Source organism: Glandiceps talaboti, chromosome 16, assembly GCF_964340395.1.
Source record: "Glandiceps talaboti chromosome 16, keGlaTala1.1, whole genome shotgun sequence".
Lineage (NCBI taxonomy): Eukaryota > Metazoa > Hemichordata > Enteropneusta > Spengelidae > Glandiceps > Glandiceps talaboti.
In genome coordinates, this window is record NC_135564.1 from 6,530,230 (window position 1) to 6,669,515 (window position 139,286).

The 139,286-nt window shown below is 35.2% G+C and overlaps 7 protein-coding genes across 8 annotated transcripts in view; 3 read left to right on the forward strand and 4 right to left on the reverse strand.

The window, feature by feature from the left end:
- LOC144447306 (UBX domain-containing protein 4-like) overlaps positions 1-9,285 on the forward strand; it is a 10,220-nt gene extending 935 nt beyond the window's left edge. Inside the window, exons 3-11 of one of the 2 annotated variants that reach the window (XM_078137234.1) lie at positions 459-487; positions 1,223-1,341; positions 1,792-1,983; positions 2,357-2,649; positions 3,081-3,245; positions 4,700-4,802; positions 5,324-5,455; positions 5,971-6,236; positions 7,314-9,285. In XM_078137234.1, the coding sequence (XP_077993360.1) occupies positions 459-487; positions 1,223-1,341; positions 1,792-1,983; positions 2,357-2,649; positions 3,081-3,245; positions 4,700-4,802; positions 5,324-5,455; positions 5,971-6,236; positions 7,314-7,455 (1,441 nt within the window). In that variant the 3' untranslated portion in view covers positions 7,456-9,285. The remainder of the gene's footprint in view (positions 1-458; positions 488-1,222; positions 1,342-1,791; positions 1,984-2,356; positions 2,650-3,080; positions 3,246-4,699; positions 4,803-5,323; positions 5,456-5,970; positions 6,237-7,313) is intronic. The other variant, XM_078137235.1, reaches the window with a different exon arrangement.
- Positions 9,286-18,073: 8,788 nt separating this feature from the next.
- On the reverse strand, positions 18,074-36,918 carry LOC144447561 (uncharacterized). Its single transcript, XM_078137622.1, has 9 exons — positions 36,828-36,918; positions 31,347-31,490; positions 27,239-27,594; positions 25,894-26,132; positions 24,561-25,267; positions 23,886-24,515; positions 20,806-20,940; positions 20,281-20,461; positions 18,074-19,806 (listed from the first exon to the last, which is right to left on the reverse strand). Exons 1-9 carry the CDS (start codon positions 36,915-36,917, stop codon positions 19,613-19,615), a joined length of 2,676 nt encoding a protein of 891 aa, XP_077993748.1. The 5' UTR covers position 36,918; the 3' UTR covers positions 18,074-19,612.
- Positions 36,919-39,599: 2,681 nt separating this feature from the next.
- LOC144447598 (dnaJ homolog subfamily C member 9-like) lies at positions 39,600-49,070 on the reverse strand. Its single transcript, XM_078137674.1, has 5 exons — positions 48,844-49,070; positions 46,849-47,001; positions 45,470-45,586; positions 42,840-43,051; positions 39,600-40,563 (listed from the first exon to the last, which is right to left on the reverse strand). The coding sequence occupies exons 1-5, from the start codon at positions 48,935-48,937 to the stop codon at positions 40,321-40,323; spliced, it is 819 nt and encodes a 272-aa protein (XP_077993800.1). The 5' UTR covers positions 48,938-49,070; the 3' UTR covers positions 39,600-40,320.
- Positions 49,071-57,810: 8,740 nt separating this feature from the next.
- On the forward strand, positions 57,811-72,513 carry LOC144447359 (protein lifeguard 1-like). Its single transcript, XM_078137342.1, has 10 exons — positions 57,811-57,968; positions 59,372-59,510; positions 61,892-61,970; positions 62,557-62,610; positions 62,828-62,918; positions 64,136-64,219; positions 65,651-65,692; positions 66,209-66,298; positions 66,845-66,892; positions 69,309-72,513. The coding sequence occupies exons 2-10, from the start codon at positions 59,423-59,425 to the stop codon at positions 69,456-69,458; spliced, it is 726 nt and encodes a 241-aa protein (XP_077993468.1). The 5' UTR covers positions 57,811-57,968; positions 59,372-59,422; the 3' UTR covers positions 69,459-72,513.
- Positions 72,030-77,243, reverse strand: LOC144447728 (FAST kinase domain-containing protein 3, mitochondrial-like). The gene is made up of 5 exons (XM_078137807.1): positions 75,773-77,243; positions 74,761-75,024; positions 74,389-74,458; positions 73,918-74,032; positions 72,030-73,132 (listed from the first exon to the last, which is right to left on the reverse strand). Exons 1-5 carry the CDS (start codon positions 77,241-77,243, stop codon positions 73,034-73,036), a joined length of 2,019 nt encoding a protein of 672 aa, XP_077993933.1. The 3' UTR covers positions 72,030-73,033.
- Positions 77,244-77,680: 437 nt separating this feature from the next.
- LOC144447571 (protein canopy homolog 1-like) lies at positions 77,681-85,157 on the forward strand. The gene is made up of 6 exons (XM_078137641.1): positions 77,681-77,848; positions 78,100-78,196; positions 79,939-80,054; positions 80,901-81,104; positions 82,067-82,163; positions 83,917-85,157. The coding sequence occupies exons 2-6, from the start codon at positions 78,103-78,105 to the stop codon at positions 83,961-83,963; spliced, it is 558 nt and encodes a 185-aa protein (XP_077993767.1). The 5' UTR covers positions 77,681-77,848; positions 78,100-78,102; the 3' UTR covers positions 83,964-85,157.
- A 5,380-nt stretch (positions 85,158-90,537) lies between these two features.
- On the reverse strand, positions 90,538-98,409 carry LOC144447874 (membrane-associated transporter protein-like). Its single transcript, XM_078137997.1, has 3 exons — positions 96,747-98,409; positions 91,574-91,785; positions 90,538-90,765 (listed from the first exon to the last, which is right to left on the reverse strand). The coding sequence occupies exons 1-3, from the start codon at positions 98,407-98,409 to the stop codon at positions 90,538-90,540; spliced, it is 2,103 nt and encodes a 700-aa protein (XP_077994123.1).
- Between the last annotated feature and the right edge of the window lie 40,877 nt (positions 98,410-139,286).

Below are 139,286 nucleotides of genomic sequence, written 5' to 3' on the forward strand. Positions count from 1 at the left end.
ACATGCCGTTATTGTATGCTGATATGTTAAAGGGGCACAGGCTGAGTTTAGACAGTTTTTACTTTAGTTAGTAATACAAAATACTTTACATAAAACTATGGCTAAACTAATCAAGTATAGCGTTTACAACGATTCATGTAGCCATGACGTGTCACTTTTTACCAACCATCCAACTCGTGTGTTGTTCATGTAATGACAAGAATTTCCTCAGATTTGGTGATAGGTACCAACAATTATGTCATCAAATCTTTCATGTATTATATCTAAATACCAGGATTGAGTTATACCAGTATCAAGTAACGAATGAGTGTGCTTCAGTAAGTAGAATACAATATGTAACACTTCGTAGGCAACAAAAATTGCATCCAAAAACCGTCTAAACTGAGCCTGTGCTCCTTTAATTGTGTATGTTTATTTTTAAATAAATGTGAATTTTTTAATTTTTTGTCTCTTTGCAGTGAATCCTGTAAACAGTTCTCCCAAATTTGTATCCTTTTCACTTCTCTTAGGACTGTGTTTCCATGACGATGTTGGTTGTCTGGATTTATCATCTATCTAATTATTACTACTTTTTTATATCTTAATGTATTATCTATCATCTTTTCTCTACAACTTACTGACTCATACACATGATTCACATACACTTTTTGTCTGTAACACCAACATTATCAACCATTATCATAAACAGTGTCTATCTCAGATTTTGTCACTTGAAGGTAGTACTTCAACATCAGAGTGTTGGAGGAGGATAATTCTCTTCCTTCTGAGTGAATTTTTGATACTTTATAATAGAAGGCTGCTAACCTGAAAAAGATCTTTGTCTGCTGCTGACAAAAATCTTACCAACATTGTTATATTTCATCAATTTTTCATTCACTTTGATACTCCTTAACTCAGTCACTTTGTACATGAATGGTTCACTTTGATACTCCTTAACTCAGTCACTTTGTTCATGACTGGTTTACTTTGATACTCCTTAACTCAGTCACTTTGTTCATGACTGGTTTACTTTGATACTCCTTAACTTGCTCACTTTGTGTATGACTGATTTTTTCCATGATATTCCTTAACTCAGTCACTTTGTACATGACTGGTTTACTTTGATACTCCTTAACTCAGTCACTTTGTTCATGACTGGTTTACTTTAATACTCCTTAACTTGCTCACTTTGTGTATGACTGATTTTTTCCATGATATTCCTTAACTCAGTCACTTTGTTCAGACCCCGTTGTTTGTATGCCTGTGTCATTTTTCATTGGTAACAATGGTGTTCCTCTGGAAGTTGTTGGGGGACATTTATCAGTAGAAGAATTTATTCCAAAAATTGAAAAAGTCATTGAAGTAAGTCTTAATTTATTCCTTTTTGATAATTTTGTTTGAACCATGTGCCTATGATAGTTGGTTTTGTCTCATGTGATTACCCAGTAAATGTCTCAACCATTTTGAGTCTAAGTTCAGTATTCTGCTGATATGCATTTCTGACTTTTCTATGTTTGTTGACAAACCCGATGTGTGGCGTGGCTCTCACTGTAACACTTACCCATTCCAAGTTCTGACTACCATGTGGAATTTGCATACGTGACACTGGAGTTTATTTGGGGGGAAAAAGTATTTCGGAAGTACTAGTAATTTAAATATTGGGTCTGAAATAGCATTGTTTGCACGTCCTTGGTTACAAGTTTTCAAGGTATAATGTGTTTGTGAATAATACAAGTACTGAAATGTAAACAAAATATGTCACTGATCTAATGATTGAAAGTGACAAAATAAATGACAACTTTTTTTTTAAAGATGCACAAAAAATCCTTGGAGACTTCCAGTGCTGCACCACCACCACCACAACAACCTGCTGCAGCGGCAGCAGCAGCAACCACTTCTACTAGTCAAGAAACAACTTCAGCAGAGCCGCTGGAAGACAGGGTTGCCAAAGCTAAAGTTAAGATTGATGAAAAAAAACAGATGAAAGAAGAACAAGCCAAGCAGGTGAACATACACATATATAATTCTAAATTCTGTCTTGAAGAGACTGTTGACATACCTTTCTGAGATATAATTATATATTATTCCACAATATTTTTCTTCATTCAGCTGAGAAAAATACCGGTGACCTATTCTTTGAAAAAGTCATTGAAAATCTTGGAAATTCAGACAATGAACAAACCTTGACTGTAACAATACACCACCAGGGGTGACCTTATTATCCCCTTCCCCTTACGGTGGAAATGGATGAGAAGAGCGCCCTCAATGGCTGATATTTCAGTCTACAACAACACCAGTACATGAAATCAATATTGTTGCCATAGGATAAATACACATCTTTCTCTGTTGTTTTATATCATTTTATTCACGCATCCAGGAATCAATTAGGAAAGAAATGGAAAGAAGAAAAATTGGTCAGCAAGTCCAGGTGGCGGAACAAAAACGGAAAGAAACCGAAGCTAAACAGGTAGCAGATGAACTGAAAAAACAACGGGCAGAAGACAGGGCTGCCAAGGAAAGAATACGACAACAGATTGCTCAGGACAGAGCAGAGAGAGCTGCAAGGATACAACAGGAAAAGGAAGAAAGAGAACTAATGAAAGCAGCAAAGATGGAAGCAAAGAAAGCTGAACAAGAAGTTGTGAAGCAACAACAAGAACAAGCTAAAATGTAAGTTGTAAACTCTCCCCTCTTCTTGGGTCATCTTCTCTCATCGGTATTTGATGTTCACTCCTACTTCTTCATGGTCTACATGTATTTATTCCCGTCCTCTGTTATCAGTCATACAGTCAGTGTTGGTTACCCAGCCTCTTGCTGTTGAGGGCTACACCCCTCCAGCAGAGTCGGGGAAAATACAGTGTCGCCGATTGTGATAAGATGGCTGCACGGAGAGCTGACCCATAACATGACCTCTGTACATGTAGTAAAATCATATGGTGGCAACTCTACCAGACTCTGCTGGGGGGGGGGGGTGGTGTAGCCCTCAACGACAAGTCCATCACACAGTTTGCCTTCTTTGATATTTGGTTAGGTTTTCAAGCAGTGATCATTCCTTCGTGTAAAGTGTATATTTTCTACATTTGCCTACGTCAACTTTGTAGTCATGCCATCAGAAACACAGCTGATCAGTTGAACAGTGACAGAAATCTCAAAGCTTCCAAATATCAGAAATTACAAGAAGAGAAAGAAACAGCCAAGAGAACTGCTTTGGAAACAAAACAAGCTGCTCTGACATTGGCTGAACAAGAAGCAGCAAAGACCAGGATGTAAGTACACTGCCCTCTATAGTTCAAAGTTGCCTACAAACTAGATCATCCATTTAAAGGGTCACAGTCCAAAATTTTTTTTTTGATAAATATAATTTGTAGAAAAAATCTTTCTGTATTGATCAGATTATGAAAGCATGTCTAGTTTAAAAATATTCGATGACTTGGTTGAAACAACTAATGCAATTCCAGTTTGAAGCTGTTGTGTAGATGGAGATTATCTCTCTGAATTATGTTATGACGACATCAAACTATTGGACATTACAATAATTTACATGATGTAGCGATAATTCAAAAATGTTCCATTGATAGCATTAAATAATAGAACAACTTTTCTTATGTGTTACTTGGTTTTGGACTGTTTCCCTCTAAATACCATCAATGAAATGAGAAATTTGAATGATTTGTTTTTATTGCCACATTTAAACATTCTGAGCTTTCACACATTCAGTAATTCTAAAAGTCAATGTTTTGATTACAATCAAATATGACAAGAAATTTATATTCAAATAATGTAAAAACTGTCCTGTTAAAATACATCTGCTAGAAATTCAACGTGTATGATGGCAATAAAAGTTTGTCAAATTTCTCAAAAGAGGTATCACTTGGAGGGTAGTGTACTTTTCATCTTTCATGTGTGTGTGTGTGTGTGTGTGTGTGTGTGTCTGTCTGTCTGTCTCTGTGTCTGTGTATGTGATGTATATGTGCATGCATGCATGCATGTGTGCATGCATGCATGTGTGTATGATGTGTGTATGTATGTATGTATGTATGTATGTATGTATGTGTGTGTGTGTATGTATGTATGTATGTATGTATGTATGTATGTATGTATGTATGTATGTATGTATGTGTGTATGTATGTATGTATGTATGTGTGTGTGTATGTATGTATGTATGTATGTATATATTGTATACTGTGTGTGTGTGTGTGTGTGTGTGTGTGTGTGTGTGTGTGTGTGTGTGTGTGTGTATGTGTATGGCTGAATAGATGGATGGACAGACAGATGGATGTATGTAAATGTGTGTATGTGTCTCTGTCATGATGCCTATAATATATTGATATTGTTAAGTTACCCTTGTGTCCTAGTTGGTGACATATGGACACAGGTGATATACTGATTGTATGCTGATTGGCCTCCACAGTCACAGATTATGAAGCATGGCCAAAAATGCAAAATTTGAACCACTGAGTTCACCGATTATGTGGAGAATGCCTGCCAGGCTATCCTTCAAAGGCTAATGAAATACCTATCTTGGGATGCACAACTAGTCAGACAATAGTTATTGTACCTGTATAGTTTGAGGTCCAGTCTCATATTTCTTGCAAAAAATTCTATTGGTCATGTTGAATGATTTCATTGTCACTAAAAAAAAACACCCTCGAAATTGAGCAGGTATGTAGAACTATGTGGTCGTGTTATCATGACAAGGCTTTGTTTTCACTCTTACAGGGAGTCTACTCGCATTCAATTCCGGTTACCTGATGGCTCTTCCATCATGCACACATTCCCCTCTGAAAGCCCGCTTGCCACTGCCAGAAAATTCCTTTATGATGTGAGTATATGAAGATCTTGAATTCATGTGTTTGAAAGTTGTTTCTAAATCACGCAAGGGTAGCAGTTTTGATTTGTTTGCAGAGATATCTGTTTATATTGTTGCATGTGTATCTTTCTGAGAATTAATTTCTAAAGAAAATTTAATTACTTAGACCTACTGTATACTCTTCTTTACAGAAGTGATATTAAGCAACTTAGCTGGCCAAGTAAACCTGATCTATTGAAAACAAAGTAAATTGTTGTTGATATTGACAGAGGGCGCTATTAATCTGAACTGGCAGCATCAGTATTTCAAACATGAAAAGTAATGAATTATAGTGGGAAAGTAATGAATTATAGTTGGAAAGTAATACATTGAAAGTGGACTGTATGTTAACCAACAGTGTTTTGTATTCCTGGATGACATTATGAGATAGTAACCTCCCACTCGTACCATGTTTTAATTAAAAATGCATTCGGCGCATACATTCCATTGTTGTAATTTTAAAAATCTAACATTTATTATTCTGTTAATTTCAGCACATTGGTAATACCTTTGGTCAGTTTACTTTGTCAGCCGCGTATCCAAGGAGACGGTTCTCAGAGACAGATATGCAGATTAGTCTGTTAGACCTTGAACTTGTGCCATCAGCATCACTTATTGTATTACCAGTAAGTTAGTAATTATTACATCATGGTGTTGGTATATTCAAATCAAAATAATGCAATAAACCTATCTGCTCAATCAGAATGGAAAGTTAAGTGGTTATCTGATATGCATGTTTGGGTGAAGTAACTGATAAATGGATACAACTATTTCAGGTGAAATATTCTTGACCTATGTGTACTGAAAAATTGCCCTGGACAACCTATGTTTGACCCTGGCCTTTTTGTAGATCTGTGAGAGTAGAATTCATACATAGCTTTTTCACCTATGTTTGACCCTGGCCTTTTTGTAGATCTGTGAGAGTAGAATTCATACATAGCTTTTTCCACATGCACCATGTCTTAGTTATGTGCATCAGCGAGTTTAAAGGTCATTTATCCCGGTTGTATTGGGAAACAAAAAATTTATACCGGACTGGATACTCCAGAGACCCTACAGTTGGAGGATTTATGGCTAAAGCTTGTACTGTCGTTGTAATCTCAAAAAGACATCAAATGTTTTACTCTGTTTTGATCACCAGGGATCAAAATCCTTACCCAGACCTAATTCTGGTGGTGGTGGCGGTATCTTCTCCCTCATCTTTGCTCCATTCATGTGGATTTGGAGCTTTGTGGTCAGTATCTTCTCATCTCCACCACCGATTGAAGACACATCTGCAGAGAGACAAAGAGAAGAGGAAACACAGAGACAACAACAACCACAGTCAACTTCACAAGCATCGTCGTCATCATCATCATCACCCAGACCACAAGAAGAAAACACGAGCAGACCAGCCAGACCAAAAAGGTAATAATTTAGTTGTTGGTTCTCAATGTGTCATGGTTCAGATAATGGCTTTAGTCACTAGAGAAGGGCTGCACAGAATACCCTACATAAGGAAAAATGAAGTCTAAAGTATTGTGTACTGATTGATAACAATTATGGCTGTACTTGAAGTGTGCAAGCCGGGAACAAAGTACACCCAGAATAATTCAAGTTCCTAGAAATTACATTCTTTTGAAAATGAAATGAACTGAAATATGTGGAGTGATTGAGAATGCTGTCAACTTTAGCCATTGAATACTGTAAAATTAAATGTTTTAAAGGAGCCAACAACCCTTTCTAGACAGTTGCCCCAAGTCCACTTCAAAATCTTTTTCACAATATCACTCCTAGTGGCCAAACTATACAAATCTTTTGTCTTTTTCATAACCTGAATGTCATGAAGTTATCTTTAGGTTTGATTCATTTCAAGATTAGGAGTAAAGTGGAAATATTTTGCATATCGTAAAATAACATAAATTTGTACTTCATATTACGTAATTGCAAATATATTCTTTTGACTATCAGCTAGCCACCTCACTTTCTCCAGTCTTCATTTCATTCTTGATTAATAGCTCAATCAGAAAAAAAACTAAATTAAAAATGAACAGTGATTCATGAAAATTGTGGTTCTTTTTGTAATAAACCTGTCATTTCATGGCACTGTGATGTTAGTATAAAATCAAACATTACAATATATTTATGATATTTAATAAACGACATTTCCTTTACACCATGCATGAGCCAGAACACAAAATGTGAAATATATACTCTGGTCGTTCTACGTCACAACAACGCATGTCTATGTCACTGGTTTTGCTGTGTTCAAAATAATAGTCAAAACATTCAAAATTACCATTACTTTCCCCGATTTTTCTTTGACATTACTGGCACTGGTATAATTATGTTATTCTTCAATATTTTTCTTCATTCAGCCAGAAAATACTTGTGACTTAAGGTTTGTCACTATGATTTGCTATGAAGGCCTCTTAGGTCACTCATATTTTTCTTGGCTGAATGAAGAAAAATATGGTGGAATAACATCTAGTTATTTTGTTGTAGTTCTTACATGAGAAGAAGAACGGCACCAAACCAAGGAAACGTATCAAGACAAGAAGGTAACATACATAGGTTTTCCACACACAATGAAGACAGTGATGATGAGAACGCTACATGGAACGGCAATTCAACTCAGCAAATGTGAGTTGTGTGTGTATCAAGACAGCCTACAATGAAGGGGAGGAAGTTGAATCCACCACCTACAAGCATGCAATATGCTTCTACTTCAACTTCAAGACAAAACTGGGAACTTTTTTGAACATACCTAGGTGGTCCATAACTAGGATGTCTGCACTTCAATGATAAGATAGGGATGCTAATTAATACCCACGATTTGTTATTGATTTACATTAACATTTGCATAATTTACATACAAGTTTACTAGACTCAAAGCTGGAACCGTGTTTGGTTTATTCTCCTCTGGGATCTTTCCAGCACATTTTTTAACTAGTTGTACTGTATGTATTCAATATGTACAAATCACTTGATCACTAGTCCCAATATACTGGTCATGTCTGCATTCCGACCATTCAGTGTAGCCACTGTTGTTTGAAAGCTTATTGAAAGTTTATGATTTTACTGCAGCTAAATCCTGGACTAATACATTTAATTGTCAATAAAACATACTCACAGCCATGCACTGATAGTCAGAAAATATTTTCTGCATTCTCTCTTTTTTTTTGTGGTTGAAAATATCAATTTTGATGGCCAACATAAAATAGTTATCAGTTCGAAAAGATTGGTTATTTGATGTTCTTATTACTACAACAGACACAGACTAGTCCTAGAAGTCATTTGTGTTCTTGTATTTAAGGTTCTGTGATAAGGAACTTTTGTAATAGTTAAGTCTGTCTGTCTGTCTGTCTGTCTGTCTGTCTGTCTGTCTGTCTGTCTGTCTGTCTGTCTGTCTGTACCACATCATTAGTATCTCAATGACTGCTTGATGAATACTCAAATTTTGTACACAAACTGTATTATATCTGAAATGCAGAGATCTGACAAGCTATTTGTGTAAATATATGCATATTAATTAGCTTAATTTGCATATAATTATTGTGGATACTTTGAATAATTATGATGTCTGATGTCGCTTCCTGTCATGTTTTACAGTTTCTCTGCTTTTACAGCCATGGTATTTTACTTGGTAAAAGCAATCAAACCTACATATAAGCACCATACTGAGCTGAGTCAGTACCCTGGGCACTTTCACCATAATGTTTTTTCAAAGTGGGGGTAGGACCCTCGCAGAGACACCCCTCCCCTGCAATGGGTGAAACTTACAAATATAGCTACAAAAGTACTGTGCCCTTGCGTGAGTGAGGGCGCTAATGCACTCACATGTACTGTTGATCGTGACTCTAAAAATAGTAAAGTTACCAGTGCTAGCATTTTGAATTTGTGCTGTTATTTTCTTTTCCGTGTAGATATTACATTTATGATCGATAGATTAACAGAAAATATTCAACAATTCCTCATCTGTAATATATATATATGATCAAACACATCTAATCAAGTGATTTGTGTAATGCCCTCCTTCATTACACTTTAGTTATTGATCATTAAGAGATAGCAAACTTATTGAAATTCTTTTGGTATTCAAATGTTATGCTGTCACCTTTGCAATGGAGAACAACACCCAACTGTACGTGAAGTCTGATACCCCATATGTTATATAGCGCCCTCTATTGGCTGCTTTGGCCGTCACTGATCAAATCCGAAATGGAGGGGAGCTTTGTTTTCTGTATGCTGTATGTATTGAAGTCAGAAGGCTTATTATGTATGACAACAGAAAACAGTATTGAGAATGTTTAACAAAAGGTCATAGTATTGTACTTGCACAGTTTCTCTCGATTGAATTTGTAATAACACAAAACTTGCCCCATGTATTGCTGGATGTCATGAATTGATTTTCTGATACATGTGAACACTAATTTCATGTGTTTTTCTCTGTACAGAAGTATTCTGCAATAAACATACATGCTCTTCAAGTTTGACATGACATCTGGTGTTTCTTGTGTGTATGTGTGTGTGTGTGTGTGTGTGTGTGTGTTGGGAAAGTTGGGAAAATCTATTTTCTTTCAAAGTAACTTTACCTATAGTTGACTTGATAATCTGCAATGATACCATATTTTATTTGATGTCATCAGTGTTATCATTTATGACCATGTCTCCAAATTGGCTGTCATTGAGGTTGGACTGACTACAGTTTTCACACCTAAGTGAGTCCAGGAAGTTGTTGGCTTTGTACATAGCAACCAACAGTAGTAGTAGTAGCCTGTCTGGTGGTATGGCTTGATGAGTGGCTCCATAACATACCGCCAGGGTTGAGAACGTTACAGAGTTGCTCATCACCTCAGTGGAAAGGCTAACAAATACATGTGTGGTGAATCTCATGAAGAGTGTGAAGTCCATAGGAATAACATTAACCAGATGTGTGGTATTTTTAATCCCCAGACTAACATTATTTCTATGGGCTTCATGTGTGTATTGGGAGCTTTGCAAAAGATACATACAACAGTGAACTCATGTCTATTGGAGAAAAGAAACAACACACAAAGTTAGCTTGTAATCTGCCACATGACCCAACGTGTCATGTATTTTATTAATTCCAAAAAAGTGATAAATTACACCAGCAAATACTGCAAGTGCTTTATTATAAAGTTCCAACAATGTGGAAGTAGACTTGTATAAGTTAAGAACATGACTTAGAAAGTCAAATAACATCTTGATAAATTTTAAATTTTTTCAGCCAAGACCCACAACAAATTCATTTGAAAAATACAAACACATTCAACTTCTAATGATAATAAATACTTGGATCTGGCAAAACTGTTGCACAGAATTTTAATAAAGTTTCTTTTTCCGTAACATAAGAGCAAACAACCTCATTGGCAAACTTGCCACACACAAGTAAAATGTGAATTAAAAATGTCAAGTTTTGACCTGTGATGATGTAACGGTCTATAAGCTTGTCAGACCAATTTGAAAAGATACCGTTTAAGTTCAAGTTTAACACGACACAGAAAACTGCGACCATGTAATATCTGAACATGTCTTACTTATCTGTAAAAGACTAGAATATCACAAATAGATATGAGATACTGTTGATTTGTTTGTAAATTTAAGTTATCATATTTTTCATGTCTATACAATTTGGCATAGTGTAGTTTTCTATTTTTTAACTTAAATTACTTGATACTTTATATCGTTATCAAGTATGGATGGATGGAAGAAGTTCATTGAAAGTCGTCAATTATTTTGTAATTATGGTGTTGACTCTAGTGTGAAGCACCAAGTTGCATCTGATTTTATTCTCATTGTACATTGTATATGTCATGCTTGTGTTTGTCATAAAGACTTCACGCCTGTATTTCAGTGTCATTTATTATAACAGGTTATCACCTCCATATGGCTAGTTGTGAGGTTATCACCTTCATATCATCAGCTGGTGTGAGGTTATCACCTTCATATCATCAGCTGGTGTGAGGTTATCACCTCCATACGATCAGCTGGCTTGAGGCTATCACCGCCATATCATTAGCTGGTATGAGGTTATCACCTCCATATCATCAGCTGGTGTGAGGTTATCACCTCCATATGACCAGGTTATCACTGCCATGAGATCAGTTGAGATTATCACCTCCATGTGATAAGCTGGTGTGAGGTTATCACCTCCATATGATCAGCTGGTATGAGGTTATCACCGCCATATGATCAGTTGACATGAGGTTATCACCTCGATATGACCAGGTTATCAGTGCCATATGATCAGCTATCACCTCAATATGACCACTGCCATTTGATCAGCTGGTTATCACTGCAATATGATCAGCTGGCATGAGGTTCTCATGTTCACATAATTAGTTGTCATGACTGTTATCACATATGATGCAAGGCATACAAGTTATATCAAACGTGATGAAGTTTACTTCATCTTACTGATACAAACTAACCATTGAGGTATGAGGTGATACCTGTTTTAAGATATCATATGACTATGCCCATCTAGATGTTTGATTGTGTTGTGTGGATTATTTGTAAAAATTACACAAATGTTGAAATTAGTTTTCATAAAATCCTGAAGTAAATCTTAAACCACAACATTTTGGAATTGAGGTGACAGATACTTAGATTTTGCCATGCTGACTGACAGTGAATTTCAATGGCACTTGATCCTTATTGTTTCACTTGGGCATTTGAAACTACAGACCACACACATATGGGCACAGGCATATGATAGCATCAAATAAATAATGTCTTTTCTCTTCTCTTTACAATTTATTGTGTTTTGTATACAACACATTCAACGCTGCAAACTTTGCCAGAAAAAGGCTCGCACCAGTAGAAAGTGAGATATTCTGATTGAGTGATCAGTGAGTGATACAAGTTTGTCATCATCATCATCATCATAGTCATCATTGTTATTATCATCATTGCTGTGAACAAGACCCGCTTGGAGAAATTTGTCATGATTTGTCTGCTCTTTTGCCTACTACCACTACTGCTACTAAACTACTATGATTTCCACTAGAGACTTATTGAATCCTCTAATACACATACAGTACTTCAGTTGTTTTGTAAGGCCCACCAGTTCAAATCTTGCTAGTCAGTTAGGCTTTGCATAGTGCTAAAATCAATTGTAAATTAAGAAATCATATATATTTAAGTGACTGTTTAAGTATACTGAAAGACTGATGAACCCGGAAAAAAATATGGATTGTGTTGTGCGATTTTGACAAAATGGTCCCTTTCTGAGCATTTTCAGTATCCAATTTGAAATAATACTAAGAATATTTCATCAGGCTAAAGACAGTATAGATGAAAATCCACTGTCAAATATCTATGTAATGTAATTCAAGGTACTTTGAATCTAAACACTATGCATAGCACTGCAGCGTCAACACTACCCATCAGATTTGTACCATACCTGTATCTACCGAAATCCTGCACTTTGCAAGTTACATAACTTTCTATGCTCTCTCTCAATTGTCAATAGATGTACACAAAGTATGCAGCATGTGATAATGCTTAGTCAAAGCCCGGTTATTGTTCTGTAGTAAAAGTGTGCACATCATTGACAATGTAAACAGTGTAGTAAACAAACTGGTATCTGAATAACATGCGTTTCAAATATGATTTTGAATTCAAGATCATAGATATCTTTGACAAAGTATTCCATTGAGTCTATTTTTTGCTAAATACTAACTCAATCTCATTATCAGGTTTAGAACTCCATTGTAATATTTGAAGTAAATCAGAAATTTACTATGTAAATCAAACTGATCACGATTGTTACTGACCATTCTACACAGTCATGGAAGGTTATCAAAACTGTTCATTTCGTGTCATCTCTCACCATTACTGTGTTTTGTGTTTTCAATGGCACTATGATCATTTTGAGTTATCATGGATAACAATGGGTACATTAATATTCAGATACCAAAGTTGTATACCACTGGAGTAATAACATTTGTTCAGATACTGTAAAGTGAATACAAGGTATTTTAACGTTTTAAAGTAATATTTCATAAAGTGATTTCACATCTGAGTTGTGGTAGTGTAAACTCAAATTTCAAAGTCCTGTATTCACTTCACAGTATTTCAACATGTAGTCAGTCAATTACAAGCTCTAATCACATTTGGTCAATTTAACAGAAAAGGACATTGATATATCCCTCTCTCACTACTAAATTGAAATAAGTTTCACCTATATCACTGAATTTGTTGATCAATAAGTTTTAGTTTGTTACTCTGCCTGATTGCTTGAATTGCCTATATATTGGACTTTCTCTTAATTGACTGTTGTGTGCACATCAAATTCCAGGTGGTCCTCAGCATGGATGTATTAGTGAGATCTCACTAATACATCCATGTCCTCATCAACACCTCTATGCAAGCAGGATTTTCTTTTTCTCTGGAATGATGTCTACCTCCGATATTGTGTTTCAATTCTATACAACTAATTTGATTGAGTATTATGATATCTGTATACTATTCAAGGTGTACAAGATTAGAAAATTGACAATGTCTGGTTTTCTTTTTCAGAGGTATTCATGTTTACTTAATAGACATATCATCATCATCATCACTGTATGGGTAATGACAGGCTGTCATATTGTTGAGCCCTATGAGGCTTCTAAACCAGTGAATATTGAGTGATAGCTGATAGGATGACATGAATGTCATACCTTACAGACAAGGTTAATGTATAAGCTTGTAATTGACTGGTGTAACAACAACATAAATTCCTAACTCATTATATATTGTAAACTGGTATATATAATAACATGCAGTCTTATTTTCATACACCACAAGATCTGAATCACTACGGTCCAAACGTTTTTTTTGCAGTGTTTGTCATAAATTATAATAATTTTTTAAAATTGCTATACAATGTCTAGTATAATTATTCAAAAGTGAGACTTGGTAGTTCTTATTTTGAGGATTTAGTCTCCAGTTTGGTTTTTGGGGAAAATCAGATTTGTCATACTTTTTATAAGTCGCATTTGTTCTAGTATTCATAGAGGACTGGTAAATTTAGTGAAGTTTGAAAATGATGCAAATGATGGGTTACTTCTTTCAGTATAATATGCGACTGTAGAATAAATGTGATATGGTACGTATCTCAGCCAAAATACACTTACAAAAGTGATAGCATAAGGGTTCTTGTTTCTGCAAAATTACAACTGTATATTGACATTATGTAATAGGTACTTATTTCAGTGAAAACACAACTGCATGTTAAATTTCCAGTTTACAATACATTAACATAAACCCCTCAAGGATGCTTTCTTTCACTGGTGGGCCATTACCTATATTATTATAAAGTCTGCTATTGCAACTGTTCAACCCTGAATTATATAATATTGACACATCTACTCAATTCATCTAACATAAAAACATCAAAAAATCTTGGAATAAAATATTCAGAATAAGTACAAGACAAAATCTGATTGCAAAAAACCTTATATCTTAAATAGTTCAATTCAACCTCATCCATATAAATGGTGATAATTTTAAAATTATTTAACACTAGAATTCCATTCTTAATTAACATAAATACTTCAAAGTAAGCACAAAGCTAGAAGACCAATGAATTGAATGAAATGCAAAAAACAACACAAAAAAGTTTTAACCTGTTTGATAAAGAACCACTCCTTAATAACTGATTTATAGAACTTTGTTTTCAAAACTAGAATAAAGTTTGGCAGATGAATAAATCTATCTACATACTGTTATGTAACAATTGAATATCATATCAATGATATATCTTATTACTATCCTACACTACTCCAACATAAACAGAATACTTTTAACCTCTCTGGAAGTATTCACTGCTTTAATTGAATAAATGATTTTAGGAATTCTTCAAAAATGGCATGCACATAAAAAGTAACACTGTAAGTTAGATCATTGCATTTCTTATGTTCAAGTTTTGATTGCAGAATTAAAATGGTTTTGCACCGACTACATTGTCTAGAACTGACCCGAACATTGCTTGTATTTTGTTTTTGTGCATGTGTCAGGCAGAGTTGTGAAAGAGTGAGTGTTTGTACTATTGTGTGTCTTATATGTTTGATATGATGTTGCTTTACGTTTAGCACCTGTGAAGTGTGGCTGATACAAAAACTGTCCTGCTGTGACCAAAGTGTGTGATGTTGTTTGACACTACCCATGACTTATTTGAATGTATATATAAAGATATTTTATGAAGGTCAACACACTTAGATTGCTCATTTACTTTTATTACAATTTTTTTTCTTATGATTTTTCATTGATTTTCTATCAACTGTTTTTCTAATCATGTCACATTATCAGATGATTTGAAAACATTTCTGGATTTGGGGAGATTGTCGTAGGTGATAATCGCATATTACTTGTAGTAATGACAATTTAGAAACAAGCCATGCAAAGAGGTCACATTATTTGGTAAAAATTCATCAACTTCATCTCTTTACTGAATTTTTTATTTCTTTTTTTTTATCGGCTGTAAATGGCAGTTTACTAGAACTTACTTACGCTTCGATTTTCGCAAACATTCAAAACATAGTGAATACATGCGATTCAAAGCTTTATAATGCTTTCGTTTTTCAAAATTTTTGCAAATGTTCAGAACACTAAATAAATATTATTCAATATTTTTTCGCTCAAATAACAGAAATTTGAAAAACAATTATAGGTAGCTGAGTATGTTTGCCTGAGTGTGTGTGTGTGTGTGTTTGTTACTCATAATGATGATAGAACTTTGAAAAGACATTTATGGGTAGCTGTAGTGTGTTTGCCTGAGTGTGCGTATGTGTGAAGCGTATGTGTACTGCAATACAAGATAGTATGAAACCACTGAATGTATGCAGATGCCTGCATATAAAACCACACCATACCTGTATACCTGTATGGTATAATACTCAGTTCTAACAAAGCATACTGTGTAAATTTCAAGTACAATTCAAAATGTTTGCACTTTCAAGGTTTATCTGTACTAGGTATGTAATTGATTGTATAAATTGAGAATAACAGAGTGCTCAACACCCTAATATTTGATTCTGTTTTCCTAACAGTGCAAAAATGTTAACCAGAAAAAAAAATGTTTTGTATTCTGTACTGTATATATAAAGAAAACTTGTTCTGTGAACACAACAGAAATTATATGCTTGTTGTAGCATTTCATGCAATATACTACAAACTATTGTGTGTTTTGTAGTCGGTGCTTTGGTCATAAGAATCAGATTAATACTTGACTTTGACCAAGATCATTAGACTTGATTGATATTCAGAGTCACTATCAACTATTTTTAGACAAACCTGGAACTTTTAAAACATCAATGCTAAAATTGAATGATTTCAACATCCAAGATAAAAATCTTCTTTGCATCTGATTTTCTTAATAATGTATACAACTATTGCTTTGACTCAACTTACTACTGACACTGCTGTCACTCTCTCTCCTTTAATAAGAAATATTCTAGATTCACAGTCAAAGTCTGTGAACTAAATGCCAAACAAGGAAACTACTGGCACTGAGTAAAAACAGTCAGTAATGTCATATTCCGATTACCTATTTTGCTGCCATTTTCCAAAGAACAACTAAAAGTAGGGAAAATGAGGGCTAATTTTTCGTTGGATGTCAATCAAATGGTTGTACGTACACAAAGCATTTAACAAGTTGAAGGTAAAACGAAGACTGTAGGTTCATTACAGGAAAACAGAAATATCTGAACTGCTCTCATACAACTGGAAATGTTTTGCAGGTTGAAATAATGCTGTATGTCACCATGTTTATGCAACAGTTATTAACTCTTCTAGCCCATATTTGCGGTCCAAATTTTCATTTGCTTGTGAACAGTATCCCTGATTGGACAAACTATACAATATTTATAGTTTTTTTAGCTAAACGGAATATGACATTTTTCTGATTTCTGTATCAATATTTTGTGTCCATACCCTAAATTTGCTATCATGGCAGAAAATTCAAGAAATACAAGAGAAAAAAAACACACACACAAATATTCCCTTACTGGGATAAGGTGCAGTACAATCCATTACAAAAAAATATGTGAAAGACACAATAAGGTTGACTAAATTAAGCCAAAGAGGAAAACTACTAGAACTGTTCTTGTGGCATAAAGGTACAAAGCTGTTTAGATTTCTTCAGTACTGAATAAAGTTACGTAGCATAGGGTATTTGGACGACAATGACTGCATGAGCAACCTTTGCTCATCATTATAGAGGTCTACATCACCTCAGAATAACACTTCAAAGTGTGCCAATTTAACTCTACAACATCCATTTTTGTTTACCGATGAAAGACTCAGTTGAAATATCTATATCTACCGTACATCATATTTGTGTACTTCTACTGTGCAGACTCTTAGAACCAAGTTCCTACTAACTAATATTTATACCTCTACAATATTACTTTTAAAGTCATATCTCTTTCATAGATAGACAAGTAACTCTACCTTTAAACACACATTAAAATCAATTTTGGAAAATTGAAACACTAAAAAGTTCGGTCAGAAAACATCGTTTTCAAGCAAACTGTACCAATGAAACATGATTTTGTGTGTGTTTTGTGTAAACCTTTGCTCCCAGCTGCCAAGTGTATATAGAAATATAAAAGACTGCATATAGTTTTATTATTGTATAATGTGCTGCTCTCCGTTACACGGTTTGGCTAAAGGCAAGCTTAAAGCACCTAAAACTGTAGAAAGACCTGAAAACTGCATATTAGTAAGAAAGTTACAAATTGCTAGTATAATAAGGAATGGAAAATATATCCCTGTGTCAATCCAAGATGCTTGAATATCATACTTTTCATCTATCAAAGTTTACACTAAAAAAGACAAAATAGTGATTTTCTTATAACTATTTAAAAACTAAGAAACCAGACCAATTTGTACAAATATGAAGCCTTAAATGTGTGAATCCCCTCTTCAAAAAATATTAGTAAAAATGTTCAAAATAACGCAATGCATATTTTATGTTAGTTAAACATAAGCACTAAAATTTATCATAATTTACGAACAATCTCTGAGTCAATATGGCACATAAGTGCATTTTCATTATTAAAGTGTCAGCACTCTTTTTTTAAAAGACAAACACAGAACTTAGAGTTAGAAAAATAATTAATTAGCTGCTTAGCTGATAAATAGAACTAGAGATAAAGTACCCTAAATAGGGGAAAATAAACAAACAAGGTGTCATACTCTACAGTGTTTTACTTAAAATTGAAAATAATTTATAATAATTTAGGTAACGCTTGCAAAGTTATTGCTCACTAACTAACACACTACTACTGGCTGTTTGACATTTAACTAAAAATACTTAGGGAAGTTAGGTAAAGTCTAAAGGTATGGACTGAAGTATAAGCTTGCTACTTATGTACTCATTTATTCCCTGATATGCAGTTAATATGACAGACACTGGGAAGATTGCCTCAACTTTTTTTAACTTCAGAAAACGAGTGGTATTTCATGATCAAGGTGATAGTTATTCCTGTTTCTAATCCATGTATGAGTTTGACGAGAGATTTTAACTTTCTCTGAGCCATTTCTCGATTAAGTATAATGAGAGATTTAAACACTTTCTCTGAACCATTGCAAGATTAAGTATCACAAGAGATTTACTTTCTCTGTGCAAATCCTATATTAAGTATAATGAGAGACTTAAACTTTCTCGGAGCCATTTCTTTACTGGCATATCTGTAAATCGCCTTTTGTCTATTGCCTGTTTTAAATCTGACTGGCTCAACAGTTATTCTGTATATCAAAGGGCATGATCACTGAATTATATCCAAATGAGAAATTTGAAAAACATTAATCCAATATTTGAATTAATTACTCACACTCTCCTCAGCCCTAATTATACATTCTCTTTTAAATCTTGAAACTGAACACACTTCTTAGTAACTGATTTTTTGAAATATTTAACATCAAACATGAAGATTATGATTGAAAAGTTGAACTCTAACAGTTGCATTGCTGTGCATTTCATTTCACGTCCGTGAATAGCCTTTACGCGTCTTATCTTTAAAATGTCACTTTTGTCTACGCCACAATTTATTTTGAACTGGCAATGATTTGAGTGCCATTAAGGAAATTCAAGAATCAGTGATCATGCCCTTTCTGTGCAGATATTATTGTTATTGTGTTTACTATATGTAGAGTCAGCCTATGCATGAGGTAAATTTATTGGCAACCACTCACAAGTGGCAAAAATTATTATATGTCCTAATCTATCAAAACACTATGGTAAGTATCATAAACTTACTACAATTACAGCTCTACTAACTATCTCTCCATTTTATTCCTGCAGCAAATATAGACATCTTGGAATGCTTTTACCACATAAAACTGGTAGACTATCTTTTTAAGTACTCTATTTATCTTTACATAAAACATTTTGCATTCTCAATAATTTTTTTAAATTTCAACTTTCTATAAATTCCACCATTTTTCCTTTTGTCTTCCTAAGTGAAATACTGGAAGTACACAAATATTGAGTATTAAAATACCCTGTACATAATTAACCCTAAATAGACTACGTAGCTAGAAAAATTTTGAAACTGCTACTGTCCATGTAAGTAAAGTAGCCAACACATGGTTGAAAAACAAATATTTTAGCCATCACAATTCATTGAAAAAATGCCACAATTGAATAGACGAACTTTATAGTGGAATGCTAATGATATCTGATAAAACTGGATTGAAATATATAGTAACTTTAATTTTAAAACTATTCTTTTCTTTGTTAACGTTGTGACCATATATGGGACAACAACAACAGCAGCCATAATCACCGATTAATTCTCAACTTCTGGTTTCGTCTCTTCAACCTGAGTTTTTGGAGCTTCTTCAACTTTACTCTCTTCTGTTTGGTCCTCTAATACTTTGAAGTGAGGTGTCTTGGACATCTGGAGACTACACCATAAAGCAGTGCGAGCTTTACGAGTGTGGCCAGTTAATTCTTGAATGCTTGCAGCTAAAGCCAGTACATCTGTTAACGAATATTTGAATAACTATTAAACACTGCAGTGATGTTTAATGAACCAGATCGAGTCTCACATTTCTGAAATTGATGTTCTGTTTTACCTTTATGAAATTCTAAGTTTCACTAGAATGATCCGAAACAAAGTAGTTTATAACTTCATCTGGGAGGGATTTCAATCATAACGACTATTTCAAGACTCAATCATTCGAAAAACTGATAAATAGTACTAACCAATTACTAAGCTTACGTAAGCCATAAGGTCAAACAAACATAACCACTGTAAGATATTTTTCACACATAGCATAACAACTCTAATCTTACTATTCATCTTCAAGGTGAAATTCAATCAATCAAACAAAGGAAACAAAAGATACTTGTTTATGAGGAATACGAGGCACCTGGAGAGTAAACTCATTGGTGAAAAGAAAACAATTTCTACGCCCTAATTGGAGAAACTTAACTAGAACTGAATGTACATACCTCTGTCTTCCTGATATTTGGCACCACCATGTCGGTGTCTGTTGGTAGCGTTGACAATCTCTTCTTTACGTCTAGCTTGTACTTTACGTATACCTTCTAGCCATTTGTCCATTGATACACCAATGTTTGCATGCAAATTATCTTTGATAAGCCAACTGATTTTGTTAGTCAGAGTAATGACCTGCAAAAAAGAAAAAAAAATTAATAAAGTTACTGAGGGTCATGATAATTATTACATTCAGAAATATAGTTCATATCAAATATGATAATCATTTAGAGGATCTGGGATGAAATATAACACATTTTTATACAATTTAATACATATCGACAGAAAAAGATGTTGTACCATGAGAATGTTGAACATGTCATCAATGGGCACTTTGAAATGACAAGCGATCAGTGTTTAGATTATCAATATTCCACTGTACCAGTTTGCTATAATTAAAACTTTCACATGATAGATAAAGATACTCTCTTGATAAGTCTTGAATCTAGAATAAAAAAAGGAGGTGTCAATTAACTTACCCTACTATGCTCACGCAGCATATCCACAATCAGTCTATCAACTCTAGATGGATTGGATGGCAAGCGTGGTATTGGTGTATTATTGGAACTAGTTAGCCGCTTCCCAGGGTTCATTCTAGCTAGGTCTGCTTCCGTCTGAATAGCCAGAAAATACAAATAAAATCAATTATATTGTTTTCATAAATTCAGCATATGTGACAGGCAGCACCATTAATCCTCTTTTTCCAAACTAGTATTTACTTGTGTACAAATAAATACCCCTTGGGAGAAAGAGGATTAATTAAAACAAACCTGGCAACAGATTCAAAAATATTATGGCAATACTGGTAATACTTCATACTCCATATCTCTATAGTGTGCTCGCTACTACAACACACATTCTTTGTTGTAGGTACAAGCGACCTATCGGTCAGAATAGCTCCGCTGTTTGTTTTTTTAATTTAATTTTTTATTTTGGTGACATGTAGAAGTGGTTCAGGTCTTCACTATGCAGTTTTGTTTTAGCGATGCAATAAAGTGGTTAGTGGTTTCATATGATGTCTCACTATAAAACACATTTTACACAGAAGTTGGTAATGTATTGTACTTTTATACCATAGTCACCATTTTATAACAAAAATCTACTGTTATGAAAAATTGCACAAAATCTCAGAAAAAAATGACTGGGAAATGCACACAAGAAAAAGAAAAAAAGAGGATTTTGAGGTTGGCTATAAATAATTCCAGTGTCTTACAGCTGTAACCCTGGAAAATTTTAATGATGAATGAAATAAACTAGGGATCTAAAATAATTTTGAGGCAATTTGAATTTCAATTTTCTAACAAATTTACAAAGTCAACAACATTCAACTTGTACTAGTTGTGGTAGATATATATAGGGAAGAAATGTATTAATCGCCATCTTAGTTTCCGTACGGCGACAATCTCAAGTACCCGGAAGAGAGTCATTCTCAGCCATACGTTACAGTGGTAACACTCGTTCATGTTCGGTTACCTTTCACAAAGAAAACACAACGAAATGGTTGAAATGATCTTTTTTTTATTTCTTTTCATCACAACAACAAAATCTGCGTGATTGATCAAAAGTGTTGTAAACTAAACCAGAAAGAATTATCGGACTGGCTAAACTTCCCGATGAACTGGAGTAAGGTCCTACTACTTCCAAGTAAGCCTCGATAGTACTATAGTACGTGAGAAAATCGTCTCAAACTAGCGATACAACTTTCAAAATATAACTTGACATGTCTTCATTTGTTAGAGTTATACAATTCAAGACGGGTTTTCACTCGAAAACAACAATTCTGTGAATAATGACACTCTGAACGCAGCGATTTCTCGGACGATGTTACCACTGTAACGTATGGCTGACAACGACTTGCTTCCGGGTTAGTCCCTCGTGCATACGGGTGGATTGTCGGCGATTAATACATACATCGTCTGATATTTTAATTCACAGTGTTTCTTGTGACCGGCGCCTGTCAGCAGACTCTGCCATTTTTTTCATCATTCCATTGTATTTAAACCGTGTACTTGACATTTCGCAATATTTATAATTCTCAACAAAATACCTCAACATGCCTCACTTCGCTCGTACTCAAAGCAGCCCCGCGCGGTATGATCACTGACACTGATGACATGATGAGAGAGAACCTTTTCGGATTTACATGTAAAACGGGGAAAGATACGCAAAACATAATGCAAAGTCTGAAGCCAAATTAAAGTTGTAATTATTTTAATTATTTTTACTTGCCAAATATTTGCATTTTGGAAAGGCAAGACACGTTCATGTCGTTTAACTTTACATGTGAACTGTCGGCCATAACTTCAACCGCATGTCTGGCATGCCCTTCCTTACGCAAGTTGTCTGAATTCTGGTTCACTGTCATTCCAAATTGCACGACAATATAGAATTAACCACAAGTTACATGTTATCTGAAAACATCACACTTTTATAGTGGGTCTGAAGTGTGATTTTAGTGAGTACCAAGAACGTCCTGTGTTGATACTCAAGATACTTGCTGTGGAAAATCGCTCGGTCAAATGAGGTCACCTTCAGCTTCTGGTCGAATCAGGATAGAGTATGCAAATGAGGATGTTGCGGACTGATTTGAAGTTTACAACCCTGTTTCGAACAAACGCTTGTCATTTGGGCGCCCAATGCGTAGAATTATGACTATAGCACATATTACATTGCTTGTTTGACGTCAATAGTGTCTTTTGAAAAGTGGCAGTTTACTTAAAGTCTCGTCGACTGATTTCCAATATGGCGTCGGTCATTATGCTCATTAACATATTCATTTTTTTTTCAAATTACAAAAAAAAAATCATAAAAAATAAAAATGAGGATGTGCTGACTTGAAATTAACAAATCTGAGTAAGCTACCCCCTGCGCATCAACACGCCAGATATCAAAGCAATCTAATAAGAGGTTTTCAAGGAGTTGATGAAAATGACATTTTATGAAAAAAAATCATAAAAAATTGAAAATGGCACAGATCAACTTGGCATGAACAAATCTGAATAGCCTCCCCCCAGGGAACATGCACACCAAATATCGAAGAATTCCGACTGTCACTTCCGGAGTAGATAGTAAAAATATAAAAGTTTGACGGACACCTATGATTCACTCTACTCTCTATACCTCAATACCCACCTATACCTAAAGCTACGCTTTCAGCTTTCGCTGACAGCGGAGCTAAAAAATAATATACACAGTGGGTTTTCTTGAAAATCTTCACATCGGAGTATAAGGGAACACCACATTTTGGAGTGTCACAAGGAAGTGTGTAGGTGGTATGTCAAATTGAATACTAATCTCTACAGTACTTTCATGATAACTATGCATACATAAACATTTGTTTCCACTATTGTAATGAATCCACTGTAACTGAGTTACTACTTACACAACATTTATCTATCAATAACTAATCATTGATTGTAAATATTGAATTTACAGTTTGAAACAAGGTCCTGACTCCTGGATCTAAAAATTATGTAGTATAAATATATAATTTGGCATTCAAAATTCATGTTTAGATCATTGACCACAAAATTACATATCTATGAATTTTTTCACTCACCTTCTTTCTCTCTTTTTCAACAAATCGGAATTGGTCATAACATTCCTCCAGACGGAAATGCAGCTCGTTGGAAGGACCACTGCGATTTCGTGGCATGCGGAATGGTCCGAATGGTGGTGGAAATCCATAGAAAGGCATACCTGGATGATGATACATGTCATAAAACATATCAGGAGGACACATCTCATGAGGGTACATTTCTGGTTGCATTCCATAGAAACCTGGGTGTCTGCCATGATTATAGGCTCCATAGTAATAATCATACTCCATACCATGTGGCATCTCATGATGGGGGTGCATCATATGGTGTGGTGGAGGGTAGTGTGGTGGATATTTACCATCAGGGTGTAAGTACTGTGGTGGCATAGGGTGTGGATGGACAGGAGGATAATCTGCAGTTAGGTATTCTTGGCTACCGTTATCATGGTGTCTGTCTTGATAGTGGTTTTCAGTGGCATGGTTTCTTTGATTCCCATATTGGTCAGAGTATCTGCCCATTTCTTCCGGGTACTGTTGTGACTTGGCCATTTCGTCCATTGGTTGGTGATTCATGTATTGTTTCATGGAACCTTTCTGCTGTTGTTGTTGTTGTTGTTGTTGTTGTTGTTGTTGTTGTTGTTGTTGTTGTTGCTGCTGCTGGTGGTGCTGGTGTGGTTTGGTTTGCTCATTCATGACACTGGTGAACTTATTTTTCTTCTGCAATGCTGCCATCAACTTTGGATCAAAATTATTCATTGGTGTTGGCAATGGTGATGGGACTTTATTCACATGATTTTGTGATCCTTTGCTCAGTGTGTTCTGTACATACCCTGGTTGTCGGTAGTTGGTGCCATGAAAGTCATGGTGATTCTGAAAGTCTGAGTTGATACCATAGCTGTGATTTGTTTTGTCTTGTTGTTGAGTATACATTGCATCAGAAAGTGAATTGGGTGTACTTGGACTTGACCATGATGAGGCATTGACACCATTTTCAGATGTGATTACGCTGATAGGTTGCATATAATTCTGTGGTCTGTGTTGTCTACCAGAGGTATGCTGGGGGTCTGTATTCTTCTGAGAGGTTGCATTTTGTGCACTCATCATACTAAAATAAGACTCCTCTCCTTGGAACCAGGTACCATTCATTTTCCTACCACTTTCACTTTCTCTATCATTCCACTTTCCAACTTGAGGCTTTGAGTATCCCTGATGTTTACCATCATACTTCTGAAACTGGTGATTTGTGTTGTTATTGTTGTTCTTCATCAAACTAAATGACTCCTCCGCCATCTGACTGTGTGAGGTAAAACCTCCAAACTTTGTACTTGAGTTATTGGACACTGGTTGGTGGTTGAAGCCATTGCTGACGGGTCTGTCTGTTTTGTTTTGTTGTTGTAGGTGGTCTGAAAAGTAGAATGAAATACTTTGGGTTATTTGTCAGAAAATAAACAGAATGAAATACTCTGGGTTATTTTGTCATACAATATCAATAATTCAGTCATGAGATATTCCCTCAAAATTTTTTATTATCACTATCAATTTATAAATTATATTATTATCAATTGCATGACTATCAATTTTATGCTAAAACACATCAATATGTGTTATCTGTACACTTTCACTTGGTAAAGCAATGAGCTAATAATTATTATGATTTCAATAAAGATGACATGTTTTTAGCTTGTTTACTGTTATTACAACCTTATTTACATATTTGACATTTGGAGTGTACTTTGAACATATTTATTGTTATAGGCAAACACAAATCTTAAATGCAAGCTATTTTTTATGTATCTTGGCTACATTTTATTTTGGCAGAAAGAAATGTTGGCTACAGTTTTGGCTGAGCTAACTTCATAAGTTAAGCCGAAATACACGCATTCACAGCAACTTCAAATAAAAGGTAAAATTTGTCATTTGATGAATCAATGTTATTCTACGAAGTGAGAAAAGATATCACCCAGTACTGTTGATTTATCATTTCTAATAATACACGTTTCATAGGACTGGACTAAATAACAATACATACTGTGATATTGCAGCCTCTCTTCTGTTAGCTGTTGTGTTTTACTCTTTGTATGGAGTGTAGCAGGACGTTGATTATTAGTTGGTGGCAGTTGTTGAGATTGTGTTGATCCATTCCTATAGGGTTCAGTAACATCTACATTAAATGGCAACGATGGGGGCTTGTCAGATGTTGGGGAGGGTGATAAATCTTCACTACCAGTCGACCAAATCTGACTTTGAAAGGTAAATGTTGGGGAGCTGCTGCAACAAAAGAGAAAATTGTACTGAAATGGGAAAAACAGTGTTCATATCGCAAAATCCTGCATACCATATGCAATGGAATAGATTTAAGGCAGATTGCTTCAAGCTATACATAATCCATACCTAACTTATTTTGTTATCGGATCAACAAGTTAAATGTTGAAACAGTTTTGTATGCCTATTATGTTAAAGTTGAATATTATCTGATGAAATTGAAAAATCTTTAAAAAGGAGATTGAAAATACTGTCGAAACGAGATGCACAAAATCAACAACACAGAGCACAGCTTACTATAATTCTATCGCAGGGAAATCCATATGGTTGACCATATGTGAAGGCATATGCTACAATATTTCAATATTTCAAACCCTAAAAATGAAATGACTTCTTTTCAATATTTTTACAAAAACTTTCTTCTCTATGTTATTATTTCCGGTGCCTTTTTGATTAGAACTGGTATTTCCATCATGAAGTCACATAATAAATAACCCACTGGTTTATGAAAATTAAAATTACAGTCAAACAATAGTCTAGCATAGTTTATTTCCATAATATATTTCTTAGTTTCAAATACTATTGACCACGATAATTTGTAACAGAATTATATCATATAAACCGAGCACATTATTGATTTTATGAATGATACTTAGTATGCATAATTTCCATAAATTCAAATAATACACATTTCTACAATATTCATATTCATTAAAAGAATTAAAATCTGAAAGACTGAATCATAATCATCAGTGTGCCTGCTTTGCCTTTTTGATGTGCCACTGATGCACACATTTTCTAGTGACGCACCAAACTTTTGTGTTCCCTATCTCTTACTGTGTGGTGATTCACAAGAAATGTCATTTTGACTCACAACAACAAAATTTGGATATCATTAGAGGGCACACTGATAATCATAAATAATTTTCAGTCGATTAATGGCCAAGTTTGGATTTGGATGAGAAAAAACCACATTTGTCTGGCAGAACTATAGACAAAGTTGGTCCACAACAAAAGAATGATCCCATGTAATCCTGATGTCTACTGAGAACATAATACAAATACAAGAACCTGGGATTGAAACCAGGGTCTTTAAGTATACAATGACTTACTTTTCATAGAATGCTGAATCTGGAGTGTATGGTTGACCATCTCCTTTATCAAAGCTATCTTCATCAACTATTTGGTTAACAAGGTCATCTAATGCCCCCGATCTGTCTAATGGGTTATCACTGTGATGAGAGCGATCCGAAAATTGAAAATGAATATCGTCATGGATACTGTTTGGTGGCTGTGGCTGTTGCTGCTGCTGTTGTTGTTGTTGTTGTTGTTGACTATCCGTAGTTGTTGACCAAGGTGTGTAAAAGTTGGCTGGGTTGTTCAGCTCTTTATTGTTCAAGGTTTGCTGCATCAATTGCATTGTTTCCGGATCAATGTTAACAAATGCATTTTCCATGAAATTTTGCATCTGAAGGAGAGATTAAAAGAATGTTACTTAATTAAATCCACTGGGATCATGGAGGAGAAAGTAAATAGAATTAACTGATTTTATTTGTCACAGAACCTGAAATATCTAGCATTGCCAGTTTCTTGGTTTACATGTGAATGCACGTTATCTGTAAATGACAGCATTTTTATTTGCTGGCTCTCAAAGTATACAATGTACAATCCCAGGGTACCAGTATATATAAAGGCTTTGTATAAAAAGCTTTGTTTTGAGTAAAAACAGTGTTTTTGCTAAAGGTTTTACATATTAATAACTGAAAAGGAACAACATGGTAAAATGGTGATAGTTTTGCACGCATGTAAAGTTTCTTTTGGTGGAAAATGATAGAGAATACTGGCTTTATTTTACCCACAGTAACCATGACAATAATGCTAAATATATTCACAATATTCTGTGATACAGTGAAACCAGTCTAGAAATAACTACATTTCAAACTATACGTGCACAACATTTCAATATTGTTCATAACGGTTATTTCAGTTAGTCTGTAATCCTATTATATATCACAGTAGATGAAGACTAACAATATGTTTCCTGCTACAAATCGTTGTGTTATGAGTAAATGTGAGGAGATCACTTTTAATTTTAATATAACACTGACCTGAGTTTCTTTCAGGTCAATTTTTACATGTAAAACATTCAATGCTTTAGAATGGATAAAACCTTTTGGGACTAAATAGAAAAGTGTAACAGTAGCACAGTGTAGTAATTACAATATATCAAATTGATAAATATTGACTTAGTATATTTATGAAACAAACAAAGCTGGAATAGTAATTCTGAGGATGTAGAGTTATTGATTTTAATGTGTGTTGTATGTATTTATATGTCATTATATCTTTTTACATAAATTATATTCTCTATATTATCGTACAATGACAGTGTTTTCAGGATGAGAAAGATTGTAAAAAAATGCTTCCCTTTGATGGATAACAATTTATGGCACATAGAAGAGTTCAACTGATAAATTCCATGATTTAAATGACCTCTAGGGATACATTTTGATTAGTGAATACGTTCCAATTACACATGTAATCAGATATATAACAGAAAGAAGCACATTAATTCAAAAGATGACCTGAGGTCATTCATCCTCGGTACTGACATTGTCATTCCTGTTTACCTTTTCTATATCTTAAATATACATTGACTGCTATGATGAGGTTGGTTTTATACTCACAATGACATGGTTGAAAGAATATCTTATACTTAACCATTCTAAATGATTTATGAGAGATTTCAGTAACAAAACATACAAAAACGATGTAGAATTGAATTTAGCTTAATATGTTCAAACACAAGTTTGAAAATTTTTACCTGAAATTTTCAACTGCATACTTTGTCAACAGATTGACCCACTATTCAGTACACATGACCTTCTGAGCATGTAATTTCAGGTAAAATGTTCAGTTGTGTTTGGAACAAAATTTAAATTCAATACTATGGTTTACCAACACAGATGGATTTTCACTTGAAGAATGCTATAGAGTTTACATTTACGATTTAAAGTCAGTGGAATATTACTTTCCTATCTATACCAAAGAAAATATAATTTATTCATTAGTACACTGATAAGCACTATTTTTATCATTCAAGAAGTAGTGTCTTATTATTGGTTATACATGTAAGGCAATCCTACCATACATTTGATATATATCATGGCACCGTATACATTACTGGCTACCATGTAGCGTAATACTATAGGGTGCTGCATCTTCAGTGAAACAGATTTTGAGCATTAAAAGCCACATAAAATTGGTTCTTTTGTATATTTGGGTATATTTCTGTTGATTTGGGATTAAATACGTATATATGACATGTACAAGGAAGTCAGGGGAGGGGGTGATATTTCATGGTTTTTTTTTTTAAAGAAAAGAGACAGTGTATAAATTTAATCTGCAAATGAAATATTGCATGGCACTTATCAAGGATTTTTTACAGAGTGTGTCAAAAAGAATTTCAGTAATCAATGTATCAAACTGTCAAGAGAGTATATTAGCTGATAGTTTTATCTTTGATTTACATAAATAAAGGAAAACATGACTAAATTAAAAGATGTATGCTATACCATAATATTTAAGATGAAACCACGTTTCATCAAGTAAATTTGTGAGGTCATTTATAAATAATTCATTCCATCAATTTTCTAATCAATATAAAATTCAGATTGTAAATTTTTCTTTTGATGAACTAAAAGGAAAACTTGATTAGGAGATGTATTTTATGCCATTATAATAAGGCCCTGTCTAAACCAATATTCATCTTTCCTTGTGGAAGTAAATTTGTGAGGTCAACTTAATTGTTATTCTTAACTAAATGTCATACATAAATAATAATTTAATCTACTGTATTCATGAAAAAAGGGAAGTATTTTTGTTAAATAAATTATAAATGTAAAATCATTGCTATTTCAAGACCAGTAGCATGCACCACAATAATCTGTTTTCAGTCAAATAAAACAGGATGTTATAGTAAGTGAGATAAAACCAGCGACACCGGCGACATTATTCTGAACTAATGAACACAAAATTCTTGATATTTTAAATTAAACTGTATTCTCTCAATCTCCTCTCTCAATTTTACAACTGTTTTCAAACTTCTGTACAGAAAGTTATCTAACTGTTGACGCCTCATTTCATTTCACCTGTTTTCTTGATGAGAAAATGCACTTAACCTAATTTTACCCTATCAAGAATTTCTATTTTTCGACACTCAGTGAAATACATTTTGAGACAAAAAACATAGTTATGAAAACATTGTGTATCATCATATATGAATAGTGTGATATCAACAAGATTTCAGAACATATTTACTTTTAGGACAGAGATTGTGACTTGTTATTTGTCGGTTCTTACTAAAAGTGTCATTCAAATTCGACAATGAAAATACAGCCAAATATCTCTAGCATAGTATATTCTGAAAGGTGCATTGCCATTTATGTTTTACTGAATTGCTGCAGTAACTGTGACACCACCATGACGATTTCTATTTTGGTCAATACTCTGCCATGTAGTTGCCAAGCTAAGTAAGTATTCCCACAACACTAACATTCTCACTTGTTACGTTTTCTATTAACTTTAATAAATTTTTTCATTCAATGCTATCTCAATGTCATTAAATTAAGTGTCAAACTATAGGAAGTGCACCAACTATGACAACAGACTAACTCCACCTACAAAACAATGTGACTCACATCAAACATCAACCTAGTTTCTTTTATCCTCTGGTCAACTTTTTAAAAAAAAACAGTGCCCACCCACTCAGTACTTTATCATGATTCAATTGTGGATTACTCTTTGGGTGGATACCTTCTCTAAAGTGGAAGAAACCATTGACGGTAAACACAGAATATGTATGGACATGCTATTAGAGTATACTGCGAGGGATGTAAAATCATGTGTGCTTGGACAAGGTGCTGTGACCTTTCCTATTCTCTCTCTTTGAAAAGTATCACAATTACAGTGTGTATGATAGGTGAAAGACAGTTCCTCTTCTTTGAAAGCATTTCAAGGCTGTTATAACTTGTAAGCTTACTTCCCTCACAAAGTGAGCCTGTAATATTGGTAATACTTTTGTGAAGTAGGACATTAACACGTAAAATTGGGAAGTTATAAATGAAGAGATTTTATGGATGGCTACTATGTTGTAATTTATAAACTGACCTACAACATTAATGCTGAGAATAACAAACTGGCAAGCAATGTAGCCCTTACCTCTCCATTCATAAAAGTAAAGCCTTTGTTATCCTCTAAGTACATATGATTGTTCACCATGCTGGCTGCCGTCGTCACATCATCTTTACTCAAACCATTGTAGTCTGCATTATAATACTTGGTCCCAGGATTTACAGTTGATTCCTGAAACAAATGACAAACAGATTCAGAGAGATATTCTAGAGGTATCATATGCCATATGTAAAATAGTGTTAGTATAACCATACATGACAGGTCATTTTAAATCAAAATGCCTGATAAACTATTGACCTGTTCATTTCTGTGAATGTCAATAAGAAAGTTTTAAGATATTTTTTTTCACAACATACATTTAGTTTAAAACCCAAACGACAATACAGAATAGAAATGTACTTTCATATACAAGTATCTGTATCACTAGTACCGGAAATACTGACAGTTACAAATTGTTATCAAATTACCTATGCTTATTGTACTTGGAGATATGACAAATAATGCAATGATGTTCCTGTATAAACCCTTACCCTTTCCAAGATATGATCACTACTCTACATTTGAAATGATTACTTTTTCCTCTTTCTTTTCAAACCTTCCACAATGAACAGGATATTGATGTTAGATAAATGACAACTACTAAACTAATAATACATCAGTACATGATGAGATTCTGACAGCAGTTGCGTTCTTTCAGTGATACATGATATACTAGTATGCTGGGTTAATAAGTCTGACATGTCAGACATTCTTATTAGACAAATCATTTTGGCTCTTTGGATAACAAGTAAACAGAGGCTTATGTAAAACATGAAACAGGAGATGTAAAGTAAGTCTGAAAGAAATATGTATGCCAGGAAATATAGCACTGGTAAAGGTAGCTGCAATAATTGTAGACGTAGTGCTTTTTTTCCGTTCCAATGTTTAACTGGAAGCAAACGCTGCAATTCCTGTAACATTAATGCAAATAGGTGGAAGCCATTCAGATCTGAATCGCAAAGTTGGGTGGATTTTTCTGCTAAGTTACATCTTACCTGCCAAAAAATCTGACATTTCCTAACTCCAACAATAATTATGGAGCCTTCAAGACCCAAGAAATGTTCAGAGGTACCCCAATCCCATCAAAATTGGCAAAACGTAGCAATGCATGCAGCATTTTGAAACAGGTAGTATGCTGACATCTCGCTCACGTTTTCAACGTGATCTCGATCTATTTGTGTTAACATAACAGGAATTGTAGTGTTTGCTTCCAGTACACATCGGAACGAAAAAACCCCACAAAAGATAAGAAAAACCCTAAAAATCACAACAAGCGCTACAATTATTGCAGCTATGGTAATGGCACACTGAACATAAACTTTCTTAAAACGGCAGTTCTTAGATTTTTTTTCAAATAGAAATAAATAAATGATACATAAAATACTGACAAGTTGACAAATTCATTGATTGGGGAAATGTGACCCACATGGTTAGTACCCATTGCTGGCAGAAGCTTGTGAGAGAAGAATCACACAGTATGAGTATATACAGTTTGTATCGCAATGTTTTACCATGTATAACTTTTACATTTTCTATAGTTTGACTCATAAATTTAATTTTCACAAGCTGTTGGCTGCACAATGCCACTAAAGGGAATTTGGCCTCATTTGTAGAATGATTATACTGTATTGAATGAACAAAATTCACTGAATGAAACAATTACTGTGCTTAATGAGGCTAACATTGTCACTGACAAAGTAAAACATGAAATAATTTGTAATCTGTTAAATTAATACTTTACTTTTGGGTGTGACATAAACTGAACACAATCTGACATTAATGTCCACCCTTAAACAAATAATATTGAGTAGAATCAAACAGAAAACTTGAGCAGAATATGTGAATAGATTAATTTCCAAATATAAATTACTTTGGGTGGGTCTGAAAAAGGGGTATTGTTAGCAGCTGTTACTCATCGAGTCATAGCAATTGTCTTTTGGGCTGATTGTAAAGTTTCTCTTTAATTTCCCAGTACAGATAAATAGGAGCAAAAGGGTAATTTAAATTCCTCAAAACATGATTATAAACCAGAAGTCACTGAGAAAACCTTTGTGATTAACATATGTCCCCCCATGTCAGTACATGTTTTTATGAAAATGTATGTACAAAACTAAATACATGTTAATCAAGAATGAATATAGGGTGTCTCCTTCTCATGTTCAATGACACTACAAATATTATTCAAACCTTCAAATTTACTCTGTAGAAGCAAATCTAATGAATAGTAGTAACTGTATACTACTGAATAGGCTTAGGTGGCATGCTTACATAGTTAAAATGAATGAGCATCATGGCCATTAGTAAATCAACAGGTGGTTTAAATTTACAACTTACACAACTTTTAAGTTATACAACTAACTGATCATGATTATGTGACAACTTCATTTAACAAAACAAATCAAAATTGTACAACGATAGAATATCTGCACTAATAGTATTGACACAGTCGTCAAGTTCAGTACCCTATCTAATTATGAGGCTGAATATTGACGAGTAGGCACTTCAACAGGTGAAACTGACATTTGGGTCATGGCCAACAAACAAACTTGTCTCTCGCCTCCATACATTTGATAAGTTGTATCATGTACTCACTGCCATGTATAATTGTGAACTTGATAAAAGACTGTTCATTTCATATCATGGACATTGTAAATAAATTCTTTAACACAAGGTTTGGTACAATGAATAAATGGTATGAACTTCTGAATACAATTTATAATGGTCACTAACAAAATACAAAAGTCCAGTATGCTACTGTGGTACAAATGACATGGAGAAATCGACTGCCCTGCCATGATTGGTATGTGTATAAACATGTATTTGAAAGATCTAGAACTGAAAGCAAAAATACAAATCTGACACATAAAATCTTCTAGGATACACTATTGTTGATATTTGTTTACCCACCTTAACACTAGCAAGCGGCTTAAAGATCATACTTTCAGCAGAAAAAGATAGCCTTCCTCACTTTTCCTCAACCACAGACCAAATGACAACCCTTTAACATTTCCGCCAAATCTCAAACTGAAATCTGTTGCTAACGGTGGTGAAAAGATTTTGTCTCAACATGTTTGAAACATGTTGGATTATTTGTCGACAGGCACATGTGACCCCCCTGACTACACAACAGGTCACCTTTGGTGGCGTGTCTATTCAATGTTCTCATTAGCATACTTGTTAATCTGTGATTGTTTATCAGCCAAACAAAGAATAGTGATGACACTTTCACTACTTTGTCCACATATAAACTGTTCACTTTACCTCATGAACAGCCAGATTTCACTACAGTGATTTTCATGTATTGTAATGAAGAACAAATGTTACACACAATAACAACTGTAGGCAAATTAGACATGTATTGGAATTTATTTGTGACTATACTTATCAATGCTACCTCAGTATGTTAAAAACATAATTAATTAAACTGATAACCATACACATGACCATTGGTTGATAGAAATACGAATCAATATTTTTTTTATTGTGTTTTTGTCAGACAAGAACAAATCTATGGCTACAGAGTAATAATAAGCACCAGTGTTACTCTATATCAATATTCAACTACACTCTAGTGGCATTTGTTAGAATTGTTGATATACTCATACAAGTCCACTATTTTGAAACTAAAATTTTGGTTGAAAGTTACGGAATATGTATGTATGTTTACTAGTACAGTTATATCACATACATTGTAGGAAAATAAGTAAGACAAGTAAAATCATGACTGTTAAACCAACTGTAATTTTTTGTTGGCATGAAGGTCAAATCAATTCAATAATGGAGTACATCATTGCATGTCAGTATGATTTCACATAATTTATATCATATTAAGAACAGTATTTTGAGGATTTAAGTTATATACAAACAGTTCTTTGTTTTATTGTGGGTTGTTTTGGTCCAATTTGCAGCCAAGTTCATTCTATATGATGTATTCTACTCAAACCAGTGTACCCTGGCTTGAAGCCAAGTACTTTACTAGTGTATTACTACTATATCCTTGAAACATGTGAAATGGTAAGACTGATCTCAACCACCAAGCAGACTGCCTCATCCACAGGTCAATGTGTGTACAAGCATTATTTCAACGCCTCCATTCATTCTTTGAAGCAAGCAATCTTTTTTACCATACTTTTGCGTCCGCCTGCCATTCCTTCACACCATGATCCTAGATGATCCAATTTTCTAAAACTATCAGAGGCTGAATTTGACTGGTTTCGTTCGTAACCATGGTGACTTACAGCGAGTCGGAAATACGACTGCATTTTATTTGTCATTGATTAGCGGCGGTGTACATGCTGTGACCTGTCAGCTGAAACGCGCCTGTCACTGCAACACGACTCGGTGTGATCTTTTACGTATACAGCACGTTACCCTCTATGCTACGACTAAATGAACAAGTAATTTCAAACAGCTGTTACAGGGAAAATGTTTGACGACCTGAGTGATCTCCAACAATAGTAGCGACTAGGGAAGCCCTAAAAGCACCGAGGCCGTCTGCTCATGACACAACACGAATGGAAAAATATAAGTAAACATCGCATACTGAAAAAAATTGTCACAGTGACCAGTGATCTCGCTTACAGTAATCTTTACCGGAATAAACAAAAATGTATCTTGCTTATGTGACATAAATCTTCCACACTCTCACCTTAAATAATTTACCTCCCTTTGCCCTAACTAAAACATGTTTACTTAATAATATCCGATTAAAATATTTCGGTCACAACATTTAAAATAAAAAATCAGATACATGTACGTACTTATGAAATGTCACACTAACAGGTTATTTTAGAGATTAAAATGAGGTTGAATTTAATATCACCACGAGAATGAAAGAAGCTATATCTGTATGAATTCATGTAATTGCAAAGGGATTTGTTGTTTCACGCAAATCCCAACAGGTGCCCAGAGATTTTTAGGCCGAACAGGTTACAACTTACACCCATTGCAAAAATATATGATCAAATTTTTTATTTTAATTTTCCGAAATAATTTACCTGCTTACTAAGGTGATTAGTTTGAATCTTATCTGACATTATTTTCATACAAGATTTCGGTGCGTTTCAGATATTCACCTTTTTGTTGCCCCTCTTCGTACGTACGTACACAGCGACCGCCATTTAAAATCCCATCGTATGCCGAGTGAAAACAAAAAGCCTTGTGAAAAGTTATCGAAAATTGCAACCCGATTGTCATTGTTACAAAATATCTACATATTGACAATAAAAATATACATCTTAATCAAATACACTGGCAAAAAATACGTGTGTATGACAAAAGTATTCAGTTCTAGAGAATTTTTCGCGGTTAAATATCTAGACGACCGAGAGCGAACGACCTACCTACAATGCATCGATCGCTGTATGTAACAACATACCGCTACCACGTACCCACATTTTTGCAGAATTTCAAGACAAAGTATTGTTAGAACGAGCAATAAATTCGCACACGAAAGAAGTAGTAACATACCTGCCCATCGATATGTTTGTAAACAGATTTCGAAAACTGAGGATGGCGATTTTTGGGAGGTTTCCTTCTCCCTTCATGGTGGAGCTCCATCACGGAACAGGCAGCATTTTCACTATGTCAGTGCGCTGTTCCATACACACTCCCACCGGAAATCTTATGCAACAAATACGTATATTTTCACTCACAGCGAAGTATTCTGTTTCGTGAATGTTTACATTAATTTTGCCTTATTTTGGAATAAAAACAATTGTATTACATGCTACAAACTAGATGCGAGCTCATGATCAGAAAACGTTTAATTTTATCAATTATTAACATTTAATACGGCAAATCAGCTGTTTGGCGACGATTTTTGTAAGCTGTTTTATGATTGGTAGATATTTTTAGCCGGTAGCTACGTTTGACGTCAACGCGTATCCATAATACACATAATGTATTAGCAATGCAACATATGTACGTGTACGTGTGTTGCAACATGCTACTGTACGATTGAATTAGTACATGTCTACTGGGTTTGTAAAGGGATTTAATTCAAAGCCTTCATACAACTGTGACAATACTTTTATCAAGGGTAATAATACAGAGAACGTCGAGGGTGTCTTGAATATGGTAAAATGCATACAGTCACTCAAAATAGTTGTCAAAATTGCTCCGTTCATGTTTTGACTGCGGTCTTCAACATGTTGACTTTCTTTGACATTTATATATTAAATAGTATACATTACCTTGTCAAACATTTTTTAAAATTTAATTGTAATTTTTCAAGGAAAATTCCACAACAATCCTTAGGAGCAAACATCAAAAGACGATTTTTGAAAGTGTGCTCACATACATGACATGTACATGGAGATATGTGTCTTGCTTCATGGCCATTATACAAATCTTGGTTAGTTCGGCTGAATCAGTCACTTGTGGGCTAATATTCTATTCTATAATACAACATAATGGCAGTATTTACGAATATTAAAAATGTGACATCACCACTGTTTGCATTTAAAAATGATATAATTTTTAACGATGATATTTTATGAAAATTCAGATACCCAATAAATGCCAATTATTTTGTATTATGATCCTCCTTGAATTGAATATTAGCCCACAAGTGACTGTGCGCTGAAATATGGATATCCATGTGTTTTTTCCAATCCCTCTATTATGTTGTATTGCGATTGAAACTTTAGGTAAAATTCACTTCCTGTAAAGCCAAAGTTGAAATGTTATAAACTAAAATAGTTCTGCAAGGCCAAATACACTATTTGCACTAGCAAGATGATCTGCTAGTTGGCTTCATCTTTATTCTTTGTTACTAATAATGGCAGTCCAGGGAAATAGTTACATAACCCAACATCATTTTATTTCCTTCTGTCATGCCAAGTAAAGACTGGAAAGAAATAACAGGAAATGATCTAAAAATGGGTTTTGTGTCTGTATTCATATTGGATAAAGAACTTTCACTAGAACTGAAGTACATTTTATTACTGGAGCTGAACCAAAACAAATGACACATTTTAAGATTTCTGTATATTCCAAAATAAAATATTACATTTAACTCTTGCCTTCAGAAGAACTATTTAATAGTGCTATTTGATAACAATAAGAAATGATGGGAAATTATTATAAATAAAGAAAAAATTCCACCAAAACCACAAGAGAAAGACAACACTACAAACAAGAATCTCTCTACTAGGAATTACTACTTGCACGTTTCTTCCTCCTATTGAAAGTGATTGCTTTTCTAAAACAAGTTTTTGAGGTGCTTAAACACTAGACCCCAGATACACAATTGAATGTCAACACTCTAAATATTAAGATGTGCTCAATGCAGTACTTGAGGATTTTTTTTTGGAATGTTATTTTTCAATTTTTATATTGAAAAACAAACCTTTGTTCACTGCAGTATTCACTGAAACTGTGCTCATCACCTACAGTAAGCAGAACTCTTTCACTCTCAAGCTCTGCTCTCAAGTACTACATTAGAGTCATGATGGTCAAATGATTTCAGTGACCAGCTAGGAATCTTCAAGGTGCCTGTTACTTTCTCAACGGCTTAATTTGTCAGACAAAATTTGAAACATTAGTGCCCCAGTCAACCTGGTTATACAATTGGGGACCTGGTAGGATGGACATTGTTATGGCAATGCTTAAATCTGATGCACTTACAGAGGCTGCAATAGATTGTATGTGTGCCCAGGGATTTGAAGATGAATGAAAGCTTAAAAAAAATTTCACTTTTGTGGCAGTATAGCTCCGTCCGTCCCGGGGAGGATGCCAAGGGTAATAATCATTGATATAGTTCAGTAAAAAGAAACCATAATTTCAGAACCTGTTGTAATAAATTCATGAAAAACCTCTAACATTCTGAAGGTCATAATTTGTAGAAAACGAAGGGGGGGGGGGGGAAGTGAGTTAAAATTAAAGGGGGTTTACAAGAAATTTGAGTCACTTGAATTTATTTTTGTACGATAGGATATATAAATCTATGTGAAAAAGAATCAAAAAACACATTTTTGAAAATAATTTCATTCTCATATATACCAGTAGAGTAGCATAGAGATATACATTCTTAAAAACAGCAAACTACAACACTTTCATTATATATGTAATACAAAATATTTATTTCAAAAGAACGAAAATATGTGAAAAGAAGAAAAAAGTCATAAAAGTATTTTTAATCAAAAATAATGGGAAACATATTTCTACCAAACTCACAAAGAAATTTCACCAATTCCTATGTAAATTCAGGTACGAGTATATAAAATGTATCATGATTTGTTGGGTTAATGTATGGTTTTATCCTATACTGAATATCCAATACCAAATATGGTTATGTTATTAGAATAATGCTAAATACGGTTATGTTCAACCCATACTAAATATGGTGTGTTATCATAAGCATATCAAATATAGTGTTCTTCAACCATTACACCAAGTATAGCCAACTTTCTTCAGTCCATATCAAATATGATTATTTTGAATTCAACAAATTTGTTTCTTTTGAACTATAATTTCATCCATGGCTAAACAAGATTACATCTTTCAACACAGAATCTGTAAACCAGTATTTGATTCTAGACCATTTATCATATTCTTACAAATCACATGCATGTAAAATTGACATTCAGCATTTGTTTTTGTTTTTATCTAAACATCTTATACTTTGTTATTTTGTCAACAGGTTTGACCCCCAGTCGCCATGGTCATACATATCTCTGATTTTGCCAGTAACCAGGAACATTTTGTTGTATAGTTTTAACTGACATTTCCTGGCTTGAATTATGAATGTCAGGAATGTGTGCCATCAACAGCATATATTTCAAATAAACAGTTTTGAAGATGACCGGATAGTTTTAATAATATTTTACTTTTTATTAACACTGGATAAGTTTAAGCATATCAATGCTGGTCTTTCTAAAGGTCCAGTGAACTCCACCCCTCGTGGATTCAGTATTAACTACAGTATGTCCAAAATTTGTCAGAATTTCACTTTTATCACTCATTTCTTTCTAGTTGACTTTGAAGTTTTCTTGGGGCTCTTAGCACTCCCTGCACTTTTACTTTTCTTAGCCTTGGTTGGTTTGGCATATTTAGCCTCTAGACTAGCAAAGAAATCATCAGCTTGTTGTTGCCTTGAGTTTTGTTTGTGTTTGATCATGGCCATCAAGGAATCTTCACTTCCAGGATTTCCAAGTCCTAGTTCCTGAGCAAGTTCCTCTGCTTCAGCAGCTTCCTTCTCTGCCTGCAAAAACATGGACGTGAGAAATATAACCATTATATCATTTTTTTCACAAGTAATGTTTCCAGGGTAACTTTTAAATAATTTGACGATTAAAGGCCAGGGTCTCGATCCCAGGTTCTTGCATTAGTGCAATCTTATCAGTAGAGCCATAAGTAATTAGATATTCTGTTGTTCTGGACAAACTTTTTCTATAGCTTCATAGACTACTGAACACCATATCAGTAATAATGTCAACCAAATCTAAGGTGGTAGTGTATTAGACCAATGGAAATTAATAGAAAATTATAACAACAACAATAACAACAACAATAATAACAACAACAACTTTATTACACTACTACACCTTCAGCGGATACATGTAACTGTAACAGTATGGTAAAAAACAACAATAAGAATGCTAACAACAATTCTGCTGTTAACAGTCACAATGCAAGAACTTTGAAAATTGAAATTAGAAAATCATAGCTGAAACAGTTCACTTAGCAAAACCTGACTACCAAGTGTAGAAGTTAAATTCAATTTCAAGCCCAACACTGTACATGTCAAGTAGGTAACTCTGTTTATTGTGTGTATTTTCATTTCATGTTTTTAAAGACATGTCAGGGCAGACATTGGCTGGAAAGTCACCAACTGTACAAATTTGCATATGCAAGGTCACAATTGTGTGGCCAACATCATGATGTCAGTGACCCCTGTACATACACTGGTAACTTATAGCAACTGTTACGAAACATTTTTTCTTCATTCTTTACAAAAAAGTGTATTATCTTTTTTTGACATTGTAGTTGTACATCATTACATTCAATTAACAGTCTGGTGGGAAGTTGTATTTTCAGCATAATTTTACGACTAATTAGTAATTAGTAAACTGATAATTTGATGATCGACAAGTTCTCTGTACATCTAAAGCACTTCTATTTAAATTACGAAACATTGCAGATGTGAGATGTTCACTACAAAATGTATTGACCATTTTTCATTACTACCTTTGCATAATAAGCAAAAAATATTTTGCCTTGGAAAACAATTTGTCTCATTAGGCCTGAAAAAATAGTTTGATTCCGGTTACCTGACCCCATCTAGTTTTTCACTGCCGACCCTCATTTTTTTTTGGGACATATTTGAGAAAAAAAATATGATAAAACCGCAAAAATTGTGAAGTCTCGTGAGAAATAGTGGATGAGGAAACAGACATCAACTTAAAAAGACAATATAAAACTGTTCTTCCAATCTGTAATGGCTGTACATCTGATGAGAAGAAACCAATAACACAGAGACCACATGGAAAACAATGGAAAACATAACTGCCTGAACTAGACACTCACACACTAAAAAAAAATCTACCAACCCCACCTATTCTAAAATGAACATAATCGAAACCACACAATTTTTTTAGGCCTTACTGCAATATAATTTTAACACCTTTATGTGTCGTAAAAATAATCAGTTCATTTCTTGGTCGACACTATCACATGACTTCCATGTGCTACACATGCTTTTCTATCGGCACACATGGGAATAAGTTGACTGTCTTGTTCTAATTCTATTTCGACCATCTAGCATGATGCAGCAAAATGCTATTACACGAACTGAGAATCAGACACCCTAACTAATAAGCTACAATATCCAGCAATTTTTTTAAATTTTAATCAGTACACACAGACAATTTGCTATGCCTTCACGATTATTCCACCTTTCAGTGATCAGTTGTTAATTTGAACAATTTCCCAACGGGACACCCTAAAGTAACAGCCCTACCAAATATCTACTCAACCTCATTACCTGAGATGGAATTTTCCTCCCTAGGCACAATCATTTGATTTCTTGATTGACACCATCATGTCCAGCCTTAACTAGCTGTAATGCATTACTTTAGGTTCACATGAGCTGTAATGCATTACTTTACATGAGAAAAAGGCGACTTTCTTGTTCTATTTCGAAAATCAGGAAAGACAAAGTCTCATCTTTAAGCATTTTAAATAACCTTACTGTTCAGCACCTTTGCACATACAATGTAAACTGTGTACTGGATTCCAATGCTCTACAAATGTTTTTGACTGACTGATTGATTGATTGACCAATTGATTGACCCTCTAGCATGGGGTAAACTGCTATTGCAGGTACTGAGAATCTACCCTAGCAGTTATTGACAAAGTTATTTACACACACCCCCATCCCAAATACAGACACTTTGCCTCGTCTATGACATTAATGAACCTCAGTCATGCTTCAGTCATTGTAAAAAGAAATGACAGAATAAAAGAACAAATGTTCACCTTGACTTTTCTTGCTTTCCTCTTGCCTTTACTCTCATTGGTAAATGCATCAAATGCAGGTAGCTGTTTGGTCTTTATGCAACGTTTTAGAATTTTACGAAATCTGGGTTCATCTTCCTCCGTACAACACAAGACGTTTTCCATAATGACCTCCATGTCACCTTCATACTCCATGTATGCTTCCTGTAAATCTTTCAGTTCTTCATCAGAACCTGAATAGTTATAATGGACAATGAATATTATTGCATTTGTAGGGTGCATGAATACTACTGCAGTGCAACACTGAAAATGTTATTGCATACCTGTATAGAAATGAACACTATTGTTCCATATACAAGAAATCACGCAAATAACACTACAGTATAGTATTTTTTGCGAAATTTGCTGTTTTGGATAGACACATGTAATAACATCTGGACCAGGTGATGAGATTGTGCCCAGGGATGCATGAATATCAGTTTGGGTATGTGTATCATGGGATATTTGCAGTTGTTCTTGCTACATTTGTGAAAGTATGGCCATGGAGAACACCACACACACTTTTGCAAATACTAAAGAATATATATACTACATTGTAGTTGTACCACACTTGTACACACACACACACACACACACACACATACATCACATGATGAACTTCTGTCTGTCATATTATGACTTTGAACTTTAGATACAAGAACAATTATATGTAAAGCAGCATAAGCTAGGTTTGTAAGTTTTTACACTTACCGTAGATGGTTTACAAAATATTTTTGACTGATCTCGTGTAATGTTTACATCAATGAATGACTTCAAAGGCATTAAAAATCACAATCTGGTATTGTTTTCATAACTCAACGTTTAGCAATGCCATTGTCAACAACTAGTATGTATGCTACACGTAAACTACACCATTGACTTATTGTTATATTCCGCCTAAATATTAAATTCCAGGTTTGATGTTCACTCATAGCAAGTGAAGGTTAAGAGTGTTTCAGTGAGAGACGATAGACCTGTTGCTGGTTTCCAAGATGCATTGGGTTTGCATGCACTACTCAGGTGGATGGTTGTCACCTGACAGTACCCTGTGTTCACCTGTAAAATCACTATCTGTCATTGATGGCATTTAGTCTTTGTTCTATAAAATCATTCATAATCTAAGAAGCCAACATGTCTTTCCATCATTTCCTGATGAAAATGTTATTTCAAAAAAGACTACGGTAACCGTAAATGTAACAACATATGTGACTCTAACACAATGCATCTTGGAACCGGAAAATCGACTAGTACATGATATGTCATACAAGATCAATACACAAACTTCATTCATTTGTTTATGTGGCAGGGATCTGGTATCAATGCAATTGCTGAACTTTATTTCCGTGCTTCTAACCAAAGTCTGAAAATTTCATACCTTCAATGATAAAAGGTACTGTATTTACAACTGAGATGCTAGGTTTATTAAAATTTACTTCTAATTTGATACATAGTGTTGGGTTTCTGGTCAGTATTTTCATGTGTTTACCATGTTTTTACATTGTATCCGTTTCAGTGGTGTGGCCACTACAATTTCCACCATGGTTTACATAATATATCAATGTGTTGATGGCGAACTTGTAAAATGTTTGTTTAGAGGGATGGTGAGGTTTTTTTGCCTAAATAAACAGAGTTCATTTTAATATTGAGCTTGTCTGACATTGTGCAATTGTCCTGGTGTAGAATACTACAAGTGTACAGTAGATATAACCCCCAAAATTGTATACACAGTTTACATCCCTTTATGTAATTGACAATATAAAACAGCCTTGTGGACTAGGTTGAAATAAAACATTTCTTTTCATCATGGTCACGTAACTGTTCACCATGTATGAAAGGTTACTATGGAAATCAGGAAGAAAGGTTATCATATACCATTCTCACAATGATATACACAGCAAATCATGTCAATTTCCTGTATAAATTTGTGTATGTATGTATGTATGTATGTATGTATGTATGTATGTATGTATGTATGTATGTGTATGTGCATGTGTGTATGTGCATGTGTGTGTATGTATGTATGTATGTATGTATGTGTATGTGTGTGTGTGTGTGTGTGTGTGTGTGTGTGTGTGTGTGTGTGTGCGTGCTTGTGTGTGTGTGTCTCAAGCTAATAAACAATCCTCTGGTATGACTTCATTTACATTTTTGGAGGAGGGGAAGGGGAGGGGGAAGTGAGTTACATTTAATTATCTAAAAGACTTAAACAAATACTCCCTAGGGAGAAAAAGGATAACGTTTGTCAAACACAAAACAAGTCACATGACAACAGACTTGAATGATAACTACAGTAATGATGGAAGCATATGTGGTGTCTGTGTTTGTTCCAACTTCAAATACTTCTTTTTGGTGAAAGTGCAAACAGTAGTAAATCAAGTAAATTTTTTTATTTATCACAAATAAATGAAATAATTGTTTGGGGGGGGGGGGATAGTTTTGAGGTGTTACAACAAGTAAAGAGAAACACAGACTATAACATGATCCATGAGGTGAGATACCCTGAAATTACACAATATAACATAGAGGGCGCCCCACTACCATATGCCACAAGTGAGCATAGAGGGCAGTCTTCAAGATGATGGTGCATAATCGATAAGAAACTAAAAATCTACCTTTATACTTCTCTTCAAATTCTTTAATATCCTTTACTGATATCTTATGGTAAAGAATTCTCCAATATGCTTCCCAATCACGATCCTGGTCAATATCCAATTCATCGTCCACTTCACCTGGAACGTTAAGGATAAAGATCATCAGTGTAGATTGTATCATTGGACACTTACAAATTATTCCCTATATTGTTTTCCATTCAGTCAAAGAAATTATGAGTGACCTTGGGTACCTTGTCATTTGAGTCCACACTCATACCCAGTGTATGTATTTCCTAAAGTACAGCCAGTCCTCGAATGATAGCCAAATTTTGTTGTTGTGAGTCAAAATGAGAAAAACTGGCATTTCTTGTGAGTCACCACATAGTAAGAGATAGGGAAACACCAATTTTTGGTGTGTCACTAGAAATTGTGTGCATCAGTGGTGTGTCAAATTGGGTTAGAGGGCACACTGCTCATACCAAAGATGAGAAGTAGGCACTTATTTTCACAGAAAAAGCTTGTTTGGTAATTCAGCGAAAATACACAATAGACGCATAACAGGTAACAAGTATGAAACATTTATGGCTGCCACTCCTGTTAACCCTTTTTCTAAACATTGCTTGATTAAAGGAGAGCTGGCCACCCATGTGGTAGACTGTCGACAGTCACTCGTGCCTATTTTCCTACGTTTCACCAAAACTTAAGTCGTCGTTGCGCTCCAATCCGGCACAACACTACTATAATCACATACTGATATCGAGGGCCAAAGGCTTGATATCAGTATGCGATTATAGTAGTATTGTGATGGATTGGAGCGCGGCAACAACTTAAGTTTAGATAAAACGAAGGAAAAAAAGGCACAAGCAACTGTCGACAGTCTACCCATGTGGTTGTTGTTAGCATCTCCTAATCTTGAATACTGAATAGTACCGGTACTATTAGTTTCAGTGTGAGTAACAAACAAACCCCAGTCTGATCATGTTTTGTCCAAAATTGTATATACATGTACCATGTATAATATCAACTTTCTGTCACAACACATCCCCAAGACATTCACACATACCAAATTTATTACCAAAATCACCAGCTGCTCATTGTTGCCATGGATTTTCAGATGAATTGCTGTGTTCACTTTACGCATTCAAGTTTGACAATAACCTCCGTGAAGTTAGGGGACATTTATGCCTGTGAATTGCCTTTGAAAACGAGTGTACACAATGACAACTCTTTCATTCTACCATGCTATAATGTAGTGCAAATCTGGATGTAAATGCACAAAGCCCAAAGAGACATAATTAACATTAATCGTCAGAAATGTAGTATCACACTTATTGTTATTTCTAAGTTTTAAAGTGCATATACTCACATTACATTGTACTAGAAAAAGGTTATGTACATACCTGACTCGTCATACAAAGCCCTATTACTAGCATCAGACAGGATGGAATAAACTTGGCCTAGTACTTGAAACTTTGCAGTTGCACTTTCCTTCTCTGTGATGCTGACACGATCTGGATGTACTCGTAATGACATACGATGATAGCCACGCTTCACTGCAAAAGATGTAAGCATTAATCAGTTTACAGATGCAGCAAAATTGACCTAATCATATGTGTGTCTTGACAGTGTTCAAGTCACCTAATTCATTTAACAACCATGTGTTGAACAACTGGTCAAAGTGAAATGCAATCCTACTTCATCTGTACATTAAAATATGTAAATTGTAAATTATCATATGAATATACAATTTAGGACAGATCTATCCATTAGAAAGGTGAAGACCATTATCGAATATCAGGAGTGTCATTTCCTACTTTCCTGCCATCGCTGATGCATTTATCACTGACACAAGACAACATATTTTAAGGGCCATTCTCGCAAACCAGAGCTGCTATTTCTTCTGCTACACTTCTCTCTGGACAGCATGTTTTGGATGGTGTCGTAAAAGAGGCCATAGTTTGCAATGGCATAAGGGCATCTTTAGTCATTTGTATTATATACCTGTTACTGTAATGGTTTTTCCTGATGTTATGTGGATTATTTGTTTTTCGAATAGTAGCTACACTATAGTATACAGTGCAGTATTTCATTTTTCTCTATGCTTCATTTGTTTTACACTGTACGAACACCATATTATCATAATTTTTTTTGTGAAAGATAAGGCTGTCTCTTGTATCTAGTACCATACTACTGGAATCTGACTAGTAAGTGACTGAAGCAACCAGTTTGCCATAACACTAGAGGCCAGTTTAAAACTTACTAGTATTATGGTAACACCAATTCACTAGTTTAGTGTGTTGATACACAAAGACACACTATTTATCTTAATAACATATATATATTGAACACATATTGCCTGGCCATGAGGGCTATAGCACCCGTTTATTACACCCGAGGGACTGTGAGTTACCAGAATCACATGCTATTTCCCGAGGCCAAAGAAATAGCATGTGATTCTGGTAACTCACAGTCACGAGGGGGTAATGAACGGGTGCTATAGCCCGAATATAGGCCAGGCAAAATGTGTTTTATAATATACCTCATGCTGTGAACTCGCAGTGGCAGACGACATCCTCAGAAGCTGCCATTTTGACCTGCTGTGAACTCTCGGGTCACGTGACCATGTAATAGTTGATGGAACTATTTCCCGAGGGAAATAGTCATTCTATTTTCCTATCACGTGACTGATTCTAGCGAATCATGGCACAGCATTATCACTAGGTATATTATAAATATATATATGACCAGATAATGGGTATATGATAGATGTTTTGGAGACATCAACAGATCCAGTTATAACTGCTATCTTCAAGCTTGTTCTAGTTTATTATTGTTTGTGGGAAAACAACGAGTTTTTAAAGATGACTGTATTTCAGTTTGGTATCTGGTAGCAACAACAATTGTTTGTAGTATCTTTTTCCATAGGGTTTGTGCTGGTGAATCCCTCAAATTTCCTTGGTTTTATCTCAGGTTTTATTGATCTCTGTTGTACTATAAGGTAGGTGTCTGGGTGGCTACCCAACAACAGTATAATGCTACTTCACCCATCTCTGATTACTCAGGTCAAAGTTTCCTAAGACTAGTACAAATCATCATGCTAAAAACTTGCTTGCACATTATATGTGTACTTGGTAATTATCACAACTTGACCCTGTGTGGGCACACCTGAAAGACACTGGACCCAGTTTTCAATGTAACAGTCACACTGAGTAAAACAATTTCTCACTGGCTAAAGCCTGTAACAAATATTTATCAACGTTATCCGATGTACCAACACCCCTAATCCTAATGTCACAGTCTCCTTCATTTTATGGTTACACAACCCATGCACCATACACTTGGTTCAATGTCTTTCTTGCTCTCCCCTTGAAGTACATATGATGTACTGTACTTACGTTCATTTTGACTAGCTTCTTTCTTCACTCCAAGAACCTCGTATAGATTCCTACAACCAAAGACGTCCTCGCATTTATCTAGGAGTCCTGGCATATTTGTATACTGTTTCAACTTGGTTTAGGGAACCTACACAAATAGTGAATCGCCGGGATTAGACTTAACGAATAATAGTAAATTCACATTTGAAATTATGCAACTCAGCACAAGACAGACAGAAAGTGTCGACGCAGCTGTTTTCAAAATGGCGCGCAAATACAGCATGACTTGTGGGTCATTCCACATATACTCAAGGAGTGTTCGATGGGGAGGGGTTACACTCCTCTAAGGTGACCATTCACCATGAAGTAAAACCTCTAATACACCATTCACCAGTATCTCCAGATATCAATTTACATTCGCCAAACTAAATATTAATGCAATCCACACATACCATTTTGTCAGTGTATGGGTTGGAATGTAGACCAAAGACGTCTTTGAGAGACGTGTACACATATAGACTGGCATGATGGACTGGTCTCCTGTCCTATGTCGCCGTTGGCTGCGCTGTCGATTAACATTAATACGGTGATAGCGGTGTGCAGTCTAGCATTTGAACCTGCTCGACGAATTTGTCCCACATTTACTTGTGAATATTCTATTCCAGGATGGTGATATTCTAGTCTAGGATGATCCTAATACAAAATAATGACGTTATGATTTACGATATTCAAAAATGCTGTTACCGGTGACTGTTTCGGCTCTCTTTAATATCCGAAACAGTCACCGGTAACAACATTTTTTTGAATATCCGATAATAATAATATTTTTCCGTATTTTATTCTAATGCGAACGAAAACTTTAGCATATTCTTTACAAGCATAGACCAAAGAGCGAACGGTTCACAAAATGTCTATGACCGCGCGCATGCAACGATTGGATGCTGAAATAAGTGATGTTCCTTTTAATCTTGATATTCATATTTATTTTGTTGAAAAGTTGATCAACGTTTAAAATTCAAGCATGGCCAAAATAATGGTCAATATTTTCAATGGGCAAAATAATGGCCAAAATATTTCCAGTGACCTAAATATTGGCCATTATTTTGATCAATTTTCCAATGATCAAAACAATGGGCATTATTATTGCAATGGCCAAAATAATGGCCAATGTTTTTCCAGTGGCCATTGCAAAAATAATGCCCATCATTTTGACCAACGTTGAATTTGATCAATTTCAACAAAATAAAGAATATAAAGGTGAAGTAATATTTCAGCAATAAACCACCCCTGGGGATGGTACACCAAGAGGTTTTGACCAGTGAACGAAATACAAAAAAATGTATTGAATTCAACAGTCAAAACCAACTGTATGGTTTTATTTGCCCCCCCCCTAAATAATTTGCATAACAATAGAACAGGCTCAAGACATCTGATCAGTAAGCGTATCAATATTGTGAACGTCTGCCGTGTGTCGCGTCGTGCAGTGATACTGGTACTCTAGCACAAGAACCCAGACAAATATCAATTTTGATTAATGGTAAGTCTGTCAGTGTAATATTTTCCACTTGCTTCATTTTTATGGCGGTACACGTACCTGTTTCCACTCCCAAGTCGAGAACCGTGTATGCCTTGACCTTAGTATATACTTGTAGTTCAATCTTTATTACGATACGCACACTATACCAGAGTGTGGTATGGTACAAATTTTGAAAAAAACAAAAATGAAATATGAAAGGTTCACAATTGATAAAATGTTTACAATAAACTTGCTGCGTGAAGCTACTGGAGAGTCAGCACATATCATTTTTTTAAAAGAAAAATACAAAGCAAGATAAAGATAATTGTGTTTCATAGCAGGCGATAACTTGTACAAATACGCAATTGCTCGGCTACTTTTGAAATTTCTTTCATAATTTTCCATAAACTACTCTGTCTCGTTGAGAAAATCTTCCTCTGACAATTCGCAGAGTTCAACAGTACTGTAGACTACTAGATACAACGTTCGGCTCGGAGCAGACGACAAACCTGAACTCAAAGTAGTATTTGTAAACATCAAAACTTGGACGCGTGCCAACTGTTTATTCATTATCGCTCATGACATGGTGAGACGTAATAATTTGATGTCTAGACCAGTCACATCTCTCGATTCGTGCCATCAGTATTCTGGTATATTATAATATTTGACATGCAAAATTATGCCATTATGATATCTAATCATTTAAACTTATTGTAATTCAAAACTTAATAAAATTGTAGAGTGCAATATTTTACTAATAATCAGTAGTCAGTTTTGAACACAGTAATGGAATGGAAATAAAAAGTCACAACATCGTAATCTAATCGGCAGAATACCCACTATTTAATAACCGGTTTTTCCGAATAACGATAATAATACTACTTAAATAATATTATACAGGAAAAATGTAATATGGCATGACGATGGCATTACCAACACGAAATCATGTCTTTAAACTGCTTCACATGGTAAATAAAGTAACGAACAGAATGACATATAAGATCAAAATACAGTTTGTGGAATTAGCGTTCGTGTAAATCAAGCATCATTGAACTACGCCTCTGGATTATCTGTCCCTATAGTGATGGCCGAGGGTTCAGTTGAGTCAGCAAACACCGATGCTATATGGCAGCATTATCAATGTCATCCCAAATGTTTTGAAAACAATGACAATATAACAGTTGGTAGATTAAATATGTAGTACATGTTTTGTCTACCACTGTCTAATGTAATATTGATCGCAGTAAGGAAAACTGAAGAATGAACACGACCGAAATTGTCGATTCTATCAACTTCATCAATATATGAAAGAAATACATAAACAGATTTTAAATATAATCTCATATAATCTTTTTTTTTATTACGATTACTGTAAAGCCCAGATTCGCGAAGTTGTGATGTTTTAGTGAAAGTAAATGTATGTAACCTGGACATTGACTTAGGATTGACCCAAACGCAAAACATCTGTACGTTGTATGTAAATCAGTGAAGGTTTACTTTGTATGCAAATTAGTTGGTAGTGAATTATCATGGTATAGTACTACCAGATGGCTGAGTTGTTTACGTTAAATGCAAATTAGGCAAACAGAGAATTGACATGTTCGATTAACGTACGACTGTTTCGTAGACGTAGGAGACAAGACCTCGCACAGTTACAGCGCAGGGATATGATGTGGATATTTTAGCTTTATGGATTGCAAAACATTTTAATCCTGAACTCGCCCTACATGTGTAATTATCCCTCAGTCTGAAGTTTCTTTCTTTTCATTTCATTTCATTTCATTCATTTCTTCCTATCACCAGTAACATGTGTCGGAGCACCCAGTTTGCACACTGTGGGATTTGGGCATGTCCTCGTGATAATATTTACAGCTGCACTGTGTGCATGCACTGATACGTAACAGGTGGTTTTGTGGAGTGAGCCAAGTCTTGGTACTCAAAGAACGGACATTTTATCCGGACTGGAATTGAAGTGAAAGGTAATACGGTCTGAATGTGTTCCTATCCCTGGATTAAAGGAACCTCTGCGGAGTGGTATATGGTAATGGCCATTGCCTGACATCATAATGGTTTGGTTTCCACAGTACATTCATCATTATCATCTTCAAAAGTGAACTAGTAGAGTGAGTTGTGTGCACTCTTGGACAATATCAACTTTGAACTTTGACTGAAAATACTCGGACTTAACACTGTATTGTAAAATGAACATTTTTGTTGCAGTATGTGGTTCATCGCCATCATTGAATAGATCAGCAATCGTAAGTCAAGCAAGTTTATATGCTTCAAATTATATTGTAGGTGGAGTACTTGTAATTCACATTGTCTATGTGTGAACTCGATACTTTGACTTGAATACTGTGAGTTAGACTGTAATATGTTGTTATAGATTGTCATTACATGTGTGTGTGTGTGTGTGTGTGTGTGTGTGTGTGTGTGTGTGTGTGTGTGTGTGTGTGTGTGTGTGTGTGAAATTGTCAAATGGTTTCATCTGACATTTAATTCTTCTAATATTATTTGGGGTACAGTATTACTTGTTACTCATTGAAAATAATACATTGTGATTCCATCAGCTTTGATTCCTTAGAAGTCGTTACTGAAGTTTAAAGCACAGTTATTGAATATTGTTTTCAGAAGTGCATGTATGCAACAATATGTTTGATGTTTGTACTTTTTACAACTCCATGAGTAGAACTATAGTATTTTAAATTGAGGGTGGGCAAGGGTGTCACCCAGTACGATTTACAGAAAAATAAGTGTTGATTGATGGTAAGATGAGCAGTCAGTGTTTCCTTACACTTTTGACAAACTGTTTTGAATGATTGCCTGTTGAATGTTTTTTTTGAGATATAGGCAATTCTAAAAGCAGGAGGTAAAACAAAACATGTGACGGATCGTGTTTAGTGTTGCTTTTATTGAATCCTTTTAACATCTTACAGTTAAGGTACACTTGTATGTATTTTTCTTTTATGTGTACAGAAAAAGTGCATGATACTTTTACTGATTACACTCAAAATAAACATTTGATTACGCAGGATGCCAACCACTGAATTTCGATTTTACGGACTTTTTTGCAATGTTTTACAAAATATTGAAACATAAAATGGCCCGATTACAAAGAACAAAATACCCCTTACCCACCCTCTGAATTGTTAGGTCAGGTTAGGTAATTAAGTTAGGTCAAGCTCAAGCAAAGTCAAGTAAAGGTAGGTCAAGCGCAAGCAAAGTCAAGTAAAGGTAGGTCAAGGTCAATAAAGGTAAGTAATGTCATGTCACAGTCAAGAGTCAAGTTGAGTGAAATCAAGAGTTGTCATGAGTCAAATGAGTTAATTCTGCATAATATATTGATTATTACTAGCTATTTTGTACTTATATCCAACTGGATCTAGATCTGGATAAATAATTGCCATCGCCTCTTTAGGAGAATCATGTCAATGGGGGTCAAGGGTTAAGATTACATGAGTTTGAAGTACAGTATTGAAGTACAGGTGTAAATTGTCATATCAAGTAAGTTAAGCCAAGTGATTGGAAAGACAAATCATGTAAATAATCCAATTCGCATGGATTCCAGGCTAGAGCGATCGCGTTCTCTAAATTATAAGTTGTTTCTCAAAAAACTAGGTCGATAACCGGTTTGTGAGTGAGTGAGTGAGTGAGTGAGTGAGTGAGTGAGTGAGTGAGTGTGTGTGTGTGTGTGTGTGTGTGTGTGTGATATTTTCTATTGGAGGAGCCATGGTTGTAGGATGAGAATACACAGTTCAAAGTAGGTAGCAATGTAATTCCGCTGTAGTTTGCAGGATTAAAAATGGTTCGATCCTAGAATGTATTTCGTGCAACCATAGAATGTAAAAAATTTATAAAATGTATTTCGTGCAAGTGTTCCCAGGACCATCGCTCGATCCGAGTGTATTTCGTGCAACCATAGAATGTAAAAAATGTATTAAACGCAAGCTCCTCGGATAATTGCCCGATTCTAGAATGTACTTCGTGCAACCATAGAATGTGCAAGTTTCCTGACCATCGCCTGATCTTGGAATGTATTTCGTGCAACCATAGAATGTAAAAATGTGTTAAATGTATTTTGTTCAAGCTCCCCGAACCATTGCCCGATTCTAGAATGTATTTCGTGCAACAATAGAATGTGCAAGTTTCCTGACCATCGCCTGATCTTGGAATGTATTTCGTGCAACCATAGATGTAAAAATGTGTTAAATGTATTTTGTTCAAGCTCCCCGAACCATTGCCCGATTCTAGAATGTATTTCGTGCAACCATAGAATGTGCAAGTTTCCTGACCATCGCCTGATCTTGGAATGTATGTCGTGCAACCATTGAATGTAAAAATGTATTAAATGTATTTCGTTCAAGCTCCCCGAACCATCGCCCGATCCTAGAATGTATATCGTGCAACCATAGAATGTAAAAAATGTATTCAACACAAGCTCCTCGGATCATTGCCCGATTCTAGAATGTGTTTCGTGCAACCATAGAATGTGCAAGTTTCCTGACCATCGCCTGATCTTGGAATGTATTTCGTGCAACCATAGAATGTAAAAATGTGTTAAATGTATTTCGTTCAAGCTCCCCGAACCATTGCCCGATCCTAGAATGTATATCGTGCAACCATAGAATGTAAAAAAATGCATTCAACACAAGCTCCTCGGATCATTGCCCGATTCTAGAATGTATTTCGTGCAACCATAGAATGTGCAAGTTTCCTGACCATCGCCTGATCTTGGAATGTATGTCGTGCAACCATATAATGTAAAAATGTATTAAATGTATTTCGTTCAAGCTCCCCGAACCATCACCCTATCCTAGAATGTATATCGTGCAACCATAGAATGTAAAAAATGTATTCAACGCAAGCTCCTCGGATCATTGCCCGATTCTAGAAGGTATTTCGTGCAACCATACAATGTGCAAGTTTCCCGACCACTTAGTCATAGAATGTATTTCGTGCAACCATAGAATGTAAAACATGTATTACAACTTTAATTTGTAAATGTATTAAACGTATTTCGTGCAAGCTCCGACCCCCTAGTCTACGATTTACACCTCCGCTCATGTTGGCACCCACACTACGACCAATTATATTGGCACATTCCAGTTTCACAGCACCAGGCAATTTCTTATCGACTCAACCTACTGTGTGGATGCGGTTTTGTATCTGATGGCTCCGGTACTGAGAAGGTCTTTGAAAATTTTGTAGAAGACACATATGGTAAGCACTTAAAAAAAATCTAACTTCAGATGGTGCTGTGCAATGTTTTACCCATCACTCTCTCTGATTTGTACTGTCAGACATCATCTCCCGGAGTTAGACAAATCTCACTTGTGTGCAGGGTTTTGTAAAAAATCAACAAATTCTATTACTTTGAGAATGGGGTGGGGGTTTGAGCCATTTTAGTTCTCATCGTACAAAAACGAGTTTACTCTTAATGGGTATGTTTTGTACCCCTAAATACTAATATTTCTAACAAAATGTTGTGAAATTGAGAAATGGAAAAATGTTTGCATAGTAAATACATGGCACTAATATAAAGTAAAGCGTCAACAAAGGAACTATTTCTTCCTCACTACATACTGGCTTTGTATTCAAGATTTTGATTTTGCCAAGCTTTAATAATTAACATTCACGGATTATTCTAATCAATAGGGAAAGGATATTGTGATGGACAGTGTAATTGGTGCTATTGTAACATGTAGCTGTCTTCATAGTTGCACCGCTATAGTGACGTGGTGACTGCTGTCTGGATCATTTTGAGCAATGGTAAGGACAATTTATGGATAAAACTATTTAGAACAATAATTAATTTAGTTGTCTTCCTGTCTCTGACTCTCTCTGTCTGTCAGACTATCTCTGTCTCTTTCTGACACCGTTCTATCTCTGTTTCTCGCTCTTTCCATTCTTCCTTTCACGTTAAAATATTAACGATTCACCATTCACGCGTAAGGTACGTATACTCCCCTGTTCGATTGGTCGTTTTTATTTCTGAACATGGCAAGATTATAAATAGAATGAATCCCAAAAATGATATTTTTGTCTGAATGAATATTTCAATGCAATTTTCGCGAGTACATTTTTAGGATTCATATCCAGAGCAACCCTGTTGCTAGTCCTGCTTGCATACGGAGTAATCCGGGACTCGATTCTGACAATTGCCCCTCCTATCTCCGTGTTTAGTATCAAGTCTGTAATAATTATATATATAGACTCGACTCGTGCACCGTCTGTAAGCAGGACTACCCTGCTGTTGCAAAATAGATTGTTAACATGGCTCCCTTCAACTGAAAATACACATATTTCCTCCAATTAGTCTTGTAAAATAGTTGTCATACAAACCCCTTACACATGAAGGAAGTGTGCAATCGAATATTTTGTGCTATGGTTTTTGAACAGCGTTGTTCAGCAAGAGGTCAATCTACATTCAACCGGAAGTGTACATAATCTTTGACCCATGACGTCATTGTATGGCTCCCGCTAGCCTTTGATTCGGAATCCTTTTGCATTTGTACTCACCTTCCTATCGAATCAATATCTCAATCGTGAAACCCATATGCAACTCTTCAAGTAATATTTTTGATTCTTCTGTGATTTTTATTTTTAATATGGATCCCAAATATACTATATGTCATATGTGTACAAGTCTGGTATATAATGCTTGGGTAAAATGATGGAACCATGGTAAAAATCACCCCTTCTACATTATAATTTTACAAATGTTATGCCCCTTCAGTAAAATGAAAAATCTCGAATGGGAAAGAGCAAAACAAGAATAACTAGAGGTGCATGTAGCCACTAAATAATCAAAGGTTAGCCGAAGTATAATTATAACGTATTGAAAACAAGACATCTTAACAATTCAAGAAATTTGTTCCCTCACATAGTAAAGATAAATGTCCCTTTAGATGGACACTTGTTTCAGATTCTCTCTTGTGCCCAGGAATTAACAAACAATTTGAACAAAAAAGAAAAAAAAAGTACACGAACAAGGCAAGTTGATATCAGCAATGATCAACATTCCTGTGTGTAGTGGCAACTACTATCCAAGTACATTCATGTGTGTAGTGGCAACTACTATTCAAGTACATTCATGTGTGTAGTGGCAACTACTATTCAAATAAATTCCAGGTATAATAGTATATGTGTCAGTGAAAGCAATTGCTAAACCTGAAAGAGGTTTATTTTTGAACTATTTGTGAAAGAAATCTGTCTGAATGTGGAGCACACAAGTTTATTTCTCTATGCAAAGAATTTCTTGTAATAATTCAGAATTCCATCTTTTATATGATAGTGTATCCAGAACTACTAGTTGTCTTGCAATCACTGTACATAGCAGTCGCACGTAAATACTATAATTCAATAAAATTGCATGGCTACTACTGTACCTAGACTTCGAGTCATATTAATAGTAATTGAATCCGAAAATAACAATCCAAAAGTGTATGAATCCGAAGCTTTTCTTGGATATTGTTGGAATTTGGAATTACCCGTTCACGTACTTGTAATGTGACAGTGAGTAATATTTGTGTCTACAGCATTTTGAAAACGGGGTGTATTCAACGATTTGCCTTTATCACAAGACGAATAACTGTAAGCGATCAAGGGAAACATTAAAGGCTAAAACGAGGTAGGTGCTGCGCAACAACTTGTAAAATAGTAACGCGTTACACGTCGTACTCCCGCTCTATGTTCATGCCATCATGTTATCATATAGAGCCAACAGCAGTTTCACTTTCAATATCGTTCAGTCGTCAGATGTTGCACAATTTGTTAATTTTGAAACTTTTTCACTCCACATATGTTATATATTTCTTCCTATCATTATAATAACCTGTTGAATTTGATTCATTGACAGAAGTGAATATGTTTATTCATAAAATTTGTAAAATTATAATGTTGTACGTGTTTTGTAAACATTTCTCTTGAACATGTCACATGGAAATGGAATGTCATTAATCGAAAAACATCACCCAGCAAACATATTTCGCATTTCTCCATTTATTTTTTTGGAAAGAACCCATGATGATTCTCCTTACTTGATCAAACAAGGACAAAGAATACCAACAAAAACTAAAAAGCCCCACTTTTTCTAACATCTTGACTAAATCATAGAAATATGGATATAAGTTAAGATTTTGTTACATACATAGCAGTGATTACTTGTATTGTATTGGTGTGCACACATATCGTATTGGTATAGTTCTTGTATTTTAGTGCAATACCGCATTAAAATAAGAGCAGAACCCCCATTATGCGTTAGTGGCAATGTGGGATTGGGAATGGGGGCTTTGGTTGCATAAATTTGTGCTTGTGGTGTGTTTACTTTCAATTTCTTATTTTCACTTCTGTACCAGTACTGTAGATGACACTGCAAGTACTCATGCAAATATCTAGAGGGTGCCACACTGACATTCACATGTCAATTAGTGCTGTCATATTTTTCCTCACAGTTGTTGCCCTGTGCTCTATCTAGGACATTATAAAAAAAACATCTGCTTCAGTAATAATTTTTTGGTTATTTCAGGAAGAACCCATTTTAAATCAGTCTACTGTCTATATGATATTAAATTCTTGCTACACCATCATAGGCCTGTTATTTCTGATGACATATCTTATCAGAATTGTGTATCTACTTGTTCTCAGACTGTGATGTTTTTGTTGTAAAATCATTGTTAGCATTGCTATATATAGCACTGAGTCCCAGCTATGCACTTAATGCAGTCAATGTTAATGATTTATTGTGGTCATAGTAGTCATTGTGATTTGTATAGTGAATCTCATATACTTGTGTACAAAGAGAAAGAGAAAAAAATTCTTACTTCATGCATGTGTTGGAAGAAGGTTTGTATGTAAGAAGGGTGATGCTCAGTTTGACCCTGCCAAATGATGCTATCACCCACTTTCATTGACTTTGTGTAATCTAAAACAATAGATTTATTTTGCATCTTAGTCTGGCATACCAGTGTCATAATATAAATAGAAAAGACAGATTAAGGTTATATTTTAAACTGTATTTTTCTATTCTGACAGGATTTGAATGGTTGCTAGTTCTTACTATTGGTAAAAGATTACTATTACATCATGGATAATGCATATAGCACTTTTGGAGATGAAGAGGGTGGATTTGAGACTACTGCTAACAATTTTTCAGAGAAGGAAATCAGACATGGTAAGTTTACTTAGGATACAAGTTGAAGAGATTATCATACATTCCAACAAGCACTTTGAGGGCATCGAAAAGTAATATATGATTGAAATGTTCCACTTTTACTAGGATTGGTTGACAATTACTAGTACCTGGTAAGATGTAAATTAATTTTAATGAGTGGATTACTTCTGTCAGATGAACAAGTGGAACACATGTTTATAAAATAGTTCAATCTGGATGTTTTTAGCCCAAGTGAAACTGTGCCAGTGTGGTTCAGTAGTGCTATAGGCATGGTGCAGTGTCTGTCTGTCTGTCTGTCTGTCTGTCTGTCTGTCTGTCTGTCTGTCTGTCTGTCTGTCTGTCTGTCTGTCTGTCTGTCTGTCTGTCTGTCTGTCTGTCTGTCTGCCTGCCTGCCTGTTTGTCTGTCTGTATTTATGTAAATACAAATAAGCAATCATGTACTTTTTATGTAAATACAAACAAATGTGAAACAAAACAGCTATTTTGTACAAATATATTTAAGAGATAAAAATTAATTTTAATTAATTGATTAATTTTTATTAATAAACAAAGACAAATGAAATAGAATACACTGTGTCACTTCACCCTCAACAACCTATCCTAACGTGAAAGGGGTTGAATAATGTCAGTGATGTGTGAGGGTGCCCAGACATAGACATGGCATACCTTTCAGACTAAGTTATAACAAGGGGAGATCTTTTAGAAAAGTATGCTATTTGATGTGTAGGATTTTGGACATTAAGTAAGATCATGCCAATAATTACTTGGTAATGAATACCTCAGTGTTGCAATATTTGTTTACATGGATTTACATACCTTCCTATGTTTTTGTTACCAAGGTTACCCCACCTTAGGACAACATTCAGATATTTAGGTTTTACAGTTGTTGGCTTGGATACATAATGTGTCTAATATTAATATTTTAACCTGTCTGTCATCCAACACTGATGTGATTGGAATTTTACAACACGCCTGTATTTTGAGACCGTCATGATTTTAAAGGTTTATTGTGAAGTGAAAATCTCCCGTTGAAATTTGGTTAGAAGTGCGAAAATGAAGTTCAGCAATCGCATTGATGACATACCCCCTCCCAAACCCCCAAACAAACGAAGTTCACTTATTTAGCTCGTGTGACATCGTGCAATCGTCCCTTACGGAGGGTAGTTTAAGTTTCAGTACTGAATGGCCTTTTATCAAAATATAGTGAAGCAGTAGGGATGAAAGAAATTTGATTAAAATCTGATGTGGTGAATGTGGCTTTAATATCAAGTTGATTTCTTGATTTTGTTGTGTGCTTTTGGGAAGTAGGTGATCACTCACTCATGGAACAAATTGAAAACAAGCAAGAATGGAAGTTAAGGAAATAGAGGTAAAGCAATCTAGCTGTACTCCTACATCAGATTGTAATCAGATTTTGATGAAGGGTTGGATGGGATATAAGATAACGTGTCTATCCCATCAGATGGACTGAATTATCTTGTGTTGACTGAAAATAAATGTGCTGGTATGTATCTGTAGAAGTCAGTGGATATTTCTATGGTAACCATATTTGCATATGTTAATGTACATGTGTACAAAGTTAAGGGCTCCATTCAGCAACTGATATCATATAGTGTAGTGCAGTTTAGTGTTTGTAGTATAGTGTACATGTAGTGTAGTGTTGTGTTGTATTGCATTGCGTTGTGTTGCATTGCATTGCGTTGCATTGCATTGCACTGTGTTGTGTTGCGTTTTGTGTTGTGTTGTGTTGCATTGCATTGTGTTGTGTTGTGTTGTGTTGCATTGTGTTGTGTTGTGTTGTGTTGTGTTGCATTGCATTGCATTGTGTTGTGTATTGTACAACATGAAATATCATCAGGTCAACAATAGATATGCAAGCAAAGTCACTTGAACAAAAATGATACAGGGTTTTTATCCATCACACAAAGTTATTGAAAGTCAGTGTGAAATAAAATAAAACTCCGGAGTACTTAAAACAAAAACTGCTTAAATTGGGCAAATCTTGTACTTAGGTTGGTAATTTCTGTGGAAATGAAATAACACTCTTACTGAAAAATAAACAATGCTATGACACAACAGATGTAATTATCAATTGAGATGGGTTTGAACCAGAGTAAAGTTACAACTCAATTCTAGCATCTTACAATTAGTTTGCTTGTCTTTGCTTACACCATGTACAATGTGTGATATGCTAAATCTATGTACAGTGTGTGACAGCAAACTTGGTAGCTTTTGAAATGTTCAGTTTTATCTTTACACTGATACAGCAATGGTATAACTATGTGTGTCTGAACAGGGTGTTATTGGTATATTTTACTATAACTTGTTTGTATTATAAATTACACCTAAATGTCTGCCAATACTGTCTTTTGTCTCTTCAGGTTTCATCAAGAAAGTGTATGCCATCCTGTGTGCCCAGCTGGTTGTTACCATGGCAATCATTTGCATTTTCCTCTATGTGTAAGTTAATCTCTTTCTGATTGTTTTATACCACCTATAGTCTTGTTAAACTCACCCAAATTAAATATTGCAGAGAGGGATAACTTCAGTTTAAAGTGTCAGTCTTATATTGTTGTTGTATTATAACTGTAATTTGACATTGCTTCTTCTTGAGGTGGGATATATGGTATTGTGTTCAACCAGAATTGTGAAAGTCATCAATAGGGAACTTGCAATCCAGACTGAGCATGCTCAGATGCAAAGGATTATGGGATTATATGTGGTTATCGTAATACCTAATCTGGAGCTACTGATAAAATTAACCTCCCACAATTGTCAGGGTAACTATGAATTGATTATTTGTGGTTACAAATAATGTCTCAACATTGTTTACAATACTAATTGATTAGTATTTATAATCACATTTCCCATGATGCAACATTCAACATGTAGTGTTTGCAAGTTCCCTATTGTACATCATGGGGTTTGCGGCCATATGAATTAAAATTAGGAATGTAGGGGTAGAGAGTAAAACCGGACAAAACTAGATGTCTCTTTATCATCCTTCCAGCTTGTGATAATTGTGATAATGTTCTTTGTTTTGCAGAGATGAAGTAAGAATCTATACTTATCAAAACCAATGGGTCTGGTGGGTTGCATTGTGAGTACAATTCTATATCTTTGTGTAGTTTTCCACAACCATTTACAGTAATGGCAACCCATGGGCTCCAGCAGGGTTGGATGAAATAACATAAACTTTACATACTTTTGGCAAATGCATGCAAATGTCTACAATGTATAGAGAGGTAGTATTATCAACAACATTTATATTGATATTGAAAATTGAAACATTTTTATTCACATCGTTGTTTATCCAGGATTCTTACATTCATATGTCTGATTGCAATGGCCTGCTGTGATGGTGTAAGGAGGAATTTTCCAATCAACTTCATCTTTCTGGGACTGTTTGTAAGTATTCATCAGAAAGTAAAGGTCAAATATCAATGTCAAAGGTTAAATTAGGCATCCTATTGTATCCCATCAGGAAAGACCATTTGATGTCCCTTGTATGTAGGGTATTCATATTGTATTAGTAGAAATACTGGAAATCCATATAACTTATCTGTGGTATTTCCTTCTAAGTACTTTGGGAATACCAAGACAAAAATCAATTACTTGTTATCAGTTCCAACAGGATTGCCCCATGCACATACTACTCAAGGGGATGGTTGTCACCAACTCTACCCAGTACCTTTGAATATTGCAAGTAAAAACTGTTTGTCATTGATGGCGACTTTCATCTATACAATAACTCAAAAGTGAACATGTCAATATGCCTGCCTATAATTCATATATAGAATGAAAGTTATGTCATATTGTTCAGCCTTATCAGGCTTCTAAACCACAACTGTATACTAAACCACCCAATACACAGTGCAACTAGCTGATAGTGCAGCAAGAATGTCTTATCTTACAGACATTCATATAGTAAATGAAATTTTTATTTCAAATGTACTAAATATAAAACAAACCAAAAAGTAACCATAGCAGCAACGTCGTCTCTCACGATGCATCTTAGAACTAAAAAATCAACCGTGTTGTTAATTTTTACTAGCAGAAATAATTTCTATGTATCAATGAATCAATGTACTAATTTATTTATATTGCCATGTAACCAGACTTTATGTGAGGGTGTATTGTTAGGTTGTATGTGCACTGTGTACTCTACAGTAACAGTTCTAATTGCTGCTGGCATCACTGCTGTAAGTCATTACTTAAAGTCCCTCGATATCAATGCTATCATACCCATGGAATCTCACTTTGGTATAGCCCAGATACAGTTCATGTATATTGCTATCTGCAAACTGGAACATACCAATATACTAGGGTTTCTTACAAGGGGTATTTGTCAAAGGTGTGCATAAGGTATATAATCTTGATGTATATTCTCTTGTTTTTACCTAAAAGAAAATAGAGTGGGGCAGATAGAAAGATAATAGAATGAGGCAGATAAAAAGATGATAGAAGCTAGCAAACTTGAAACAAAAAGTCATAATACAAAACTTATCAAATTTCAGAAATATAATGAGTAAATCCAAAAACCTTAAATTTCTATGGGTATGATAGACTTGAATTACTTTAGGAGATTGTCATGTTTTAGTTTGTTTCTTCTTTGCATGTTACAGACAGTGTGTGAGGGCGTCTTACTGGGCTGTGCATGTAGTACATATGATACTGATGTGGTGCTGATTGCTGCTGGGGTGACTGCTGTAAGTTTGGTTCTCTGTCAGTATATACATAGGGACACATAATCTGAGTCATACAAGGGATTACTGTTATGGATATGCTACACTGAATGTATTCTCCCCATCCATAAGCTATCCCCATCTAAATGGCACAGAAATTCCGACCTGAGGTGGGATTAAGGACAGGTTGAGGCTCATGTAGACACAAATGTGTCCTGGACCTGTCCTGAAACCATCCTGACTTAGGACACCTCCAAGAGGTTTCCTGAAACCCTCCTAACTTAGGACATAAGAGGTTTCCTGAAACCTCCTGACTTAGGACACCTCCAAGAGGTTTCCTGAAAACATCCTGGCTTAGGACACCTCTGAGAGGTTTCCTGAAACCCTCCTGATTTTGACCTATGTGCTGTGTGGACATGTTCCCGTCCTAAAAGTTCCTAATCCCTGAAGCATATCCTCGGTTTTCTTTTCTTCTAATTCTATACATACAAGATTATGTGTCCCTGTGTATATATCCATGTATTCAGTCAATTCCATGACTTTTCATATCTCTCCCTCGTTTGCTATGTTCCATTTTCCATAAAATTAAATCTTGTCATATTGTTATATTTATTCCTACGATGTCTATATGTCATTTTTACTCCAGCATCAAAGTAATGCATATCAATTTTGGATGAAAAATTATCTGTATAACCCTGTATTGCAATACAAACAAGACTTCAATAGTAGATGAAGACTATTCCTGCATGTAAATAGATGGATTATGAAAAGAATTGTATTTGAAGAATGTAATAAACATTATTTATGAAAGACATGATAAACAAAAGAGAAGGTTTTGAAGCCAAGACTTGGCCAAAGTACATCGGTAATTTATTGGGAACAATTTTACAGTTTCACCTCATGTATTTAGCAAATAAATGACTCCTTCATTATTTAATGATCTCTAACATTACACAAGTAATAATGACACTACTCCACATTCTGATTATCCACAGTGCAATCATTTCCTAAAGAGTCTCACATAAGGGTGCCAAGATTGTATAAAATGTGTGTGAAAACTTGGCTATCTTGGCCCAAACTGTCAGTCCAAGAGCTGCTTTCAAATAGCACTCCTAGAGTTCAAACTATGTAATCTTTTGGGGTTTTTTAATCACTACACTGTGTTATATTCAACTTCTATTATTTTCTCATTCAAGACAGACGCAATAAAAAGATATTGTTCAGATTACAAGAATCAAATAAGACCGTAAAATATAGTCACTTTGGAGCCATTCCAAGATGACTTTATTTGATCTATATTTTAGTGTTTTTACATGACCTGTTAAGTGAATGGATTTATTAACTTCATATTGCACCAAAATTTACAATTAGCTCATCCCTTACCTTACACTGAACTTTTGCACAGATGAGCCTACATCATGACTTGTTAACTTGTTATTTTTGTTTCTCCACTAGTTCGTAGCCCTGGCTTTAACAATCTTTGCTTTCCAAACCAAGGTAAGTTGGTAGTCAGTACTTTGAGGAAATCCAGTTTGTAGTGTTTGATTTTCCACCCAGAATTCACTGTCAGTGCAATCACTTTACATGTACTAGGTTCAAAGACAAATAAAAGTCTCACAGTGACAGTTAAATTATTTTTGTTATAGTGTCAGTTTTAAGCAGCATTATTTTCAACTTTTGTTTAAAAAAAACAAAGTTGAAAAAAGTGCAAAATTTAACAAAGTACAGAATTGAATTTCTGTCATGGTATTAAATGAAGACTTTCTGAAGGTTTAGTTTAATTGGTTATAATGCAATGGAAAATGACATGTTTTGTATGTTGTCAATAATTATAATAGGGAAGATTATCTGTGTATGATGTCCAATCATAGACACTGCCTATGGTCCAATCAAGAGGACCCTTTCAAAGGCCATTCTTTTCACCCCTTTATTACTGTAACTTATGTACAACACACAACTTGATTGCACAGATTTCATTGACTTTATAACCTGTATTTTGTATATTATTTTCAGATTGACTTTACCATGTTCAGTGGAATACTGTTTGTACTACTGATAGTTTTATTGGTGTTTGGTTTCTTGGCCATTATCTTCCGTAATAGGGTGAGTCAAATTTTGTACATCAAAAACAGTACACAAGATGTGTGCCAGCTAAGTCAATTTGATGCACCACTGATACACTGTAATTCTTGTGATGCACCAGAATTTGGTGCCCCTGTCATTTATTATGTGGTACATGACAAGAAAGCATAGTTTCGTGATTTAAACTATTACTCTTGTTAAAGGGCACATTCAGGCCGATGTTAAGTTGCTGGTGAGGAGGCCATCAGTAGAATTCTCGGAACCTGCAATAACTTCAGGCACATCTCAACTGCACATGTTCATTTCCATACACATCATTTGCATGTGTGTTTACCTGAATACATTTGAATACACCATGTTGACAAGAAGCTGATTGGCCAGTTCTGCATTGAGGATTTTCAAACCATATTATCAACATTTTACAAGTCTAGTTACAAGCTAACGTATGAGAGATCGAATGGAATATACCATAAAAGCACCGTAAAGAGACTATTTTACAGAACAAATGAGTACAAATATTGGAAAATGAAAACTTGACCTAAATTTCCTTCAATGCATTATTTTCAGATACTGGATATGGTGTACGCATCTCTAGGTGCCTTGATATTTGCTGGGGTAAGTTAGATTTATTATTCTGATATACAGCTTTAATATATTCTTATTATAGAAAGTGATATTCATAATTTGTATTTCAGATTACCATATCATTTATATGTTGGCCCCATAGCACTGCATTATATTGCATTATATTGTATGAGAACAGTGGTTTGCAAGGTACACCATGAAGACCATTATTACTCTGGTAATTGAGCCTTTGCGATCGGTTTACTAAGACAGACATAAACTAAAACTATTGTCGCAACATGTTGATACAACAGTGATAAGCTATTGAATGGATGTTGGTTTAATTATAGAGTCAGTAGGGAGGTGTCTGCAGAGTTTTAATGACAAAGTTCCATGAATGTGCAGTGCACTGTTTTGAGACTTCCAATGTTTACACTATCTTGATCACAGTGTGATTAGAATTGCACAACAGAGGAATCACTATCACCCACTTGTGTAATATACCACATTGAAGAACAATAGATTTAGTTTGCACCTATCTTAGTAAACCGAAAGCTCGTATATCATGACTATAGAAGCAGGTTATTGTTTCTGCAGGTATTGGAATACAAACATCTACATTTCCTTCCCTTGTCTCACATTTTAACCAACTGTTTTTACTCCGCAGTATCAAGTACTATTGATATTCTTCTCATTAAACATATGCTTGTGTTTCAGTTGCAGCTAGTACAACTTTAAATAACCCCAAACATTGTTTATCATAAAATTAAGACACGTCAGTGCACTGACGTAGCATGTGACAGGTGGCATTTGGAGAATAGCCAAATTAATTCAAGCCACAACGCTGAAAATAGTTTGTTCTGTATGAATAACTTTGCACATTTCTGTTTCTTGTTACCAGTATATAGTGGTAGATACACAACTAATGATGGGTGGTAAACATCGATATCGACTGTCTCCTGAAGAGTATATCTTTGCTGCCCTCAATCTCTATCTGGATATAATTAATTTGTTTCTCATGCTTTTGTTACTTATCAGTAGAGCCAGAGGATAGATCAGTTAAGGATTTGATCAGCTAGGGGTCAGATCAGCTATGGATTAGATCAGCTATGGATTAGATCAACTAGGGGTCAGATCAGCTATGGATTAGATCAACTAGGGGTCAGATCAGCTATGGATGACAGATCAGTTGTTGGCTCAAGTCACACAAATTCATAATCAAATGATGTGATCACTTTCAAAGTGTAGCCTTTTGTATTGAAAACAAGTTTGTGATGAAACTGGCTAAATGTGAGACGGTTTTAGCATAATTTGCATAAATATAGCATTACTGAGTCATCGCTGGTAGAAATATCACATCACTAAAGTCAGTCATGTTAGAAATATTGCATCACTGAGTATCTATTGGTACATGAAGAACAATCTTAATTGGTTATAAATTTCATTGCCCCTGGTGTAGATATAATAGTCCATTTATTGTCCAATTCCTTCAGACACGCTAGAATTTGATCTTCTGATACATATAAAGTGTGTCATATGCTGTAAACTATATTTACTATTATTTGCTGATTTCATTTCAGTGTCTGTGATAATAACGTAGCTGTTTGTGTATTTCAGTTATTGTATGCTAGTGTACATTCTTGTTCAAGTCATTTTTGTTGTGGAGAACAGAAAACATAGCACAGCCTGTCATGTTCATTTTGTATTTTCAGTAGCATCTGCATTGGTATACCGTACTGTGATGGAACTACAATGTCATTTTATTCTCTTCAAGCGACATTTCATATTTTTATTTTGATACTTTTCCATATTTGTCATCACTAGGCCATGGTATACATGTGGGTTTTGTCCTCACACATCTTTGAATCATGGTGGATGAGCTTAACATGGAAGTTTTTTGTATTCATGACTTTCCTAATTGCATATTTTTGCTTCCACCTAGTCTCTAATCCTGTGATTTAAAAAAAAAGGAAAAAAGTTTTGCGCGACAGAAAACTTTTTTGGTCTTCTTTTTTCAAGTAACCATACTATCTTTTGGAAAGCATCATATTTAGGCACATAATACAACAATGGTCACCCCTATCATGGCTGTTTATATCATTGTGTTAGTGTTTCATTTAGTCATGTTTTTCTTAATGATGATTTTAACCACATTTGTTGATTTCATTACAGTTGTTGATTTCATTACAGTTGTTGATTTCATTACAGTTGTTAATATTGCACCATTTCTTGATTTCATGTTTGTTGATTACATCACATTTGATTTCATTACATTTGGTGATTTCGTTAATTGTGGACATTTGTCAATTTCACTAAATGTGTTTATTTTGATTTGTTGATATTGCTACATTTTGTTGATTTGCTATACATGTATTTGTTGATTTTGCTACATTTTGTTGATTTTCGCTATACATGTATTTGTTGATTTCACTACATGTGTTATGTATTCATTTTGTCTTGCTGACAGTACTTGGTGGTGGATACACAGCTAATGATGGGTGGTAAACACAAATACAGCTTATCACCAGAAGAATATATCTTTGCTGCCTTGAATCTCTATCTAGATATCATCAATTTGTTCCTCATGATTCTCATTCTCTTTGGGAGGGCCAGATAACTGTGTTGATTGCTACAAGGCCTAGAAAAATTGTGTTCCGGTTACCCGACCAGGCCTAGTTTTTCACTTCTGACCCTTAACTGTTTTTTTCATATCTGAGGAAAAAAAATAAAATTGCAAAATTTGTGAGGTCTCGCAAGAAATAGTGGATGCGGAAACTGACATCAACTTAAAAAGATGATATAAAATTGTTTTTCCAATCTGTAATGGATGTACATCTGATGAGAAACCAATAAAACAGAGACCATCTGGAAAACATAACTACCTAAACTAGACACTCTCAAATGAAAAAAAAAGCAAAATTAAAATAAAAAATCTACCTACCCCGCCTATTCTAAAATTGAGTGTTATCGGAACCACACATTTTTTTTTTACGCCCAATAGTCAGGTTATATATCATTACTGATCATTACTTAGAGGATAAATGTATTCATTGCTACAACAGTCAGATGACACCAATTACTGAGATATATCAAACATTCATGGGGTATATATATATATAAGTGTGCCCATCAGATAATATCAAGTTTGACCATAATTTTATACTTTTGTGTCAAGTCTGAAGAGTGTCATTATTTTCAAGGATATTTCAAACATCATTTTTACTCACCAAATTAACTGTTGTAAAAGGGAACTTATCCCTCATAGTATTCATGCAATTTTTTGTTTGTTTTCAATTTATCCTTTCGAATATTCATGACCTCCAAATTTTGTTACTTGCTCATATTCATAATCATAATCATAAAAAGCACAGTTTCTAATGTTATAAAACGTGATAGTGATCTCAAGATCGTATTGATTGTTTTAAAAAAAGCAAAGACCCTGAGTCACTCGTGTTTATGTTCATGAGCATTGTCCAAGAGTTATTACTATTCCTGACACATCGCCCTCTATGGCAGCTACTTTTGGGTCATAGGTCATGGAGCAGAGCTTTGATTGGGGTTTGAAACTATGGGAACAAAAGAGGGAAAATATTCAAAATGTATGTAAGTAAGGTTGTTGAATTTAGCAATGTAAGCTAGTTTTTGCACCATATAGTGCACATGATTTCACTCAAGCATGGCGTAGTAATTTCAGATTTTTTTGCACATCGTAAAGTACTAGTAAGTCACTTGGAAGTTAGTTGAATATTAATTTGATGGCAGTGCAACATTTACTCAATTTAATTCAGGGATGTTTGAAATTGTTTCGTGTTGCACAGTAAAAAATGCTGACATTTAAAGTCAAATGGAAAGGAAAGAAAAAAAATTATAATTTTACTGTAAGCATCAAGCATCTTGAATGGTTTTCTGCATTTAGCCAGATTTTATTTCCAACGAATGGCATGCATGCCTGTAGTGGTGCAAAGCCAGAAAATAGATTGGCCTTTCCAATGAATATCACCCCCTAGTGGTGACTAGTAGCGGTAGAAATTATTAAAGATTTTCTAGTACTTTTGTCTTTTAGTGAAATTGCAGTCATTAACTCTGACCAGAAAACATAGTAAATTTCATTTTCTAAAAACAGAGAGGTTAAAGTGGCCATATCAATTAGAATTTGGTATTTATCATGATAAACAGAGATATGAATGACTTAGAAACACTATGAGATAATTTCTAAACTTCCAAACTTTCTTACCTTCCTTGGTATTCATTGAAACTTGGAGAACGTATACTGATTACCAAATGATGAATTAATGAGATATTTTGTAAAAAAAATGTAGTGATAGATATATAGTATAAATTGTTAATTGCATGTACATACGCATTTGTCTTGATTTTAAAATGTAATTTATGCATAAAATTATTACTGAAATAAAGTACTGTGGTATGTATAGATTGCGCTTTGAACTTTAAAGTGGAAGGTAGGGTTTCAGCATTAATGATACATTTAATGGTGTCATATAAAATATATATTATATATATATATTAATAGAATAGCAAGGCAAGTCCTTTCATGGTGGACTTCATATCTAGACTGTAAGGTACATTGTGAGAAGGGTTGATCAATGTGTGAGGGCGCCCTAACACAGCGTACCTTACAGACTACCTCATATCCTAAGGTAAATTGTGTTTGCAGACAGGTTGCTACATTTACCTCTTAGAAGTCCTTTCATGGTGGATTTATCTTTTTGTAAAAAGGTATTTTTGCAGACAGGTTGATACTACAGTTAGCTCTTAGAAGTCCTTCCATGCTGGACATCATTTCCTTATAGTAAAAAGTGTTTTTGCTGACAGGACTTGACAGTATATTTAGCTCTTAGAAGATTTGTACTTGGAGATTAGTCTTCAGAAATTTGATATTGTATTGTTATTGTAACCTTGAACAAATGTAACATATATATATAATGTACATGTTATGTTTGACTTAGTCGTGATTCAAAGAGTATGTTTATACGCAAAGACTGCCTTGTTGGTAAACAGAATGTATGTAATGTTTGTGCAATTGTTTGGGTTTACTGTTATACTATTTTCTAATTTAAATTGGTATGCACACTGCTATATACCTGCAAATCTGCCCAAAAATTGTCAAAATACAAATGCATGTCTTACAAACTTTCATTCATCGCAAACACGATTTAGCTAATTTTCTCTATTTATTCAAGAAATGAATGACCATCCAAACCAAAAACATACGAGCAAGGGCACAAATGCAGCTCACTACAACACTTGACCATCTAAATCAAAACATAGAGGTCGCTTATACAGCTCACTATAGTATATTTTATCAAAACATTTTCATATGTAGGACTTGATAATCTTGAAAGTTGTTGGACTGAAAGTTGCATCATTTTCATATCGCCAGAAAGATTAGTCATAGTGGTTTCTTTTTTGAGTGAAGAGGAGGAACGACTAAGAGTGCCCAAAGCACGTCTTTCAATCTACATTTTTCACAATACAGATTGAAGTAATTTCTTCATGCAACCTGGCAGGCTTTGACTGGTCCTGGGATCATCCTGGTATTTTGAGATAAATACAAATTGTCATCTGTATTATGAAATGATGTCACTTTGTTCCTTGCATGCTATTGGCTTAGAAATAAAGAGCAACAAACTCATACTTCTGTGTGTATTCTTGTTTTTCTTTTTCACTTCTATTAATTTCATAAACACACATACACACAGCCATGCACAAATTTGTACAAATAATATTATATGTACACAATTTTCTTTTGCACATTTTGCTGAGGATATGTCTCAGTGTAGACACACAAAGTTAACATTTTTCCAAATATGAAATTACCTCATCTCAGTATGATTGTGACATCTTTTATACACAATCCATATCTTACAAAGTTATATTTTGCATACATATGAGCTTTATCAAAATCACTCTTCATTCCATATCAGTCTGAATAATTGCACTGATATATGTCAGTTCCTATTATTTATTCATACATGATGTGGTTGGCAGATTTTCTGTGGAACTCATTTTCTTAGGCAGGTTTTGCAGCAACAGTTTGCATTCCAAAGGGGGTGTCAGGAGTACACTTCACTGTAATCTTGGACTTGTCAGGAATATCTTCATGTGTAGATACTCACTTCACCACTGTAGTCTTGGACTTGTAGGGAATATCTTCATGTGGAGATATTCACTTCACCACTGTAGTCTTGGGCTTGTTGGGAATATCTTCATGTGGAGATACTCATGCCATTCTTTCTTTGATTTTAGTTGTTGTAGTTCATAGTATGGAAGCTGATAGAAAAACAGAATGATAGTTAACAATGAAATTTAAACTCATTTCAACATATCATTATTATAAACCCATCTATTGCATTTAAATGAGTAATCCACATAATTAGTGTACCTTAACCAGAATCTTATCTCTAAGTTTTAACTTTTCAAGTTCTCAATAAGTGATGTACTGCTTTTACTTCTTTTTTGTGTTTGTGTAGTAATGCCCAAACATTGAAAATGAAGAGAAAAATGACCAATATATGTTATGTAAAGACCAGCAAAACAGCTAGGCTGTTGTTCTTGCCTTCTCACATCAGCCTTATCTTTCCAATGTGAAAGAGGTAGGCTGTTAGTAGAGGACACCCTGAAATGGTAAATCTTACTAACTACATGTACACAGAATTTAGGGTACATGTGCACTAGGAAAAAACAAGATAAAGTATGATGGCTGTCTGTGACTATTACATGTACTGTAGTTTCTCAGTAAGATTAGAGACAGCATCATCTTATCACACTAACCAAAGTGTATGTCCATACTGCAGTTATTGACTTTGTTGAGTTCGGTGGGTTATTTGGAGTGGCCATATGGATGAAGATTGGGGTATTTATTTTAGATTTGTAATTTTAAAAAAAATCAATTTTATCATTGCTTATCATCAGACTTCAATTTGATTAAATACAGCTATTGGTGGTAATTTTAAAATTCAGCCCGCAATGTTCTATATATATCCATTGACTAGACGTGAGTGGCGAGATCTTCAAATTCTAAACAAATGTATAGCATCTAGACAAATTCTAATTACCTGTGCTAGTTGGTAACCTAGGAGTTGTAGATGTCTCTGACGAATTGCTTCCATTCCAGTCAAATGATGACAATTTGTACAAAGTTCTGACATTTCAGTTAAGCAAAGAGCAATCCTGTAAAACAAATACAAAAACACATTATATCTTGTTGTACTACTGTATTTCTTCAACATTTTTTGAATATCATAAATTTGAGTGATATTAGTTGAAATTCATTGGCCTTTTTAAATAGATTATACTTTCCTTTTCAGAAAACTTTTTTGATATTGTACAGTACATATGTATAACTAGACTGTATGTCACATCATTCCAGATGCATCAGTGTTCTCTTCATGAGAGTACATTGATGGATGATGACAGCCCAACAAGTATACCAAGATTTCGCGGAGTTTCTTAGGCTATTACTAAGTTCTAGAAAGAAATATGTTATTTTTATATGTATGCAAATGTATGCAAATTAGTCAACTTACAGTGTGTGAACTCCTTCCTGCTGATTGGCTGGTAGTATACAACCATCTTTGTCCAACTTTATTTGAATATCTAATATCAAAAAAAATGAATCAAGAAACCACGAACTATGATGAAAATTTCAAGACAAAAATAATTCTTATCTCGCTCTATAAACATGAATACTGAATACCCTCCTCTAGGACTTTTTGATGCAAAGCAAAAATAAAGCAAAGAAAATTGTATTTTGAGACAGTATTTTCACATTAGTTTTTGATAATGAACAAAAATGCATATAGACATTTAGAGATTTTTTTCAATTTCAAATTAAATTTATACAAAACAAGAAACAAAAACATATGGTTGGTCTTACCACATTCCAAGCTTTTGCTTACCTATATGATAGATGTATGGTGTTTGTACCCAGAATGCAAAGTGGTTATCCCCGCCAAGTAGCTCAGCCAATTGTCTTTGTACATGGTGAATCATTAACATTGGTTTGGTTTCTAAAGCATCAAGATCAAAGGCACGGTTCAGGTTTCGAGTTTGATATTTCTGTGGTAACTTGGGTAAACGGTAAGAATGGCATTCTAGATGTAACGCCATGATGATCTGAGTTAGCCGAGACTTGACATAGAAATCAACACTTGTTCCAGAACCTGTTTATGAAATTAAAGATAAAAACATAAATACACAAGGAATAGATACACAAATCAACAATAAATACTGTAAACCAAAATATATTCACCGCTAGAAAATCTTGCTGGAGAAAACCTTGAAAAATATTTGTAAAATTTTTCTAGTACTTCCCAATGATTTAATCTAAATGATTCACTGAGCTTGTTGAATTGTGTTTATGCACAAGAAGACAATTCTTAGTTTTCCAGTGAAATCAGCGAAAATAATTTTTCAGTGAAAATTTGTAGGTTACAGAGAAATGGAAAAAATTCAAGGAGAAACAAATTCTTTTTTTATGGTGCCTATAAATGTCAAGTAAATTGGCAAATATAAAACTTGTAAATAAAAGCATAAATAATGAAAAGACAAAATATTTGGACTACCTTTGAACCCTTTTGGTATATAAATTTTACTTCCCTGTGTTCCCTCAACATAATATTCAGTGAAGTGAAATTTAAACATAGATTTGGGCCTCAGTTACATACATATTTAGACAGGTGCATTATGGGAAAAAGTATAGTAGTCTGCACCTTAAAAATGAGACTTCTAAATTTGAAATGTGTGACCGACATTCATGACTGAAAAAATCAGGAGGAACTAATTTTCAAAAGAGAGTTAACCTGTCTCAAATTTATCAACTCTTTGTAGTTTTCAGACCTTTGAGTATCATTGTGACCTCAATGTGACCTGGATATGAGGTCAAACTCATTATACATTCAGCAGACTTACCTTCTAATTTCTGTAGAAAATGTGCGCTGACAATTTTATGGATGAAATTTAGTGGAAATCTGCCAAGTAGTACACAGCAGTGAAGTAGATCCAATACATCCAATGCCTTGAACTCATACCAGCGATAATTCAATGTCTCTTCTATTTTCTCAAACACCTCTCCTGCATTGATTGGTTCATAGTTCAATCTTCCAAATGGTAGCATGACTTGAGTCAGCTGAGCTGTGGTGAATCTTTCAGTGTTATCTACAAAATATCTGGAGACTGTGTCAAAAAATGGCACAGACAGATAACGGTTTGAACCAAAATATTGCATGATTCTGGCAAGAGTTTCTGATGATAACTCCGGTATTCTTCCAGGTATTTCCGCTTCCAGGACTTTCAATAAATTGGCATCACCAACTCGGAAGAAAACCAAAGATCGCATAACCTGCCCTAATTCTGATTCAGTAAACTCTTTGACAAATTTTCTGCACCGCTTGGATAACAAAAACAAACATTTCAAGTTTTCATGATCTAGAACTGTTAAATAGTGAAGCGTTCTACTAAGTTCAGATTTTGCCATAGAGGGCGCTAATCTCTGAATACTATCACTGACATGGGACATCAATTGCTTTGGAATTTGTTGGGTGTCGTTCAAACTTATCGCCTTCAAGACAAGTGGGATATCTGCACATTGAATATCTGAGTGAAAAGCTTCTATCTCTTCTAAACCATGTTGGAGAAATGTAGACCTTGTGCCTTGAATCTTCCTCATGGGTGAACATAACATACTTATTTCCCCAACTGACAACTTCTTCTCATGCAGTCTTTTCTCGGCCGTGTGACATAGAAATTCTGTCAGTTCATGTTTTTGATAAATATGCAAAGCAGTAACACCTTTTAATGATTTAACTAGCAATTCAACACTTAGATCTTTTGCCATTAAACTGCTACATAAAATCTGAAATGCAGGGCTTTCTAACAGTAAATTTTTGCGTTTGGGATTTTCAGATTTTTGATTCATTTGACCAAGTCTCTGCAAGGCTGTGGCTGCATCTTCTACTGTTAGCACAGGAGTCCACGAATTGACCAAAGTCAAAATTTCTTTGAATTGTTTACAAGTATCAAGTTTATCTTTGAAAGACAATTCTCTTGTCGAATGAGCTGTGGCTGAAAGTCCATCCCTGCTTTCAGAACCTACCAACACTATACCATCGAAAATTCTGCTTTGCTGTATACTACCGGTGTCGGGAGATGCTCCTACAACAGCAAATGATTGGTCTCGATAGTCGTGATAGCGCCTACTTTGGTTACAAGCACGTCCATCTTTTTCTTCTACTGAACTTGAAAGACGCCGCAAATCGGAAAAACACGAACAGTTTCTGACAGTTATCACATTAGACAAACGCTTTCTTGGCAGCTTTGTTATGTTCAAATAACTAACATGTTTACTCGATTGAAAACCACGGAGAACAGGGTACCGGAGCATGATTCTAACCGTTTGTTCGGGCCTAACCGTTCACACTGTACACAAAGTTTATGGAGTCAGTAACTGTTCTCGGAGTGTAGCCAGACCGAAGTTCTGCTAGCGTTCATTACAGACGCAGAAGTGATAACATTTACCTGCATTCAAACACTTCCAGGTGCTCTCTGTCATGAATTCATCGGTCTCATCAAAGAATGCAACAATCGACGTGCATTTTAGGACAAAACGTTGAGACATGCACATTACACAACGGAGCTCCCTCGGTCTTCGGACAACATGCTCGCAGAATGAAAACGAGGCAAGGTGTTTCCCAGTAGCGTATCCTTTTACGTTTAAATTTAGCGGCTCTGTCATCACTTAGTTAAAATACGCTGTTACTTTTACAAAATGTTGAACATACTATTGAATTACGTTACTATTCACATGCAAAAAACCGAAACGGTATCCGAATAAATTAAAATTGCGATTGACGTATCGAAACTGGGGCTTTCACTCTAAATGTCGCAAAACAGTACCGCCTGATTGGGAGCTCTTTTACGTTAGCTGACACGCTTCAGGAAGTGAGGTGGACACTGACCGGCGTCTAGCACTGTCTCAGAAGTGAAGTGGTAAGTAGCCTTCAAAATGATATAGGACGAGTATTTTCTTTATTTCTTGCCAATCAGTCCAATGTTACACAACAAAATTGATCGTCTGAATACATTCATAACCGTTATTCAACATCGGTTATGCAACTTTGTCTGCACTGCAGTGGAAAGGGCATAATACTATTTTAAATAGTAACGGGTTGTTTCATTCATTCCAAACAACACATCTTTCAATAACAAAACAAACAAACCACGTTATCATTTTCACACAGGTCATGTGGAAACTAACAGTAATCCAAGTCGTGCTACTCAGCTGTTTATATCTGCAGAGTGTGTGTGGCAGAAGAGATCCGGAACTTTATTGTGGAGGTAGGTGTACACATTGCATGGTTGTGTTCTCGTACAATCACATCCAGTGTAGACTATTATATTGTAGACATTGTAGTACTGTAGTAGATGTAACACGTGTACACTATGTGACAGGCAAAATGTGTACCTTGTTTTCGTAAACGATGACCGGTTTCATTACTATAGATACGTGTACATGACGAGTAAAATAATACATTTCGTCATGTGACAACCACAACCAATCAGATAGAGACAGGTATTATATCGGAAGTCATCGAAAAGTACAGTACGGAAGCAGCACACCTACAGTCTCTTTGAAAGTTACTGTTGTAAATTTATCTTCGTCACAAATAGACAAAGAGATGGTACTTTGCATTGTGATTTTACCCAGTATATTTAACAAACAGAACAAAAACTCTGAACTACAATGTACATAAAAGTCTTGTACCTGCAACATACTTTGGTTTTAAAATAGCCACAATGCATGTGATTGTGTTCTGACAGCCAGAAATACATTGTAAACAAAGGGTTGAAATGCTGAACCTATTGAATGTAGTCTTTTATTATCAATATTTTGTCAGTTTCACTAGGTTAGTGTAGACTTTAAAATATGTTGTTTGTGGCAGCTACCCATTCTTGTTCTACATGGAATGCCATCATTGCAAAATTGTATTGCATAGGGTCAGTGTTACCATGAAGAATTTTAATAATGATCAATATCCCATAAATATGATATAAAACAATAATACCAGCTGTGCAGGAATAAACATACAGTATTTAATTTGAAAATGTTATTAAATTTAATTAAAAATTCACAAGTGGGTTTATTGATAGTCAAACCATATTGCAGTAGCAGCTTGTCTTACAATGTGTATCTCTAATTATAAAATGACATAATACCGATACCGAAAATTTAAAATTGAAATTAAAAGCTGTTTTGGTACAAATTACTAACAATAATACTAAAAAAACTGAATCTTGTATGAACTAATATAATATTATTATTCTGTATTTTATTTTGAAAATTGCCATGCACACTTCAGTTTAATGTTCCCTAAGAAGTAGATGATATATATATATATAGTTTTGATACTCACCGAGTTATATATATATATATATATATATATAGTTGTCTTGGTTACTGTGATGTTCTGAATGGTATATATATCTCTCTCTGTATAGTACTTTTAATTTGCTTTTTAATCCTGAAAGCCTTTTAATTAAGGATTGTTTTCCAGTGAATAATTTGTTGATGTTATAAAATTCACATTTTAAGGTAGTTTTAGCTAATGTAATTGTACTACCTGGTACGTGTATAAAGTCTGTTACTTTATCATGATATAGCTTTGTGTAGTTACTACTACTTTGCTCTGAACATACAGACATCCTAAAACCTAGGAAAATTATATGCAAAGTAGTACAATTTTTCCATCATACCTTAGCATGTATTGTATAAAAATATATGCACAGGATCAAGTATGTGTTTTATGACAGAAGACCTGTGTTGTAGTTAACAGTGTTTCAGTTTGTGTCAGATCTTGCATATTTTGTATATTATCACATTTATATACATATGCATGAAAATTAGCGTCTGTATGTATGTATGTATGTATGTGTCTGTATGCATTCGCATTTATTGCCTAAAAGTTCAAATCAAACACCTCTTAAAAGCAAACCCTTCACTTCATAACCTTGGTCAATGTGGGTTGGTAGATCAAGTTCAAGTGTATACATTGATGTCAAAATGTTTCTATTTTTAACAGCATGTAAAGCACTCATTGATGAAATTGACTATGCAGTTAAACAAGTTGATCCCAGGAAAACAATCGATGTTGGATCATTCAGAGTTTTACCAGATGGATCACAGAAACAGTCTAAGGTAAGCCCTTCTCGAATTTACCACTTTCTGAATGGCGAAAATGCAATAGCGCCCCATGTGATGTGTCTTGAGATTCTTTTGTTTTTCTTTGACCCCACCGCCCCACTTTTGTTGTACAACAACTACTGCAAATCCAAGCTTTTTTTATTCCAAATTAATAGAAATCATACGCATGATAAGGTTGATACTTTAAAGATGATGGATTATTTTAATAGAACGTTACTACTCCATAACTGGATGTTATCATTTTCAAAATTGACACCATAGATATTTGTAAAAATATTCAAATCGGACTCTGGCTTCATAGTTACTATAACTAAAAATTACTACTAATAGAGTCAAAGAGTTCCCATAAGACTTTTGATTCTCTGAATACAAATGCTCGTGTATGCAGTTAGATATTTTATACTTTAGGTTGAAACTTGAAAGTCCAAACATGTGCTTTGTTTCATCGTTGAAGAGGAATAATTATATAATGCAGGTTCAAGCCTCACTGCTGCCATTTGTTTCTGAATGGCTAAAGTCCTTGGCAAGATTTGAACCACGATTGTGCCTCAGTCAATGTAACCATATAATTAGGGATCTGGTAGGATAGGGGTTGCAATATGAATGCTTTAATCCTATGTGCTTATAGAGACTGAAATGGACTGTTTGCTTCCCAGGGAATTGAGGAAGTACAATTGGTTATTGTGCCACTATAGATCTGTGCCAGGGGTAATAATTGTGAGTGCCTGGAGCTTTGAGGAGTACATGCATATTAGAAATACATGTACATAATATTATTATTATTTTGTAGCTTTTTGTTTTTATTTTCACTGATTCTGTGTTTCTTCTTCTACTCACTAGGTACCATATGCAACATCAGAAATACATCTAATGGAAGTTTTGGAGACAGTCTGTGAAAAAATGAGTGACTATGCAGAGAGTAGGGACCCTACTACCAACACAAAATCTTACATCAGGTTTAATAACAGAGAGGGAGAAAAAGAAGCTAAGGAATTAAGCAATGTAGCTATCAGTGCAGAAGTGTCTTCAAAACTCAAATATGCTGTAAGTATAAAACATTTTCTGATGTTTTGTCTTGTTATACTTTGAAGAAATTGTTTGGGCAGGTTTTTTATTTTCCTTTTGAATTTTGAAGAGCATTCATTAATTGTTGAAGTCCAATATAATGTATTCTTGCTCATAAAGACAGGAAATAAATGTTGTTACATAAAGAATTGCAATTGCGCCCTCTATGGCATGTCGTGATATTCTTTTGTTTTTCTTGGGTTGGCTGATATGTATGTGCCAATGAAGTGGTTTTGTTTGTTGACAAACATAATGAATCACATCACAATTACTATGTAAGCATTTATCCATCCCAAGTTCTGATAGCCATTTTGGCTTATTTGTATGATGTCAAAGTTCAATTTGGGGAAAAGTCTTCACATCTCATGCAAATTTCTGCTTTAAATAAAGTTTCATCTAAGCACCTGTAGTTACTGGCTAGTTGTTCATAGTGTGGGACTCTGTGACACGCTTGTGTGAATTTGGCAACTGCTGTGGGGAACACCACTCCAGGAAATAGATGTAGTTTCATAAACTTTTGGTTGTGGAGAGTCATTCCATGATTTCACATCACATAAATATTGTGAAAACTTGTGAATATTTATCTAAAGGTGATAAGCATTTAGGAGTCATGAATATACATTGTGCATCTAATAAATATGCATGTTTTTCCCATGATACGCCACTGAACATTGTTTTCTTTGGATATTTGGCGCTATATAAATTTATTAGATAGATAGATAGATAGATGCAAGGGTGGACCAGTGTCAGGTGAAATAGAGTTTCAATTTGATGTTTTTTGGCAATCGTGCAAAATTTATGTGATGTGAAATCATGAAATGACTCCTCAGAACCCAAAGTTCATGAAAATATATTTATTTCCTGGAGTGATGCTCTCTCTTTTAATCAAATGACCTTTGAACTTTGACCTTTAAACTTTCATATCTCTTCATTTTTTTCAGTGTGAAAGTATAGCTGATGACCATGAGGATGATATTATTCATTTATTTACAAACAAACAACAGAATATACATTATAAATTATGCGGACACCATGCAGGTATGTTTATACACCATGGGTTTTGACCTAAACAAACTATATTCATTTGTTGAGCTTGTTCAACATTGGGCGATTGTCCCTTAGTCTATGTTCAGACAAGCTTGAACTGTGAATGCAAGATTACAACTATAGAGGGCGCACTCACTTGCCAGCTTAGACAGCTGTGTAACAGTGCTTGTCTCTGATTTGCATGAATGAAACCATTAACCATTTGAAATGGTAGTTTTGATTGATAACTGTCCACCAGTCATTAATTTAATGTATCTGTACAGGAAAGAAATAACTACTCAACATCACTTAGATTATGACAGTTAGAGAAATAATAACAATGATTAACGAGGTAACAAGTGATCCATAACTTACTCCAAAAATTGAAAATTGGATTTACAACTTGACAAAGTAGACAGTCATGACATTAAGATATGTTATGACTTTCTCCCTTTAGAGCAATTAAAAAAAGGAAATAGGTGAAGACAGCTGGTATTTTTTTGTTGATGGTCAATTTCCTGTAGACTATGCCATCTTTTTCGCTTGACCAGTTTTGTGTGATGTCACCACCACTTAGCGTGGATGTTAATATTTGATAGTGTTAGACTGTTTTGTATTCTGAGCATGTTTATTGCCTGTCAAACTGATATGCATGAGTTAGCATCATCACTGGAACTGTTTTCTGAGAGTAACCAGAACACTGATGATTCAAATTGCTACCAAAAATAGTATCTTCCCTTATTCTTCAGAGATTTCTTTTTGTAGCATGAACAGTCTTATCTGCAGATGATTTCATTTAAGAAGTGATATCTGGAGAGCTGTCAGAAGGTTTCAATTTCTGTACAGCCCTGTAGCTGTAACTACAACAACTACTGGTTTCAAACTTGTTCTTCTAAAAGTTTACTAGTATTGTTTTAGCTATTCTGTTTGTATCATCAGGACATCCATACTAGGTTTTGAAAAATTTAAAAAAGTATAACAAAAGTTAAGGTTTGTGTACATGTTGGTGATACTTTCATTTCATAATCATACTTTAACATTCTGAATGACTTAGAAATGACAAATTAAAGTCAAAAGGAAACTTTTTAAACCATGTGTTTCATTAAAATTTCCAAAGTTTAGTGATGAACATAAATTTTCGCTCAGACACACAGTCAAATTTTCTCTCAGACACACAGTCAAATTTTCTCTCAGACACACAGTCAAATTTTCTCTCAGACACACAGTCAAATTTTCGCTCAGACTCACAGTCAAATTTTTGCTCAGACACACAGTCGAATTTCGCAGTCGAATTTTCACTCAGACACACAGTCAAATTTTCGCTCAGACACACAGTTGAATTTTCTCTCAGACACACAGTCAAATTTTCTCTCAGACATACAGTCATGGGGTTGCCATCTGACAATCAGTGACAGTGTAGATGGCATCAATTTTTAAACATATTTCACCAGATTGAAAAAATACAACTATAGGGTTGGTTTGTTATGAGAATCGTAGAACTAAGCACAACAGGCCTCACCTATAGACCGATAGACCGTTAGCTACGTTTAACAATCAAGAAAAAAAATCAAGAATTCTTGAATAAACATGCAATCTTTGTAGAGAGATATTTTGGAGGAGTAGGAATATTAAAGGAAGTGAAGTTATTTGATTGATTTGAGCTAACACCCTTCATTCTGTCCCAAAACAACCCCACCATCCCAACCTCTTTGCAATGTTGTTACATAATCTTCAAGTCACCTTTCTTTCTTTTTTTCATTTCCAGAACTCTGTCATGATTTGAAAGAAGTACCACTGCGTGATGAGCTGTAGTTATTGTCATTGCCTTCATCCTATCTGGTGCTATTTGTCAACTTTTGTCAATTTTATGTCAGATCACTCTCTTTATATTCACAGGTCTTCTTGTTGTCGTCATCAACCACACATTAGAAGAGATATTCATTCATTTTGAAACATATTTTGAATTTTATTAATAGATGTAGCATAATAAGGTGTTTTGTTGTAGGACATGTCATTCTCATAGGGGCTTATACACAGTAGATTCATAGATTTATGTTTTTTATAATGGAAGGTTTGAGTTTTAGTCAATCTTTATTCTTTATCCTCAGTTCTTTTTGGACCATCTTCCACAACCAATTTAGAGTTTAAAAAAATCAAAACGGTTTTCTTTCCTTGAATCTTACCTCTTACTATGGTAAAGGTAATGATATGTGAAAGGAGTCTGTAATTGTAAGACTCCTATTCACTCAAGAGCATTTTAGAACGCTACCTCTCATTGGCTTCAGAATTTGGAATGTTTGCCATAATTGGTCAAATGACTTAAATTGCCCAATAAGAAAGCAGGTTACTCTAGAGACTTTGCACCAACACAAGCTTGAAGAAAAAATAAATAGTGGGTATAAATACACACAAGTATTTCTAAGTTTCTTGTAGCTGAGTCTTTTCTTAGATCATGAAAAGTAATGAAAATAATTTTTGAAAGTACAAAAATTATTTTGAACAATCAACACTTGAAGCTTATCTAATCTAATGATTGACACCTCAAACCTTGTCATGTAGGTATTATATTCTGTGTAGTTTGTGTCCTTGTCAACATGAAAAAAAAGAAGCTTTTTTTTTTTTTAACTTTTTCAAAAATCAACATTTAGAATTATCCTACCATTACTTACATTGTGTGTTCTAATCACTTTTCTGTTATTTACATATTGACTTCTGTCTTATGTAGATTGGGAAGTATTTGTATTTCTTGTTTTACCAATTTTCATCAAACTATAACTGTACAAGAACACTTGAATAGGTGTGATTGTATCAAAATCATGTAAACAACAAACTGCCAATTAAATGAACAAAATGTATCTTGGCTAAATTCCTCTGGTCTCATCATTGGAATATAATAAATAAATTCAAATTGCAGTATAAGTATTTTGTAATATTGATGTGAATTCTTGTCTGTACTTCAACTTACTTCTTTTTTTTCTAACATATGCCATCATGTTATTGTCTACTTAGGCAAAATAATGAAAATAAACTTATTTCTGTATTTTCTCAAACGTTGGTGCTATTCTGTGTACTTTACCCCACCCCCACCCCCCCTCCTGTGCATAGACAGCCATTCTGCTATTCATGCCATTCTCAGCACAAAGACACGATATTGTTAAGACTAACTATGGTACTGTTTTACAACTTGCATTATATTTGACAAAATTTAGTTGTTTTGCTGGAAAGGGTGTGGACATCAAGCGAAACTCTCCATGCACCTAGGATTGGTCAGTCACCTGTCGAGTGTATGGGTTCACAATGATAGAACAATAGTTTGGACAAAATAAGTAGCTCTCCCGTCAGAAAAAGTTTGAAGATAGAGTATAAAGACTTGATTCTTGACAATTGTTGATTTTGTAATGTTGTTTATTCTCACATATTATACATTCTTGTTTTTGTTTGTTTTTTTCACCGTGTCAGACGTTTGTTCCAATGAGACCATGTAGCAGTAATTTCAAATTATTATTATTATTATTATTGTACATTTCGATTGGCTAGACTAGATTAGTTAATGTGTAACTTTTCTTGTCTCTCATCCTTTCGATATGGGTGAATAAATATTCAATCCGCCTTAATTCAATTCAATATTACGTCCACTAATTTGCAAATGCCACCGATCTGTCTGTCTGTCTGTCTGTCTGTCTGTCTGTCTGTCTGTCTGTCTGTCTGTCTGTCTGTCTGTCTGTCTGTCTGCCTGCCTGCCTGCCTGCCTGCCTGCCTGCCTGCCTGCCTGCCTGTCTGTCTGTCTGTCTGTCTGTCTTTTTAGATTCAGATTGATTCAGTAAGTAAACGGGTCACGTCAATTGATACTACAAACATTACATATTTAATTATGTAGGTGAAGTCTACAGCTGTTATAAGAATGACAAGGCCGACTTATATAAAACCAATTACTATCTCAAGATCATAAAATCATTAAATCTCAGGTGGATTTTGATCTCAAGGTTTTATCCTTGGTACATGTAATGTATCTTAATTTCAAATTGTTATTTAATGACGAGTACGATGGGACATATGTATGTTAGGGTTTACCATGAAATCTATCCATCGATCAAGTCCAGTACATTGACAGAATGATTGACAGGTGGAAAATTAGATTTTAAGCTATACTGCAAGGTTCATGGTCACATTGAATGGTTGTATAGGAAATGTACAGTCGGTACCCGTTTGATGTAGATTTATTTTGTATGCAGTGAGTGCACGTGATCAAACCACCTTGGCTTCGTCTTTGTTTTTATACATATGTATCTATAAACTGTTTATGTGTTCATCTACAAACTTTGTGTCAGTTTTTCAAAACGCAGTTTTGCTATCCTACATTACAAACTATATCTTGGCAATAAAATATTTCAAGTAGCACAATGTGTCATCATGTTTGGCTGAAACCAATGGCCAATGTACAAAATGTACATACACATACATAGATTGAAACTTACTGGAAGCAATCATAAACATTGGTAGCCCGTAATGTTTTAATATGCCCAGAGCTTTTGTAGCCGCGAGTAGTGGTTTCTGACTTTTTCGGGATGCCTAATTTACCGACTTTTAAAAACTATATTATAAAAATTCCTAGCTCTACCAGACACTTGTCATTATTTCTCGTGTTTTAGAGGTAGAAATAGAATAAGACTAAAAAAAAAGTTTTAAAATAATGAAAAAAGTTTCTAAGCTGAAGAAGAAATTTACCAAAACTTTATTGGAGAAACGAAAGAAATATTTACTGGAGAGTTAGTTACTTTCCATTTATTGTGTTATTAGTGCTGTAATTTATTTTGGAGGATGTCTTGTGTTTTTTGCCGAGATTCAAATATTATTATCATTATTGACTAACGACAAAAAGGTAATAGACTATGTTCAATAAATTTAATTGTAGTCAAAGCCAAGTTCAATTTCGAGCCAAAAGATCAATTAATGTAAAAATAGTAAAAAAAAGAGGCTAAAATATTAACTAAATTTCTTGTATGAATATTAAACAGACGACGCTTTGTTATCGCGGGACGTACATGGTTTGATATTATCAAGACATTACGATCACATGAATGTATATCCACGGGATGTATATGGTCGGATTTTATCACGATCACATCAATGTATCCAAGTGTCACGATATAATTCTCAATGGATTACTAACCATAACGGTTAAGAAAGTTCACGTGACGGTATATATGTTTAGGGAACACACACGTATCTAGTAAATGACACATGACACAACACAGACAATATATGTGTGGATACTTTAATTCTATAACATTTAAAACAGTCAGTGTAAACATCACTATACATTAGTTCCATGCATTACATAAAATCTGACTTCTATATACAAGTACATTCATTCATGCCCAGTTAGCGTTTCAGCATTTTGACCTATATACAGCGCAATGCAAGTTACTATTAACTGGATCTGTCTGATACAATCAACCATTAAGAAACTGCACATGCTACACTTTATGATAGCAAGATTGAATAATTACATTTTCTTGATCTAAATGAAATTAACTAACATGCCACCATGCATCTAAACATTGGTACCTCTGAAACTAATTCTTTTCATTCAGACTTAATGTAACAAGACATTGCAATCTTGATATCTTAAAATGTAGAATGTAAAGTTTCTTATTGGTTTCTGACCGATTGTATAAAACAGAGAGAGTGAACAACAACCTACAACGCGCTGTATTTGTTTTGACATGCTAGTGCATTCACCATATCGCCCTATGCAATATTTACAAATAAAAGATTCATTTCAGATTAACTCAAAATCAATTTCAACCAGATTGTTTAGAAGTATGATCGGTTTCTCTTGAAATCGAGCTTTTCTGCAAAGCCACGATCCAGTTCACTCTACACCACTGTTTGTATATAGGTCAACTGTTATGTTTTGAAAGAAAATTGTTGAGGTGATGTTAAATAGAAGTGTATATTTACTTCGTGACGGGCAGACTCACTAAATTAAATTCTGATAAGAAATAATGCATAATTTTTAATTGGGACGTAATCTTTAAAAAGTGAAAATATGACGTATCGTATTTATGACGTAATTGTTGAACGCAGAAATATGACGTAAGGGAATAATGTATGCAAATAACAAATAGAGTGATAGCTCTCCACGTTTAAAGGAACACAGACTGTAAATTTGTGGTTTTTGGTGGTTACATCTGTTACATTTTGACATATACTAGTCTAGTATTGTTATTCTAATCTTGTCTAACATCAAGTGAACTCCTCACGAGGAATTCGTCATGTGAAATGAAAATGTCATCTATGATAAAATGTGTAGGTCTCAATAAATTCAGAAAATACCACAGTCTAAGTTCCCCAGCCTCTCGTATATATTTCAGCCACCACTACCTCACTCAGTCGACTAAAAAAAATTAGATTTGTATAAGTCCCGTGTGTGCATATTATGTAAACGTAACTTTAGTTACAATATCGAACCTCACAGACAAGCATGCAAAGAAAGCATTATACATGTTATTGGTATTGTCCACATCAAGTCACTGCTGCTATAACTTTGCTCTAAAGGGATTGTACGATTTGCAAACCCGCATGTTGAATGTTGCATCATGGGAAATGTGTTAATAAATACTAATGAATTGGTATTGTAAACAATACTGTTACATTGTTTGCAACCACGAATGATCAATTGATAGTTACCCTGACAATTGTGGGAGTTTTTTTATTGGTAGCTCCAGATGAGGTATTACCATAACCACATATAATCCCATAGTCCTTTGCGTCTGAGCATGCTCAGTCTGGATTGCAAATTCCCTATTGGCAAAAGGATTTACTGGGCGTACTCATACTGCTAAACCGACAACTCACTCTATATTATAAGGGGAGGGGCGAAGACGATGGAAAAGCGTCAACCTGTATGCTCAAAGTGCATCATTCGTAATTTGCAGTCCTAGCTAATTACAATACATTACAATGTTGTACACGCAGTCTCAGAAAAAGGATAAAATTATTACATTTCCGATAACTTACTTAACATATTAAATACTCGTTTGGACGAAATTACAGACAATAGCGAGGAAGACACGGATTTGGATTCAGAGTCAGATTCGTATTGAATCTGAATTCTGGTTAAATCTGATCATTGTAAATTCTACCCGCTAATGGCTATACAAAGACCTATTTTATATTCTTTAATGTATTACGTTACATAGTTGGTCTAAAATTACACAAACATGCATACTGGTACATTTAAAACAATGCATTGGATAAACGACCATTTACAAATTCAGTTTAAAATCTTGGTACCTGGCTATAGCAACTTTTGTATTTCCATAAAAGGGGATACTTTGATAAATCTATACATAAAACTATTGAAATACAGTAAATGTTGTATCTTCTAATGCCCACGTGAGAAAACAACACTTTGAACGAATGAACAATGTTTTGCACAGTTTTACAACATTTTCTAATGTGTGTGATCATTTTAAATTAAAATGTTCAGCATTCTTGGTGTACAACTTGAAGCATTTCTCGCAACATCTTATATCGAAATCGGTGGTTGATGCTGTTTTTAGCATGTGCGTATGTTTACAACATACTACTAAACAAACATGTTGTATGTATAGATATCCAAACATAGATAAGCTTACCCGGATGTAAACTATGTCTTTCCATGGTGAGAAATTAAAAAGTTTTTCTTTGTTATCCATTCGATTAAAACGAGGACGAGGAATAACCTGAACATCAAACGGGTATTCCATTTTGTTTTAGCTCACAGGGCTTTGAAACTTGTATGAGTTTATTTCTTAAGCTTGTTGTTCTCGTTCAGAATTTTTGTGTTTTGTTTTGTTTTTTGATAATTTTCAGTCACATTTTTTTGTAGTTTTGTCGATATCCATCCTTACCCTTCTTGATTCTGAACAATAACAATTAATTTCTTGACAAAATAATGATATAGAAATACAACAGACCCAAAATTACACACGTTTCATAATCTAGCTGTTACTATGAATGTTTGTAGTTCTGGAAATATGCGCTCCAGGGACTCCGACACATCTTCATCCCACCCCGGGATTGATGAAAACGTGTCAGAGTCTCCAGAGCATATATTTCCAGTGTTAGGGTTCGTTACTGGAATAAAATATGTCCATTTTTTCTAGAAGGAAAACACAGACTCTGAGCTAAAATCTCGGTATAAACCTATCATCCTTCTGAGAGATCATCAGTCTGATAATTTTATTGCCCTACCGTCACGTGGGACCAAAGTTGGAGATAAACTGTCGTACTTGGTCAATATTTTTAGAACTAATTTATTCATATATTCTCTGTCTAGTAAATACACTAATCCTCCGTTGGAGTAACACCCCTCCCCGGGTCTGGGAGACATCGGTCATCACAAATCGAGGTATACGACTTTCCATGCGGCAATAGCACCGCAGAAACTAAGCAACGAGGCACTGACAACAACGGCGACCGTACTTTGGACGGCGTGGACAATAGATCCCATACATATAGACTGAAAAAACTGGGCTAAAAATACCATACTTTGGACCATAGATATATCTGTACCTAAACCACGGACCTGGCTTCGTTTTTCTTCACCGCTGTGTAGTTTTTCGAACTGTAATACAAGCAATGTGAAAAAAAAAGTTGTTAAAAAAACTGAAGTTTTGGCAAACATTATCCAATAACTTTAAGTCGGGTGTAGGAAGAATCACTGAAATGTCAACAGTAAAGAGAAATCTATGAAATTTAAGCAAAAGCTTACACTAAACGACTCTGTCACCATATGACTACCATATGACCCTATCACCACGTGACTACCATGTGACCCTACCACCAAGCTATAGCCCACCACCAACATTCATAGCGCCACTTGTTACTATCGTTCATAAACCCGACACCCTGCTACACCTTATCATTTATAATTTCCATTCGTAAGAAAATGTTTTTGTTGGTTTATTATTGATAAGTTGATCATGCTTTTTTGTATACTTTTATCTTTTGATAATATAAAATTTATTATTATATCTATTATAGTATAATAAAGCGTATGTATATTGAATTGTAGCCTTAAATACCGTTGGCCATTCGATGTCAAATAAAACATCCTGAAAAGAAACAAAATATATTAAATGTGCATATAACTATTGTAACCATGGCAACAATAACGAGCTCAAAGTTGAAACGATGTGAACACAATTCATGTTCTGTCCAATGGCATCCAAGGGGTGTTGATTTAAAATGTCTTAAGTTTACCTTTATAATGATACAATTCTACATTTTTTGATTTTATTTTAAAATTAACAATTAACCACAGTCTATTCTGCTCAGACGTAATTTGGGCAGACTTAAACATAATTAGTACACATATGAAATCCATATTTCAAACGCTAACATGAATAAAAACCGTCCATTAAAAACAAAACAACTATCATGGTCGTATGTATGGAAATTCTATTTACCGTGTCACTTGAATGGTAGTGCGCCAATATAAGGAATGGCATGGTGAAAATTGTGGCGTACATCACCCCAGCTGTTATGGATAGAACGATGACGGCGGCGGGAGTACGAGCAATGGCTAGAATAGCCATACCAACTGAGTAGAATAAGATATTGCTGATGTAAACTGGTTTAGCACCTGAAATTAACAACGGTCACGTAAACATTAGTACAATTAAAATTCTAGAAAATATGCCGTTCTGGTTGATAATTAAATTGTAGGTAGTCATTTGATAACAATAAGTTTAATTATAAAAGAACACAAAAAAAAAATAAGTAAAAAAAATAAATAAAAAATAAATAAAAAGGCAAATGCATACGAAACAAATGGGCACGCTTTCGAGTTCATAATTTGTTAGAGGACGGTCCAGTCTGGCTTACTTGATAAAATAACACACTCAAATTTGAATTCTCGTGAATAAGTTCACTTATGCTACTGTACTTGACTCGTGTTCAGCGCCATTTTGGGATTTCCTGCAAGGGTTTATGGGTAAACCTTGTGTGATGGCATCCTTTTTGCCCCAATCTCTCTCATTAGATTTATTTTAATGTAATTCTATAATTTGTCCTTGTCTTGACACTCTTTGTACTTGGCAAAAATAAGTCTTGAATACATTTTCGTGTATCAACATTGATAACTAAATGCAGTTGGCTAACAGCGGTTATGTATATTTAAATTAAACAGTTTTGTTTACATTCATTTTCATTTGTATAAACGGATATGATAATTCATTTTTTTTGAAATTAACTTTGTTTACAATAGACGTTTATTCTTCTTTTTTTTAGAACATTCCATCGGTGATAATTAAGAATTTAATTACTTTTTCACAACTACATGCTTATATTTAGAACGTTCTATTGATAGTAATTCAATGTGGCGCGGGTAACCCACTGTTTTAGGACTAAACTTTTATTTTTGGGACTTCTATTGTTCCCATTTACAAAACATCCATTTCCACTTGTAGAACAATGCAATGATTCAATAGTGTAATTTCAATCAAAGTTTATTAATGAGAAATTTCATTGACGGTTTACATCACTGGTTCAGTTAATTAATAAACTGTTTGCATTTTTTTCCTTCAATTTTAGCCGACACTATTTACACTGCGATTGTCAATATTTGGTGTATATCTGCTAATATGTACCATCAATCGCAGAGCACGTGACACTGACACGAAAATAATAAATTTATCACAGCATTAGCTATCATCTCGTTAATTATCTGTGTTTAAAAATACCTATAGAAGTCTAAATATGCCTCTCGCTTTTTCCGCTCAAAGATATTTTTTTTTTAAAAACTGAGTCTGATGCATTCAGCATATATGACAGATAATTACATTGACTAAATGTATTTGGACAAGAAAAGTGCCATGTTCATGCTATTCTATTTACAATGGAAGCGAGTTGGCTTGAAACAAATAAATATCTTATTAAGACTGTTTTCTTTCATCGCCTTGTGTGATAACAATGTTGCCAACATTGCAATATGTTATTTTTGTGAGCTACCACCGATCTTTGCCAAATCATATACATTGTAACAACATGTACTTTGTAGCAATATTACCAATATTGTTCTTTGCGTGAGCTACAAATCTTCGCCAATGTACATAAAAAAAATTGTAACAATGTGTATTACATGTAGCAATAGTGAGTAGTCATATTTATGTTGAGCCAGACGATAAGATTAGCAATGTCAGTGAGGTGTTTGCCGAGCTTGAAAATAAAATGTAACAATGTTGGTCAAAGATTTTCGTCGCGCCAGACAACGACTTGTATCAACTAAACTGGCTTCCATTGTAAATACGATAGTATGAACCATAGGGTGTAGCAGTTCTTAGATTGTTGTTTTCCTTGGCTAAGGGCTAAATAGAGAAAACGTTTTGACTACAATTTCCTACCCGGGAGAAAATGTGTGTTAATTATTTCTGCTGGTATAGAGATTGATACATTTGTTGTAGTGGATTCGTATGATATTTTCTTTAGGAAAAGGGCAATCTAAGCAATAATGCGTGCCCCTGTGGTATAAATATTCACTTGACAAGTTTCATGTAACAATATGCATATATCGTGATAGATTATCAAAAATGTCACAAACAGTGACACCCTGTTTTAAAAGAGATCATGTTTGATATCTACAGGGACAACTTTGTCGACGATGGTGACATTTATTTCATTTACCTTTAGGTCTGCTCTAGAAATTCGATACTCTAGATAAACACCGAACGCTTCGTGCAAATATACGTAAAGCCGAGTCTGGGGAGAAATGTTGCTAAGGAGTAGATTTCTATATGCAAGACGGTTCCACTGGAGATTTATGACACATTCGTCTCCATGGTAACGATGAGTGGGACTCACCATAGCATTCCTAAAGAATTACTTCAAACATTGATGCGCAATCAAATGAGACCGGGTTCTTGACTCTTAACACTTTATGTTATATTTTTTTCTCAAAAGCAGATCTCTGAAGTGAACTGCCATCAATTTTCATGAGTCTGACGATATTGCTATTCGTAGCAGTACGATGACTTCCATTATATATGTATATAACTTTGTGTGCCAAAGTGGCGACCGAATTCAGCGTTGACCTACAGGGGACCTGTACATCGAATGAGAAAAAAAACAACTACACATTTATTGCATTTATCTATCATCACAGCCTTGTCACTCTAAACTCTGTTTTTTTATGCAGTATGGTTGGTTGTTTGTTCAATTGACTTGCTTGATCTCTAATAGTACAGGTCGACCTGCTTCTGTATATTCCATAGCTATTCAAACGATTCTCACTAAATGAAATGGATATTTCGCCAGTACCAGAAAATTAAATAAATAGATTATAGATTTAATTGCCATGTTTTAGGACTAAAAGTCAACAGAGTTAGTTATGTACAGATTCTTCTTACATGTATCATAGCGCAACCCGCCATTTTGTTGATCAATGGTTTAAACCAATCGCTACTTTTTATAACTATTGTTGATTAGTCGAACTTTTCTTCGTTTCAAAGCCCTCCACTCACCCCCTTCCCACCTCTCACTCTTTTGATGCTCTCATTTTCTCATCAGTGCCCCCACCCCCGCCGTAAATTCGACTCGTTCCCTAAAAATCAGAGCTACTAATAAAAACGTTACTGTTACAACACTGCAGGGCGATATTGCCACTTAATGACCCATAATACGAGGTGTGTTTTTATCATCTATCCAGACAATAATGACATTTGATTGCCTGTTATACGGGGTTTTTAACACATTAAAGAAAGGTCACTGTCAAGTTGTACTCTCTGACAGTACATTCCAATAAACCAATTCCATTGGGACATCAAACTTGATTAAACCAAATTAGGCTTCAAATTAGATCTGTTATCCGCAACTTAAATTGGCACAAGCTGAGTTTAGATGTTTCTGGAGTGAACTTTTTTCTGTATATGAAATAGTACTCACAGTACTAGTATTCTAGCTACTGAATGACGCACACTTATACCCATCACTCACAATAGGGAACTTGCAATCCAGACTGAGCATGCTCAGACGCAAAGAGCTGTGGGATTATCTGTGGTTATCATAATACCTAATCTGGAGCTACTGATAAAATAAACCTCCCACAATGATGAGGACGACTATGAATTGATTGTGGTTATAAACAATGTAACATTATTGTTTACAATGTCTATTGATTAGTATTTATTTTTACATTTCCCATGACGCAACATTCAAAATGGCGGGTTTGCAAGTTCCCTATTGACTAAACTCAAACCTGATATTAGGATATAACTTACAAACTATCCAATGACGTAATTTATTATACGTATAAAAATGTACAGGAACTCCCTACTATGCCATCAACAGTTCTAACAATGTCAGAACACAAATTATTGTAATGTCATAGAAGACATGCAGTGACATTAACATTATATTAGGATAGTTTAGTTTTTTGTAATTATTTTCACTTGAGTTGGAACTAAAATAAGCTTGTGCCACATTAACTACATTAAACCCGTGGTTACTTCCCTCTTCACGGCTATTCGAAATATCAAATGCACTTTTAATATAAATTCAGGACGGCTATGTGACAAGAGTGCAACACAAACATTACACTATCATAGAGGGGGATTTTTTTTATCTTTGTAATACGGCACCTGAGTTCACAAAAATGTCTTTTTTTTAAAAAAAGTGTTTAACAAAATTATCAAGGGAGCCCCAAGGTTCTAACTACCGTGATCAATCTGCATATGATCAAATAAATTGTGTCAGCTTCTCTGTCGATTTATTAGTGTTAGACAGTTGCCTCATGTGTTTCAGTAAATATTGATTAATTTGACTAAATAGTGTCACGGTGTCAAAAGATCCCTGTTAGTATTTCCTTGTCACGTTCATAAATCATGTATTATGGGACAGAATGTGACAATTGTATCATTGGGTGAGCTTTGTCGACGTCAGTTTGTGTTGGGAAGACTAGATGTGCTATGTAATATTAGTTTGTGATATGGTGAATTTGCGTGTGATACAGTGCAATGGAGTGAATGATGTTATGTGATACGGTGAATTGGAATGTGCTGTGGTGTGGAATGATGTGTGATATGGTGAAGTGGGATGAGATATCGAGTGATGCTATGTGATATGGGGGAAAATAGAAGGTGATGCTGTGCAATGATGTGTGATAAGGTGGTACGGAATGTGATATAGATAGTGTGGTATGGTGAAGTGGAATGTGATATGGTGCGACACCGTGATATGGTGAAATTGAATATGTGATACAGTGTGATCATGTGTGATATGATAAAATGGAGTTTCATATGGTGTTATGCTGTGTGATATGGTGAAATAGAAAATGTGTGTTGTGATGAATTTCGGTACCTTGTAACGAAATGCGAAGTGATATGATGGAGTTTTGTATGATATTTTCAAATGAAATGAAATGAAATGACTATGTGATACGGTGCGATGGAATGCGGTGTGCTTTTATGATGTGATGTTTAATCGATGTGAATACGAGTGTTCATGTATGTGAAAATAAGAGATGAGAATAAAAGGTAGGTGTGGTATTAATAGTAGGATGAATACAGTTCTCATTCTGATTCTGATTCTGATTGCGATGTTTATACTTACCAATTCGGTAGACGAGTTTCTCAATAAACACACAATAGATACAACAGGATATGGAATATACAGCCATTCCCCAGCACCCCATCCTGACACCGTCTTCATAGATGAGTCTCTCGGCAGAGCCGATCCTGGCCTTGGGGTCGCCGCCATACACTGCCTGACCAACGAAGTCAGTAAAATAGAGAGAGTAACATACCAAAGACATCCAACAGAACAGATTAGTAAGGCAGAGAATACGTAACGAGTATGGCATATAGATGATGGACATCAAATACGTTTTCATGGTAACCGGTTGCTCAGTGTCATATTCACTTGGTTGCGCGGCGTCTGGTGGAGGGACAGTTTCTGAGTTATCTGTCATGGTTGCCATGGGGATGCTCTCACCTATTTTTCCTTGTTCATTGACGGTTTGATATCCACCTAGATGTTCTAATTCTTCGGTTGATTCAGATTTTCTCGTCACGAGTGTGTCTTGAGCCTCAGTGCCATACGTGAGTTGGTTTTCGTAGATATCTCGACCTTCGCTGTCTTCACTAACTTGTCTATACTTTTTGGTCCTAGTTGTAACTTTGCGTGTCTCCCTTTCTTCCAACTCGCACAGTGGTATTTCCTTCGTGCTGGTTACTGTGACTGTGACTGCCACTGAGAAAATCAGAAGAACGAAGGTGAAAACCACGCGTACCTGGGTACCCAGAGCACGGCCTATGGACGTGTTGGTCCAGTCTATACCACCCATTATATAACCTAAACATCCGCCAAAACCTGCCATCAGGGTGAACATCGCAAGGCCTTTCACGTGGTCCTCCGGTACTGAGACATCCAGGAGGTAGGCTCTGCACGGTGCTTGGCAGGCATCGGCACTGAAGTCAAGTAGCACGACACCAATAACGGTGATGATGATACCACGTAAATGATAACGTGCCAGGTGGTGATGAGACACTATGTAGTCCCAGTAGCTATAGTCATCTTCATCGGTGGGATCAGTATCGTTAGCAACAGTTAAATTGAAACTTGTAGTTTCCATGGTAACATTAGTTTCCATGGTAAAACTGGGCTCCGTCGTTGTATTGCCTTCCATGCTTTCCATGGTAGAATTTGTTTCCATAGCAACAGATGTGTTGAAGTTCTCAGTGGTAAATGTCGCATAAGTGCTAGTATAAATGTTAGTATTATTACTGTTATCAGAATCCTTACCATATAATGGCGGGTCACCTTTATCACCCAGAGATAACCCCATATCCTTACCATTTGGTACGAAAATCAGACCCAGGATGATACCAGCTGATAAAAGTAAAATGAACGGTCTTCGACGCCCAAGTCGTGATTTACACCGATCGCTACCCGACCCGAGAAAAGGCATTAAGAAAAACCCCATGAGTGGACTCAGGCACCAAATCAATGTCATATATTGTTCCGGCACTCCAATTTTCAGTAAGGTTGGACTAACGTACGCAGTTTCTGCCGCGTAACAGAATTCTATCCCACAAACTGCAGCACTTAGAGTTAATAACTGAAGCCGACTTTTACGTGTTCTGTCGAATGCCAAGTCCTCTTCGCCTGTTATAGGAATTCTGTCTTCGTCTCTCAATTTTCTTCTGGCCACTTCGTCCCAAAGTTTGGTGCAGTAAGCTCTAGAGTAAGAGATGATACCCCGACATGTATCCATGTTGATTGTAATAGTTTCAGACTTTGAAAGAGTTTACTGAAGCAGCTGCAATACTCAGACAACTGGAAGAGCGAAAGTGTAAAAGTTCAGCGAGATTCCCTCATTTAAAATTAATGTTGTTCTTCCGCCTCTTCAATTTCTGTCAGTCGTGATCATCACCAGTCGTTCGTCGCCACAAGCACATTCCATTCTCTCTTCTCTGAAAGCCCCACTTTTCCCCCAGGCTGCGAGATGTCAACTAACTTTTCTCAAACTCTCCGGAGCTTCTCTTCTTCCATACCAGTCTTTATCGGAAGTCAAATACGTCCCAGTTAACTGTAAAGATCCAGAAATGAGACATTTTAGCTTATTGTTAAATTTTCATCGGAGTCACTGGTTAGTATCTCACAACAATATTGAATCTGAAAAAGGTATTTTTTTCCAGTTTGTATGTGGAATGTGTCCTCGAGAATTGCTGTCTCAGCTTGGTGCATGTGCATATTGTACGATAATCACTTTGACAAAATCTGTGATGTTACCAAAACCAAGATTTCACGACGTTAATGGGGAACGGACGTTCCACTGAAATATTCAAACTTTGGGACTAAATAATTCATTTAATATTAATTTCATTGGAGCAGTGGGCACAACATATCAAAGTTTCATTATTTCCCTTTTATTGCTTTTCTGATATCGTTAGTTAATAGATAGTTATAATTAGTTGCAATCTGCCTCCTGATCTGGTGTTCAATTTTCAGTACGCACAGTGGACGCAAAGCACTTCCGATTATCATCTTTATGATAGTCGCTGTAAGAAACGGTCAACGCATCTTTTGTGGATAGCATTTCGTATCGTAACCGCAGATCTGCGAAATTAATCTAATTTCAATGTACTTTTTTGGGGTATTTAGGAAATTTAGTGTTCTTCTCCATTTGAGTGTCACATTGTGTACACAAGAAAGTCCAGGTTTAATTAACATTACTTTTAAAGCATACAATCGCAGATCATGTAAAAGACAAATGCAAGTTTCAGTGCTCGAAATGACTGTTGTCATGGAAACCGGCAATCTTCAGACTTAATAGAATGTTAACGATTTAACATGTCATATTGAACATGTTGAAGAAAAAATGGCGGGAATTTAGTCCATTCCTGTTTTACTGCAGTTCTTTAGCTAAACTGAATGATCTTCTATCTATCACAAGTCTATATTTGCATATTTGTTTTGATTTCAATTTCATTTCCGATCGAACTTAATATTAAAAACAGACATTCAGACCTCACTGAATAGTACGTTGTTCCATGGTAACATTACAAAGTTAAGCTGTATCCGCTATATATAACATGAGCCTTTGAGAGAAACAATCAGCGATGCCTACAGATGTATGTTGGAAATTAATGAATTAAACGTCCACTTTTAATATCGTTTGTTAGTGAGAAAACAATAATACACTAATATCCAAACTAAAGAAATAAATTTTATGAAAAAAATCGTAGCTTCATGAACACTCTACATTACGCCAGGTAACTATCGCCTCAAAGATGTCCCGGAGTACTCGAATCCTACACGTACGTAAAACGACAGTTTTGAAAGCGCCTCTCAAATCTTTTAAACTTTCAAAGTCTCAATGGTCGACTCCACCTGACATCTTTTCTCTGAATGACGTCACGCAACGAACCGCGACGTAATAAGTGGAAATCACTCATCCATGCGCGACCAGAGGTGTACGTCTTAATAATTTATATATCCTGTCAATGTAGTAGCTTTTCAAGGAATGCCGACAGACTCCAACACATTCGTTCATATTTATCTGCGCATGCGCTGCTACATTCTGAATTCACTTTTAAAGGCCAGGGTTTCAATCCCAGGTTTTCACATTATTGTTATCTTATTGGTGGAGCCATGAGAATTACAAAGGATTATTTTCTTGTTCTGGGCCAACTTTTTCTATAGCTTTGTCAGACAACTGTTTTTCACCCAGAGATAAAAACACAGACTCGATTCTTGTGAAAATTTAGGTAGGCCTACATGCATTTTGTAGAAAATGTTTGATACAAAATGTTGCAGGATGATATCAATCTAAATCAATTTTGAAATGTCCTGAAAAATAAACACTCCATTCTTAAATTGACTTTGGCCACAGACAAGAAAATAATCAGATATAGGTTGACTTGAAAGCACTTTTCTTATCTGTCTTGTGTTTTGAACATAGTTCTACTGACTTCAGGGGTTGGTCTTGATTAGTTGCTAGTCAACTATCAGTACTCCCTTTTCCTGGTAGCCTGTAATGATTTATCATTGCACTATATTTATTCTTCTGGGAATAAATGAATAGTATTTATTATACAGAAACGAGTATCCGAGATGTAGCATTGTAACAACAAGTCCCAATGAGGAAGTCGAACTTATATTTGCATATGTGGATGAAGTATCGTTTTAAACATCACAGGAGTGAAACTGACACCAGAGATAAATGAAATAAAATGTTAATTCATTCCATGGTTTCATTGTCAATAACTCTTCCTGTACTCTAAAACAAATTCCTTGCGAGATGAGTCTATAAGAATTTATCGATTTTGTTGTATCATTAAACAATGAAAACAGAGTGTTAAATATGTATCTTTCGTGATAAGGGAACTGTCTGTATCTCCCAATATTTGCACTCTTCGTCAAGATGTTGGGAACACATAAGAAGAAATGCTTGAGGTGTTACGAAAATTTGCTGAAAGTAAACGAAGGTTGGCGGTAACGTCGCCAACGGTCGCTAACTCGTTTACATTACGCCTAAAAAGATCACGTGGTTGATCCCTCTTGTGTACATTTCCGAGTCTCCGAGTGTAGGGTAATTGAAATTGACAACCACTGAAAATCCAAGGTTGTATTAGACCAGAGCCACAGGGAATTGTTGTATCGTGTTACGAAGAAGACTCTCTCTCTATTCAGGTCTCTGGAGCTAAAACAAGATGAGGTTTTTGATGACGTGGGATTCATGAAATATGTACGCTGAATGAATGTCAATGTTTGAGTGACATAAGGTAGATGTTGGCGGCATAAACACTTGCACTGTTAGACCTCTTTTCCATTTGTCCGTGTCCTGAATGAGGGACTTCTTTCAAAGTGGCGACAAGCTAGACGTGTTGTTAGTTTCAGTTGTCAAAAAGTTTGTGTTTCACAGAAAAACGGTTTCATCTTTTACCGAGTGATTGTCTCACCACTGCATCAATCATGCCATTTGATTGACTCATAAACTTGCATGCTATTAAAATGGTAATAGTTTATATTCTTGGAATTTTGACAGAAACATTTATACACTGTCGTCAAGTTTTAACGACTAAGAAATGAAAATCTTAAACTTCTATTTTACTTTGTTCAAGAAAACCGAAACCTATTCTCGGTTAAGAAAATAAAATAAGGGGTGAATGAAGCTATTAGTTAGGCAAATAAGAAACAGTAACTGTTACCCTGAAAACAAGATAGTGACCTGACAAAACCCCTTTATTTTATAATTTTAAAAGGAACAAGCTTTTACATAGCAGGGTTTGGAGAGATCTTCAGGGAACCTACTTAACTTTGATGTATTTACATCATCTGTCCCCATTCCTCGCATTCTACTTAACCTTGATGTATTTACATCTATGAAATCTGCCCCATATTCAGTTTGTGTCCGTTAAAGGGGAATACCATTCCTGGAAATAAAGGCATTTTCGTAAGCTTACGGTTCTGGAGAGTCATTTCATGATTTTACATTACCTGGTACACTAATCGTGATTTCTGAGAAACACCAAGTTGAATGTATGCCTTATTTGATGATTTTTGCCCACAGCAAAATCCCCCAAATGAGGTACAACTCCAACTTGGTGTTTCTCTAAAATTACGTGTAATGTAGGTGATGTAAAATCATGAAATGACATTATTCATGAAAAAACCTCGATTTCGCTGAACCTTTAAGCTACTGCACTGGGCCTCTGTATTCTACATGCCTATTTTCAGATCATACGTTGTGACTACTGGCTGTCACAGAACGAAACACTCATCATTTTAAATTGTGTCAGAACCTCATTTTGATCAATTGATTTTGTATGTTCCTGTGAAGTGAGTAGTAATTTTTTTCACAGAATTGCCTTTGAAAAGCTTGGTTTGTATTGAAGATAGCAGTAGAAATGCAATTCACAGTTAACTCTATAAAATCAATAACGTTGAACTAAAGATCGTGATAAATTTCATCAAAGACTTGTTTGCCTTTTCATTGTGTTGTTACATAGTCGATCAGTTTATATTAGTAGAACTGTGAATACTGATTTGGAAATTTACATGCAGCGGTGTTGAAATCGACGCGGCTTCAGTTTTAGCACATGATGACCATATTGATGAAGTGTTGAACGACCGTAGTGAAGTCAGTTTACACTCTTGCAGTGTATATCTATATTGTTCGTAGAATGTCACTCAGGGCTTGTGACGTCAAATTTCAATTTCAATTTGCCTATAAACCCAGAGTCCCAAACTTTGCCAAAGAAAAACTTGTTTTAAAATTATGAAATAAATTTGTAGGATCACAAAGACTGATTTCAAGGAAATGTATCGAAAATCTTCTATAATTTCTCATACAGTGCAGGAATATAAAATGATATCATTTTGGCCTTAGTCTATTCAATTTTTTAAAATTTACGGTGATTCCTGCTTTTTTTCTTTTTTTTTCATCTCGGAGCATAGGTTTGAAGTATTGAACCAAGTATAGAGAAAAGAATTAAGATTTTTATTTCGGAGGCGTATATGACTTCAAGGTGTTAACTTAGTAGAATTTATATTTCTGCAGTAAAAGAGAACAAAACAACACAGAATACTTTGTTAATGTCGGAGATACAACGTCGTATAATAGAGACGCACCCCTATACAAGGCATTATTTTTTGCATGTCTCCATACGAATGTGTCTTCAAAACTTGACGAATCATACAAAGCTTGTCATGATCATCATTTCATCAATAAAGTTTTATTCAATCGTATCACTTCGAAGTCAATTACCCACTGTTCTATTGTTCACTAACAAATAATTCATGTGACTGTATCTTCATCATTAATGGGAATATATTCGCTATGTATCATGAATAATTAATTTGTTACACTGCATAACGCGTATTTTATGGTTCACCATTTCATTAAAATATACCAACGTTTTATTTTTAAAAAATGATGCCCACAATGCATGGCCACAATTAATAACCCTTTGAAAAAACTAAAAGAACGCTTGGACATCACCCACTCTTACATTTCAACCGACACAGAACCTAGTGCACCATTAAAAAAGAGATCCATGAACTATTTAAAAGGGTGTTTTTTTCTATAATTTTCTTTCCCTATCAATTTCACGAGTTATTACTTCATATTTTCACGTTAAGACTTGTTCGAGTGAGTCACATTGCATGTTAACCGCGGTAAACTAAATGATCTCTACCTTATTAAATTACAGTGTGTAATAATGAAAGTTGACATTGAACAAACTACATTATCTAGCTGAACTCTTGATGTTGAAATGTATCAACTGATGAGGTATAATGGACAGATGTTGTGACAAATAACTGGAGAGGAATGTAATAGTATACAGTCGATTTTTAAAAAGCCCAACTTGGCTTAGAATGTAAAACAAAAAACAGTTGTCTAACAGATTATAGAAAAAGTTGATCCTGGACAAAAGAATAATCCTATGTAATTCTTGTGACTCTATTGATTGATAACTTAGTACTGATATACGAGAACCTGGGTTTGAATCGCAGGCCTTTAAATGGTGGTTACTGCGTTTGTTTTAACAACCGGCAATGGAAAATTCCAGAGCTCGATATGGAATGAATATGAGCTCTTGAAGTGAATCTTCAATTGATGAAGTCATGTTTTCATTCATTCATTCATTCATTCATTCATTCATTCATTCATTCATTCATTCATTCATTCATTCATTCATTCATTCATTCATGTGTGTTCAGTGCATTTGTTGACATTTACGGAATTGCCTCGTTTATTTGGACAAATGAGAAGAATGTGGCGTAAGAAAACTACGGAAATTTTGAATAGGAATAATTAATGAAGATGTAAAAAAAATATCTGTTGTCTGCTGGTAGAATGCCAGACACAGTACAGAAAGTGGCATTTACATACTAAAATGACAACTGAACATAGGGAATATATAAAACATTGAAATTTTTCAGCAAAATCCAAGAATATAGTGTCAAAAGGTATGCATTAAGAAAGTGACAGAGAGATGGTACTGAACGAGTTGTACTTAGAGAGACGTGGAGATCGAAAGGTCATTGCTCTCAATTGATGTAGCATCACCATAAAAAATCTCTTGCCAATATCTTTTGTGTAAACTAGACAGACAACCATGACCTGACAAGGGGCGAAGGTCTGTGGAGGGACTATATATAGATTGTCTCAAAGTGCAGCAAATGTTTCAAACCCTTACCGATTATTGAATGGACCTACATGAAATACATGTAGTTATTTATTATTAGGGGTACAGATACACTGTTTCATGAATTCCAAATTCTAATACAATAAGATAATTGAATGTTATCTAATTTCAAAGCCAAAGTGTCAAAGTTTGTCATGGCGGTTTCCTCATTCCATAACCATCAGGGGCTATTTAGGACGCATGTATAGATTCTATGACATTCGCGGAGAGTCCCTCTCGAGACAAGAGGGGGATAAGAAATGTATCTAAAATTAGACATTGATCTTAAAATCTATGATAAATGTGACGGAAGTCAAGTAATATGAACTTTTAGAATTACTGAAAATGGCAAATATAAATGGCAGTTTATATTATATGTACACGTATTTGAACAAGACTCAGGTACGAAGTAAACATTTCTCTCGGATATATTTTAATAAACTTTATATCACCGATGTCAGCTATAGCATAAACTTTATATCACCGATGTCAGCTATAGCATAAACTTTATATCACCGATGTCGGCTATAGCATAAATCGTATCTGTAAACATACTCTAACGCAGAAAGATGTACCGACATTGCACAGTGTCAATGATAACACGTGATATCCGCGTGACTGACATCCGGTGAATTGATACATTTCATATCAATTGATAATTCAACCAATCAGAGATTGGCAATGTGTGACGTAAGAGCAGAAGACAGTTTACACATCACAAGAGACATAATTAGTGTCGGTTAAATATACATTCATCACAATGTAATTAATAAAGTCTTCGTTGTGTCACTTTCAATGTAATTGAAAATAGATTGGTGTGTAGTGTCATTTATTTACTAAGCTATTTCCAGTAAAATTAATGTTTATTTTATGACATTGCCAATGCGAATCTGTCGTTGGGTGAGTGATGGGGGAGCTACGATATTTTTTGATAGCGTTGATTGAATACGGTGTCTCTGATATGAAAATGAGCACGTAAGGGACATCTTTAGGACATGTTGACGAAAATGATGTACTACGTAAACATTTGCTCGATGTTAATATTTCAATTGCAATCAATTTCCCAAAGCAAAAAACGATAAAAATAAATGGGTAACATTAAAACTTATTTTGTGTTGAAATCAAATCTTTCATGTCGTCTGCTACCCAGAACTTCGTGTTACGACTAAACGCTCGTGTAACACTTCTAAATATTGTAACAAACCATCAAAAGCGTATTGATAATTATTATATATTTTATGATTTGATAGAAAAGTCAGAATTTGCAACAAGAAGAAATAAGGCCATTACTGTAAGGCTTTCCTGAAGAAAGAAATGTGTGTCTAGACAATACTGTGTTTCGTTTCGTTCTGATCACTCCATGTCCATGATTCTAATTCTGGTATCGTTGCTGTGTTCTTAGAGGGCCTTGACTCTACCGGATGATAAACGCATTTGCAATCGACAGGAGACAGCTCCGATCGTTTACGTATAACTTGGTTAATGTAGGGTATGTTCACCTTATGAACTATAATCAATGATTGTCTTAGCGTTTTAGTGTAAATCTATCCATGTTATGTTAGATGGAAGATAAAATGAAGACAGAATCCCCCTTTTATAGTTCAAAATCACCATGATTCTTGGGAGCAAAAGTAATTTTTCTGCTCTTGTAAAATGATACTTTGGTATATTGATGTCATGTTACAGTCGCTGAATGGCGAATTCATATCAAGAAAAATATTTGTAAGTAATGATGACATCATGACTATCCAACCAATAAGGTATGAACGTGGATTGTATGCTCCCCAGGGAGTTGAGGAAGTATAAAGGGTTGTTGTGCCGCTATAGATCTAAACCAGGGGTAATAATTGTAAAGCACTTAGAGCACCCAGACTGGGTGGGACCAACATTATTCAACCGTTGAGGTCTAGTTGTTTTACGACGAATCGCTTGTTTTGCGACGAATCGCTTGTTTTATGAACATAGCGTGACGTCACTATTTTGGACAATAACCACGGAGACAGACTGAACGAAAGACACAAAACACACATAAACGGGTTCGTCGGGAAAATCAATCAAAAGTCATTCATCCACAATATATTATATGTATACAAAATAGATCAGACAAGATTGATGCAATATCCGGGAAAGACAATACACAAAATCAAAGCGGAAGTAATAAAAGTGTGCGATTTGAATAGATCTTTTATAACCTTTCAACCAGACCCTTTCCATCATTAATAGAAATTAATAAATGAATGAATGGATGAAAAAAACAACATTCTCACAAGCAAGAGCATAATTTTACTATGAAGCAACAAACGGTAGAGTGCCGTAAAAAGGTGTGTAGCTTTACGACGATGTAAAATTGTTGTAAGAAGTTATCAGAAACGTTTCAAGTTCTCGAAAGGATTAATATGTTGACGCAAATACAACTTAAACATATGAAATTAAAAGATCTGTCAGTTTGAGCTATTAGGCTCCAGATATTGAATATTATGAGGTCGCCTTACAAAAATAAAACAATTTCCTTTCGGCCTCTCAATATTTGCGTTTGCCTGAGGACGTTTCCGCATTACATCACTAGTGAAAGAAGCTATTCATTTATATTAACGCATTTTACAGTCACGTGGTCAAATGTTCGGAATTGCTAGCTAGCTCAAAGTGTTGAATCGAGCAAATTCATGTTCAATAGGGCGAGAATCTATCATTGAATTTCAGGAAATGTGGCTAATGTTTAGTGTTCAAGTTATTCTTGTGTAACGCCAGTACGTCACATTGAATATCAATGCTTTGTCTCGCTATAGACAAACCTATTAGAGGATGCCCATTTCCGGACTCTGTAGCAGGTGGTATGGCTGATTTCATCTAAGCCATCAGATCAGAGCGTTTGCATACTTACATACGCGCACAGAGTGTAAATCACAAATTGCATGCGTAGGAGACTTTTTGATGTGAGCAAGTGGCTTCGGCGTCATTTGTAATTGAATTTAAATCTTTAGTTTAATGCTGTGAAATTAAAACACAGTAGCACCGAGGGGTAGTCGAGTGGATTATGTGTAACACCCTATAACACCCTGGCTTCTGAGTTGAACAAGATAGATTATAGGGACGACCTTCGACTTTTTTGTAGCAGCCTAAAACTAAGAGTTGTATTTAAGACACAAGGGAATGGTGTGTTTGCGTAAGAACAGACATATATACACTGTCAAGATATCGAATACCCCATCTTAAATTTGTGTTATAATTGTAATTGTGGCACCTTACGTGTAAACATCACCTGATGATAGATAACGCACGATGCCATTCTAGTGACCAAACACGATGTGAGATTTTATAGTGTAGATACATGTACTATACACCACTTGTATCATATCAAACATATATATCATTATATAAAACACATATGAAAACCCATCTCGAAAGGGTTCCCAAAAGTTCGGACAGAATGATCAGGTCAGTATGTACGTATGTACGTATGTATGTATGTATGTATGTATGTATGTATGTATGTATGTATGTATGTATGTATGTATGTATGTATGTATGTATGTATGTGTGTGTGTGTGTGTGTGTGTATGTATGTATGTATGTATGTGTATGTGTGTATGTATGTATGTGTGTGTGTGTGTGTGTGTGTCTGTCTGTCTCTGTATATATATATATATATATATATATATATATATATATATATATATATATATATATATATATATATATATATATATATATATATCAGTAAGGTGTTTCTAGCCAAGACGTTTCTCACAGGCTTTGCAGGGTTGCTTCAGCAGGCCCACCCAATCCTTCATATTAATTTTCGGCCACGTGACTATATGTTCAGATTTTCAAAAAAAGAAACTGCTTAGTGTATATATATATATATATATATATATATATATATATATATATATATATATATATATATATATCATATATTACATATGTAAAGTATATATTTGTGGATTTGAGTAAATGTTTCATTATTCATTCGAACATAGTGTGAGATTGATCTTTTGTCAATTTTGAGTAATGACTGAAGGGAATAGAATTGTTTTAGAGGGATTAGGTTTGATTCTAGTAGTTTTACCTATGCTCGATAGACCTTACATATAGATTAGAGGAAAGTTAACTTAGCTGGTCTATGCTATCAAGACACCCATAAAATAAAAAGAAGTTCAAAATGTTTAGTTTCTTTTGAAAACAAGATTGTGAACCTAAAACTTTCGTTTGTTATTTTAATAGGACCAGGAATAAATTTTAATATATGGAGAAATTGCAAAGACTTTGAATTTTACGGAAAAAGATCCCCTATTGATACTATAGTAAGTATTATATTACTCATAAAGTTGTCAGCGAACTATATATCATCAACACAGGAATGTAATGGTTTTGGACGATGGCTTTGGAAATAATAAAATCGAAAGATATGGACATGATCTTCGAATATTTATTTATTCATTGTATCCCTTTTGCATCAGGGGCTCAATATGCATGTTAGGAGCAGCACTAACATAAAATTAAAATAGAATAGAAACCAGTTTTATAACTTTCTATGCAATATTTAGAACTCACAGTCATTTTACAATCGGTGAAACCTTTCAATATGGGTTTACGACGGAATTAACGATTGAGTGACATTTATGACTTGTTCCATTCAACATTAGTGACATTTAAGTGTCGTTTGAAGCACTAGCTTGTAGACCGGTGTTTCTCATTCCTTTGAAATAGCTGGCATTCTTTATAATGTAAAATACATACATATACCAATTCATTCAGAAATATTATTGACAGTTATATACAAGCAATTAATATACATAGAAGAATGTAGCTTATTTCAGAAGGATTCGAGCAAGAATTTTTAATAGCTGTATACTGAGACAATGGCAATGGTGTAGATCTTACCAGACAAAGAAACAGGTGCTTGGAATTGTAAGTTTTAAACACACGGACAGACACAGAAACACAAAGAGACATACATACATACATACATACATACATACATACATACATACATACATACATACATACATACACACACACATACATACGTACGTACGTACGTACGTACGTACGTACGTACGTACAGACAGACATACATACATACATACAGACAGACAGACATATCTGTATTAAAAACCGTAAACACATGAACCAACTTAACACGGGTAATGGTGCGGTATTCTTTTTTTACAACGCAAACCTGCTTATAAATTCTATCCTTATTTTAAGGAGTCGCTCGACAAAAGGTACTGAACAAACACAATTTGTATAGTGACAATGTGGACGGTGACATGGATCGCAAAAACATTAACATTATAACAACGGTGCCTTAGGATTGCATAGAGTTCTAAGTTTACTCAGTGAATACTTGGGCCGATGGATATGTGAGAGTTGAGATGACATTCAATAATAGTGTTGCTGTTCTCGTCGTCAATGACGTCCGTTGTCTAAACACGTCAGACGGTATGAAAATGTACTGAAGCGTGATCATAGCCATCCTCTGTTCAACCGTCGAGGTCGGCTAGAAACCAAGCAATAAACCTGGTGGTTTATATGATCATTAATTTTTTAGTTTATTTCAGTATAATCTTCGTCAGCAGACACTTGAAAGGACAATTTGTCTGTTGCTATTTATTACAAGTTGTCGCGAGACTCACTAATTTAGCTATCCAGTGCGAATTGTGTAATTTTACTTTATGTCTCCTGTAATTTTATTGAAATACATTTTTGGATTTTGAGTATTACCTCAACCAATTATGAAACTTGACACCTGTGTCGATTTAAAAGCCAACAAAGTGAACATTTTCGAGACATACCTGTCGCATATTATGTATACAACATTAATAATGACATAAAAAAAACAATACCTGACGTAAGTTTTTCAGTGATAGTCCAGCTTTCGTTTGATCTCAGACTTTTATTGCGATTATGAATATATTGATGACGAAAACAGTTATAATTTGTTACCGCCAATTAATTAATTGATTGTGCCACATTGCCAGGAGTGACAGTTTACTAAACTGTGATTTGAAAACACAAATTTAACACAATCATATTGTATATGGTATACAAAGAATATGAGTAGTAAGAGAGCTTAAATGAATCGTAAATGTTAGAATTGCTAAATGGTTTGCAATTTGTCATTAATTGTAATTACATAGTGTAAACAATTAATTAAGTCAAAATTAATCGAAGTTGAAACTATTCGAGTCTACAGGGAGTGAAGTGTATTACGGAAAACTGTAAACGTTTAGTTAGCATTGTAACTCGTCTAGTCCACGAACGATTTGATAACTTTAATCACTAAAACCGGCCGAAACTCAAACCACTCAGCGTCAATTTATGATAACGTTTTGATTAATTGAAATATGGAAATTACAACGTAAGTTTTACTTACTGTTAAAATATAAACGTGTCATCCAACGTACAGAATTGCCTCGTGTAGTCTCCCAGTTGGTCCTCTATACAAAATGGGAATCACGGCAACCAGCTCTGTCGTCTGCCCGTGATTTGGCGCGCTGCGTTAGCGAGTGTAAAGTCAAAGAAAGTGACACTTTAGTCAAACAGCAGATGTTACAACATGGAATTGTGGGAGTACAGATGCCTCCACTGTGTCCAGACGTCCATCCTGTCGATCAGTCATGTTTAGACCAACCCTTCCTTTGATGTTTGCCACACACTGTCGTCAAAACCTAACTTGTATTATTTCTATGTTCAATCATTGTTAAAAATGACAACCAGTTCAAAGATTTTAGATTTTGTATATTTTGTGTCGCCGCGTAGTAAATAAATATATAGAACTGAACTTTCAAGACATGATGAGCACGTTGGTTTTGTTTCGCAATGGCAGCTGCATTCATTTTGCGCACGAAATTAGCAAACTCTTCTCCGACAAACCGACACTAATGCCCAAAACGTCAATCATCCCTTCGCCAAAAAGAACTATATAAATTAATATATGAATCTCGAATTGCGTAAATTAATTTCACTTATGATAAATTGAGTATAATAACAAGCGCAAAATGATTTTCATGTCTCTACATTCTATGAGCCAAATGACTTGCCCACATTACCCCTTCCCCTCCAATCACTTTAAGTTTGGGGGGGGGGGGGGGCTTCTAAAGATACGTCGTAAGCGTTAACATCTGTGTTGTTCCGAAGGCAACGCCGAACTGTTCATTTGAATCTGGGAAGGAAAATAGTATAGGAAAAATATCAGCACTTTCAATCAAATGTAACGTGTAGTCAGCTACACTGAGCAGATAGTCTTTCAGTGTCAGTTATGACAAGTTTTGCCACCATGCTGGTTTTGAGTATGTGCTTGAAATTCTGATAACATCAATTTTATCTGTAAATGACAGCAAGGTGGATAGTAAGTGACAACATGACAGTAATTTGAAATTGATGTGACCGCCGTTGTCCCATGGTGATTTGCCGCATGATAGCGTTCTTCCAGAGAGGTCACACTCCGGGATTCCTGTTCCTAAGGGGCTGGTCATTTTTTAACTGATGGGGATATATTTTTTTTGGGGGGGGGGGTTTGAGGGGGGGGGGCATTTTAGCAAAGAAGACACGAAGGGGGGGGGGGTTACTTTAGAAAACAGCTCTACCACTATGTTTCATCAAAAGTACAATAACAATATTATTATTCAGTGACAGTAGATTTGTCATTATGGTGCCATGAAATGACATGAGAAAATATGTGATTTGTCAAAATGTCTTACTCCTCCACCCTACCTGCATATGGTATTATAGCATTTACAAGGGGATTTGGTAGTCGAGTTGTGGGGGGGGGGGGGTCCGAGTTTGAGAAACCTGAATTTTAAAACACCCCCCCCCCACTTCAGCTAGATATAGATGACCAACTCGAAATCGGTTGGTCGGGGTGCAACTTGTATAATTTTGTTAACCCAACATCCTATAGTTTTAGTGACAATAAGTTTTGTCATCCGATTGTCGCTCATGTGAGAATTCTGTACTTATCAGGGATATTTTAAATTTTGAAACTGTCTGGGTAGTTTTACGTAAATATAATCCGCATAGTCTCGACCTTTGACTATTGAGTTTTTAAAAATGTATCTACTATGACGTCACGCATGGTAAGGGTGATGCGCGACATCGTACTCATCTTGCAAGGAAGGACGCCCCCATGTGGCCAAATACTATAAAACCTAAGAAAAGAGAGATATCATACCTGCTTATCAGCACCGAGGGAAAGAGTTGACTTGAATATCGACTCCGGTTCTCAGACCCATAATCACTTGTATGTGGTATTTGGTATTGCAGAGTCATGATGGGCGAATGGTTTAATAGAGTGGCCGGCTTGGAATCTGCCGGGGGCAGCTTAGAGCCCCGTCGATGCAGTTTGTTTCTTACTGCAGCTGGCTAAAGTCCTTGGGCACGATTTGAACAACGACTGTTCCCCAGACAACCCAGCTATATAATTGGGAACCTGGTAGGATAGAGGTTGCAATGTGAATGCTTTAATCCTATGCACTTACATAGGCTGCAATGGATTGTATGCTCCCCTGGGAGTTGAGGAAATTAAGGGCCGCTGTGCCACTATACATCCGTACCATGGTAATAATTGTAAAGCACTTTAAGCACGGCTCTAGAGTGTGAAAGCTCTATATAAAAACCAACAGTGTTATATATATATTATTATCATATAGACTCGGGTGGATATCAAAGGTGGATATATAATAATTTCATAGAGGTTGTACCGAGGGTTGTACGATGCAGGGTTTAAGAAAATGACTTACCTGGGTCATCTGATTGTGAATAAATGCAGCTAAGATAAACTCAGCGTTGTCTTTGTTCCCCTTTAATAAGTTCTGTATTACACTTTTCGACAACGTTACTACTAGCCTTTGAAACGAATAATGAATGAATGAAAATATTTGAAATGATAAACTCAATGAGTTTAACCATACGACGCCCTCATACAATGATCAGTACCATGCTGTTGTTTTCCAACGTGTACGCCGAGCGTGGCTCGTACTGTAGTTTGTCTGTGACATTTTCACCAACGTCGTAAACCACAGTCCACTTTACGGCACTGTCCGAAACGTACCCGCCATTCATATTTCATTGCTTCAGCAGAAATGTGTACTCTGGCTTGCGAGATCGACTTTTCACTGACCACGAAGCAAACGTGCAAGTTTATTTCTCATGATGACTAGAAGAATATTTCATAGCCCGTGACCTGGAAAAGGGGGTGTGGGGGTGTGGGGGTGTGGAAGTCTTAAAATACGTGTAGTTTGTATGAGTAAATACACTGAGAATTTAATGAACCTGATAATTAATCAACCAACAATTAACAAATCAAACACTTCCTGTAATTCTCTGAAGTAAAAATCTATAACAAGTGTCTTGTACATGTTGTGTACAAGACGGATGTGCAGTGTGAATATGAGTGAGTGAGTGAGTGAGTGAGTGAGTGAGTGAGTGAGTGATTTAATTATTTAATATAAATAAATGATCCTAATGAGCATGTACAATATTACAAGAGAATTGGTACAGCGCCCGCTAACGTTGATTCGTATGATGCCATACACCTTTTCAACAGAATTCGAACGGTGCAGTGTGACCACCTTCACTGACATGGAAGTAAAATATTTGAAAAGGCTCCATCAACGAACTGGGGATAATCTAATGGAATATGGCCGTCAAACAATTAGCTCACAACAAACAATTGATAAATGAATAACCTATAGAAAAAAATGCTGATCCTGGTATTATTTGGCCTTCTGGTATATTTTACTGGTAGACAACCGTGGTAATTTACATAACAAAAGAAAGGGTTGGCAATACGAGTATTCAACTGAGGGAGGAATCATTCTCCATTTCGAAAGGCAAACAATGACTCTGCATTGGCATCTCGTCATAAATTGCCAAATACACGTGTACTATATCTCAAGCAATGCGATTTTCAACAGAAGAGCCAAGGCAGATATTTGATGTGTGGAGCTGTTCCCTCTTCCCCCTGCACACGCTCGGTTAAGTTAGAGAGTACGTTGGGCGAGGCATTATAGGAAATAAACGGTGTTAAGATGTTATACCTCTTGAAATAATAACCACACACAATTCATTTTGTGCCCAGCTATGGGAACATAACTAATCATTCTCTTAAGACTGTTTGTCTCCGATATTGCCTCGCCCCAGTGTATACAGCAGGCAAGAACTGCTAATTTCAAAACTATCGTTTAGAGACGTCGCGTTATGCAGGGTTGATGCAATATGTTTTCTGTTTCCAATAAGCATAAAGAAATACAAATTTATGGTAAAGTGGATCTCGCTTCTGTTCCCTTTTAAGGTTCGAGACTAAAGACATGCCATTATTAGCAGTTCTCATCATAAAGTTAGTTTCAAGATTGTCATGGTACGAAACACTATTTGAACCAAACGTGTTTGAATTTCCACTGTACGAGCGTATGTATGTATGTATGTATGTATGTATGTATGTATGTATGTATGTATGTATGTATGTATGTATGTATGTATGTGTGTATGTGTGTATGTGTGTATGTGTGTGTGTGTGTGTGTGTGTGTGTGTGTGTATGTGTGTATGTGTGTATGTGCGTATGTGCGTATGTGTGTACGTGTATGTGTGTATGTGCGTGCGTGCGTGCGTGCGTGTGTGTGTGTGTGTGTGTGTGTGTGTGTGTGTGTGTGTGTGTGTGTGTGTGTGTGGCTGTTTGTTGATGGGTTCGTCCAACTATAACGTGGTCACCGCTGATTTGCTTTCCTGCCTAGTTATTTATTGAATAATAATAAAAAAAATTCACAACTAATTACTGAAAAAATATGTTACTTTAATCGTGATTTGTAACAAGTTTGAAAAATTATTCGAACTGCACCCCCCACCACACACATATTCCCCAGATATTATTCTCCCATTCCTGATTAATTTGGAATTGTTGATTTATTTTTATCTTCAAAGAAAAAGAACTATGGTATCCTTGCAGATTTTATACTGTTATTTATTTTGAAGTGTTTCTCGCGTAACAACCCAGGGGCCGCAATGATGCCAGCACTTTGGACATTTTTGAGATTGGCGGCAATATTTCTCGTTTTACAGTGAATTGCTTTAAACTCAAGGACTCTCCTATTTTACCGCTGTCATTTTGCGGCTTTCCCGTTTCATTTCAAGTTGTTTTTGAAGAAAGCGAACTAAGTTTTTCAAATAGCAGATGTGTTCATTTTATGGAAGCGATATGTTTTTTTTTGCAGATTTTTATTGTGATTTGCGTCCTACGTCACAGTCTCCGTGGTCACGATGACCGCTTTACGCAGCAATTGAGACGTCATTAATCCCTACTTACTCAGCCTCCAAATCTCGTTATCGTCGTCTCTAATCTCAACACTCAGCTAACGTCCAAACAGAGCACAATCATAAGCGTGACTAAAGTGTTAAAAACACAGTCTGTCTACCACGCCAACCGACGCAGACATGTTTGAAAAGTGTCGCAAAGTGAAAATTAATCGCCGCTAAAGTGACATAACGACCATTTATAACAAACGAGCTAGTTTCTAGAATTACATAACCAGTACTGCTAATCAGCCGTTATTGTTAACTTGCATTTGAGTGTTATACGAAAAATGGTGCTGTTAATTACTGATTGCTTTTATGGAACTCTCATTAACAAACTCTCCAAACGATTTCGATTTTTTGGAAACATAATCGCAAAATTACTCCATTTGTCAAAAACTTTACCAATAGTGATTTAATTTTTCAAAAGGTTGTTTGTATATGTGTTAAAACCGTGAACGGTAGATCAAAACGTGCAAGAAATCTAAAGTTGTAATATTTGAGTAGAAAACGATATTACAGAGGACAATTTAATATCTTCAATAATATTTGGTTAGTATTATTGATCTGAAGGTCAGCTCCGCCATTAGGGAAATGCCAACTTCTTTTGATGTTAGGAAATCGAAAGAAGAAAGAGTGCGCCTCATCGAAAAAGCGGCCGTAACGAAGTCATTAACACTACGGAAAATACGAATATTACAGCGTGTGGCCAGGAAACTTGAGTAATTAGACAGATTTTCACGTCTTATTTCTCGGTCGATGTACAAATTCGATACAAAAAAATGTAATTGGCAGGTTTAAACCAAAGTAACACATTGATTGATGTCTACGATCGAAACTGACATCTTAAACACTTCACTGGTCGATTGTTCCCGCCAAAAAGGCTCAATACAATTTTCTCATTTACTTGTAAAAAAATCTTGACATATAGCCTCAATTTTAGACCAAGATGAACTTATTTGTGATATTACAGTACGTACGTATACAATTATACTCCTAAGTTGCGCAAAAATGACAATTTTTCTGTTTAACAACTGCCTCAAGCCGTGCAAAGGTTAAGGGAAGCGGATTGTTATTTCACAGACAGCGAGAAAATATCGATGTCGAGTACTTTAAAGTTATATTCAATTTTCCTAAGTATAGCCACGAGTAAGGTGATCATTCTAGTCTTTACTTCGTATCTACTGATCAACGATATAGAAAAAATCCCTGTGTAGAATCATTATTATTTGAGAACTTCTTTCAACGTTCTCTCTCTTCGATTCCAAGTCACTTGTTATCACGACGCTTTACTCCCCCACCACATGCACACACTCCCACTCTACCATTCACTAACACAGACCGATTCATCCATGTCATCCACTACTCACTTGCTGTCTGTTCTCACTTCTTTGTCGTTCTCCCGTCCCTATTTCTTTATAGCTATGTCACTGTCCTCTCTCTCTCTCTCTCTCTCTCTCTATTTCTCTCTCTCTCTCTCTCTCTCTCTCTCTCTCTCTCTCTCTCTCACCTTTTCACTTCAAACATTTGCATATCTCTGCCACTCTTTCTTGTTGTTCATATCTGTATCTGTCAATAATACAATATGAATGATGTATATACATTCAAAGGAACAAACAAATTTCAGTAAAAGCAAAAAACAAGGTTCAACATATTCAAACTATGTTAACTTTTATGTTTTAAATATAACTTATGTAATAGTACTTAATGGTTTACCAATGACCGTTTTAAGCAAAAATTAACCCGAATCACATATATCGTAAAAACTTAAAAGAACCTAAAACCGAAATTTGCACTGATAAAAGTTTAGCTGAAAAACTGGGAAAAATTCTTGGCAGTGGTGAACAGTTGACATTTGTTTTACCAGTTTTTGAGATTATAGTTGCAACACATGATTATTGGATGTTCCTTAAAAATGTAACGTCAGTATGATTATGTTGCTTGTTTGATTCAAACTACTTAAGCACAACCTAATCGCCAATACCAGACATATCAAGTATTTGTGTTCATCCTTTCTTAAATCTTGTTGTCTTAATTCATAAATAAATAGAGATTGTCTGTCTAATTTTATTCTAAAAATTAATTCTGTATCAGACAACAATTTCAGTAAACGAAGAATTTTGTTCTACTGATTTGGCGGGAAAGTACATTAAGTTGTTTGATTTTTGGAAAGGAATCCATATTTACTACGTTGACTTTTTTATACCACAGAACAGGGTAGAGTGGTTTTAAAGCGACAACTAGGAACATTAGCACTGAAGCTTTTGTGAACCATCAATTTGTTAAACTAAAGAAAGCTTAAATATGGCCATGAGGTCAAGATGAGTAATTACCCACTGTTCGTGGGCTATAGTCACCAACTTTCCCTCAAGATATCGTGATAGGATGTTTGTCTCTAGGGTCAAATAGATCTGCAATTAAACTCGCTTAATTGAATTTTAGACTCAAAAGAAAGAAACATTGATGACATTCTCTGTCCCCAAGATACGGCTGCGAATCACAATATGTAGTGCTCTTAACGAAAACTAGAGATAATTGACGACTGGTAAATGTACATCTAAGCGTACAGCAGGCCAAATGTTGCAATGCTGTTACCCGACACCAAATTAATACACCAAGATTACGCCAAATTGATTGATTTGGCGACAGACGAGACAGGATCACTTTATGTCGTGCGCGCAAAACTTTCAGTGGAAATAGACAATTTTGGTATGTCGTCTGCGCCGATACTAAGCGGTGGTGAAAAGTTGGAAATATATCATTTTTTGGTGTTTCGTGTGCGAAAGTTATGACAGCGGGAAAATATAGGAAATATATTTCGTCTGAGGAAAAATTCATTTGAAATAAACTGTTTTGGCATGTAGTTTGCCCAAACGTTGAGCGAGAACATTGGCAGTAAAGTATTTTTGGAATGTCGTGTTCCTAAAGTTCAAGTGGGAAAAATAGTGAAGACGACATTATTGGTATTTATTTGTGCGGAAAATTTCACTTAAATACTGGAAAAATTTATTTTGGAAATTAAACAATCTTTTTGGTATGTCATGTGATAAAACTTTCAGCGCACATTTTTTGTCGTGTATAGAATGTCCCGGTGGGGAAAAACATTTGAATTAGACTGTTGTTTTGGTAAGCATCGTTTATCTAAATTTTATTTATTACAAAAATAGGAAAGATATTTGTGACTATTAGATCAAGATCAAGATTTTGACTTTTACCTAGAGTATGATTTCCTGAATATTCTAATGATATTTGTTTTCAGCTGTTTTGAGGGGCACCATATGTATTTATTTAAAAATATAACAGCGCAGGAAACGAGAGAATGATTTACACCTCAAGTTTTCAAGTTGTTGGACCATAAACCATAAACCCTACACGTTCATGTGGGGTATAAGGATAAACGTACATAAAATGCAACCGAAGGTTTACTTGGAAGTCTGTCGACTTCATCATAGGTTGTTTATTCTGGCCGTCAATTTATTAGAATTATGACTTTTTATCTGGTCGTCAATTTATGACTTGGTGATTTTTTACCTAGCCGTCAATGCATCACTTAAAGATTTTGTATCTGGCTGTCAATTTATGACTTAGTGATGTTTTATCTGGCCATCGACAGATTATTGGCTACTCACAGACACTGACACATCCGCACTTACAAACACAAAAACAGACAGCAAGCCAGAGAGACACAGGTAGACAAAGAAAGACAGACAGGGTATCGCATAATCCATATTATACATCTCTCTCTCTCTCTCTCTCTCTCTCTCTCTCTCTCTCTCTCTCTCTCTCTCTCTCTCTCTCTCTCTCTCTCTCTCACACACACACACACACACACACACACACACACACACAAACAAACAGAAAGGCAGGCAGAGATACGGACATACACACCCGCATCTATATACAGAAAGAAAAGCGGAAATTCAATAATATCTTACTTCATTTACACGTACATAACGTATAATGGGAGATTTGTTAAGTAGTTTGGTTTGAAAGCTTTATATTGGCCTAAGGGTGATTTGCAAGTTCTATAGTATTTCCTTCTAAGTTAAAGGTGTATCTTATACATAGAAACGTAGTTTATCTAAGTGATATGAGTAATTCATGCCTGCTATCGTCAAATGTCGATAAAAAGACGTCGAGAGGATGAGTTGACAGGGGCTAAAAATAAAATATAATTTTGATTTTAAAAGGTTCATTCCTTCATAAAAAAAATTCGCTAAGGCAAACTTAAAGAAACATTCCGAACTTATTCAGAGAACGACATGAACGAATTCTCCAGGACCTTCTGTCTATGTTGCATATGAACAATCGGCCGGCATTCTTATTCAATTTTATCTTTATATACTCAACCCCACTTTAATATGAGGTTTTCTTTTTCACTTCACAGAAAACGAAAATGTTCCCTGTCTGTGGTTAGAATACGCCTCGGACACGACTGAAAATCTCTCATATCTTTGCCATATGAAAACTGGTTCCTGGTCCTTTCGAAATAATAAAAAAGAAATTTGATGGTTCGGTTCACGCACCGTCTTGTTTTCAGGAAAATCAACAATCAACCGCAAAAGTTTAAACAGTTTTTAACTTCACTGTAGGCTTTCAGCATAGTCGTATGAACTCGTTAGAAAGCAGAAAATGTACATTGACCCTCAATTCACAGTTTTTTGCACCGTCTTATTGTGATGTTATATTAAAGTGTGTTACGTTCGTTTGCAGTGTATATTTTCTGCGTGTAGTATATCATTATATTGTGTTGAGCAATTTGTAAATTCAGTGTTGAGTTTTTTGCTATGTCAGATTTTGCCCTTGATAAGCAGCACACGAATGACAAAAACAGACACATACAGACTGACAGACAAGCAGACAGACAGACAGGCAGACAGATCAACAGACAGACAAACAAGAGACGCTAGCAACTGCATAATACTGAAGAGATCACCGAAATATATCTAAGAAACCCCATAACAAACGAACAAACAAACAAACAAACAAACAAACAAACAAAAAATCAAGCAAGTAAACAACAAACAAACAAAAATTCAAAAAATGCTTTCTACTCTTTCAACTGTGATCATTTCAGTGGTACGATATACATATCTCAACAAGACCTACAGGAAATCTTGAGATAGAGAAGGAAATGCAACAATGATAGGTTATCATTGACTCCGAGTTTATATCAGATACTGTAGTTACATGGGATAGTATTCCATCCTTTGGGGTATAGGTGTTTTATTGTAGTATACTGGCGCTTCACGTCACCATGGAAACAAAGGTTCGGTGCCAATTACGCTTTATTACGATTTATTGTATTGAGTGGGACAAGTTATTAACGCGCAACAGTTTTAAGGGGAGGGGACACAGCCTGGGTTTGTAGTTTAAGGGTAATGTTTGCTAGGTATTGAACACTATATGATGTACTCTCCAAACTGAAACATACACTCACGCGAACAGATGATGTGGCAATGTTGGTAAGATTTGTGTCAAACCAGACGACAAAAAGAAGTAGTGTCAGTGAGTTTTTATGTAGTCTGGATGCCAAAATGGTCTCTAACTAAAATGGTAACGATACTGTATATAGGAACTAGACTAGTTTTTATGTCGATCCTGACGATAAAATGTAGCAATATTATTATGAAGATTTGTGTTGGGCCAGACGATAAAATGTAGCAGTGTTAGTAAGATTTTTGTTGAGTCAGACGATAAAATGTAGCAGTGTTAGTAAAATTTTTATTGAGTCAGACGATAAAATGTAGCAATATTATTATGAAGATTTTTGTTGAGTCGGACGACATTTTGTCTCGTCAACTGGCGTCCATATGTTGAGATTATGTTTATGATATGTTGTGCTGTACTGTTATGGTGTGATGTGTTGCTTTGTGATGCACAGATAGTTTTTTTTGCATTGGTTATGAGTTCTACATTACTTGACATGGTTTAGAATCATACATCATAAACTTATGATGTTCTATAGTGTTTGCTTATAACCCGCTCACTGATTTTGAGTTTTGCACATTTCAAGTGAAATGCACCTCTGAAATGAACTGTTTAAAATCTAAATTTGCTGTTACCTTATTAAAGAAAACCCTAACCTATTCTCAGTTAAAAAGAAGAAGAAAAAATCAAGGGTCACCATACAAATTTGTGAAATAGAGGTCAAAATATTATCAAAATTATGTCATTTTAGAATCCAATATGGCCGCCGAATAATGTGTTATCTCTAGGGGAAAAACAGATTGTCGGTTTCCTGGAAAACAAGACGGTGGATCTCCAAATTTCTTTATTATTCGAAAAGGATCAGAAGCTAACTTCGATATAGAAAAGTTTGAAGAAGTTCGATTTTCAGTGAAATTCGTTCCCGAGACACATGCTACCATAAATTTCTAATTACAGTGTCGATATCAAATAATTTTTTTCAAAGCAATAAAATGCTATATATATATATATATATATATATATATATATATATATATATATATATATATATATATATATATATATATATATATATATATATATATATATATATATATATATATATATATATATATATTAAAACCAAGTGCATGACAAAATAGTTGTGTTAGCATTTTATCATTTGGGAATCCATTAATTTACTGATATGAACAAACCAAGACCAGATGAATGGGTGTTTAAAGTATATCTCATATACCTCTAGAAATGAAAAATCTCACAAAAAGATAATAAATTATTAAACAATAAAAGTTTATTTTGAATGGTTTTATGTCAAGGAGTAATTGCATCAATGGAGATCTCCTATCTCCGAGTAATCAATGTCTCACGGTAGCTGTTCGTTGGTTTGTTTATGAAAGAAGCAAAATATAAAAATTGCTTAAACTATCAGATTCTCTTCGTCTAGGCTTAGTACATGTAAGTAACTCAAGCACACAGATAATAATAATAACTTAGGTACCAAAGAATGTGTTATTTCGCAACATCATTTGGGAAAAGGTCGTCTCGTTTTTGGCAAGGGTGACTTTATTTTCTAAGTACAGTGTTCCCCGTAAATTAGCCTGGGTTCTTGGCTTTTTGCACTGACAAGAAGGAAGTGAGAAAATCTATCGGATGGGAATTTTTTCTGTTTTTGTCTCACTAGCCAGCCAGCTATCTGAAATTTGAGAACATCAAAATCATAAACAAACGCCGCCCTTTAGCGTTCACATTTCATAAGAGTTTGTCGTAGCTATCAGTACGATAACATGATCCATTCGAGTGCTGATGACGTATGGAGTTATTCGATGACGCAAATCTCGGCAAGAGGGAGACTCGAATCCAAACCATGCATATTCAGCGGAACTCTTTGCATCCAATTCTTAAAAATAAAAAAAATTGGAGGCCCCTTGAAGTTATGGGTTAAACACCATTGACATTGTTTTAATGAAGAAAACAGTGGAAAACTTCAAATAAAAAATTGATTTTGTAACTTTTATGAAATGTTATTTGTTGCCCCCCTGCCCAGTCGATGTGCGATCCAGCTTCTAATATTTGTGTCGTTATCGACACGTAAATTCAAACACAGATTTACAACAAAAAACCCAAATAACGTTCTTTACTATATCAGGATCATATATAGACAATATGACTTTGTATTGAAAATTCTTTCAATCAAAAAACAAAATCGACAGATTCATCAATAGCTTTCATGGCAGTTATTTCTGACAGTTTTTGTTCATATCAACAGTAACAGACAGTAATTTTCAAATGATATTTTATTTTACTTTAATCTGAAATTGTAAAATCAGACATTTAACAATGGCAGTCGTTTATCTCGAGAGCAATAGAGTTTAATAATAGTACACGTAACATACTATTTGTCAAAGGTAGCAAAATTACTAAGTAAAGTCTTTTTTTTTTCAAAATGTCTTCACCGATCATATTAAAAATGTAACTCAAATGATGTTTCTTACAATTTCAAAGTTCATAAAATGTCTGACCGCCGTTTCCAATGTGAAGTATGACGGAGCATTTGTCCATTAACCGACGATCCACGTTCTTCAATGCCCGTCAATCACTTAAACCCTACTAGAACCACCATTAGGATAAAGAGCTTTCATAACCCTTTTGGAGTAAAATAACCCAAATTGAGCCACTTTTCAAATTTTGTGGCTTTTATTTGTCAATTTATTTTTTGTATAGTAACAATACATTTCAGGAAATAAATGGGTTTTTTAGTTGCTTCATTTATGGTATCAAGGGACCATAAACACCACTGTAGTATCTGTTCAAGTATTCGACAGTGTTTTTATTACAGTCATGAGGGACAACCGTCGCGGGAGTTCATACACGATAATTCAATTAACAGAAAGTTCTCATGTAATTGTTATAAATTGCTCTTGGTTCGACGAATTTGTAGGGTCCATATCAACAGGGATGGCCGTAGGCGCGGGGATGTAACTTCCGTATCCACCGTATGCTGCAGCCGTTGCTGGATAACCAGCCATCGTACTATACATAGTTGGCATAAAGGGGTTACCCCATAGTCCTTGACGTTGAGCGATCTTCATTCGTGCAGTCATTTGTTTCTTCCACTTAGTTCTGAAACAAAAGGAACAAAAAATGTAGAGTTTTAATCGTGAAATATTAGGAAGCTATTACAAATAGTAACTCTTGATTCGAACCGATTAAGTAAACCTTATAAAATGAGAGAGAGAGAGAGAGAGAGAGAGAGAGAGAGAGAGAGAGAGAGAGAGAGATAGAGAGAGAGATAGAGAGAGAGAGAGAGAGAGATAGAGAGAGAGAGAGAGGGAGGGAGGAGAGGCAATGAGAGAGAGAGAGAGAGAGAGAGAGAGAGAGAGAGAGAGAGAGAGAGAGAGAGAGAGAGAGAGAGAGAGAGAGAGAGAGAGAGAGAGAGAGAGAGAGAGAGAGAGAGAGAGAGAGAGAGAGAGAGAGAGAGAGAGAGAGAGAGAGAGAGAGAGAGAGAGAGAGAGAGAGAGAGAGAGGGGGAGGAGAGGCAATGAAAGTTACGAACAGACAGATTTAGATGTATAGGCCCATTGGAATACAAAGACATTCATGAGATGCAAAAAATAAATCTGAGAAAGGAACTCTTCCAGGGTACATCGCTTTTTTCGGAGATCATTTCCTAAAATCTGTTAATTTATTACTGTTGAGGGAGGTCTAATCCATAACGCTAACCCAAACGGTATTTCCATTGAGAATCACTGAAACGTTTTATGTCGGCAAATCTCTAAGTCGGTAGCGATGAAACGTCGGGATAGAAGGGAGCAAGGGAGATTGTCCTTGTAAGGATAAAATTACGAAGCACGGCAGCTTTTAATCCCCGCTTAGATAAGATCAATTTTATCTCGATCGTCCGTTCATGAGAGAGCAACCTGCAACTCAAATGAGGGAATCCGATGCTTATATTATACATGGACGAGATATGCAGTCTTTGTCTAAAAACTGTGATCGATGTCGATAAAAGCCTGTTAGACAGTCTGTATAAACAGTAGAACGAGACACTGTAGATAGTGTACCGCAGTTAATGCGTGTTTGTTATGTAGTATATGATACCAAACCGAACGTGAAACGCATATTATTCAGACGACATATTTTCGCGCCAAAATATTACAATACAGATTATCGTCTGCGGAAACTTTTAATGCAAGACCATTTTACTTTATGTAAGATTTTGAGCATTTTGACCCAATTTTTCGAAAAATTAAGAGCAAAAACAAACAGCTGTAATGTTTTCAAATCATTTGAAGATTTTATTAAGATTGCCGTTAGCAATGAAACGGTTAACATGGCGACCTGAACAAATAGTGTCTATGTGCTCACTGAAACCGAAACCGACTTCATACACTTAGGTTTCCGATAAAAATCGACAATCCTCGTATGTAATTGTGAAAAGTGTTTAATTTAGGATATATATGTTATTCCAAGGCACGTTGTGACGTATGGTCAGCTTGATCAACGATTTAACGAGTCAATGACTATCAATAACGCGCTGTGACAATTCCAGTGTAACGCCGAAAATGAAGCTAACTGTATCCGTTTGCATACTATAAAATAAATAAGCGCAGTTTTGGAGGGGGTCACGTTGAACAAACTCCCAAATTTAGTGATGTTGAGAGAGAGAGCGAACGAGTCATTTTAACAGAAATAATACACTGCGTTTGTATATGTCATTATATTCAGTTATGAAGGGGCGAAATCAATAAAATTCCAGAACAATTTTTACCATTACACTTTAAACGGAACAGAATCTATTGAAAATCACGGTAATCATTAATGTTATTATGCGATTTGCTACGAAATCGATCCAACCAAAAACTGATATGTAAAACTCAGAAACGACAGCCTTTCTTAATAGATGCGAATGAAGAGTGTCTTTTCATTGTTTTCGCTTTCAGTGAGTATAGTTCTGACCCAAACACCTGCAACCCGACTCAACTATTCTGTAATCTGACACCCAAGTTTTCGCTGGAGCACTAAAGGCGAGGAATGGAAGCAATAACAAGAAAATAATCCTCCTGAATATGATTTCATTTACTCTTGGGTCTTTGCCTACATTTGACCTTCTTCTTTGTCAACAAGGAAAACCAATTATTAGAGGAAACTGGCCAAATGTGCCCAGTCGTAAAATGCTCCTTTGCGAGTTTTTTTATTGAATACAATTTTAGTCGATTCAAATGATGAAACATGTGCAAACGTCAGATATTCTTTTAAGATTGACATTTCGTCAATTAAAAAGAGCGGGAAGCACTGATATGCGGATGGGTCTTTGCTTTCGTGAAAAGCGTCATTTAAAGTGTATGAATGTTTTGACAGGTTGTATTCATGTCACCATTCCACTTTAGAATTTTTCACCACGCTGTTTCTGAAACCAGTAAAAATCAAAGTCTCGGTAGTTTCAATTTGTCGACTGAAATGGCGCACACATAGCAGAGGACCCTGTCTGACTAAGCTGTTATAAGTTTCGATGTATTCGTCAGGAAAGTCACAGACAATTGCGTTCAAATTGTGATTTATTGAATGATGATGATGTATTTATCTCCTCAATAGTTCGTCCATTCATTCACGAACGTACGGGAAACTTGACAATTTAATTTTGTTACAATTTTTGAATATTATGACGATTTAAATCATTTATTTTTACGCCAATTCATTGATAAAGATTTTATCTTTGAGATCTGTCTAAAATAAACGTCAATTGGACCAAAAAGTGATCGAAAAAAAGAAAATATTTATTTTCCTCCCGTCGTCCTGTTCTCGACATACTAGTGTTGACATCACAGAAATAAATCGTGACCCAACAATACAAACTGGACAATATTGAAACTATGTAAATGTCTTTCCTTAGCTTTAAGTAGAGCTATAAGATATATCGTTGAATAGGAGTATTTTTCTATTTTTCGTAGCATGAAATCAAATACTGTTTACTTATTCTGATGCTGTTAACTTTAATAAACCGATAAAAACTAACAATTTCGACATACGTCACGGACTTGTGAGCAAGATTCAACACAGCGCAATTTACGCTATAGAATCCATTTTTTTAAAAGAAAAAATTAAAAGTTCATGTTTCATGGTAACGTCTGTCTATCATCTTTACAACCTGAATTTGAATATGCAAAACTCTATTGTTTCGTCAGAATATCGAACGTTTTAATTGTTTCCCCACTTTATGGGTAAAACATGTCAATTAAAACAATGATGACGACATCCCCATACTGAAAGCATTGTTTATCAATTGATAACCGATGGAGGGTCTTTACTTATAAAGGCTTTCTATGCCTCCGTTTACATAATTTAAACAGTCCATATGAAATATTGATGATCTAATAACAACACCCACAATCATTTACAATATACAACTGATTTAGACCTTAAGTTGACCATAATTCAATTAAGCGTATTAAGCAATTACAAATTGTATATGTTTAGTAGCCATCAACAAAATAAAGTGCCTAGTTGGGAGGTGCATTTTTGGTTGAGCGCATTCATTTTACACGACAGAATAGCTTTCCTATATGGTTTCATCACTATACTGCAAATGTATACATTACTAATTCAAGCATGAAAATCGAATAATCTTACTGCAATGCAATGAGATTTGGAAGACAAGTATTGACACCCCCTGACTGTATGCTGTATGTAACACATTAGTTTGTTATTTTTTTCAGATTTACCAAATTTGAATATGAAATACATTTCGCAATTTAATTAATTGTCACTTCATTTACTTTAACAATTCGTAAAAAGCCAAGGTTGTTTTAATCATAAAATCGAAGGTCAGGTTAGGATAAAGCTAAAATGACAATGATGATTATTATAATACAAATAAAATTCGCTTCGTTGCACGCATCAATTATTGAAATATTCGTATTAATATGTGTTTGTAATGTTCAAAGTCAAGAACTGCATGTGTTTGTGGCACAAAGAAGACACCAGAGTCGTCCACACCACTGTCCTAAATATTCACTTAATTCCCGTGATAATCTATATCTCAGCCTTTCTGTTTATCACCTTTCCAGTCTAAATTGTTTACTAGGAAAAAAACATGTTTTAAAGGACAAAACAGGATGTATAACAAGAACATGTATGTATGTATGTATGTATGTATGTATGTATGTATGTATGTATGTATGTATGTATGTATGTATGTATGTATGTATGTATGTATGTATGTATGTATGCATGCATGCATGTATGCATGTATGCATGCATGCGTGCGTGCATACATGCATGGATGGATGGATGGATGGATGGATGGATTGTACGTTATTTGAGAAAAAACACCAGTTTCATGAATCATCAATAAAAATGATATTTACCTCCTATTCTGGAACCAGGTTTTTATTTGTGTTTCTGTCAGGTTCAAAGCCATTGATAACTCCAATCTTTTGCTGACACTGAGGTATTTATCTTTCTTGAATTCATCCTCAAGTCGTTCGAGCTGTTTGGAGGAGTACGCCTGTCGTGGTTTTCTGTCAACACCGGGTTTACGTGGACGTCGACCTAGAGGTTTGTGGCCTGTGTAGATAGAGATACAACACACAATAACAATCTTACTGTTGTTGGGAAGTGTGACATATCATGCTGTTATGATCGTAACAACCAATTGTTTGTTCAGTTGCGATAAATCAAAATTGGCTCTCCCCCGAACCCTCAGAAAGAATAAAACGACGCAAATAACTTCAATGACAACATCTCGATCATTTGATATCTATTAACTCACTATGGTGATAGATCAGTGCTAAAATGTTCGAAGACCGCACTAGCACCTTTTCGATACCCTGGGTGAGTTTGACTTTCAGATGCTATAAATCTTAAAATTACAAAAGAGACCTGTTCATAAAGTTATAGAGTTACATACGGGGGATAATAAAAGAAAAGGGACTTCTGACCAAACGGTTTGTAACTTAAGAAGTGTGAAGAACGATACAATATGTCTTATTGCTGTTGACTTCACCCTGAGACCGATTGTGGAGTTCATCGTCTTATTTACAAGAAAATCAATATTATATTTTACCACAGTATTCGTAGCCTATTTTGGATTCCAAAAACGGTTAATTTTGGTATAATTTTGGATTCCAAAAACGGTTAATTTTGACATCAGCAAAACATTGAATGCTGAACCCCCTGTTTTCGTTCTTCTTGGTTTTATCAGGGAACTGTAGGTAGTAGTTTTCGTGAACAAAATAACAGCACAAGTATACTACAGTTTATTTGGAGGTGTTAAGTTGCTACAAGTAAGATAATTCTTTCTCCGATACACGATGTAACTAAAATATGTGTCAAAAGCCAATTGGTGGACTCATGAACGGAACAACTTAACTTCATTTTATGAACCACTTTTTTTTACTTTGTGAGGGTGATTTTGTTCCATTTTTTTTAGTGTCGAATGTTAAATTGAGTATGCTTTGAATACAGGGAGATAGCACCCATAAGTTCCATAACGGTTAAAATGTATACAATTCGTATGCTGAGTGACGTGTGTAACGGTATTATTACATTGTATAGCACAGTTGTCATGGTTTTAGTGAAAAGTGTTATAAAACGAAGTAGGTATATATCTGATTGCTTATATAAGTGCCATGATATTTAAAAGGTTGAAGAGGAATGAGATCGACCACTTTTCTTTCCGTTCGCTAAATACTGAAAAAATTCGACTAATAATGATCCATTTGAAACATTTCGACTTTCTTGTCGAGACAATTATCGATAACATATTTCTTAACGGCTGTCTCAAGGCAGTTGTTTGTCGATGGAATAATTCGAATGTCAAATACAATCAAAATAACAATTTTAAAGTATTTCACCGTGCATGCGTCGTCAGGATGTTAGACATTTTAAGTAGACCGATATGCAAGTAATTTCAACGCTAATCCTTGCAACTCCACGCGCTGTACGGCGTACGCCATTGCCGTCAATTAGTCAGCTAGCGAACACAATAAATATGATTTCGAAAATGTTTTAATTGAAAATGTTGCTGACCGGTTTGACTGTGAGTATTCTTTACAGGTGTAGCAATATGATCTTGAACTTGGGAAGGAGATGATTACTTCAAACATGGTTACCACTACATTGGGGACTTTTCATTGGACGGAAATAACACATAAATTGTGACAGACTCGGTCAATTTGCAAACTTTTTTGAAAAAAATGGAAACGTTTAGATGATGTAATTCCGATGGACAAAAACTCAATTCAGAAGACAAGCTCGAATTTCCTACCTCCCTACAACAACTATTTAAAAAAACTTTTAGTCCCCTTGACCATCATAATGTAACTCAGATTTTAAAAAGTTGTCTACATTAAAATAATTAGTTTCAATATACTTGACTTATAACAATTCTACAATTATCATAAATTCGTGTCATTCGAATGTGAAAATTAAGTAAATCGTCAGTCTAAATAAAGAAAATTTAAAAGTTTTTGGCGACATGTACAAGTTAAGTTCGGACAAGATCTAGTTATCAAACTAGCTAGACTCGGAGAGGGAAGTGAACTGAATGGGGAACCAGTTTTCTAGGGGAAATTCAGGAAAAATTAAATGTAAAAAAAAAGTATATATGTGATTTGCCAAATTTTGTTAATGTCATTTTTAGATTTTAATAAGTGCAACTTATAAAAAAAACCTAGTTTCATAATGTTAGATGGCTACATCGTGTATGCTGAGCCGCGACCATTCAATCGAAGTCTGAACGGACACTACACTCTTGTCTCGCGTCCCTTGTATCAACTTAAAACGCTCCTTGGCTCAATCGAAGTCGAGCAATTTAACCAGTATCGCTTTCACAGATCAAAAGCTTCATCGAAGCTTTTTAAAGCGATTGCCGATTTAGTTATTTATCGGTTTGTTGACAGATACCTACTCTACAATGAAATTCCAACTTTCCTTTCGGGGCACAGTTTCAGAGTGTTAAAATCGAAGATTTGATATTTTCCAACCGACATCTGCGATTAAAATTAATTTGGTTTAAGCAGAATGCTTTGATCCGTGTCTGTTGTGCGAGAAATGGTTCGTTTTCACCAACAGATAATCGATCACGTTCGCCTGTGGCTAACAGACTTCAGCGCCGGGTTTAATAAATAACGAATTCTTTGCCCCCATGGTATAGATTCATGAAACCGTTATTACTGTTTTTCCATCTACCGTTATTAATTAGTCGTTGTAAGTTTGTTCAAGGAACTTTTAGAATTAAAACAAACAAACTCCTTTCTTTCGTTCTTAAACCAATGGAAACTTGCTTAGAATAACACTCGTTAAGGACTGTTACACGCAAGAAATATCGAACGGCTTTGCAGCGAAGACAAGGGAAGTTGGTTTCCATTTTATGCTGTCTTTAAGTTGTGTTATTTTTTACCATAAAGAGCTATTGAGAAGTTTAAGGCTTTAATTGTCGCCAAAGCACCATGGTATTGGCTGGACAATGAATAATTTACCGTCAGTACAAAGAAATACCTTGGTCAGAAAGACGTCCTTTGTTAGAAAAAGAACATATGCTTGCGTTCTCGAGGTTCTTGGGAGGGGGTCCCTTTTAGACTCCTTATCTTAATTATTTTGAACCAGACTTAGCAAAATGCATTAAAAACAGCTATTGCGTGTATGCATGGTTATTTTTCAGTTCGGTTGAACAAAATAAATTGAGAGAACATCTTTTTCCAAAGGTGCACATCAGCCTTATAAATTGAACGTTCACGGTGTTTCACCGCGACATGTTTCGTTGACTCAGTGAGAAGTATACATACTGACTCGTATAAAGGGAATGAGACATGATTTTTTAGCGCTCAACAATTAACGATTACAGAAAAAGTTAGACATAACAGATATTATTCATCAAACGAGAGACGTTTGCATTGTGATACGTTAATTTTTGATAGCTGAGAATCACTATGACAGTAGAACAGTTTCGGGACATCAAATTCTCTCCGACATACTACGCGGCAGAGAGTATTGAAGAATTTTGTTACGCGCTACAACGCTTAATATTTGGGTCTGAATGATAAAAACAGAAAAAAAAGATAGAAACCTAAATCATAAGACAAAAATCAAATATCTATCCAAAATGGTTCCAGTTTCAACGTTCACTTTTTCCACATAGAATTTGCCACCTCCTGAAACTACTAAATGTTCATTGACAGTTCGGAGTAATCGTGGTGAAATGAACATCACTTTATATTATTTTGAGGATATCAAACTGTAATTGGAACATGTGATGTATGGTTTCAACGGTACTTCACAAACGTAATAAATATGTATAGCAATAATTGGTTGCCCCGCTGTGAAGATTAGTACAACGAGGAGTACTAGAACCAAGCCTTGTTAATATGACACTTAAAGTTTGACGAAACATTTCGTCACTTTTTTTCTTTAAATATTCGGCGAACAAGTAAATTGTCTCATTTTGTAGAACAATTTTGATATTTCGCAAGACGAGGTCAACCTTCTTTTTGTCAGAGCATTACCGTTGGTTCTGGGACGGGGTGGCATTGTAACATTTGGCGGCTCCTAGGAGGTCCTAACTACAAATATTACAGTCGATTCGGTGTCTTTTTCAACGAATTCTAATAAAGGCAGGTGTTTACTGCTAAGTACACGCCGTGAACAATACATCATTACACACTCTCCATAAAAATCAATGATAGCGAATAAACTATCGGAAAACGCTGTATACATGATAGTTTACTCAGTTCGTTAACTTGCATATAACTGACTCTAAACAGTGTCTTTTAAACACAGCTTGTCACTTTACTTAATAAGCGAAACTGACGAAGTTAGCTCCCGGCCATGTTGATTCCATAGTATTTATTGACAACTCTGTCGGTACCGCTGATAAGATAGTTTTCAAGCATATGTGCGCTCTCCCAGACTATTCTCCGTTAAATTTAAGTGGAGAAAGGTTGACATTTTTTAACGAGGTCGATTTCTATAATTTTGATACGATGGCTCAATAAAAGACGACTCTCAGGGAAAATGAACGGAAGGAATTGGTGCGGCGGAATCGATGCTGGCGACATGAAACCACTTTGAAATTCCCGATTATTAGCCTGTCTCCTGGTCAAATACATGACAGTGTTCATAAAAGTGAGTGTTTTGTACTACTTGTTTAGGTACTACCAGGTTCAGGAATATATATTTCCATGGAATTTCCTTACATGAAATGTTAACTAAGGTTTCATGGCTTTTCTAAGTCCTTGGGCAAGATTTGAAAATTGTGTCCCAGTTAACCTAGCTGTATATGATTGAGGGAACCTGGTAAAGGCTGCTTTGCTCGTTATGGCTCGTATACTCCGCCGACAGTCAGAAGTTGAGGGAGTGTAAGGGGACGTTATACCAAATAATAAATACGGTCTAGTCTGTGCTAGAGGTAGTAATTTTACAGTGGTATAACCGTGATATTCATTGTGGAAGGTACTTTAAATGTATTATACTCTCGTTTTAAAATGACTTCGAAATGGTTTGTGCTGGTTTGAGCGAGACGTACACCAATCGTTCCGATCTCCACCTCCATAGTAATGTTATCTGTAGGTGCGAAAATAACACCCCTAGAATGATGTCGAAAGTGCAGTGTTTGTTGGGGCAATTAAACCATAACCTGTATTTAACTTGTGTCATTATAGCTAGTGTACGAACCATAAATTGAATAATAGAGCTAAAAATTCCATTACCTCCACTGGTAAATTTGATTAAAAGAATTTTAAATACTTCAATGCTTTTGAATTGTCGAATCTACCTCCATTTGTTAAATTCTATCTACACAGACAATGGCGGCGGTCTCTCTTTTGAATCACGATTGGCGAATATATGTAAAATTTTACAACATTTTAGTAGAAGTTGTCATTTTTAACGCAAGGATGACGTACAGTGTAGTACAGAACTATGTACAGTTATTACCAAAACAGGGACTTTATAATTTCAAACACCCCCTCCCCACATATAAACAGTATTTCCTAGTGTAGTGTAGTACAGAACTGTGTACAGTTATTAACAAAACAGGGACTTTATAATGTCAAATACCCCTCTCCCCACATATAAACAGTATTTCCTCATTATTTGATGTTAGTTACCCGATTCAGTTATGTTCCTATATCTAGGTACAATTAGTTAATAGTTTCCACCGTCTGATATACGAATTTACAACGTTTGGTACTACAACATGACTATAACCGGTGACAAGAAAAAAAAGAAGTTATCAAAACTCCAGAACCTTTCACTTTCCTCCAGTGATTTTTTTTCTCATCAAAGAGGTTTAGCTCGCCATTAAATGGCGACACTTGCCCGATGTACTAATTTCTAGTTTTCTAATATGTTATTGCCTTCATCATTTTAGTTATAATAAGCAATTGAAAGTTCATGATTTACCCAATCAATCTATTGCATGCAAACGGCTAAGGAAATTCTATTTTCTTCACTCGACGGCGTGACAAAGCTCGTGTACTGTGTTGTTAACCCTCGAGGAAAACTGATATATAGAGAAAAAATATTTCTATCGCCTCATCGTTTTAAAGTTTTCTCTTGACCTTTACATAGTTTTGATAAACTCATCAACATAGGACACAAAAATCGCAGAAAACAAAACATGTATACGGGCAAACATAACAACTAAGACCGGCCATTCTACTTCCACCTTAAAGGAAAAAAATAATACCTGGAATATTGATATCATATTCCAAAGTATAAATATATAAAAATTAAAGAAAATAAAAATTGAAGTACACATGACAATCAAGCTGTTACGACAAAAGTGAATTTGATAGGTCCAAGACTTAGTGTTCTGTCTCCCACCATCCAAGACATGGTAACTTTAAAGGACAATGAGTGACAGTATGTTCTTGACACTTACCTGGTAAAGGTGGTCGAGTGTATCGCGTTGCGTATATCCAAGATGGCCAACTGCCCATTGCTTGGTTTCCATAGTTATACGCGTAACTGGGTGTCGCATAGCTGTAATTTGTGACCGATGGTATTGAGGGTAAAGTGTTCATTCCCGCCATGATGGTCGTCGGCCGCACTAGCATATCGGGGCTTGTCGTTTCACTGTCACTCAGACTGTTCGCTGTTTTGTCAGCGCCGCAGTTCAAAATACTGTCAATTGAGAAATTGGGTTTGTCTTCTGGTTCTTGTCGATCTGGACTCTCATTGTTATTTTTATGTGTCGACGCAGACGACGATGCGAGTGGAGAAAAAGCAGACGACGAACTTGGTACTTCAATACTCATATTGCCGCAAGTTATTTTTATATTATTTTCAGTCTTAAAAAGTTTTCGAAAAATGAGAAATGTTGTCTCTGCAAAATATCAAATTAGTGCTGATTGTTTGGTGCAATAAAGCTCTGAAAGAGAGAGACCGTACACATATGTCTTAGATCTTGTGTGAACGACTGTTGTAATTACAGGTAAGCGGGAAATCGAACACCTCGTCTGCTAAAATCAAGGACGTCCCGTTGTCTGTATTCCCTCGTACGATAATTATCAAAACACATGTACTTGATTTTGAATATCTGCCTTGTTACAACTGGCAAGGAAATCGTCTCAAAGTTAGTGGCGTCGGACAAGCGGAAACACAGTTTTGTTGGTCAAGTAATTCCAAGTTGTCTGTCGTTGAACTTGAGTTTTACCGTTGCATACACCGCTAGACAGAACGACAGCGTTGTCGGAATGGAATGAAACCGGCAGAATATGAAGTTGGCAGCGGAAATTCAGTTTGCATCAAAACAGCGACTGTTAGGGGTTCGGCACTAGTAGCACAATGTTCTTCCGGGAGTTGGTGTTTAATTGGTAACATCAACGAGCTGATGCAGCGTACCAGCAACACTACCTCCAATTGATTTGAGCTACTAAATGACCGCTTTATATGTATGCATAATAGCGATGTGTAAAAATCCCCACACGACTGCAAAAAACTCCAACCCAACCAATCAATACTACTTAATGGCCAACAAATGGAAGTTCCGTATTGTTTTGCATGCCAGCAAAGAAAATGCTAATTGTTTTCTATTACTTTAATTTTAAATGCGTTATTGTTGAAAATATCAAATGGGTGGGCCAGACGTGGTTAAGAGCACTAAAATGATATGAAAATATGAACCCATCGATCAACCTGATTGGTCCGCGTACGACTTACAGTATTCGTGAGACTGTCAGATTGAAATTTCCCGCCCACCACCAGCCATGCACGAGATCACAATTTGTTATTTCGGAGGAAAAAAATCCAGGGCTTTCTTTTTCTTTTGGGTAAAATTGAAAAATATGTCTAAGATAACGTATTATGTGTCAAAAGAATTATCAAATTTGACCAAAATTTTAATAATTTGATGAAAATTGACGACGCGCGACCCGGCATTGAAGTAGTCCACACAGGTTGTAACGAGTAGTGACGGAAGCGATAGATTACTTCGTAACAAGTAATTTCCGACAACACTTCCTAAATTAAATATCTGAATAAACATTGCCTATAATCCGTGGATTTTCTTTTAATGAATGTATTGACTAATTTTTATAAACCTAAACTAAGAAATGTAGATAGCCATTAGGTGAATAAATAACTTAGCGTTGATCGATAATAGTCTCAGCAATATAGGCGCCCAGACTGACGATTTGCAGTTGTACAAAAAAACCTGCTACTATGCACTACTGTTTAATACAATATGCTTTTACAGGTTCTATTTGGGAGAACGAAAGTAATATTTGGAAAAAAAATGCGAACGGAATTTGAGTTCATTTGATTCACCTAGTAATAAAATGAACTAGGCAGGAATTTTTATTACTTTTACATGAAAATATATCGATCAACATCATGTTATTGAAAAAATAATCGCAAGTTTTGAATCTGATCGAAAAATTATTGTGACATTGTAATTGACGGACTGCTTGCAAATATTGTAAGCCTAGTACCCCCCCCCCCCGGATACATCGCCCCACCCCGCTCAACGACGCTTCAACATTGATGGATTTTCCTCTGCCAAGTGTCTGTGTTTGGGATGTGAAATTACCGTTAGAGATTTAAAAACATAGTCTGACTGGATGTATTTTATTATGGAAGGCGAAACGAGGTATTGTTAAATAATATTAAATTGTAGTTTTGATAATATGATTCAAATTCATACCATAAAACACCCACCCATCCATCCATCAACCGTCCGCCCATCCACCCATCCATCCGCCCGCCCGTATGTATGTATGTATGTATGTATGTATGTATGTATGTATGTATGTATGTATGTATGTATGTATGTATGTATGTATGTATGTATGTATGTATGTATGTATGTATGTATGTATGTATGTGTGTATGTGTGTATGTGTGTATGTGTGTATGTGTGTGTGTGTGTGTATGTGTGTGCGTGTGTGCGTGCGTGCGTGCGCGTGCGTGCGTGCGTGCGTGTGTGTGGATGTGTGGATGTGTGTCTGTCTGTCTGTCTGTGTCTGTCTGTCTGTCTGTCTGTCTGTCTGTCTGTCTGTCTGTCTGTCTGTCTGTCTGTCTGTCTGTCTGTCTGTCCCTCAGTCAGTCAGTCATTGAAGTCAGTCATTGAAGTCAGCCACTCAGGTACATTTGTGTACATAGGTAGTTAGTCGACCATTCAAATTTCAGGAAATTCACCAATGCACCCGTTCATAATCTCCTTTCATCCGTCACATCAATCGTTGGTGTCTTCCCTAATAAATACTTGAAATAGTTACGATGACACATCATCTCAAAGACAGGACTTCAGGGTGAGTTTGTAGTCGTTCTACCAATTTCGTTTTTTGTTGTTGTAATTTTTAAAGCTGCAATGAAATATAACAGCACAATTGTACAAGGTATGAGTAACACACTCCCCGACTAATAAACTAGTTTTGGCATTATTCACCTTTACCCCAAATTACCTCCCCCTTTGACCTTTACACAAAGTCCTCCTTGCATCTATTTTCTGAACTTTTGTCATGGTCAATAGAAATACCAACAACCACACATGGCGGTCCTGTTACAATGACTGATACTTCTTTGTGTTGGTTTATATCCTTTATATTGTCCAATGGCACAGTAATATAAGAGGTATTTTTCATCCCAACGTTATAAATAATTGACGGTTTTGCAGATAGTAACAAGTGTTGTAAATTGGTATTTTTGTCTCCCTTTCACAAGACTGGTTTCACACAGTGTAGTGAAAATGGGCATGAGTAGGCATATTTCTATCTGCCAGTGTCACCTCTCTTTTAGCCTAGACGTGGAATCCATCGTAAAGGAATTTTTGAGTTCACAGTCACGCAAAAATCCCCCACACGATTGAATTCTATCCTACCTCTCCCCTCCACAGGTTGAATTGTGACGGTAAACCTCAACTGGGAAAAGGGTTGGGATTATTACTAGCGTTCAATGTTTAAAAAAAATGTAAAATAATTATTCAATTTGACCATAATATAGATAATTTTGAATTTTGTGTCAATTTTACAACATCCTATAATTCTACATGTGTGAAATTGGCGGGAAACAGAAATGACGATTAATAAAGCATAATGCTTGACTTTAAATATTTATTTGTAATTACAAATGATTACTTTACTAGTTAATTTAGAAATCACTTCCTGTACGTGCAACAAACTTTTTACCTGTTTTAATTGTTTTAATTTGTTTATACAAAACGACAGACTTGGGCTATGTTGTTTCATTTTTTCTCTGAGAAGGAAGTCATTGTTTTATTGTTTTATTGTTAAAAAT

Bases quoted from the DNA above. Each gene is read 5' to 3' on its own strand.
- LOC144447874 (XM_078137997.1), bottom strand. From the start codon at position 98,409: ATGGATACATGTCGGGGTATCATCTCTTACTCTAGAGCTTACTGCACC. The intron at 91,786-96,746 runs GTAAGTATAAAC...TGTTAATTTCAG, and splicing joins GAAACTCGTCTACCGAATTG to GTGCTAAACCAGTTTACATC. The intron at 90,766-91,573 runs GTTTTGTTTTTA...CTTGTATTACAG, and splicing joins TACATACGACCATGATAGTT to TTCGAAAAACTACACAGCGG.
- LOC144447571 (XM_078137641.1), top strand. From the start codon at position 78,103: ATGTGGAAACTAACAGTAATCCAAGTCGTGCTACTCAGCTGTTTATAT. The intron at 80,055-80,900 runs GTAAGCCCTTCT...TCTACTCACTAG, and splicing joins GATCACAGAAACAGTCTAAG to GTACCATATGCAACATCAGA. The intron at 81,105-82,066 runs GTAAGTATAAAA...CATTTTTTTCAG, and splicing joins CTTCAAAACTCAAATATGCT to TGTGAAAGTATAGCTGATGA.
- LOC144447598 (XM_078137674.1), bottom strand. From the start codon at position 48,937: ATGCCAGGACTCCTAGATAAATGCGAGGACGTCTTTGGTTGTAGGAAT. The intron at 47,002-48,843 runs GTAAGTACAGTA...CATCTTTTGCAG, and splicing joins AGAAGCTAGTCAAAATGAAC to TGAAGCGTGGCTATCATCGT. The intron at 45,587-46,848 runs GTATGTACATAA...TTAACGTTCCAG, and splicing joins GGCTTTGTATGACGAGTCAG to GTGAAGTGGACGATGAATTG.
- LOC144447728 (XM_078137807.1), bottom strand. From the start codon at position 77,243: ATGCTCCGGTACCCTGTTCTCCGTGGTTTTCAATCGAGTAAACATGTT. The intron at 74,459-74,760 runs GTAAGCAAAAGC...TTTTGATATTAG, and splicing joins ACCATACATCTATCATATAG to ATATTCAAATAAAGTTGGAC. The intron at 73,133-73,917 runs GTAATTAGAATT...TTTTTCTATCAG, and splicing joins TAGGTTACCAACTAGCACAG to CTTCCATACTATGAACTACA.
- LOC144447561 (XM_078137622.1), bottom strand. From the start codon at position 36,917: ATGGAGCTCCACCATGAAGGGAGAAGGAAACCTCCCAAAAATCGCCAT. The intron at 26,133-27,238 runs GTAAGTCATTGT...CTTTTGTTGCAG, and splicing joins GATTCAGCATTCTATGAAAA to CAGCTCCCCAACATTTACCT. The intron at 25,268-25,893 runs GTATGTATTGTT...TCTACTTTTCAG, and splicing joins AGAGAGGCTGCAATATCACA to ACCACCTACAACAACAAAAC.
- LOC144447359 (XM_078137342.1), top strand. From the start codon at position 59,423: ATGGATAATGCATATAGCACTTTTGGAGATGAAGAGGGTGGATTTGAG. The intron at 61,971-62,556 runs GTAAGTTAATCT...TTTGTTTTGCAG, and splicing joins ATTTGCATTTTCCTCTATGT to AGATGAAGTAAGAATCTATA. The intron at 64,220-65,650 runs GTAAGTTTGGTT...TTTCTCCACTAG, and splicing joins TTGCTGCTGGGGTGACTGCT to TTCGTAGCCCTGGCTTTAAC.